Genomic DNA, 118802 nt, shown 5'->3' with positions numbered 1-118802 from the left:
AGTAAAAGATTTATTCCTTTAGTTTGTTTTCTGCAGTGGTTTGATATTTTGTGATGTATGTAAAGGCAGCTGTTCACAGACACAATGTATATTGAAGCAAAGTGATCGTTTGCATGAACATTTTTCATACTGGAACACTGCTTTTTGGGCTTAACTTGTGAAATTGTTTCTCACAATATTCCTACCTGAGGGGAGGAGAACAAGGAAGAGAAATCTCAGAGAGGCACGCTGCTCCTGCAAGTCACAGCTCAGCGTCTCACTCTCAGCAGATTTCACATGAGTTTGTCCTTCCTGCATGCTTGCTGAGGCTGAAACTTCAGACCTCCCAAGGCTCGCTTTCCTTGATTTGATCCCTTTTAGATGCTTCACAGCACACATGCTCTTGTAGGAGAGTTAGTTTCTCCCTGACCGGTATTGGGTTTAGCCACTGTTCACAGAATTCCTCCAAGCAGGAAGGTTTCTAGCGGGGAGCATCGTAGGAGATTGCTCATAAGATACTTAGGTGCTGACAAGCTTGTGACTTTCCTTCGGTGCTGTGATACTTCAGAGTTTATAACACTTAAAGCTTATGGTTTAGGTCTTGCTGTGGAGTTTTTTGGTGGAAGAATATAGGTAGAGGAAATATTTCTATACCAACTTCTCACCAGCTTGACAGGTTAAAAAAAGAGCGTTACAAAAATGACAAAGGGGATGATTTGTAGTAATTTTAACGTATTATCTTCATATACCAGTGCATGGCATCAGTGTAACACAGAGGCTGGCAGGAATGGTGAAAAGAGGGGGGGTTTGCATGGTCGGGAAAGCAGATGATACCTGAAAAGCTCTCTGAAATGTAGCCTATGCCACAGAAACTTGTGCAAGTCCCTGCTTTTGATGTCTGTGGTGTGAGTGCATGGGTGACCAGGACAGTGACCGGAGCTCTAGCAGCTGCTGGGGTGTTACAGGCTGTGTCGACTGCTCTTTCTGTAAAGAGACCGTTGGTAGGGGGCTGACATCGAGGCCCATGAATGGACATGCCAGCCAGTGCCAAAGGTCCTTCTCCTGGCTAGGGAGGTCACTGTTTCTTGTTGCTTTACTTCTAGAGCCCACCCTTCCCTTTTGGTACCAGCTCAGGACATCATGGGAATTGGCAACTAGCTGCCCCTCCATTGCTTCTCCTGTTCCCTGTCTTTGCAGATGAACAAGTCTTGCAAGAGTGTTGCTGCTGCAATGCCCTCAAGCTCGTCTCCCTTTGCTCTGGCTGCAGCTCTGCTGTTTCCAGCTGGTGTTGTCAGCATGTGCCCTCTGTGAGCCTCACCAGCACTGCTGGGTTGGTTTGCACTACCCAGGAGGTAGGTATAAATATGGACACAGACACAGATACTTGTGTGCCTTTGTGCGTGCCTGTGTGTTATTTTTTCCCGGTTGCTTCTAAAAGGCAATTCTGCTCATTCTGTGCCAGGAGTGGGCAGAGGCAGAAGTATTTGCTAATATTGTTTTCGATGTGAATAATGGTGTTTTGCCTGAAAGAGCGGTTTGTTCAGACAGACACAAACATTTCCTCGTTTCAGATAGGAACCCAGCTGGGGCCGTCTTGTGCAGCCTACAGCAACATCCCCAATAACAGCTTGGTGGCTTTCCCTTTTCCCTTGATGGACAACTCAAGAAATAAGCCTTATGGGAGAGAGACCAACAGTCCTCCTACATTTCAAGGATTTGTACAAGATTGCTGGGGTGATTTGTTGTCAGTCTCCCAATCTCTACCCTCTATAAAGTACCCTTTCCTTTGGTGATACTTAGCTGAGGTTTTTTAAGCTGGTCTATGCAACTGAGTCAGTTTTTCCTGAGTGTTGCAGGGAAAACCTGCTCAGTCCACATGCCTTAAAGCAAATTGAAATCCAAGCGCTTGATTGATCTGTCAACAAGGTGAACTTAGGCCGCAATCTGTGAAGTGTTGCATTCAAGATCAAAAGTAGTAATACAACAGGTAAACCCCCAGACTAGATACTTACTAACATTAATAGACACCAGCAAATTTCTGAACACCCTCTGTAACAAACGCAGAAGAGGTTTCTGAAGTGCTACAGGCCTGGCCATGGGGAAGGCAAGCACTGTGCAAAGTCCTGGTGAGAACTCGCCTGCACCACTAGGGACCCTTCTCACTCCTCAGGGTCAAGAAGGATTAATTCCATCTGTGATCAAGGCAAGGAAAGACTGAAGACTTGATTAGGGACATGGAGGGACTACAGAAGAAAACTAGAAGGGGCAAGACAGGGGCTGAGAGGGCTGCCATCACTTTCAAGAAAGGTATCAAGAGTGAAGTCCAAAGGAGAAGAGCTACTGAAGTGCAAGGAAAAAGATGGTCAAGAACACAAAAAAACAACCCCAGGACTTCTTCCAAAGAGGACAACCCCACCACATGTAGGGCAGGAGCAAATGTCCCCTGGTGCATTGGTAAGGGTGAGGAAATCCTGCGTGTGCTCTCTGCATCTCTGCAGAGTCCATGCAGAGGGAACCACAAGCCCGTCTATCCCCTCTCACATCCCCCATCCAAAGGAACGTGACTGGCATAAATGCCCTTTGCACAGTCTGGCTGTCCAGATGGATGGAGAGGGACTCCCAGCAGCTGTGCACCGTGCATGGCCACCAAGGGCAGGGACAGCGCCCAGGGCCTCCTGGGCACAGAGGCTGCCCCGGGGCCGGTGCCCCAAAGCCCTTCCTCCCAGGGGTGCTGGGCGGGGGATGAGGTGGCACCTGGGGGGCTGTGTCACCCCCATGTCACAGTGCCATCACCTGGCAACGCAGCAGTCACAGTGCCCCGGGGGAGTACAAAAGGGGCCTCGTCCTGTGTCCCCTGTCCAGAGCTGGCCTGGCACCGGCCTGAAGACACCCGAGAGGAAGGCCTGGAGGGGCCGGTGGGATTCCCCGGGGGCTGAGGGAGGAAGGCTGGGGGACACTGGATATGAAGTTGCTGGAGCTTCTCCGCTTCAAGGGCAGCTGTGACAAGGCTATGTTCCAAGTTCATCTGATGGATGGAAATCTCGCTTGAGCCTTCAGGGAGCAGACACAAGCCCCTCAGGGGATGAGAAGAACCACCAGCACCTGGAGGTGCTCAAGGCTATTGGGATTTTTCAGCTGGACAGCCATGGCACCTCCAAGGGAATGCCTTCTTGAGGAGCGCTGCAGAGCTCACCGACTTCATCCCTGTGGAGCCAGGGGCGGTGGCCGTGAGTTATGGGATGCAGAGATATTGCCAGGGGTCCCAGAGCTTTGGAGCACCCACTGGTGCCCTGCCAGGCACAGGAAGGATTCTTGTCCCCCCAGGTCGATCAGGCCAGGGGTGTTTGGTCACTCTTGGAAGCCCCTGAGGTGGCTCCGGGCTGAGGGAGAAGAGGGCTGGGGCATCTCCCGGGAGGCGTGCCCGGCCCGTGGGACGAGGAGGCCGGTCCCGCTCACGTGCTCAGGGAACAGCCGATCGCCAGCGCTGCCTGGGGTCAGGAAGGAATTTTCCCCCGGGGCACATTGGCACTGGCCCCCGGGGGTTTTTTGCCTTCCTCTGCAGCACTGAGCGCGACCGCTTGTCAGGGCTCCTGCGGTCCCTCGGGCCAGGTCACCGCCTGCTGCTGGTGCCCCACGAAGGTGGCCTCTCGTGCCCCGCAGCTGGGGGGAGGAAGGCTTTTTTTCCCCTGCGGTGGGCGAGCAAGTGTCCCTGCCCGGGGTTTTTTGCCTGCCTCTGCAGCACCCAGCAGGGCCCCTGGCCAGGGCTCCTTTGGGCCATTCTGGCCAGGTGCCTGCTGCTGGTGCCCCACGAAGGTGGCCTCGTGCCCCGCATGCGGGGGGAGGAAGCTTTCGAGGCTCCCAGGGGGCCCCCAGCATGGCCCCCGCGGGTTGCTGCTTTTCCTCGGTAGCACTGAGCACAGCCCCTGGCCAGGGCTCCTCGGGGCCCTTTCGGCCAGGTTCTTGCCCGCTGCCCTCGCACCGCCGAGGCACCCCCGTGCCCTGGCGCTCTGGCTCTCTTGCCCATCGCAAGCCTTGGCAGGAGCCAGCTCTGCAAAACCATCTCATTGTCGTTTTTCAACCGGTGGTGAATGCCGGGAACAGAAGGCTCTCCTTGTCATAATGTTTATGGTTGGCCACTTTGGAGACAAGACCGCTAGGCCACGGACGTCTGCTCTGAGGGAGCAGTGCTCGCCAGGAAGCCTGTCCCAGGGATTGACCATTTGAAGTGTGATCAAGGAACAAAACAAGTTTTGTACGTTTTCCCAAGAGAATGACCTCCCCACAAGCAGGGCAGGAACAAATGTCCCTTGGTGCATCGGTAAGGAGTGGTGAGAAAATCCTGCGCCTGGGGGGCTGCGTCACCCCTGGTCACCCCCGTGTCACAGTGCCATCACCTGGCAACGCAGCAGTCACAGTGCCCCGGGGGAGTACAAAAGGGGCCTCGTCCAGTGTCCCCTGTCCAGAGCTGGCCTGGCACCGGCCTGAAGACACCCGAGAGGAAGGCCTGGAGGGGCCGGTGGGATTCCCCGGGGGCTGAGGGAGGAAGGCCGGGGGACACTGGATATGAAGTTGCTGGAGCTTCTCCGCTTCAAGGGCAGCTGTGACAAGGCTATGTTCCAAGTTCATCTGATGGATGGAAATCTCGCTTGAGCCTTCAGGGAGCAGACACAAGCCCCTCAGGGGATGAGAAGAACCACCAGCACCTGGAGGTGCTCAAGGCTATTGGGCTTTTTCAGCTGGACAGCCATGGCACCACCAAGGGAATGCCTTCTTGAGGAGCGCTGCAGAGCTCACCGACTTCATCCCTGTGGAGCCAGGGGCGGTGGCCGTGAGTTATGGGATGCAGAGATATTGCCAGGGGTCCCAGAGCTTTGGAGCACCCACTGGTGCCCTGCCAGGCACAGGAAGGATTCTTGTCCCCCCAGGTCGATCAGGCCAGGGGTGTTTGGTCACTCTTGGAAGCCCCTGAGGTGGCTCCGGGCTGAGGGAGAAGAGGGCTGGGGCATCTCCCGGGAGGCGTGCCCGGCCCGTGGGACGAGGAGGCCGGTCCCGCTCACGTGCTCAGGGAACAGCCGATCGCCAGCGCTGCCTGGGGTCAGGAAGGAATTTTCCCCCGGGGCACATTGGCACTGGCCCCCGGGGGTTTTTTGCCTTCCTCTGCAGCACTGAGCGCGACCGCTTGTCAGGGCTCCTGCGGTCCCTCGGGCCAGGTCACCGCCTGCTGCTGGTGCCCCACGAAGGTGGCCTCTCGTGCCCCGCAGCTGGGGGGAGGAAGGCTTTTTTTCCCCCGCGGTGGGCGAGCAAGTGTCCCTGCCCGGGGTTTTTTGCCTGCCTCTGCAGCACCGCGCAGGGCCCCTGGCCAGGGCTCCTTTGGGCCATTCTGGCCAGGTGCCTGCTGCTGGTGCCCCACGAAGGTGGCCTCGTGCCCCGCATGCGGGGGGAGGAAGCTTTCGAGGCTCCCAGGGGGCCCCCAGCATGGCCCCCGCGGGTTGCTGCTTTTCCTCGGTAGCGCTGAGCACAGCCCCTGGCCAGGGCTCCTCGGGGCCCTTTCGGCCAGGTTCTTGCCCGCTGCCCTCGCACCCCCGAGGCACCCCCGTGCCCTGGCGCTCTGGCTCTCTTGCCCATCGCAAGCCTTAGCAGGAGACAGCTCTGCTCTGCCCTCGGCTCTCTTTCCCCTGGGCTTCTGCCTGGTGTCAAACAGCCTCCGCTTGGCCGGGCTCCAGGCTCGCTGCCCCATCAGGAGCTGCCACTTTCCAGCTCTCCCCATGTGCAAGGCAAGCGCAGGGCAGGCATGAGAGCGCTTTCCATGCATCCCTGGCCAAGAAGAACAGTGGTGGAGCATGTTTCCAAAGGAAAAAAGTGTGCTTGTCATCAGTACAGGCCATACTTTGGGAAATACCCCATGGCACCTCAGCTATTATTATTATTCTTTTGTGCATGGTCGGTCCTGGGGCTCATTCATGAAGCTCTCACTCTTCAGCAAGCAGGCACTGCTTGGCCTGTGTCCCTGCTGCTCCTCTCTGTGGCTCTGCGCCTTTCCCATGCCAGGCTGCAAGGGATGGGTTTTCCAGCTGAACTGAGGGATGCACCAGCCTGCTCCTGGCTACACATGTTGCTTGTGAGCATCGGCTCTGAAAAATAACATAAAATAACTTAAAATAAAATGAAATCCTGTTTCCACTTGTAACTTTCATGATTTGTGTCCTTAATAGTGTTTTGAGAGGTGTTTCCTGCAGGGGTTTGGGATTTTGTGATGATGCACATAGAGGCAGCTTTTCACAGATGCAACACGTATATTGAAGCACCTTGATGTGGCCCCATCGTAGTGTGACTTTGGCATGAAGTTAAGGTATTCATGTCCAGTGCATCTGACGGAATTTGAAGTTTTTTACAAAGGTTGTAATGCAGCTTGGCCACCTCCTCTATTGAGATGTCATGCTTTAGGGTAATTCAAGATTAAGTTCATGATGCCTGATTCCTGGATATCAGCTCAGGACAAGCTCAGAACTTAGCTGCTCAGCACAGGGAAAATAACTTTTGAGTATTTACTTACATTTTTTTGGTCTAAATCTTTTTTTTTTTTTTTTTTTTTTTAATGTTTGCACAGTAGAGGGAGCTGAAAGTTTAAAAAATACATTCAGTGTGGTTTTGCCTGTAAAGATGAGAATTGTAGGTGGAATAATGCATGAGGTTTTAGCATTGCAGTTCAGGAAGATGACAGACATTTTTTCCAAGCTATTAAGTGAAATGAGTCAGAGCACTTTAAGTCACTGGTGTTAATAGTCTTACCTGGGAGCATTACTGTGCGAAACATAAGACAGCAGAGTAAAGGCAACACGCTGCTCAACCATATGTTTTGCAGTTCATTTTATTAAACTGCAGCTTACCTTCATGCTGTTTATGTTCAGAAGTACTCATTTAATGAAATAATTTAAATGAGTTACATATGTATATGAGAAATTTTTCAGTTACTTTTTTATGCATTAAGAATTAAATAATCCTTCCAGCATGGCGGTTTTTTTTCTTTGTGTATTTTAGTTGTTGTCAAACTGGTTTCAGTCCAGCCAGATTCAGTCCCTCAGAGCGGCCAGTGAAAAGCCCATGTGCTTGCCCCTGAGCCTGTTTCTGTGAAAATGATCCAGGTTAACATCTCGTTCTTCCACCTTCGTAAGATTAAACTGCTGCAGCACAAACAAGCTAGTAGGCTGCAACAATTGCTGCCCCGTGTGAGGCTGACTGAGTTGGACTCTGACTACAACAACTGGTGCCCAACATAGCTGAGACAAGCGGGAGAACCTGCAACCCGTAACAGACACTGTGAGAGGTGAGCTGTTGACAGCTAATTGATATGGGTTATTGCAGTATTTGTTGTCCCTCTTAACTCAAACTGCAACTTTAAACTATGTATGCTAAGCCCATTTTGATAAAACTGGGCAAGGGAGAGGCTGCATGTTTAGCTGATCTGGAAGAAAATATAAACCTCTGTTATCTATTATACAGATTATAATATATAACCCGTGTAATATTATTATACAAGCACCATGCCTGCTCTAACGACAAGTCCCTGCATCGGTCTGTGTTTCCAAGACAAACATGAATGATCAGGAAACCCTCCAAAGACCAAAATGCCCCATTTTCTTCACTGTTCTTTGACAGTGTTAGAAAAATGACCTACCTGGCAGCAGCCCTACCTGATCCTGCTGGTTTGGAGCCATCTCTGAACAGGTGCAGAGGAGCATGGAGTCTCGGTGGCTCTGCTCTGCTGAGCTCAGAACTTCTTTCCAGAAATTCGGCTGGGGCTCATCTGCTTTCTTAGTTGGGGCTGGGGTGGGAGCAGCAGAGCAGAGCAGAGAGCAGAGGAGGTGAGGAGACCTCATTACGCGGCTTGGGCACAACATGATACCACATCTGGCTGAAGCCACGGTGACCTCTGTGGGTGTGAGTCCTTGTGGCTTTTACTGACGGGGAGCCTCATTGTCTTTCATATCCTTTATTTGTTTGGGCATTAGAGAGCTCTAAGAGGGAATGTAAGTGTACAAAGGTGTCGACAAAAGGCAGAGGGGAGGGCTTTGAAGGATCTTCTAAATGTAGATAAGAAGTTTGAAAAAACCATGTTTAAGCAGTACAATTTTCTCAACGTGATGAGCTGGTGGGAGCGCATGAACTGATGTCAAAAGTGGTTACTGTGCACTGTATTAATAGGGGACGTGATAGCACAAGAGCTCTAGGTTCCTGGACAGTCACACCTCAGGCAGAGGGAGAAGAAGGCACGAAAAAGATCCACACTTTGATTTGTGAGCTTGAAGATGAGCTTAAACTTGTGAGCAGCTTTTTGGAAACAGAAATTTCTACTCCTGCATCAAATATGTGCTGGTTTTACACGTATGATTAAAAGATATAGCTTTATTACCTGTTATCTGATCATCATAAATCATTCATTCACTCTGCTGTTTCTTTGCTGACTGTAAGGGTGACACTTCAGACTGTTACCACAGGGTGTCTCTCACTGGTAGAGTTCGGCATCCTATCCATTACCACCCATTATCATCTCTGGGTCCATAACGACTTTCTGTTATTTCGTCAAGATAATTACCTTCAAAGAATTTCTTTGATTAAATAAATCCATTAATATGATCTCTATATAATACTAATGCTTCTTTGATTGAGTCTTCTCAGTTACTATTTGGAAAGTAGGCTGCGGGGAGACCTTAGAGCACCTGCCAGTACTTAAAGGGGACCTACAAGAAAGCTGGAGAGGGACTTTTTTTACAAGGGCATGTAGTGACAGGACAAGGGGGAATGGCTTTAAACTGAAAGAGAGGAGATTTAGATTAGATATAAGGAAGAAATTCTTTCCTGTGAGGGCAGCGAGGCGCGGGCACAGGCTGCCCAGAGCAGCTGTGGATGCCCCATCCCTGGCAGTGCCCAAGGCCAGGCTGGACGGGGCTGGGAGCAGCCTGGGCTGGTGGGAGGTGTCCCTGCCCCGGGCAGGGGGGTGGGAGCTTGATGGTCTTTCAGGTCCCTTCTAAGCTGAACCATTCCATGATTTTATGACAGCACTTTTTTCTATAGTTCATTAAGGAAGATCAGCATCTTTTGAAGTTTACTTTAATGGAAGCCCTTCTATCAATCAGTATTTGCGAGGTTCCAGAACAAATTAATTGAGAGAAGTAAATCTGTATGTTATTACTGCTGGAAACCTCTGTGCCCACCCCTTACGCAGACCAATTTAATGTAAATCCATGGAAATGTTCACCTAAGGAACAGTCATGCTCAGACTTTCTGAGCCCACGTCACAAAGCTACCCAAAATGCTGATTTCCTACTCAGTGAAACAGATAAATGAAAGAAAAGTTGTTCAGCAAAGTATGATCTTTTTTATCTCTCTTTTTTTTTTTTTTTTAATTTCTTCCAGAAAAGGAAGAAATGTTGTATCTGTTAAAGAAAATGAATTCCTTTAAGAAATGAAATTCCTGTCTCAGCCCATGAACACAGCTTTCCTCATAAACTCAATTGTAGGCATTTATTTTGTTCAGAATTAGAATAGCAATATTCTGAAGACTAGGCAAAAAATGAATTTTATTCCAATAGAGGAACAGTTAGGGGACATGCATAAGACAGAGCAAGCTGAAAATATTTGAAGGTAATACTGTCTTTTAAAAGTAGATGTCTAATTGATGTTGTGCACAGGTATATGTTTTTGGTTAAATATTTATGCCTTTTTCTACATACACACCCCAATACACGCTTTGAACACTTTTAAGGGTATATAATTATATTTTTGTTTCAGGTTATTCTGTTTGGAAACTCCCATTTATTTAAAGCTCTGATGGATGATTGAGGCAAATGACATGCAACAGCAGTGCAAAAAACACCTTGCACTTGTTTAACACTGTTTCGCTTTACTGTGAACTTTAAATCTTGAGAGATTTCATATTTTCTGATACCTCTTGCTTCCCCTAGTGCAGCACTGTACTTTTTACACTGGGCTTTGCATCAAATATTCCTGTTATCCTCACGAACATCAAGCAGTAAATTTCACCTGAAATCATTGAGCTGCAACTAATTAATCAACCAGCTGATATAGTAGATGGAGATGGTGAATGTGCATGCGTGCCGGTGGTACACCACCTGCTGTGCTGTCATCCACTTACTCACATCCTTCCCCTGATTTAGAAATCTCAGGAGACAATGGTAAAGATAGCTTGCCTTTGGAATATTTTACATTTGTACCTACCAACAAAATAGCTGCCTATCTCAGTTAACCTAAGTTATTTAAAGTATTTGTGCTCATCTGTATTAGTTGTTCTCCTTTCCATGGAACAATTTAGTGTCTGGTAAATTTCACTTGTTATAGGGACTATTGCTATCTCATTTTGTTGTTTCTTCCAAGCCGAAAACAAAAAGGAGCAATAGTAAGAAGAGACCCTGTGTAAAATTTCATTGAGACTTCCACGAGATGCAGAACATTGTGCTACTAGCATTAAAAACAGTGGGAGATTTTTACAGCAAATCAATTTAATATGAAGGGCCAGGTATTTTGTTAAAGGTAACTTTATGGAGAATAAAACTTTTCTTAAACAGTGAACATATGAAGAGAATCTTGTATTCTTTATACTTTTATTTGAGGATGGATATGATTTCATGTAACTAATCTATAAACACACACTTTTCTTAATAATATCTGGAATTTCCTTAAAATGTAGGTTAATTCTCAGTGAATCAGAGGCACACCCGTCTCAGCAGCATATGCTGCTATTTGATGTAGGGCGAAGATGGCAAGTGCTACCAAGATAAATCTTTAACTCCCTGTTCCCACCCATGTCCTGTTCTTATTTTTATGCCGCTCCAGATGTTTGAGATGCGTCATTTTCTCAAATGAGAGCTACAGTCACTTGGCACACGGAGCTACTCTCTGTCAGTTGGGGTCAGCAGAATGTGAGCAGATGCCATCTTTTCTGTAAGTGCAATCAATTCAGTTAAACCTTTAATTGTAAATGCAAACAGTAGTTTCATTGCTATGTAGGGGAAATGATTGGTCTCCTTTACTAAGTCATTTGGAGGGTATTGCAAGGATTATGAAGTAAGTGCTGAAAGGGTGAAAAAAACCTCCTGAATCGATTCATTGAGATCCCTGGAAAGATCTACGGCAGTGACGGAAAACACAAGCAATGATGTGTCTCTGACACATCACCTTTCTTTCCTCCCTTCCCCTTTTCCAGTAGCAGTGATGCTCAGTGATGTGCTTTAGGCACACTGCCAACGAATTTTCTCCAAATTTCCCATGAAGGAGTAAAAGTATTCACTGTGCATCACTTGTCGGTCAGGGGGAGGGCACTGGCACTAATAAAGCGAATGTGTGATGCTGGGGAAGCTCTCCGGGTCTTCTCCTCAAGTAATGGGAGCTGGAGCCCTGCCCCATCACGCTGCAAAGGAAATTGGCCAAGTACAACACCCCCAGGCAATTTTTGTGCCTGGGTTCACATTTTTTACAATTTGTAGCAAACGCTGTGAGATGTGTCCATGGGAAGAGGTGTAAGTGATCTGTGCATGAACTGGGGTTGCCTTGGGGCTGTGAGGATGACAAGATTAAAAGAGGATGATTTATTATGGTAGAAATCTAACTGAATCTAATAGCAGGTTGATCTCAATCTTAATTAAAACATATTTTTTACAATTTCCTATTTTACTTTAGAAGGAGAACTATTGTGGGAATTGGGGAAACTGTAATGCACTGCACTCATTTTGTGCCTCCAAATAACCTTTTATTTATTGTGGCAATATTTTCCATTTTATGTAGTGCCACATTTTTCCATGGAATGGAAACTTATGGAATTTCCCTTCCAAGAAGTGTCCTAGCATCTGTCTTGCTCAGCCCTAAAGCCAGTCTTTCATGCACCTAAGAATGGCAATTTCATGCTAAGGAGGTGCTGGGTGGTTCATAATCGCACTGATCGGAGCCCACACGTGGAATCAGAAATCCCGGGCTCAGCCCAAACACTATCAGGCTCTGCTGATCTGCCGCAGGTAGGTGTGTGTCGGCACCATGTGCTCCCTCCCCAGGCTTGTGGGGTCAGCTGAACTTCAAAGGTTATGAAATGATTGTTGAATATCCCTTCAGAGGGCTGCAAGAGTATCGGCAACTCGGTGCTGTAAGATTTCAGCCTTCAGCTCTGTAAGATTTTGTATGAAGAGAAATTTGGACAGTGTTACTATTTCTAGGAAGAAAAAATACAGGCGTGTGTTTTCATCTCTCTTCTTGCACCTTTCTCCTCGATTTTCCAAGCTGAGCTATTTCTCAGAGACACAGCTATGTATGGAGACATCTACATATTCCCTTGCTGGCATTTCCCAGACTACTCAGACAGCCTATCATAAACAAAATAAATGCATTTTCTGAGCAAAAATTCAGGGTCTTTAGAACATAACTGACAGTGAAGTGTTTAAAAACCCATACATGATTTATGACTTTATTTAGTCTAGAAGGAATAAAGCGTTGTGTGCATTTTGTTAATATTTACATTAAAAATGAGGGCATGATTTTTTTCCCATGCCTGAGTCAAATGACAAAGGCTTTCTGCTGCCCTAAAGCTTCTGCCTGGTGTGGAAAAAGAAGAACAGCCACACACAACAGGAAGAGAAGACCACGACGTGTATGACATCCTGTCACCAGCAGCCTTGGGAATCCCAAGAAAACCAGCTGGGAATCAGCAAGACATCCCAGCTCTTACAGATTGGTCCTTGGGTCCTTTGATGAGAGCCTTTTGTACTGCCAGCTGTAAAAATAAGGGGTGGGTGTCTTGGTGGAGGGCCCCTGCCTGGGGAGCATCCCTCCAGCAGAGAGGGGAGATGGCGTTTGCCATTCTCCCGTGAGCCCTGTCTGCTTTCCTTTTGGCCTCCATCGCACCACTTGCGGAACCTTTTCTATTAGTTGTAGGTATTGGTGTTGGTGGTGCAGGATACAGAAGTAGCTTGAATTTCTTTTGCATCAGGACCATTTACTGGACTAGAAGCTAGTATGGAAACAAAGTGAGTGTTCTGGCTGCTTCAGACATAGCCTGCATGCTGTGCCCATGGGAAGGCTGTTGGGTCACAGCTAGGTATGCAAAATGAAATGGTCTTAGAGGTGCTGCACACTCACAGCTCAGCACCTCTGAAACCGTGCAGTTTGAAACTTAGATATTTGCTCTGGACACAAGAACCCTGCTTAAATCACAGAGCACATCCAGACACAGCTTAATAACCAAAGTTTTAAAAGACTGGCAAAATACTCGTGCGCTTCACTAATCCATGTATGTATCTCTTACGTAAAAACAAAAAAAGATCTTTACATATAAAAGTGTCCTTTTTCCTTCACCCTTTGGTTCAGGTAATATAGGCATAAAGAGTTTCAGCTCATCAAATTTGACTGACTTAAAACCAATTTGGCTTTTAAGTGCAGTCAATGTATCACAGTGTGACCTCTGAATCACAGGAAGTAGCCCTTTTTTTAACTATGATTTTTTTAGCAGGTTTATACATTTCCTATATTGACGGTAAAAAGACAGGAGAAAAGATTTGTGTGCAATTATGCAAGCAGAATATAAAAGAGGAAATTATTTTAATGACCTGCAGATGCCTTTTAGATTTTTAAATTTCTGGAGCAGGAAAGGCATGCTTCTAGGAGCACTGAATGGGAAAGATGACCTAGTTCAGTTTAAAACCACAGATGAACTGAAACTACTTTTCCAAACTTCACTCCAGCAAGCAATCCCATTGAAACATGGTTTTAAAATCTTATCCAAAATTGCCGTGCTAGGAAAAGGAGAAGAAAACTCATCAGCCAACACTGGGCAAGGCCTCTCTGTGCAGGCAAGTGGCTGCTCTATCCAGGCCGATACTTGAGACGACAAGGAAAGGCAATGTTGCTTCCCAGAGTGTAAAGTCTTCAGCTTTTTATTAATTGATTTTATTAATTTTAGTTTCTGTTGGATCTGTTTAACTGCTGGAGCAGGAGAGTTTATTATCTTATCTTGCACCGCTCTCAACAATCTAGTGCTCATGACAATACCTGTCCTGGTTGGCTTGACTCCTTCCATCCCTTCCCATCTCAGACTCCTTGGGAGCTTCCCATACTGAAACAACTACCTACCTGTCTATTGCTATAATTTATTTATTTATTTATTTATTTTTAGTCAGTGGCTTATCAGCAGATTTAAGGATTCTAAAACACTGCCTGAAGTACTGTGATTGCAGCACTGTCCGCAGGGTACCTGGAAAGGGGTTTGTGTGGTTGTTTGCGCGGTCTCTGGAGGCTGTATGTTTGGAAATTACACCAGACTGTGGTTTTGAGGTTATTGTTACTGCACGTTGTTGGGGCTGGGATTCAGTGGCACAGCAAAGGCCACTTAACAGCATTTCTTATTTGAAGGTGAATCATATTTCTACTGCTGGTACAGAGACATGATGCTACTAAGGCAGATTTGCAGAATAAAAATGTTCACAGCCTTTCTGAGGTAAATTTATTGGCATTATTGCAACACGGGGAGAGGCAGCCTTGATGAAAACCTTCAAACAGCCAAAGTTGCCTCTTGCTGATGGTTCTAACGCTGTGACAGTTTTGTTCTGCTACACCTGTGAATCATTTTAGGTCATTGCTGAAGATATGACCTCGCATAGCTGGCTTGTGATTCCACACAACACTCTAAATGACTGCATTTACCTATACATTGTAGCTATTGTTCTACCTCTGAGATCCTGTTTGCACTCTTACACCGCCTGCTGCAAGCATGAGCTGGGAAGCGCTTGCTGAATCTTGATAGTTGGAAGCAGTCACACTAATTTTTAAAATCTTACAACATTTTAAGATGTTTCTCATCTGAAAGAGGTGAAGAAAACAAGTAAGAAAGATGTACAGGAAAACTGTCACAATTATCTCCACATACTATGTGACCAAAAAAATGTGGCCTGTATACTGCATATTGTATAATATACTGTATATTGTTTAATGTATAATATTGCATATAAAGCACAATATGTCCTAACCCTCCTGAAGGTTAGTCCAAATTGTCAGAAATACTAATTGTAGCCTCAGATATTGCCAGGAATAGATTTTATGAGGGAAGTCAAGATCTTGCTGTTGGGAAGGATGCTGCAGCAAGTCTGCGGCGTATGCGCCTTCACACTTGTCACTTCCCTGTGGTTCCTCCTGGCAGGGGCAGCTTGCAAATGCTCCTTGCAAAGCAGAAGCGGCAGCCCCTTCGCTGAAGGGTGATCTCCTTGAGCAATGGTTTATTTATGATTTATGGTATTTTACAGGATTTGCTTTCAGCTAAGAGGAAAAAGCGGCACACCAATGTCAGGAGGTTCATTCTAACTGACACGCTTAAACATCTGCAGAGCTATTTCAACACTGCAGATTCCCAGCCCGTTCTGTCATTTCCCAAGTTTTCCTTCAGCCCAGATAACAGCAGAAATCCGATGGAGTTTGTGTGCTGAGGGTTCGCCTTCAGAGGCACGCGCCACGTGTGGTGCTGTGGTCTCACACTCAGCAAAGCACCATGCCACGCAAGTGTGTGAAGTCAGTGAGAACAACCTGACAGATCAATGAAAGTACCTGTTGTTCTTGTGTGGGGCATGAGAATCTTTTTGGAGTTTCAAGTTTTGTGGTGCCTTTGACCTTTAACGATGGTGGTGATTTAATGTGCTACCGAAAGGCAGTTACTTAGGTTGTGTCCATGTGCCTAGAAACTTTCTGGCTCTTTACTACTGAGCAGTACAATTATTTTTAGCGAAGGAAAGGCTTCTTTAGCAGCTTCTCAGTCTGGTGTATCATGCTGGAGACGCTGATTTCCTAGAGCAATTGCTCCAGGAACACAGCTTCTAAATACCGATGAAAATCAGGAGCCGTACCATCCTCTGCACAGAGCCACGCGGAGGTGGAAAGGCAACATAAAAACACATTGTGTCTGCAGAACTGGGGTGCCCCACGGCTGTGGGTGGGCTACACAGGTGCCCCCCACCCCGACAGGCTGTGGCAGAAGTGACAAAGGCTGCGCTGTCTCCCAAGTCCCCGAGCCTCCCTGGGACCGGAACCTTCCCCGTGGGTGGGGGACAGCCCAAGGCCCCCACGGCCCGTGGGTTGGACAGACATCCCCCTCGATGTGGCTTGCGGAGGGCCGGGAGCCATGGCTGCCCTGGCAGGGACACACGTGCACGCGCACACTCGCTCACACGCAAACGTGCATCCGCTTCCCACGCGTAACCCACGCACCCCCCAGCCCCCTCGCCCGGGGCATCCCCCCTGCCCGGCGCAGCCCCCCGACTTCGCGGCAGCCCGCGCCCGGGCCTCCCCCCGCCGCAGCCCCCCCCCCCCCGCTCCGCGGCAGCCCCCCGCCCAGGGCTCACCCGCGGCATCGCCCCCGCCCGGCGCAGCATCCCCCCTCACGCCGCGGCAGCTCCCCGCCCGGGGCTCAGCCCCCGCGGCAGCGCCCCCCGCCCGGGGCACAGCCCCCTCCCGCCCCCGCCCGTCGCAGCCCCCCCCCTCCCCCCGCGGCAGACCCTCGCTCGGGGCACAGCCCCCCCGCCGGGCGCAGCCCCCCCCGCCCCCGCCCGGCGCAGCCCGCCCCAGCGCCGGGAGCACCCGGGGGCGGGAGCGCCGCTCCCCCCGCGCCCGCCCCCGCCACCGCCCCCGCCACCGCCCGGGGCCGGCCCGGCCGCCGCGGCATGAAGAGGAGCCTCCGCGGGGGCGGGGGCTGAGGCGGGCTCGGGCCTTGCGCGGCTGCGGAGCGGCCGCCCCATGCGGGCTGCGACCCCCGCGGCCCCTCCGCGCCGGGATGGAGGCGCCGGGCTGCCGCCGGCGGCAGCTCCCCGTCCTGCTGCTGTGGGGTAAGTGGCGGGGGGTCCTGGCGGCTGCCTCGTCCGAGGCGGCGGGACCGGCCGAGCATCCCCGCGGCGTGTGCGTGGCCCCAGCGGGCAGCGGCTTCTGCCGGGGCGTGGGGGCGAACTCGGGGCGAGGCGGCAGCTGGCCCTCCGCATCCCCCCACTTGGCAAGAGCATCCCTTGCGGAGGGAGGTTTGCTTCGGGGGTCCTTCTGGGGAGCGGGCGGGCAGGGCAGGGCTCGGGGGCTGCGGGGGGATTGCTGTGTCTCTGTGTGCCTCTCCCCCCCCCCCCCCTTCCCCCCCCGGGCTCTCCGTTCGGCGCAGCATCCCCACCGCCAGCCTCCCCCCGCCGGGGGGGACCCCGAGGCACGGCACAGGGCGCGCAGCCCCCCGGCAACAACGCTCGCACCGAGTGCCGACGCCAGCGAGGCCCCCCAAACCCGCCCCGGGCGGCAAGCTTCGGCTCCCGGGAAGGGTTTCGGCTGCAGGGCAGCGGCCGCTTCCCGGTGGAGCGGTTGGGTTAGAATCCGGCGAGTTGTAGAAGTGCAGGTATCCCTCAGCTTTTAATATAAGAGTAACTCTGCTGCTAGAACTCCCCTTTTTTTTACCCCTTCCCCCCACACCCCCACCCCGTCAGGTAGCTTGCCTTAGGGCGGCTGGAGTTTACGTGCTGCAGTCTAGGCAGAAGTTGCTGGGAGAGGTCAGCTCGCATCTCCTTCATTCCCCAGGGAATGCAGCGGTGTAGTTAATCCTCCATGGTCCCAGATAGCGGAGAAGAAGATCAGACCTCGTAGGTTTAGAAGGTTTATCTGAGGACTTTATAACTTTGTTTGCTATCTTTGTGCAAAACTGGTAAACACTGGACATCTTTCTATGAAAAGACCCAAAAATAAAGGGATAGTTTTGGCGATGGTGCTTAGTAGCATCACCTTTACCTGGTCTGTCAAGAGTGACATGCCAAAGGCATCAATTTTCTGATTCTCTGTGGCTTGAGGACTGCTGAAATCTTACCTTAATTGCTCAGATTTTTTGTTATTTTCCAGCTGCAAAGGATTAAAATAAATGGCCAACACCTGTCTTGCCACATAAAGGATTTGTGCGTTCTTGAACGTAGAGAAGCAGGCAGAGATCCTTTTGGGTGGTGAGGTGGCCTGATGTTACTGGGACTTTTACAAAGCAAAATTGCTTCCTGGAGACACCCCCCCCCCCCCCCCCCCCCCCCAAAAAAAAAAAAAAAAAAAAGACGTTAAGGATATCTGTTAATTGATAATGCGTTACTTTTGCTTGGAATTGGAAAGGAAAGATATAATCAAGAACTAATGAAATTAGACTAATTTCCTAGTAGAAAAGCCCTGAAAACGAAATCGAGGTTTTTATTAGGGAAAGCCTTAAGTGGTGGAAAACCAAAGTTCTTGAAGTAATACAAGCATGCTTTTCATGTCAGTTATTTTGGAAGGATTTTTACTTGACTTGAGTGTACTTTCTTCCCTTTTCCCTAATGGCTTCTTTTGATTAACCAGAGACCTGTGACCTCTCTCATTAAATTAAAACTCTGGCCAGGATCCCTCAGTGTTAGTTCCCACTGAATCCAGTGGGAAGCCTGCCTGGGTGGGGAGCGGGACAGTACTTCTGTAACCTCAGGCTGCTGCTTGCTGTGTATCTTTCTGCTGAGGGCTCTTGACACGTTCTCACTATGTAGAACCATCTGCTGTGTGTTCTTCCTTCTTAGCCAGGATGGCAAAAAAGGCAGCGTGTTTGCTCTCTGGAAGCTCAGTGGTTATAGGAGAAGTTCGATGTGCTGTAGGGGGGTGTGTGTGTGTATTGGAAGTGAAAGAATGTGTGAACTGAGGTACCTGGTACAGGGGCATGTCACCCGTACTGTTTACCTTATGAAGTGCTGATAACATCCAGAATGGGGTGAGATGGAGAGCTGGAAATGCCAGCTGTCAGGTGAAATCCTCAGTTCTTTGCTTAGCAGAGCTGTAGGTACTTAGAAGATGCCCACTTACTGCAGGATCTAAGTGCCTCAGAGATAATGATATATTTACTGTAATACCGCATGCTTTTATTTCACTTCTATGTATGGAAACTGAGGCAAGGAGAAACTTAAGGCATAAATCAAGACTTTTAACAGACTAAGTAGGTTTTCTATACAAGTTGTGGTTTTGGCATCCCTGTCCAAACGTTTGCTCCTTTATTCTTTGTATAACGCCTGCATTTCAATGATGCTATTTGTATATGAGTTGGAAGATGCTACCAGAGACAAGCTGGGTATTTTTTTGAATTCTGGAGGAATCTTTCTCAGTATAGGTATGTATGCACATACAGAGAGATGATGTGATTCATATGTGGAGCAGTTTTCCTATGTAGGTTTCAAAGACTGTCTAGAGCTGGTTGCATTTCATAACTGCTGCGAAACAGCGTTAGGGAAGCTTAGCATTTTGGCCAGAGGTGAACGACTGGACACTTGGAAAGCTGGGAACAGAGCCTGGCTCCAGGCTTGCGTTCTTACTTTCTATTTTAAAGACCATACCTCACCCTGCAAATAATGAAAAAGCTGTGTATTAAAGCCTGAATTCTGCCAGGTCCTGTGCCCCCCTTGCGTGGAACATGGCATCCCTAACTCCTGGAGAGTTTGGTTTCTAATGAGGGGGAAAAAAAGCCCCAAAAGGAAACAATTTTATTGGGTTAAAGTTTGCAGACCAAATCAAGTTTTTTCCCGTTATTTGCTTATGAATATATCATGCTGTTCTGCAGCTGCAAAGGGTGGAAGGAAGAAAAGGAAAACGGTTGTAGGAGTTCTGAATTTAATAGACCCAGGCGGGTGTGCGTGCAAAACAAAGCTTTGCGAAAAGCAGAACATCAGACTTCTGAGACGGACCGAAGAGTTTTGACAAAAAACCCTGCTCTATTAAAACAGTGTTTTGCTTTCTAAAGACATGATTTCCAACGCTAGGTGAACGGAAAGGCAGGCAGCAGACCCCATGGATACCTATCCTGAAAGCAAAGTGTCAGTGTAAATGCAACCTCTGGTTCAACCTGCTGTCGGACCCAGGCATCCTCCCTACCATCCCTCACCTGGTCTGTGTCTCCCGAGTCCTTGTTCGGGAAGGTGTTGCCCTTTTCCCGAGGTGTGCAGGTACCACGGGAGGGGTCGGTGGTAAGTGCCCTTGGCAGGGCGGTGACGGCGTTGCTGTCCCAGCCCGACCGCCTGTGGTGGCAGCCAGCGGACTGCAGGGGGCAGCACAGAGCAGCAGATGCCACCGCAGCGTCCCCGGTCCCCGCGACCCGCGGGGATGGCACGCGCTGGCCCGAGGTGACTCCGGACTGGAGGTGGGAAGGAGGAAAATGGCCTTTCTGAACCTGATTTACACCGATGAGGTCCAATCCTGGTGGAACAAAGCAAGGTCTTAAAAAGATTAGTCAGGACGAGTTTGGTACAATGCTCTGGGTGATGCTCTGTTTGTGCTGAGAAAGGAATGTACTCTGAATAATTAGAAAAGGTTCCACTGAGACGTTAAAGGAATGTGCTCTGAATAGTTAGAGAAGTACTCTGAATAAGAAAAGGTTCCACTGACGATGTTAAAGTAAGGAATGTACTGTGAATAATTAGAAAAGATAGGGTGGGCACCTGAAGGAGATAAGGAGACCTTGAGTCAGGAAATCGTTGAACAAAGAGTTGAAAGGTTTACTCCACCTAGATCCCACCTATTATGAATAGAATGATTGGGTGTCAAAATCAAATGAATATGTATGTAAAGATGTTGTAACCTCTCAGGAAAACTGTATACCTGACATCACTGAAAACTTTGGAGCTAGTTTGTCTGGTGGGAATCGGCTAGCTCCCCAGTGTTGCATGAAATAAATACCTTTGCTGCTTAAAGACAAAATTAGTCTCTGGGCAGTTACTCCGTGCCGTTTTGGCATCACTGGAAACCATTCGGGTAGTAAACTCTTGCTCTTCAGTTACTAAGATGTCCCCACCTGAACAGTAGAGTTTTAAACACCTTGGAGGTCTGAGGGCTCAGCTTTTTCATTTGTTTTACTCAGACCTGTGAGGCAAACTGTCGGAGGCGGTGAAGTGAAGCTGGATGTCTATATTGAGCCCGGCAAGTTCTATAGGTGCTTTATGTGCACCTGTAGCTATAGGTGCATATATGCACAGACCACGAGATTTGAAGAAAAGGGTCTTGGGCACCACTGGGCTGGCTCAAGGGGAACTGGGGGAGGTTTTGCCAATTCAGTTTGTGTGAACGTTGCTGCACCAGCGGTTTTTGCACCATTTGTTGTTTCAGTTTCTCCCACCTCTTTGCTGGCAACAGAGATGATTAGTGGCTTCAATTGGAGGCAAATGAAACAAATTCCTTTTTTTCTTACCAAGGACAGAAATGTGGTGAGGGGGTCCTTAACAAAGCACCATTTGCTACCACCTGCGTCTTTACTATTGAAATTAGTGCTTGACAGAGAGGTATGAAGAAAGCAAACTGTTCTCATTTAGGGCTCGTAAGGAGATTAATTTTCACAAACATAATGAAGCCTGTTTTAATTCACACCTCTTGATTTTAGTGGAAGCTGTCACATGAACCATCTCATTTTAGAATAGAAGTGTAGTATTTTGTTTTTTATGAAAACAGCCTGTGCTTTTTTTCTAAAATAAGAGTCTCTTCACAGCCAGGCTTGCATTGAGATAAGCTGGAAAATTATAAATGAAAAAAATGACATTATTTTAATGTAAGTGTATATGTACACCAGCCTAAGAGCTGCCTGGAGAACGGTCATTTGGGAGGAAGATGTGTGTGAGTGAGGAAAGGAGTAGGAAAGCTGAACAGGAGGAAGCCTTCTTTTCCAGAAGTTTTTAGGTTTGATCTCTGTTCATATGCTTGCTTCCCTGAAACCAGTCTGAAAAAAGGAGGCAGCTTTGTTCCTCTCTAAAGGTTTTAAAAGAAAATGCGATGGCACTGTTAGAAATGGTCCGAAGGCTACAGAGGGTGCCAGCCTTCACCTTGAGAGCAGCTTGGTGTGACCTACGGTATTGGCTTGAACAAGGGGCATGCCTGCATACCAGCTGGTGGCCTCACATTGCCCCCTGGCATACGGGATTTTGTCTGCATGAAGCCAGCCTGATGGCCTGTGAAGCCAGCCTGATGGCCTTCTGCAGATGGGATGCCACTCGCTGTGCCTCTGCTCTGAGACCAGGAGACTCGATTGGAAGAGGATGATGTAATGGGCACTGCTGGGGCCCTAGCACAGCACCGGAATGACGAAAGCACATCTTGCTTGCCTCGAACCAGATTAAGCTGATACTCAGCAAAGGACTATGCAGAAGCACCGCACCCTGCAATAAAGCATCTGTCTTATTCTTTTCACACCCTAATAAATGTGACTAATTTTCCCTTATTTTGGACAGTGCAATCTGGGGAAAAACTCTGTGGGCTGTCTGAGAAGAAATATTCTAATTCCCGTTGGCCAGTAATGACTGTCACTTCTTAGGGGAATTCAGAGTGTTGTTTCCAAGTGTTGGAAGTGACAGATTTCTTTTGCATTCCTTTCTGCTCAGAGATTGATGCTAGAGACTCTGATCTTTAAAAAAATATTCTTGCATTGTTGTTGTCACAAAATACACAGTTTGAGATTTGATAGGGTGTGCAGCTCTTGGTCTCTGTGCCCTCCTGCCTTCTGCAGAAACGAAAAGAAGGTATTGCCTTAGGGTATTGCGAAGAGATGAGGGAGATACTGGGACAGAAATAGCATCTTGTTGAGGTCATTCAAGTGCTCATCAATAAGACACAAATTCCAGGTTTCTTCCAAGACTCGGACTTTAAAGCTCTTGGACTTTAGCTTTGGCCTGTAGTCCCCTCGCTTGCTCTCTCTCTTGTGCACTGGAGCACACCTGCAGGGCTGTGAGGAAAGCGTCCTCCTGGTAGGGTGGTGTAAAGGCCACAGGTGCTTGCAGTTAGTGTCAACATCTGAAGGGACTCTGCTGTCTCTGAGGTACCCAGAGATGTTCTGCAGCTTTGGAGTGGAGTGGGGCCTTTTCTCAAAGGATATCTCAGCTTTGGCATCAGGGCTTTGCCTCTTGGTAGCCACGTGGGGCTGGGGAACGGTTTTTCTCTTCATGTTTGTTTTTGGCAAGTGGCTGAAAGCATTATGCTGCCTTACCACTTCTCTGGAGTTCATGAGCTGTTCCAGCTTTACTCCTCAAGGATCTCCAGGTATCAAGAACGTAACTTGTCCAATTTAATATTAGGTTTCTTTAAATGTATTTAGCAATGTGTGATGTACACTTCCTATGATACAGCATTAAGCCTACATGTTCAAGTGAAATAGGAAAAACGAATTTGTTTGGGCTTTCAATGAGGAGATGCTCAAAGCCAGTATTTCCATGAAGTCATTGATTGTCATACAGTATGTGTGAAATCTCTTCTATTCCTATTCAATTTTTAGAAAAGCAGGTCAGTATGTAGTTTTTTAATAAGCAAAATGCATACTTCAGGATAACTCAAAGTCTTAACGTATCACACCACCACCCCTATAACCCTATCCCCCCCCCCCCCTGCCCCCCTTCCCCCAATGTATCATATTAAAAAATCATGGGAATCTCCTTACTTATTTTCAACCAGTGGACCTAGACTGGATTTGCATTCAGGGAAGTGGCACTTCACTGTTAGCTAATGTTGTTGCTGAATATGCTTCCAGGGGTACGTTTGGTGTAGGAAGTGTTCTACTGTAAGGTACTTGGTGATGCACAATGAAGTAGAGGCAGTGCTGCTGGAATAACCATTGGTTCGGTTTCTATTTAACTAGCTCTAGCGTAAACCAGAAACACCAGCAAGGTCAGAGCAATGTGAGGAAAGGTCAAAGGAAAATTAAGCTCCTCAAAATATTTGTGTTTTCCTGTCTTTCTGCATTTTAAGGTGTTGGAAAGAAATGTTAATACTTTTTTCTTGCATTTGATTAAATATTATTGATAATGGGGTGGGAATCACCCTCTGTGGGGTAACATAACATTTTAAGCCCAGTATTTTCAGTGAGTTTTAATTGAAGTGTTTTTTCTGGTGGGGCAGTAGAGAACAGGTAGAATATGCATTGCAACACCACGAGGATGTTTGATCCTGTACTGGTCTGGTGAGGATTTTGGCTGCTGTTGTATGCTGAGTATGCCTTAGACGTATTTGGGTTTTCTTTTCCTCCCAGCTACTTCATACTTTATCATGCAGTGAATTACAAAAAATCTTGTCAAAGAAGTAGAAATTGTTGGCAGAAACAGTCAAAAATAAATGCCTTCTGTAGGGAGTGGGAGATTCTCCATCACTTGCGATCTTAGTATCTACCCTGGAAATATTTATCGAGAATATTCTGTCATTTGAGTAGATGTTACTGGCTTGATACAGAAATTATTGGAAGACTTTCTTTACCTTGTATTACAAAAGGGGTAGAGCAGAATGATCCGAGAGATTCCTTCTGGCCTTAGAGTGTATTACTCCACAGGGTTTTAAAATAAAGCTGTGTAAGTTTGTGAAGAAAGGAACTGTTGACACATTGGCAAAGTGGGAGGGAGGGAAGTCCTCATTCTTCCCTACTCCTCTTTCTGCCGATTTCTTGTGTGACTCCAAAATCCCAAGGCGGCTTTTCCTCAGTCTTTAGGGGGAAAAACGGTTCATATGGCACAAAATCATGGAAAACTTAAGCCCCAGAAGAATGTCTCCGAGATGGTGAAAGCAGGCAGATTTTGGGAAACTTTTTTGCGGCTTCACTGATGGTGTTTGAACTGAACAAAACCATATGTTCTATAGATCGATGCTGAATAACCAGTGTTCAGATTATGTCTACAGTTGTATTTTAGTTCCTGGTTTTTGGGCTGAAAGGTCTGGGTATGCAGTGGCGTGGCTGGCGGTGTGTGGAGTGCTGTCTTCTCTCGGCAAGGGTGAGTTGAAGCACTTCGCCTGCTCCGCAGGGCAGGGTTGCTGAAAAGCTCCCGTAGCAATGCAGGGGGCGTGATTTTATGCAAAACCAAACAGCCAGCTCTAATGGCACTAATTCGCGTCCCGGTGTATTGGGTTTGCCTGGGAAGGTGGTGGTGGGCTACTGGGGTGGCTGCTGTGAGAAGCTGCTGGAAGCTGCCCCCGTGCCCGATGGAGCCCGTGCCCGCCGGCCCCGGGGGGGACCCAGGGCTGAGCCCACCAGCCGCGGGGGCAGCGGATTTAAGGGGGGAAAATCCCCCCAAACCTGCACAACTGCAGCTGGAGAGAGGAGTGAGGAGGTGCGAGAGGCGCAGCCCGGCAGCCCCAGGGGCAGGAGGAGGCCGGGGGGAGCAGCTCCTCCCCGCAGCCCAGGGCAGAGGGTGCCCCAGGGGGGCTGTGACCAGCGGGTAGCCTGCTGGGGCAGGTTTTCTGGCAGGGCTTGTTGACCCCCTGAAGAGAAGAGCCTGGGCTGGGGCAGTGTGTGAACAGCTGCAGCCCACGGGAAGGACTTATGTTGGAGGAATTCATGGAGAACTGTCTCCCATGGGAGGGACAACGATGTGTGATGGACTGGCCGTAACCCCCGTTCCCCATCCCCCTACCCACTCTGTGGGGAGGAGGTGGAGAAATCAGGAGTGGAGCTAAGCCTGGGAAGAAGGGAGGGGTGGGGGAAAGGTGTTCTAAGATTTGGTTTTATTTCTCATTATCCTAATCTTATTTTAATTGGCCATAAATTAGATTAATTTCCCCAAGTCACGTCTGTTTTGCCCATGATAGTAGTTGGTGAGTGATCTCCCTGTTCTTATCTTGACCTGTGAGCCTCCATTAGATTTTCTCTGCCCTGCCCAGCGGAGGAGGGGGAATAATAGAGCAGCTGGGTGGGCACCTGTTGTCCAGCCAAGGTCAACCCTCCACCTCCATTTAGGAAAGAGAAGTGGTGGCTGAGGAGTCAGTCACACAATAATACAGTTAGTGCTGATGCTTTTTTTAATTGTGGGACATAAATTTTTTTTGCAACTGGCTTTATGCAGGTGTTAATTTGTGTAACACCCAGAAGGAGCTTTAGCTTTATTCTCAAATTATTGAAGGCTTTCTTTATTATTTATAGGGTGAAATATTGAGAAAAAGCCTCTGTGATGAAGGTTTGGATAATGACCACAATAGGGTGGCTGTGCAGCTGGGGACCCCAGGGTATGGATCAGCCATCCCAGAGCTCAGAAATGTGCAAATCCGAAGATCTCAGGAGCCTTTTCTTCAGGGCTGGTCATGTTCACTGTTTCAACCTAGCTCCACAAATAGGCATGAATGATTTCTTCTTCACACCCTAGCAATTCTCATAATCTGGGAAGAAATAGAGTTTTTCTGTACAATGTTTACTTTTTTTGGTTTTCCATACTTGTGAACTGGCATAGTTCAAGCATAGTCTTTGTTTTCCTATGTAAATGTGAGCGCTGCTGATGTGCGGTTACTGAAATGTCTTTTGGTCTTGGGCTGGTTGAAAAAGCAAGGTCAGACATACTACCCTCTTCTTAAATTTCCTTAATCAAATACTGACATGAAAGAAAAACAGGGTAGAGATTATTAACGGTGGTAAAGAAAACTTAAAGTAACAAGACGTTTGCGCTCCTCTGAGGTTCAGTTCTGTTCCTCAGATCCACTGAGAGTCAGGATTTACTCTAGGATCAGCCTAAGTAATTTCCTATACCAGAGTCTGATGCTGTGCAGTTTCCTATGTGGATATCCATCCAGGGAAAGTCACGGTGTGCAGGGATCATGCTGCCATGCAACAGCTGGCAAGGTTCTGTTTTCTGTGTTTATTCCTTGGACCAAGGATGCTGTTGTGAAGAGCCATGCACACTTATGACGAGCAGGTACTTATATAGTAGTGTAAGTAAGCAAGTGAGGCTCTGAGGTTTTGTTAGCTTTTGATTGCTCTTGTGAGTTTGTCATGGCAGTGTGTCATTTGAAATATTATGTGATCATGTAGTTGAATATCCAGAGCTACGGAGCACTGGTAGGCAAGCTGGGCTACAGAAGAAAAACAACCCATATGTGAAGGGTCAGGGCAACTTACTGTTTCATGGTAGGCATAGAAATCACTGAAAACATGACTACACTGAAATTACGCTGATGCAATGCCTCAACATAGTATGTAACAGCATTAGGAGTCTGTGAGAGGAGTACAGGCAGCATCGAGAGAAGGTGGATGTGCAGGGTGGGGACTGTTGTCTGGTCAGAAAAGGAAAATACCATTTTCCCAGGCCGTCTGTGATGGCAGTATCTTGATTTAAATGCTCTGCCTGTCAAAAGGAAGAAGAAACTTTTAATGTCTTCAAGTATCCCATGGGTTTAAACACTTCCTCAGGAGGGAGTGTGCTGTGACCCTCGTCTGTGAAACCTTCATGGGTCATTTCCCTTTGCCAAGTTTATTAAAAAAAAAAAAAATCACGTCTCTTTCAGGCTTCTCCACAGGAGCAGATTATAGTCCTTATTTGCCTCAGGGGACTGGTGTTTGACAGTCATTCACAGGTAGATAGGTATAGAGTAAAGTCAGTATTGTGCTGACCTGACGTTTCCTGATTATAGGGAAACCTTATGTCACATCACATTTTCTCTTCTGCTTTCCTGCCTTTTTGACTAGTGACAGGCAGCTGGGTTACGATAATAAGCGCCCATTAGCTCAGATATGTGCTTCCAGGTGATCAGGTGGTGGTGTCACACTGAGGTCCTGGATGTGGGTGACATCTTCGGGGGCTGTCACAGTTCTTCTGTGGATTGGGGTGTGTGTGTGTCACAGTAACTGCCAGCTGTCTGGCCTTTTGGGAGGAATAAATCTGAACTGTGCTGCCTCATTTATTGCTGCACCTTTCCCATAAACTGCACAGTGGATGCATTTCATCATTATCTTTTAGGCAGAGGGTTCATCATGTTTTTCAGTTGGTTTGGTGAACATTTTCTGAGAGAAGGTGGTAGCAGTGAGACAGCGGTCCTGGCGTCAGACTGCTGGGTCACTGTGCAGTCAGCATGATGCTGGGTCCTGCTGGTGACCTTAGACAAATTCCTTGCTGGTTCTGTCATTATTTCTGCAGATGATGTGAAATGGAGACCACAGCAGCAGTACCTCACCAGGCTGTAATGAACCTGAAGAAGTGTAGGTTGTTTAGGGGATGAAAAAAGATTTTTACTTCCCCTTGCTAGAAGCGTATTTATCTGTAATCCTAAATTATTAAGAGCTATGATCTGGTTGGTTTAGAGGTTATACGTCTGTGTGACAACTGCTGTATCCCAAGACCCAGAAGGCCAGGTCTCACAGGTGGAAATGAGGATCACGAAGACTTTGGAAGGCCTGTAGATACATCCTGAATAACAATCTTTTTCCTAATGTCCTGGAGAACATGTACAGAAGTGAATTCAGTGAATTTTTGTTTGTTAGAAAAGTTGTTCTGCTCGTTTCTTCTGGCTGTAGGCTTTAGCACCACCTGGGCAGTGTAGTCCTCTGGAATGTTCCTCCAGCCACTGTCAATCAGATCGTGGTCCCTGTATTGTTGCTGAATGTCATCTTGAATCAGTTCCTAATGCCACAAATCTCGTTCTACTCTAGAAGCAAATGGACTCCTCTTATTCTTCAGTTTCACTCTCTGGAAGCATGGATCTTGAGTTGGGATTTCTGTCAAGGATCGCGTTTGTCTATGCCACCCTCTTAGAAGGGTTTGAAGAGAGTTTGCTTCAAACAATTGATTCTGTTGCTGGAATATTTGGTTTGTTGTCTATCTGAAAGTCAGTGTCTGTAAAAAAAATTTTTTTTTTATTTCAGTTACACTATGCTTCATGAAAAACATAATGGGACAGAAAAGAGATGAAGAGAACATTACATAACATTACAGGTTGAATTACAAAACTTCCATTCCAATACAGATCTTAACATTTGGTTGATTGCCAAGTAATCCCCTCCTTAAGTCTGTCATTTAACTGGTATGGTTTATTTAAATATTTAATTAATAAATAATTAAAAAACAATTACAAATACTGGTCATATATTTATTTAAATAAAACATACTGGTTTCAAAGTAGCAGAAAATCCATTCAACACCTCTGGAAGTAGACATAGGTTGTTCAGAAGTTGTGAAGCATTATTTATGTGCTGCCAGCAGGGATTTAAGAATCCTTCACAAAGGAATGTAAAGGACAATAATTTGTATTCCTGCTCTGAAAAATTCCCAGTTGAAGTATGAGTTCAGAATAATTGTCACATTTCTTTGCAGTCACTAGAAAGCTGGGGAACTCTGAACCAACATGAGACTGAACAGTTGATGCCCTCAGTAATGCTCCCTGTTGATTTGCACTGACAAAATGAAAAAGCTTAAATTGCTTCTTTTCATGCTTTTCTTGTTCTGCAGGAAGAAGACTCTAATGCCCAAAATTGTTAACTGTCTGAAATTACCTTACCAATTCCAGAGCAATAATGTAATGTTTCAAACTGTGATAAAGTACAGCACTGAACTGCACTTTTAGTTTTGAATATTACATTTCCATGGCTAATAGATGTTTTCCATACCATGGACACAATGGGGGAAAAAAACAAAGGTGTTAAAAAGGATTCAGCATCGAAGCAGGGGATAATGGGATGCTGACTTCCACGTTACGCTAGCTCTCTACATAACTTCTTGAACACAGGGACAGATCAATCCACCCTGCCAACAGGTTTACCTTGCTCCTGCCCATTCACATGCTGAGGTATGTTTTTTCTGGGTCAATTTTGGATGCAAGTGTAACACTTCTTTCAAGTACTATATTTATTGCAAGCTTCTGTTTATTCCTGGCATCCTTCCTTTGTGTTGAGTTCCTGTCATTGCCCGGCTCCGTGAACTTCAGTTACTTCATTTCCTCAGCTGCTTTCACACTATGTGGTGATGTTCTTGCGTCCTGCCCCTGTCCCCCCTCCCCATCCCACTCCTCTTATAAAGAAAAGTGTCAAAGGGACTGTGTTAGTAGCTGAGAACAAAAGATGACCTTCTGAGCCTTATGTATTGTAGAAAGGGATATTTAAGGACTGGCAGGTGGGACTTTAGTTTTTGTACCAAAAGCATGATTTTTCCTTTCTGTGCTTTTATAACAGCCTGGAGACTTGAAGCGATACAATCATTCCTGTTAGCTTGCTCTGTGATGGTGGGCCATCTCAGAAAAGTGTTTAATTTTCCCTGTAAATATACATTTCGTGGTGTAGCAGGTAGGGGTCTCCATCTGGACTAGTTTTTTAATCTGTTTTGTTAAGCACAGGTGGAGGGCTGTGCTTTGGCTGCCGCTTGCTGACCTACTGTCAGGACCCTCAGTGCATTAAGAGCACCCTGAACAGCCCAGCCCCACTGAGTGCCTCCCTGCCTGGGTTCCCATTGTGCCCCGAGCCACACCGTAAGCTGTCCTGGCTTGCTGGCTGTTTCCCTGTATGTGCTCTGGACCTACCAACTGGGCCAACACGTCTCCCATCCCATCTCTGGTCCCATCTCCTGCTGCTGCTGCCTGCCCTCCCCGATTCATCCCCTGCCACGCTGGAGCCAGCGGTAAAGCCTGTTTCCCACCCATGGCCCTGCCTGCCTTGGGTTACAGTGCTGGGGTCGCCCCAGCTCATCACCAAATTTACTTTTCCCCCCCGAGTGCGTTTCAGACATTTTCATAGCAGAAGTTTATATTTTGCCTATCTATAGAGCATTTTCATGTTATATTATCACTTTATTATCTCTCTTGAGGGTTTAACTACCTGGTGTAATTAGCTGGAATAAGAATTGGGCTCAGAGAAGTAATTTCTCATTTAAGGAATAACCTGGAGCTGCAGTTGTAGGGCTACGAGTTTGGCCTGCAAGGACAGTAAGCATAAAGGCTTGGATCCTTGAGCAGAGGATGCAGCAGAGGAAGGACCAGCCAGCTCCCTATGGCACTTGATGAAGGTGTCTTGTGTGCTGTTGAGAAATACATTGCTTCAAGCTTCTAGAGCCCTGTAAGAAGTGATCTGTGTTAAGACTTGTCTCCTGAGTTAACTACCTGTCCACATGTGAGGCCGTGGCACTGCAGGTGGTAAATCTGTTCTAGTAACTCAGTTATCGTGTCTGGTAAGTCAACATATGTCTGTCAGCTCCTCAGCGGGCTGAGATGCTCAAAACCCAATGGGTGCCCTTCTGTGCTAGCTAAGGGATCAGCCCCTTTGCTCCAAACGGCTGGTGTAGCAAACCTTGGCTTTTAGCTGCACGGCCAGAAATGGCAAGTTCTTTGATCTGTTTCTCTTACGTTTGGGGGCAGTTTCTGCACTCCCAGCTCCCTGGCCATATCCTTACTGGATCCGCCCGTGCCCCTTCTGCCAGTAGAGTGGTCAAGTGGGTGATACCAAACTGTGTGCCCCAATGGGATGCAAAACTGGAACAGAGAGAAGTGCTTTGTGTGCCTTTGAGAAATGCTTACGAGCAGTATTTGGCTGAAGCTGAGTATAGAGATTGTGCAGGGAAAAAAGGGGGTTTGATGAAATAGATTTGAAGAAACTTTTTTGTCTTACAGTCCTATTATTCAGAACAGGAAAGCCCAGACCTTCGTGGGGACCTTTGTGGGCTTTTCCATCAAGTTGCAGGATTGCTCAGCCTTTTCAGAGTCTGAGGTGTCATAGACACATACGTTTGACCTGCCCCCCATAGAGGGCTTGTAGAGGAGTCTTTGGAAGGCAGCCACGTGATGCTTGTGTCGGTTCATCTTTTCCTTTTGTATTCATACAGGCCTTAGTAAAATGAGGCTCTTGTGCTCGTAAATGGCCAGGAAGACACGTAAAGAAACCCTTCCCCAGTTGTAACCAGTGTTGTGCTGTTGCAGTAGGATGCCTCTTGGCATTGTGTCAGAGCATGGGGGATTTCCATGGGAGCTGCTTATGCATTAGATACCCTGAAGTGTCTGTGCATTCCTGCCAGAAAACCTGTAATGGTATAACTTGGGATTTACATAAGATTGGTGAATATAACGATCTTTAATACCACCTACGCAACGGGTACCTTGATGTAACATTTAAATACCTGGAGAAATGTTGGTACACTTCAGTAAGATCGATTTGTTCAGTATTTAAGATCAGATTTATAAAAAATGTGGGTAAGGAGATTTGGTCGGTATGGCAAAATGACGTTAATGGAGTATTAATCTCCCTCCTGTGTTTCCAATAAATCATTGGTGACTCTGGAGCAGCAGTTGCCATGTCAAACTTTGGTTTTAATTGCTTTCATGAACTGTATGGCAGAGCAGTTCTTGCACAGTTACGTGCCACTGTCAATAAAGCTTAAGATTCTGCAGAGACACAGGTGTTTAGTGCATAATTTCCAATATAGATCTGATATTCTGACATATAGTTAAAGATTACATGATGGTAATTGGCAGGATTTTCTTGAAAAAGATGTGTAGAAGCAGGGTCTTGAGGTTTAATCTGAGCAGGTTAAATCTGAGGTCATTATATGTTTTTTTTTCTTATGAAAATTATGATTGATAAAAATATGGTTTTGAATCAGGCTTCAGAAATTTTGAAGAATATACATAGGATTACAGTGCTGTAATTGCTGGTGAAAAACTGCATGCAGTGGTCAGGTAAAACAAGAATTATTTGATGCCTGTATTCTGAGAAAGTATTGGAGCTGCTTAAAAATCTTGCTATCCTGTCAGGAACTGCAGTATCCTGAAGAAATGTTCAGGCAAGGGAAAATAATAATCTAGCATTTCCCTCTTATATACCCACACAAGGTTTTCAGAATTATTCTTATTCCTCCTTTGGAGGAACGTGCAGTAGGAAGAACACACAGCAATTCATATGCTGCTTCTGGTTTATGAAGTAGTTGTGATGCAAAGACTTGCAGTGCTACTTTTTAGCTTCTGGAAAAAACTACCAGTGAATAATATAGCAGAAGAATAAACACTGAGAAATATTTATCCATTTCATGGAAAAACAGAAGTGTATACAAATTATAGGACACTTATTGCTGTAAATCCCATTATGAATTCCCTTTTTAATGTCAGAAGAATGTCTTGTTTACAAAAGGAGAGTAGAAAGTAGATAATAAAAGACTGCAGTGAAGGTTCAGGATCAGATTATTTTTTTTTTCATAGACATGATTTTGAAGTAGGTTGTTAATAAAAAGTTTTTTTCTTGGTTTTCTTATTTTCTATTACTTTATTCTATTGTGTTCATATTTTCTTCTTCTTTCCAAAGGCTTTTCAAAGCTATTTTTCTCCATCTTTCATTTGATGGTGCTTTCCTTCACCTCTTGCTCTGGCTGCAAGCTGGTTGGGCCCTTCGCATCTGATTGCAGTAATGCTAGGGGCAATCATACATGCTGCTACAGTTTATGGAGAAAATAAAAGTTAAAGGCCATTGCTGTGGTCCAGTATTAACATGATTTAACCTGCAGGCAACTGGTACAGTTAAACTGAACCTCATTTTCCCTCCCTTAAATTTTGGTGCAGGTAGGAGTGTATGGCAAGTGTTTATTTAGGGATCATGACAACATGTTCCAACACTGTGACCCGCTTTGCTTCCCCTGTGTCTCTTCTAATGAGATGTGATGGCATCAGCCTTTCAAGAAATAAGATGAGGTTACCCCTTCTTAAAATTGCTGCTGGAAGGGACATACTTTTTGTGTAAACTAGCACAGCCAACAGGCTCTAGTCTCCTAATTAAATCTTTGTTATGAGTTGAATATCTAGGAGTAAAGAAAACAAGGAGAAGGTGGGTATGATAGCACGTAGTGGTCTCTGTTGTTTTACCCTTCTCTAAAGGTATTGGGAGTCTTTTCGTTGAGGAAAGGTACAAAATATCCCGTGTTATTTTGTTATGAGCAGATCAGAAAATGCAAAAAGTACATTTTCCTGTGAGCAGGGGAATTTGTGAGCATGCACCTGTGAGCCTTCATTTGGTACCTGGTTTATCACAGCTGCCCTGCTTGGCGCTGGGGTCACAAAACCTCTTGTCTATAAAATATGGATGCATCATTTTCTCTTACTGCTTCTGTCTGGTTGTAAATCCTGTTTTATTTGCCTCACTGTGGTCTCATGAGGATTACTGCAGCAATAACTATGAAGGCTCTAGAGATCGGCAATAGGAATTGATAGAATAAGAACTGGAGGTGCAGTCTGTGGTCCTCAGGGCGAGCATCTGTGCGTCTAGACTGTTTCCTCAGAATGGGTGGATTTGGCTTCCTCATAAAGGATGTGCTTTTAATTTGATCTTCAGTTTTCTGCAGTTGATAAGACACATTTTCAAGTGAGGGTTAAAGAAAAACCTACCCAGTGATTCAAGTGTATTTACTAGTATAACAGCTAATAGCCTGGAAAGAAAAGCGTTCTATTTGTGAAAGAGATTGCAGCAATCGGAGTGTATAATGGAATTTCAGCTCTGTGTGTTTGGATGCCACACAATTTTCTGATACATGTTTCAGTACGCTCTGGCTCGTTAGTAACTGAGACAGACATTAATACTTGTCTGGATGAAAAATACGTTCCTTAGGAGGGTCTGAATTCTTAGTTGTGTGTATGCAACAATTTGCACTTAACTCAGTTGAGAGCTTGGTGTATCTCAATGACGGCACAGTCTAGATCAATATGATTGAGACTGACATTCTGCTACGTGTATCACGATTCATTTTACTGGATTGATGTGTAGGGTATAAACAAGGGGTAGGGGGCACCCATCTGTGTGAAATTACTCATTTCATTTCTGATGCAAGCGTAACACTATAAAGATTTGTCAGCATTTTTTAATTTTTTTTCAGTGGGACACCAGAAATAATTGAAGCCACATCCATCTTAGCTGTATTTGCAAAATCCTAAGTGTGGCTGGAGCTGTGTGAACACAGTGGTCTTCTGTTAATTGAAGCCATCTGGATGTACTGCAGATAGCTGATCAGAAGAGTCCTTTTGTTGGCATAGTCTCTGTTTCCGTTTGGATGCTCTTGTGGCACACCTGTGTCAGCGTAACATCCACATGAGAAGCTTACAGGTTTTGAACGTGATGTTTTTCAAAATGCATGACTTCACTGTGTAAAAGGCGAAGACCACTAAATACAGCATTACATTTCTAAATTAATGGAGTACACACTTATAATTTTGTGCTCACTTCATTTTAATAGCAAAAGGATTATTTTTTTTTTTTCCCCTCTGCACTTTAGAATGTTCAGTTCACCTACATTTTGAGCAAATGGGTTATTTTCTCCAACTTTTTAACTCTCAGGAAGCATAAAGTAAAAATTTCCCTGTCCCTAATCCTTAATGTTGTGAGCTACAGGAAAGAGTGGTGTGGACAGACCCATAACAACTCTGTATGACTCAGCCATTTAAAGGATAGATAAAAAAGGATTTGAAAACAATGTTCTCTAAATGTTGGTTTTTCCGTTCAGACACACTCTTTTAAAACTGAAACTAATGTTCAATTGAACATTTTGAGTATTCTGTTGAAACCTAAATTATGTTCAAGTTTGCTTGTATCTGCGCTAATTCTTTTATATAATAATATGGAGTTATCTAACTCATCTCTCTCTTTTTTTCCCCTCCTGCTAGTTAATGGTCTAATGACGCTTGGATTCACAGGTGAGCTTTACTTCTACAATTCAGACTTCTTTTTCTGTTTTGTTAATGGCAGTCATTTGAGAAGGGCTTCCACCCTATCTCATTGCAATTAGTCAACTGTCACATATTTTTTACAACTGGTCTTGTCCATTGGCATGCATGAACGGAGAGTGTTGTAGTGTTTTGTAAAGGTGAGTCTCAATAGTGGTGGTAAAATTGTAAAATTATTTATAATTTTGAACCCCTTTGGCCAGGGATTTAGACAGAAACTCTTGTGTCATCAGATTGTTCCTGTCGTACGACTCTATCAGAGCTCTTTCTATAACTGCAAAATACTAAAGTTCTAAAGAGAGGCAACCAAAACCACCAAGGCCATGGAAAATCCATTTAAACACACTGCTGGGAAGGGGCTGGAGTAAATTGTCAGTACACATGACGTAATGGAGGAGAAACTTGTATTCTGTTGGATTTATAGGGTAGTAAATCAAGTGATAGCTGGCTGTTTAGACTACCCTGCCAGGGAAGGCGGCTTTGCTTAACTTTTGTGAAAGCATCCGCGCAGGATTTAAGTTGCCAGCTATGCAGTTTTCATATCTGGTTTTTAATTCTGTGGAGTTTTAGCATTCATCTGCAGATCTGGCTGTGGAAAGTGTAACTTACAGCTGCTATGGCTGCCAGATGAATTGGTGGGAGCTCTTAAATAGGCAGGGTCCACACGGTCGTATTAACTTCCCAAGGGCAAAATTACGCTGCTCCCACTTCATAACTTTCACCATTTATATCACTGGTGATTAATTGTAGTTCTGATTTTTTTTTTTTCTGACATGAGTGAAGGCTTAGCATCAGCTTGAAGAGCTCTGTCAGTCAGACATGATGGAGGAGGAAGAGTCCGGTCCCAGTGAGCCTGGAGATGTTCAGGGTCTGTGTGAAATGGTAATGTTAGGGCCTTGTAGGCTGTCCAGTTGTAGGCCTGCTGCTCTTGGGAAGCAGGTGAAAGCAAAGTATTTCTTCCATCAGCTGTGATGACCATCTCTTGTTTGGCAGGTGGCATCACTGAGTGGGTGACCTCCCCCTAAGCAGTTAGCTGCGATGGCTGGACCTAAATCGTAAGGCCCGGCTGCCCAGGCTCTGGGGGAGCCACCTTCTTCCGAGGAAGGCACTTCACGTGCGCTGTGGCCTGTCCTCCTGTCACACACTCCATTTGGAGAGAGGTTTCTGACTGATGGCTGTGTCGTGATGTGAAGCCTGAAAACGCTCATCTTGCCTTAGTTTTTTTTGGACTAGATAGTGAAGAACAGTGCCCTGCTGGGAGTGAGGGCTGTGCCTGACTTCTCACAGAGCAAAGCTCGCACACCTTTGACCTCGCTCTGCCTGGCAGCGTGTCTGGTTGTCCCCACAGAAAATTAGAACTTTTTTCAGTGATGATGGGATCCTGCTTTCAAAGTAATTAATAGAAGAGAAAGAAATACCTAATCTCCCTGATATAAATAGGGTCTCAGTGAAAACGTAATTTGGATGAAAAAGGTGCAAAACCTGGTTGTACTTAGATTTATTTTTTTTTATGGTTAAAGAACGACAAAGTGGTATGTTCTTCATGGCTTTGTGCTTAATAGAAGTTGTTCCTCCAGAATTCTCAGGAGGGTTGCCTGACACATGGGTTTGTTAGAGTTGCAGTTTTTTCAGGTAAATCCTTTTCTCAGATTTGTGCTGCTGTAAAGAGAAGAAATTGCACTGGTGGGGTTTTTTTTTTTTTGACTAATTTTGGCATTTCTGTTAAGTATGTTGACATACATATACTTACAGGTAATTTTTAATGTTCTACAAAATGTATGCATTTGTTATACGGAAGAACAATCAAAATAGCAGCATTTATAAAAGTAAAGCAAGACATTTAACTACTTAATCAAAACAAAATGTTTCAGCCTTATTAAAATCAAATACTTTAGTCTGAATAATAAAATTAAAATTCTGAAATAATTATAGAAATAGCAAAATACTATCTTTGTATTCCAATGCACGCTTGAGCTGCATGAAAAAAACCTTTGACTAAAGATTTTTGAGTTGCCATTACAAGTTGCAAAAGATACAGACTTGCTCAAGTCAAAGTTAACTCTTGCTTTGCAAGTAGCTGTATGCTGCAACACCAACATCTGATAACGGTAAATAATTCCTTTAGTGGATATGCTAAGGAAAAAGCTTAATTGTGACTGTGGGAATTCAAGCCCTGTAGCTGCTAAGATATAGAAATGTTTTTGATGCTGAGGAGGATTTATAGTGGTATAGTTGCGTGGAGGGATGAACAGGATGTGTCTGTGTGAGCTTGAGAGGTACTTTCTAGACAGAGGTATACGGTCAGTAAGTTAGTGTGAGTAGAACCTAAGTAACGTTAGAAAAGTGACTAGGTAGATTCCTCTGTGCTAGGTCTAAAAGATAATACTGTGTATGGTAACCTGCAATATTTTATACTGTTATATTTTTAAAAAAATTATGTAAAGGTATATTTTACTTGTTTTCTAAAATTGTTGAGAAAGTTGTGTGTTAGGTTTACAACAATCTAAGCGGCAAGCAGAGTTATGTGAAGGAGTTTGTGAGTGATGTGTTCATGCTTCTTCTATTTCAATGTTGGAAATTTAAGGTGCTTTCTGATTTTACCTAGGTGCACGTCAACAGACTCATCTCTGCAATGAATCGCTCATGTTAGAAAAGTTACCTGCCTGTGGAAAATCATTTGAAGAGATGATGAAGAAAGTGGACTCTAAAAAATGGTGCAACCTGACAGAATTTATCATGTAAGAGTTAGTTTTGGTTTTGATAGTTCTCACCTCTAAAGCTGTTTGTCCTTTTAAAAAAAGGATCACCTCAAATACCAAGAAAACTGTAATACCTACATCCCTAATATATATCTCGTGCATGTGAAATGTTTGCGTTCCAGCTAAATTGAAATCCTCCTGTATTTGATTCCCTGTTGCAAAGGGCTAAGTTGTAGCTCTTTGGTCCCTGCAATGCAGCCACATGTGCACAGAGACACCAGCTCTTAATTTGAAGAGTGCACAAAATAGACCACTAATGAAAACTAACCAGTGGGCTAATCAATACTAGCTGCTATTGCTTTTACCTCAGGCAGTTGTGTTTATATCTAATCTGTATTTCTGTGCATCTTAGGCAACTGTTACTTAAGGCAATTTTTTTTTTCCTGTGAAACCACTATGCTTTTAGAGTCACAGTATTTTGTTCTCTGTGTTGGCAGCAATGCAGTTCCCTCCTCTGATTTCCTTTTTTCAGTAAGACAACAGGAACATTTCTGCACATGCTGTTTCAAAGATGCACCTCGCGTGTGAAATAGTTTGGTCCAAATGTAAAATGACTTGTTCTGTTGGACCTGCTGCAGTTTGTTTCCTTGCCTGCCAAATAGCGTGGAGAGCGTGAGCACCCCTTATTTTGTTTGGATGGCTAAAACATGGCAAGAATGACCATAGTGAGGGCGGCATTATTTTTTTCTTATCTTTACTCCTGTTCTGCAGTTGCTGGAGGTATTTAAACACCTCTCTATAAAGCTGCACACTTCGAAGTCTGCTTTGGAGGAAACTCATAGACCTGTGTAATTGGTGCCATTTTTGGCTTTGTGGAGCATCTGCTTCTTCAGATCATGCCTGCTCACGTACAATGCTTAGTTTTTGGAAGTGCTGAGTACCCTCTACACCAGCTGATATCAGAGCAAACTGCAGGTGTTCAGCTCTTCAGAAAACAAGGCTCAAGTGAATTAGTGCTGGCTGGTGTGGTACCAGCCTGTCTGGAGCACAGCATCTTCCTGGGTTTGAAAGTGGTGCGATTTTGGGGGTGCTCCTGAGGCAGGGTAGCCACAAGCTAGCTGTCGTCATGCCTGGTACTGTCTCGTTTAGCCCCAGACATGTTCTTGTCTCATACGATCATTGGTCTTGTCTCCTTTTTTGTGTCACCTCCTGTGAGGCAGGATCGGAGAGGGAGTTAACGTGGAGTTAAAGGAAGCCGTTTCTTCAGAGTGATTTCTGCATGGTGCTTTTCACTTACAATGACCTTGCAAAATTTGGCTGTGTATCTTATATCAAAATGTAATGGTTATGGAAATCTGCTTCTTTTGTAAATTCTGTTTTATGGAGGAGCTCTAGCTCTTCAGGATAAATGGCTGTCCTTGGTTATGGGACTGTAAATAGCAATTACCTGCATTGCTTCACTGTTTGGCAGAACAGTCACGGGAGAGGTCTCAGTGACTTCAATTTACTGTAACTTAATTCTACTGTAAGATTTTCTGATGGCTCCATTACTTCTTAACTTTATTCTTAAAAAACTCATATTCTTTAAAAAACATCTTAAACAGAAGAGGCTCTCGCCTGGGACCTGGTACTGGAAACCAATGTAAGAGCTTTAGCCTCCATGACTGATAGTGATCTTTCTGGAAATGTAATCAGATATAAACTGTAAAAATTCAGGTGAAGTTTTACAGAAGCACTGTCAGGAGAAAGTTTCCCTATTAGTTTTTGCATTTTTGTGTGAGAATTCATGCAGAAATTAGGATACAGACACCATGGCTCATACTGTCCAAAGGTAGTTGAAAGCTTAAATATGATGAAGGATCGAAGTGGGATTTAAAAATATTTTAAGTCATTGAGATGTGATGGGTTTCAGTGATTCTGGCTTGGACACTGGAATATAAAGGACAACCAGAAACACCTTACAAGAAAGGTAAAACTTTCAAAAAACAACTGGAGACATTAACTGACAGAAGAGGAGGGGATCTGCTGGTCACAGTTTTGCTGATGCTTTTAGGCTATTCAGAGGGAGCCCTGAAGATGGAAATGCAACTTGGTGGTTTAAATGGCAGGAAATTACGGTACCTGGCATGTGAACAAGCAGAGGCTGAAGTGTGGGTGGAAGCGATGGGGAGTTAACAAAAGCAAATAGACCTTTTGTTTGCCAGAAGACTGGAAATTACAGAAAGCTTTTTATTTTTATTGTGTAAGATTTCTGTGATTTTATATATACTTATAATAGTGTATATGATATATGTTTCTGTATTGTCTATAATATATAACAGCATCTGTATTATATTTTGGTATTATTAATAATTATTATTTCTGTATATTATTAGTATTTAGCAGCTGCGGCTAAATATGTAAAATCTGCTACTGTCCACAAACTTAAGCCCATTATTAACGGCTAGATTTTTTTCACTGTGCTCTAGGCGATAAATCCTGGTCTGGTTACAATGGGACCATAGTTGAGAGGCCAGGTATGACTAATTCCTGAAGCCAGCAGCCAGATGAAGATGGGAGTACCCAGAGCTGTCTTACATGAACCTGAAAAAATGCTGCTTATTGTAGTTGCTAGCTTACTTTCTATTCTTGGCTAATGAAAGGGTTTTCTAAATACTTCTAACTAGATCCTAGAAACAATTTAGCTAGAACAAACAGTCTCTAAACAAATCTTCATGTCTCTCCCAGCCCTAACCCCTATGGAAATAGGGGACTGAAATAAGCGAATGCCAGTTCTCAGCAGCTCATTAAGCTTTTGGCCTGCTCTCAAGCACTGGTATCCTCTCTCTTCTGTGTCCCCATTTCCCAAACATTTCTGAGAGTGGCCTCAGAATTACTGAAAGGCTAGGAAGTAAAGGGATGGCTATGGCCATCTGGGCTGCACTGCTGAATGATAAAGGCCACGCAATCTGCCCAGCAGTCGCTATTTTAGACCCTGTAAGAGTGAGCGAGTATCTCATGGGAAGGCATCAACTCTTCATTTAAAAGATATGAAATTAGTATTGATCCATCACATTTATAGACAGATTATTCCAAAGGGCTCACTGTTCACAGTCAGAGGAAAATGTGTCTTATTTCTTATCAGTTTGCCTGACTCCACTTCCTGGTGCTTATACCTTCTTACATATTTCCCTGATAAAGTAAAATTCTTTCTGTTGTCAGAAATCCTTTTTTCCCAATTAAATACAAACAAGTCACCTCTCAATCACTCTTTTTTTTTTTATTCATTAAGATCAAAGTTTTACGGCCTATCACGCCAACGTGTGTATTTCACATTTTTTGAACCCTTTGCAAGCTGTGGCAGCTTTTGTTTTGGAGAGTGGATTCCAGTCTAGAATTGGATATTTCACACAGCAGTAGTTGGCAAGGTGGCACAGTATTATGTATAGACACCCTATTTTTTCCTCTAATCCTGCTGGGTATTCAACATTTTTCTTCTGCCAAAATATTTATTGCATTAACCTTCCTAGCCATCTAGTCATTCCAGGAGGACATGCTCTACAAGTTGTACATGACTTCAAGTCATACTGAGAAGGACTTTTAAGTGTGATGTACATTATTTTTTTTATGGACCTATCTTCTTGCATTCACCACTGTTAAAATGCATATGATGTAGAGAAGTCCATATTTGTAAGTCATCCAAGTCAGTCTGTGTAACTACATCTACATCTTCTACTCCTTCTTCACCATTTACTATGCTATTTGCATATTTAAGCAAAAATTATTTGTTTGCTTCACTTGGTTGATGGAGATATTGGGCCAAAACTTTAGCAACTGCCCTCCATTTATGGCAAATACTTTATCGTTACTTTTCAAGTTCCATTTATTTTCAATTCAAGGGCTACCATTCATTTTTAATGTGGTTTTTTTTCCATCAAAAATGTTTTAAACAAAGTTTGATAGAACATTCAGTCTTCAAACAGGAATGAATGAAATACAGTGATTATAAGGAAGCATAGGGACACAGAAGCCCCAAAAGACTAATTTGAAAAATCCATAAGAATGTGTTTTGGACTCCATATATGCATTTCTGGTTGATTAGCTGCTGTGAGAGCAAACGCTGTCGAAGTAAGAAAGACATATTTATATGGCATGTTGATGCAACAAGCTTTAGTACCCAGTATACCAAAAAAAGAGACATATGTAAAGAGCTTTGATTAATTCGAAAGTTTTACTTGGCATATGATATCAAGTCTTGTGAGATTAGCTTCAGTCTTTGCTATCGGTTAATCCTGTGTTGCATTCCTTATAGACATTTATAATACTTTTTTTCACAAGGGCATCCAGTAATTCCATTCAAAGCCAGCACTTAATTTGGACTTTTTTTTTTTAAACCGTACTGTAGCACAAGTCGATTACCTTTCCTGATTTTATTACATCATTATGTCTAACATTGATGTCTTTTCAGTGGTAGCAATGGGGCTAGTGGCACTGCTCTCTGATACTCTTTGTTGAACATACCACCAAGCACCCCCTCTGTTTAGGAGTATGTGGGCCTCTTATCACTGATTTGGGCTTGCAATTTTTCTGCAATAAAAACTCTTGGGCAGTAAGAATGCAGAGTAATAATGAAGGAGTCTGTAATGGAAGAGGGAAGATGACTATTACATAGATACTTAGTCATAGACTACCTCCTTTTTGATACAGATGTTACGGGTTGATGTTTAATTTTCTCAGCTGTCAGAAAGGAACCTGTTTCAGGTAGAAGATGCACACTGTGTCTGGGGCACTGAGCAGGAGATGCTGCTAAAGAACCTGACACTACTGCCATCACTCAGGCAAGTGTATCAGGAAATCAAAACAAGGGCGGGATGCTGCATGAACAGGGACAGGGAAAGATACAGTGAAGAGAGCATCCTTCTGTCTCTGAGTAGAGCTGATCAGCCCCTCTGAAGTCGTTAGGGACAGTCATCGCAAATGAGCCCAGAAGGTGATCTTCCTTCAGATATCTTCCTTTAACCAAAGGGAAATGGATACTTATGTGTTTTGTACATGACTTTTGCTGCACACGTATTCAGTTGTATCCCTAGGCATCTTGTCACTCCGACAGTCCTCTCTCAACCTGAGTCTCTTCCAGGCATGCCAGCTTGGAGTTGTCTAAAGTGCATCCCCAAGCTAATTTCTCACTGATCCAAAGCAAACTACAGAGTGCTTTTCTTTAGCTGAATCAATACATGAAGTAACAGTTGATAACTTAATATCTGAAAGGTAGTGCTTTGATATCTATTTTCCAGTGTTTCCAGTCCTCTAAACGTTTCCTGGGGGGACAGACCAGCCTCAGTGACATTTGTTTGCTATTGGACTGGAATGTAGGATTTGATTGCTATCTTTGACCTACTCAAGCGTCATCCATTTCAGTGCAAGGCATTCTGTTATTTCAAGCCAATACTGCAGTTGTAGCTGCCATCTCACCATTCGCATCCCTGCTACCCTGGGAGCTCCCAGATGATCATTCAGAGCTTGCCAGCCAAGGAATAGCTGTGAATCGAGAGGTTGAGGGTGAAATAGCAATTTGTGTTTTGGAAGAGAGCTCTAGCTAAGTAGCATGTAACGCGCGTTAAGATCTGGCTTTTAAAAAGAATTGATTGCAACAGGCTTCTTCCTGCAATCCCTACATTTCTTTCTACCTCATCAAGCCTGTCTTCATGGTTCAGAGAGCCCCTAATGTGCTGTGAGGCAGCAGCTGTGTGGCACTGCTCTGTGGCACCTGGAGGTTGTTAAAATTCTGGTTTTTTTTTTCAAAGTTGTAAATTTCAGACCTTAGCAGAATAGGACAGGACAAAATTTTTATTTTAACTTTATGTCTGAAGCTGTTCCACTGCAAGTAGGTGTGTAGCTGGTGGAATTCCCTCGGCTGCTGTGAGTGTGGTCCAAGATCTGTCCCCATGCTGAACAACCATTTCGATTTCTGTACAGCCTCAGTGTAGATTTCCTAGAACTCTTTATATCAAAACCAAATTCTATAAACAGAAGCAATAGCCTTCAGTCCCATTGAAGATGACTCAGGAGTCCACCCATGTTCTGCACAGATGTTGAAGATTTGAAAAAGGAATTAAGGAAAAAAAGATGTGTATGACTAGAGCCAAAATTGATCTAATCTTCTGGAAAAGTAATCCTAAAGCTGTTGCTCAATTTTAAATTCAATGGAGGTTTTGCCTGTTACAGCTTGGCCCAGCTAAACTAAACTAATAATAAAAACGCCTAGTTTTCAAAGAAACATAGTAAAATATAAAAGAAAGCCAGATGACATTAAGATCAATGGGAGAGCAAACTGGAAGAAATGTGTGCAATCCAAGATGAAATTATTCAAATAATCCAGTTCTTCAAGCCTGGAGCTAATAACCTCTGCTGGCGGAGCGTGTATGTAAGAGCCCTCCAAATTGAGTCATTTTCTTGGTCAGTTGTATAAGTTTTTTTTCATCTTCCCCATTGACTGCTGCAGGAAGTCTGATCTAGATGCTGATTGCATCCAGCTGCTAATGTCAAAACATCTGTAGATGAGGAATGTACTGTGAAAACCTCAGACAGACCACTGGGTTTGTTTTGTACCTGAGGTGAGGTGCTGATTTGCGTGAGCTAATTTGTTCCCACAGTAATGCACCTCACAATTAGAAAGCAGATACCTTTGGTTCATTCTTTTAAACTTTATCAGAAAAGCTTAAATTCTGGATTTTTGCATGGGATTTTCTCACACGAAACAGTAACTGGGGCTGCCTGGAGCTGGACCTTTGAGTGGCCAGCACATGTGGGATTTTAGATCCAGAATAGTAGTGATGAAAGGCAATTCCACTCTTCCTCAGTTGTGCCACGTTGGAGTGTGTGTGTCTGTATTTGTGTTAGGATTTATATCCCAGTAGATAGACTGGGACATTGGTTATGCTGTACCTTAGTCAAAGTCATGGTAAAATGCTGCAAATCACAAATGTGCTTGCACAACAAAAGCTCACTGTATTGTTGCCTGGTCTTCTCCAGCTTATTTTCTGCAGTACTTTCGCCTAACATTCTTTGTGCCTCTGAAGAGTAATTCCTTTTTTTTCCTCAAAGATTTACTGGGGAAGGGAACCAAAATTCCTTATTTACCCAGCTGTAACTCCTCCCAGTTTTGTCAGTCCAGATTTTGTAGAAGAAAATATTCCTTGTCAGTTTAGTGTCTCTGTGAAGGAATGTTGAAGAAACGTTATTTACCATGAAGTGTTTGGTGGGGTATAGAAGAACAAGGATGGCTGTGGTTGGTGGTAGCATTTTCTTCTTCGATAGGATGGTCTTCCTTTGGACTTCCCATACAGATACAGTTGCTGCTTTTTTTTAAACTTGCAGTGAAATGCAGTCCTTTCTACCCATGTATTGCTTTCACCTCTTTTCATATAAAAAATTACAGTAATTTTATATTAAAAAGTCCTTCTAAAAACTTCTGGAGGTCATGGCAGCAGTGGCAAAACCAGGCTGGTGATAATTACCCCCAAGAACATATTATTTTCCTTCTGTGACTCATGCCTGCCTTTTGAAAAGCAAAGCAAAGCAGCTTACAAATCAGTTAGGTGCAGGCAAGTACAACAATGGAAAAGAATGTCATATTTGAGCAGTTTTGTTGCCATCATGCTGGTAGCTGACAATCACAGCTTTTTCTTGCAGAAATAATAATGTTTGCCATTTATTATTTAAAAAATTGGAAAGAAAAGAACCCTACGGTTTATAAAGTCTCACCAGATTGCCACAGGGAGGGCTGTGCTGAAAATGTGTACATTCACCTGCTGTTTGGGATCAACCGTCTGAGCCACAAAGTTGCTGGGAAGTTAATGCAAAGACACAGCTTGTTCCTGAATGAGGCTGTATTAGAATATCTTCAAGAGGAGCTGCATTTCGGGTGAATCTCCATTACTTTCATATGAAATATATTGGCTTTGTTTTATATTTTGTAGATAAGAGTATGTCCTGATGGGTGTGAATTAAGTGGTTAGCTTGAATTCAGAGACCAGGATTTCATACGAAGCAAGAATACTCCATTACTGCATAATTGCTTTCATCCTGATAGATGCAGAGGCTGAAATACGGTTACTTCACACAGTTCTAATTTATCTTCTTTACTACATAGGTGAGGGAAAGACATTTTATGCAATTCATGCCTGTGAAAATGAAATCTATATTTGATAGTTCCAAATGAGGCTATAAGCCTTTGGACACTAGTTTCTAATAATTTTTCTGTCTTTTGTGCAAAGTTTCAGCGATGCAATGCTAAATCGGTGTGTCCTGTGGCCACCTGACATGATGCAGAAAGGCGGTGAAAAACATTCATGAACATAAATTTTGTAATGAGTTATTCTTAAGTATGACTTCTGAATGTTAATGATGTATTAAGGACACTGGCATTTATGAATTCTATGAAGACCTGCAGACCATTTTGCTTCTAAATGCAAACCCATCACTGTTCTGCAGCATGGTATAGAAATAGCTACCCTACAAACTAGCAAAGCCTTATCAGCTTTACATCTGATGAGATTTCTTGGGGCTTTGTTTTAGACATTGAAAAACCTTGGGTTTTGCAAAGAAAACCTTGTTTTGAAGAGCTTCCTTGAAACCAGTAAATGGATTCAATGAACAGGATAAGAAGAAATTTGCCAATCCTTTGGGAGGCTGCTGAATTAAATGCACAAATTTTCAAGAGCTCAGATTTGGTGGACTAAAACAATCTTATTTGTTATTTATCCATTTTGTAATCACAGTCTACAAAAGCATGCACTCAGGGGTACCAGGGCTGAGGAATGTGGAGAAAATGATTGGAGTTCGTTCTTCATCAAGGATAAATGTTTCATTCCTATTAAACCACTGGAGACTCTGGGTCTGCCATTGAGAAAAATATGATGACTATATCATATCATCATAGAAGCATAAAGTGGTTTGGGTTGGAAGGGACCTTGAAGATCATCTAGTTCCCGCCCCCCCCTGCCCGGGGCAGGGACACCTCCCACCAGCCCAGGCTGCTCCCAGCCCCGTCCAGCCTGGCCTTGGGCACTGCCAGGGATGGGGCACCCACAGCTGCTCTGGGCAGCCCCTGCCAGCGCCTCGCCACCCTCAAAGGAAAGAATTTCTTCCTTATATCTAATCTAAATCTCCTCTCTTTCAGTTTAAATCCAGTCCCCCTTGTCCTATTGCTACCTGCCCTTATAAAAAGTCTCCAGCTTTCTTGTAGGCCCCCTTTAGGTACTGGCAGGCTGCTATGTCTTCCCAGAGCCTTCTCTTCTCCAGGCTGAACTACCCCAAGTCTCAGCCTGTCTTCATAACAGAGGTGCTCCAGCCCTCTGATCATCTTTGTGGCCTCCTCTGGACTTGCTCCGACAGGTCCATGTCCTTCTTATGTTGGAGCCCCAGACCGGAATGCAGCACTGCAAGTGGAGTCTCAGGAGAGCAGAGGGAGAGAATCACCTCCTTTGACCTGCTGGCCATCTTCTTTTGATGCAGCCCAAGATACGGTTGGCTTTCTGGCTGCAAACGCACATTGCCAGGTCACATTGAGCTTCTTGTCCACCAACAACCCCGAGCCTTTCTCCTCAGGCTGCTCTCAGTCCATTCGCTGTCCAGCCTGTACTTGTGCTTGGGATTGACTGGAACCATGTGCAGGACCTTGCACTTGGCCTTGTTGAACTTAATGGGGTTTGTACAGGCCCACCTCTCAAGCCTGCCAGGGTCCCTCTGGATGGCATCCCTGCCCTCCAGCATGTTGACTGCACCACACAGCTTGGTGTCGTCAGCAGACTTGCTGAGGGTGTGCTCAATCACAGTGTCCATTTCTCCAATAAAGATGTTAAACAGTGGCAGTCCCAATACTGATCCCTGAGGAATGTCACTTGTCACTGGTCTCTCCTTGGATGTGGAGCTGTTGGCTGTAACTCTTTGAGTGCAACCATCCTGCCAGTTCCTTATCCGAGGACTGAGGGGTCCACGCATCAGATCCATGCCTCTCCATCTTCAAGACAAGGATGTCTTGTGGGACAGACAAATGCTTTGCGTGATCTAGATACATGACATCAGTTGCTCTTCACTTACCCACCAGTGCTGTAACCCTGTTGTAAAAGCCCAACACATTTGTCAGGCACCATTTGCCCTCTGCGAAGCCATATTGGCTGTCACCAGTCACCTCTTGTTTTCCATGTGCCTTAACATAGTTTCCGGGAGGGTCTACTCCATGATCTCGCCAGGCATGGGGGTGAAACTGACTTGCCTGTAGTTCCCTGAGTCTTCCTTTTTGAAAATGAGAGTTATTTATCATGCCAAAATAGTGTGCTTTTGCAGCCCATTCTCCATCTCTACAAGACTCTTAAGAACAAATCTTGTTCTTCAATTTACAAAGAATTTTGCAAATCTTTGTTAAAGTTGTCAGTGTGAGAAAAGTGAAGGATCTTCTGAGCCTGCTGCGAAGTAGGGAAAAAGAACGACCTTTTTGTTGCTAATAGCTGAAAACTCTTCAATATTGGATTTCAGTTTTACAAGTGCTTTTTTCAACGAGTTTTGACATCTGTTACATTTACTTGTCATGAATCATTGTTTTCAAAAAGAGAGTGAAATCTGGCATTTGCCAAAAGGTCACCAATGTAAATATTGATAATTTCTTCTGGAAGAGTTTTCAACACTGGTGAAGTTCAGGTCACCAGAAGACACCAGTTACAACATTTTAGCAAGTGTGGTGTGAGTCAAATCGATGTGTACTGCAGTAGATGCATTGGACTAATGACTGGTAGCGTGCACTCACAAGGTGTGGTTGGTGTGTCAGTGCTTACTTTACCAAGTCAATGAAAAAATAGTTCAAGATATAAATAGACAATATTCCTACTGAGTAAAGTCACTTGCAAAAAATAATGTAGGCAATTTAGAGGTGATGTTAGAAAGCACTCTGCTGTTAGATCTCATGACTGCTGATAGGCCTTTTCAACACCTTTTATGCCCTCTTTGAATTTTACTGTGCCAGGATCAGTAACAGGAAACAATTTTCATAGAGCTTATTATTAAAGGTTGTATTTCAAAATAAGCGATGTATAAGATTTCTATCTAAAGTTACCTGGTGGCAAAATAACATGGCATAACTGATAGACTGATGTCAATTATGCAATGCACGTATCACAGCCAGTATATTTTTAGAGGCAGTGAAAAAGAAGATCAATGTGTTATGAAAATGAATACTTAGTACAAACTTTTGTGGTTCTTCTGGTTTACAAGACAGTTTCTACATTCTTGTTTTCTAAACAGATCAACCACAAACATTTATTAACCCAGATTAACTCAACAGAGACAAAATAATAGATTTTCTTACTTTAAGCTACATGTGGTATAAGTCATGTCGTTAACTGTTGACAGCACAACAAGGTATCAATTAATACTACCCATTTGTTCTGTATTCAGGGTTTTCTTCCAATTACAGAAATTTATTATATAATGAACTTTGAAAAACAGTATTTTACATGGCTAATTGACAAGGCTCTGGCACTTCTATTTATCTTTGCAAAACAATATATAATTCAATGTTGGAAAGTCATTTCCAAGCAGTTCCAAGACAAGACATGCAGTGTTCTGCACTCTTAAGGAGGTTAGTCACCTTCCTCAGCCTTTTGTGTAATTTGCAAAGGGCAGACATATATGTTGCTGGCTGCATTGACAAACTTGATGGCAATGTATGAAGTGACTGTAGCAGTTAAGAAAAACAGTAGAGGTACAGCAGCTTTCTAAAGTTGAAGATTTTCTCTGTGACCAGAGCTGAGTGTATAAGGCATGGAAAGAACAAAGGTTGCCAAGGTATAGTGCATAGGTGAACAATTAAGGGTATCTTTCTTTTCAGCTTTCAAGAAACTGATGTTTGACATTTCTCTTGGGTATACAAATGCTCTTCATACATTTCACTGACTGCTAAAATGTACAATTTCATCTTAAGGTGAGTATTAGATTATATCATAGACATAGAAATGTTTAAATGAGCATTCTGGCATCTGGAACCTGGTTGTGTGTCTGCCTCCATGATGAAGCCTGTGGAACTGGGAGTTATCACTGAGGCCCTGAGTCTGATTTTTATCTGCAGGAAGGTAGCTTAAAAAGCAGGATGATTTTAAGATGGTCTATATTATGTATAATTTATCACGATGCGCTGTAATCTGTCATGGATTTTTGCATCATGTTACTGGGGAGTGTATATATACCTAATACATATCTAGGCTTACATGTAGTATACAGGGTGTAAGGTATTAGTGTTACTACTTACAAAAAAATAGCTATAAAGATGTAAGGTTGTTTCTGCTTCTGACTATTGCCATGCAAGGGAAAAAATACTTCTTTTTTAACATCGGTATGAAAATAAGTCACAGTTTTCATCATCCAAAGAGGAATTAGATAAAAGCTCAGAAAGTAAACCCACTACTTGGCTAGTCACAGTACTTAAAACATTAACAGACCTCATAATAACTTCCTTACGGCAAGGGTTTGTAATCTTTCACAGGTGATGTGCCATATTACACTATTCTTTCTGAAATTAAAGCACAGCTTAGCAGGACCCAAGAAGAAGTTGAGTAAACTCAGCAGAGCCAGGAACTGAGAACCGGCTGTGTCTCTCAGGTGACACTCTCAAGATGCTGGGTCCCCTGGTTCTGATCTGCAGCCAGTCTTACTGAACATTGCCCTAAGGCTCATGGCAGAGTCTTTTTTGCACCTGCTTATGAGCCTGCTGGCTTCTCCTTAAGCATCGCCAGGGAGTGTTACAACACCCAAGCCTTTCATAAACAGTTGTGGAGGAAGAGTAGAGCCCTTTGGGTCCACCTTTTGCTTCTGTTGTCTGTGTGGGATGTCAGAACAGACTTGGGAAGCCACAAAGCACAAGAAGTTACTTAAGGAGAGGGTAGGTGTCTTTACATCCATGAGTAAGAGGCGAAGATGTAAAGAAAGGAAAAAATTCACATTTAATCGTGTACAGGCTATAATGTCAAAGTCGTGTTAAAACACAATAAAGTACATAATCATGGACTTGAATAGTAGTTAAGCAGGACTTTTCTATGTGAGGTTCTTCCCCTATCTTTATACCATACCTTAAATTATTTTCTAATGTTATTACTGTTCCTCTGATTCTGTGGTTAATTTTTCATCAGCGTTGGTCTCGTTTGTGAACTGTCCCTGTACAGATTGAAATAGTAAAAAATATTATTCAAAACTGCATAAATCACTTGTTTGTTAACTAGTCCAGTAGTTGACTTGATCTGTATTTTGAGATCTGTAATTTGTTGCCTAATTTTTGACTCCCATTATTTGTGTTCTGCTTAGAACAGAAAACAACTGCCACTCTCTTCCCAAAGGAAATGGATTTTGTAATTACAGGAATTTTACCCGTTTATATAAAACCCATTTTCCATAAATAATCAGAAAAAAATCTACATTCTGGTGTGCTTATAAAAATTAAGTAAGTAGGGGTATGGAAATTATGATGGAAAGTTCAGTTTAGAAGCACATGATTTTTTTTGTATTTTATTTATTTCTCACTCTGCACACATGTTGCAGTGGGTGTTTCTCAAAGTGTAAGCCTGGCTGACCCGTGATTTCTGTTTCACAGCTGGATATCATCAGATATTTCTCTCCCCAGTTTCCACTTTAAGAGATGATGCTGTGGTGTTATAAAAGGCTTGTGCTACTTTGGACTAAATGGAATCTAATAACAGCTTCCACTCAGCAGATGACACTTTAATATCCTTTAACATCCTCTTAAAAATGGAATCCAAAGCAGTTCGTAGATGTAAGCTGGAATGAATCAGGAGGGTTCTTCTGTTACTTCTCTCCCTGTGAAATTTTGTCTGATGGTCAGAAAAATAACTGTGTTCACAGGTGCCTGGTTTGAATAGCGGTCTGGAGGCACAGCTGTGTAGTACTGATCTGAATTAGAGTCACGTTTATCTCCTCTGGTGAGTCACCTTGCTTCATCTAGATGAAAAGAAAAGCTGTGAGGTGCTGAGATGATACAAGGAGGGAGCTGTGAGTGGCTAGCTCTAAGAGCAGCGCAGGGCTAGGGCCTGGCTCCTCCCCAGGTGGTGGAGGACTGGATTGAAGTCAGCTGAGCTTTTGGGAGCAGTGGTGGAATAATGGTTTTAGCGTGGAGTTGGAACATTCTGAGAAAAGTGATGACAAGTGAGCCAGTATTCATTGCAAACTACAAGGTGAATAAACAAAGCGATTGATGTGTTTAGGAGAAAGCAGAATTGCCTCGACAGGTAACTGATGCTAGTGACTACCTGCGTCCACCGAGACCATTTGCCCTCGGGCTGACTGGAGTGAACATTGTTGAAACCAATGGTGACTCTGATGGTAATGCTTTTGGGAAGGAGTTGCTCTTCGGCAGGTACAAGGATAGCATACTGGTTGTATGTTTCTCCATCACTAACAGTGGCATGTTTGACTGTAATTCTTGAGTAGCTTGCTGTTTTTGTGATGCTTTTTGTTTTGTTACACAGAAGAAATGTGGGATTCATCTGTCCAATGTACTAGTTGTCCTGCACTCCCTTCCTAGTCAGTGGAAACGTGAGAAAGGTGTCTTAAAATATATCACATACATCGTGCCCCACCATTATTCCAGTGCCTGTACTGACTATAAAGGCAGCCTACTTTCTAAGCATGTAGAAGTTTTCTTTGAAATCTAACCTGACAAGAAGTAGTGGGAATGCACCTTCAGATGGTGTCACCACCTTCTCAGGGCTCTCATCACCATAATGCTTGGGTTTTGAAGGAGGGTACGCGGTAGAAAATGTGAGTCGTTTTCTTAATGAGGCTGAAGGGAGAAGCAAAGTTGATGGGAAAGAAAAAAAAATGCAATCTTACTCTGGTTTTGCCTTTGCCTTGACATACTGTGAAATAATCTGAATGGGGTAGAGAAATACCTCATTTTAATAGAGAAGAAGCGGCTGAGGCAGCAGAGGAGATCGTGTGTCTGTGGTTTTCAGTATTGAGAAGTATTTACTAGAAATCAAAAGATAGTCTGATCATTTGGGTCTGAATTTTGGAGTACTTCCTGCTTCCCTTCACACGTTCTATACAATTTTAGATGTAAAATTTTAAATACTGGTAAGTATAGTGAACAAAAGCATATGATGTGTTTGAATATGTGCCTCAGGAACACGCTGTCTGAAGGGCTTTCACTAGCTGACCAACTTGACAAAAAGTTTGAAACTTGAGCCATAAGTAAGAAGTTTTAAAGTTTCACTTACAGAGACGTAAGCTTGATTTGTTTGACTGTAAGGGGTAGATATGTAATGATTCATGGTACCGGTAGTCAACTGATGTCACTTGACAGGTTTGCGCGTGGTCTGGTGGAAGGTACACATCTGTAGGCCATGGTGTTCCCTAGTATGTTGTCTGGCCAATTGTGTTCTCACCTAGGTGATAATTGTGCAGCTGGCAGGAATTGTCACACATTAATCCTCTTAACTTCAGACTCGTACTTGTTTGTTTTGTTTTGGTTTTTTTCTTTTCTTCCATTTTTCAGTTGTTTTACTTAAAATATAAGGTGTCTTGTAGATATATATGTATTTTTGAAAAGTTAGAAACCATTTCTAAAAAAAATTCTAATCTGAATTCAGATACTGCTTTGAACCAGAAAGGAAAATTTATGTTAAAGCTATCATGACGTGTTGTGGGTTAGCCCTGGTAGGCAGCTAAGCACCGCATAGCTGTTCACTCACTTCTCCCTTGCACCCCAGTGCATCAGGAAAAGGGGAAAAGAAGAATAAAAGCAAGAAAACTTGGGAGTCAAGATAAAACAAATAAAAAAAATCATATTCTTTAAAAAGTGAATGGTGAGCAGAAAGAAAGAGATCAAACCACACCAAGTGATGCAGAGGCAATCACCTACCACTTCCCCTGGGTAGACTAATGCCCAGCTAGTTCCTGTAGAGGAATGCAGCTGGGTTAATTAACAATATACAGCTGTGGGCTGGCTTCAGGGGCAGTGGGCTGGCTGATGTGGATAAGGTGCAGCTGTGGCTGGTTCCTGCTAAGTGGTTAAATAGCTCTAAGGGGTATGGAAGAGGGTCCCTGGATGAAGAGAGACCTGCAAGAAGTGGAGGGAGGAGAGTGCCCTGGAGGTAGGAGGGACAAGGAGAAGGATGCAGCAGAGGTAAGAGGCAGGGTGGACTGGCCTGAAGAGGATGAAGAAACAGCAGGAACAGTAGATGAACTTGTGAAACTTTGTGGGGTGTTGGTGGCTGTGCTGGGGCAAGGCGTGGGAACTACTTGTTGAAGTTAACCTGGAATGGGGTGGTAAAAGCCTTGTTGCAGCTTGATAGTTTTGATAGTGCTGTGACAAGTTGCCAAGCAAAAAGATGGCTAACCCCCCTAAAACTCCTTCTTTTCCCTTTTATTGCTGGACATGATGTTTTATGGTATGGTTAGTTTAAATCGGCTACCCAGCTGTGTCCCCGCCCAGCCTATTGCACACCCACCAGTCTGTTCACTTAGAGGCAGAGTGAGGAACAGAGAAGGTGGCCTTGATGTTGTGCAAACGCTGGTCAGCAAAAGCTAGGGCATTAGTGTGCTCTCAGTACTGTTTTGGTCAAAATTCTAAAACAGCACTGTATGAGCTGCTATGAAGAAAATTAACTCTATCCCAGCCAGGCTCAGTACAATCCCCACCCCTTATTCTAAACCATTTATGTCCTGCTCGAGAGCTGCGATATCCAATATATCCTCATTAACCACCAGACCCTTTCCTGTCCTTTGATTTAAACACAGATTTCATTCCTTTAATCTGTGGATCCTCCCTGTGAGATGTCTATAATGTGTCCACTGCGTTCATTTAGTCCATGACTTGAGTTATCACTGTTACGGTGGTCACTCTGAACAGGAGGGGCATGTTGTGTTGTGCTACTGGACATCAAAATCTGCTCAGATTAGGTCACTGCTGCACTCTTTCAGCTCTTGCAAGGCTCTTTCTCTGTTGCTTTAGGTGCTTTAGAACCGCCTGCTGTGGTTCTTCCTGAAACATTCAATTCAAATCATGGTATATTTTCCCCCGAGGTTAAATCTTTTTGAGGTACACATCAGATTTCCCCATCCTCCTGCATTACCCACCAAGTGTACTGGGTCCTTGAGCAAAAACAATCTCATGAATAGATTTGCCTTTTCCCAAGGGAGAAGCAAGCCACGCTGTCTTTCCTAGCCAGGTTCCCACATGCCTTATCTCCTTTTACAATATGCAGGGGTTTTGTTTGGGCAGGGCCAGGTCAGTGGTATTCTGAATATGATAGTGTAATCCTCTGGTATTCACTAGCCAAGTGGCTACTGCTAAATTTGCATCCTGCTGCTTATATGCCCCAGATCCCATCCCTTTCAGTATGGTGCTTTACAGTCCATTATATCTTTCAATCTTTCTCGCAGCTGCTGTGTGCCAGGGAGTGTGGTACACCAGCACCATGTTACTTGGCCCAGGTGCTGATGAGGTTGTTTTGGAAATGAGTCCCCTTGTCTGACTCAATTCTCTTTGGGTGCCCTATTGCCACAGAATTCGCTTTTCAAGGCCCAGGATGGGGTTTCAGGAAGTGGTTTGGGTTACAGGGTGTGTTTCCAACTGTCCGGTGGTTACTTCTACCATGGTAAGCAGATGGTGTTTGCCTTGGTAGGTTTGTGGCGCTGTGATATAACCATCTGCGAGGTCTCCCCTTACTGATACTGCAACCGCCGTCCTTTATACCAGAGAGGCTTTACTCATGTGGCTTGCTTGGTTATGGTGTATATTTCAAATTTGTGAATAACCTGTGCAATGGCTTCAGTGGTGAGGTCCACCCTTTGATCTCCAGCCCAAATATGTGTTGCATCTCTCTCCCTGGATGTCTTGATGTTATATGGGACCAGTGAACTGTAAATAGTTCACTCGTGTTCCCAACATTAGAGCATCCAGGTAGAAATTTACTCACCTGGCTGATGGGTGAAATTGTTTTGCCTGTCTTGAAGCTTGGTCGTGGATAGGGACCAAATGGTTTTTTTTGCCTTTTTTACGATTTCTGTCTTTCCTGTCCTGTCCTGCTGCAGAATAGGCTGTCTCTTCTGATTCTTCCTCTCTCCCCCTCTCAAGAAGAGCTACTTCTCTTGTTACTGAGTTGACCTCTGCTTCCACTGTTTGCACTTGACTACAGGAGCAAGTACTGTGGTTGAGGGTTAGCTCTCTGGTTTAGTCTCAGGACCTGTTTGTGTGGCCTCAGAGCAGGAGACCTTCTTGTCCCTTTGAGGGCACTGGACAGTGGCTTGATAGACGTGGGCCAGGCCCCCAGCATACCTTTAGAAGTCCTGCGTTACATGGAAGGTGTTGCCAAGCTTGTACCAGACAACAGAGAGACACCAGGGAGCAGCGGACACGGTGTTTGATGAGTGCTGGAAACACTCTTGACAGAGTTGTTTGAAAGCTCTGTCCAAATGGCAGATGTTCAGAGTTCAGGATTAAGGGACTAGGCACGCTGATGTAACTGCTCAGCATTTCATGCGTCTTGGAAAGCAAACTAGAAAGGGGAAGATAAACAGCCATATTAAAACATCTCTTTGGAACCCAAACCTATGTGGTTCTGTAAAGATTCTGATATTTTTATGTTGCTTGCATGACAGTATTGTCTTGAGGATCTATTCAGCTGTAGAAGAAAAAGAATCTAAAGTGGATGCACCTCCTCAGCCTTCAAGGAGGTGTGAGTACTTAGGAGACTGCTGGAAACAGCCAGTAGCCTGAGTGCCTTTCTGAAGCAACCCTTGATTTACTGTTTTCTCTGAAAAGAGAATTGCATCCCTTGTTTTTTTGCTTAACCAAGAGTGTTGCCCCTGCTGCCATCTCCAGAGCTGCTCTGATTGTACCACTGCTCACAAGGCCTTTGGAAACAGACTGGGAAATGTTCCTGTGAGATGTCGAGATTGGTGGCAGCCTGGGCTGCAGTGATCATGGCCTGGTGGAAATTGTGATCTTGAGGGATATGGGCCAGGTGAAGTCTAGAGTCATGACCATGAATTTTAGGAGAGCAAACTTTCAGTTTTTTAAGGAATTAGTGGATGGGACCCCCTTGGAAACTGCCCTCGGGGATAAAGGAGCAGAACAGAGCTGGCAGTTTTTTAAGGATGTTTTTCTTAAAAGTGCAAGAGCTCTTGATTCCTGTGTGTAAATAAGCAAGCAAGGAAGGCAGGAGACCAGCATGGCTGAGTAAGGACCTCCTGGTCAAATCAAAGTGAAAGAATGAAATGCACAGGCAGTGGAACTGGGGACGTGTATCCTCGGAAAAATATAGGGATGCCGCCCAGATGTGTAGGGATGCAGTCAGGGAAGCTAAGGCACAGTTGGAGCAAAATTTGGCAAGGGGTGTGAATAATCATAATAAGGGCTTCTAAAAGTGTGTTGGTGAGAAGATTAAGGAAAATTTTCCCACCTGCTAAATAAGACAAGAAAACTGGTGACAACTAGCATGGACCTGTTTTGTCTTTTTACTTTTTAGGGGGACATTAATCCTCAGTTGAAGCAGTCTTTTATCCCCATACAAACTGAAAGAAGGCATGTAGATCATGTGAGCAAAAAAGCTGTTTCCTAGCAGCAGTCCCTTCAGCTCCCTGAAAGAGATTTGGTTTGCTGGCAGAAGAGCTTTTAAGTTTTTCCAAGCAGAAATGTTACCTGCTCACTGAAAAGTATTTAGTGGTTGGAAACTGTTAAATGTTAAGTGAGGGAACAGGCTTCTGCAGCAGTTTTGTTCACTGTAGCTTGTTCTGTGTGTTGGCTGTTGTAGTTCCCTTCATTAGAGATGTGTCTAGCAAAACTGCAGCATGTGATACTTTGAATAGAATAATGACTGTGTAATGTCCTTGCTGCTATGCTGAAAATGTAATGCTTGCATGCACTGAAGATGCTTTCTACTGATTAAAAAAAAAAAATAAAAATTACCATTCTAGAGACACCAAAATACATGTAGAATGCTTTTTTTTTTTGAGAACTGCCCTTATGAAATACTTATTTTCCTCAAAAACCATGTTATGTTACTCAGGTTTGGAAGGACTTAGTGCTTTTACAGAATTTAGCATTCAGACCCATTCTGCTTCAAAGCAATACTCTAATATAAATTAGGCTGATTTTTTTTTGGGGGGGGAAGTGTGTTTTTTGTTTGTCTTTCTTAAGGAAGAGTCACTGCTGAATTACTGAATTAAGTATAATGCCCTTGTAGCGAGATACCTGTCCGCACTCAGAATGTTTAATGCAATTAAATTCTTTGAGCTGCTGAGCTATCTTGTGCTTTTGTACAATTTCACCTTTCAGCATGCTATTTAGTTGTATTTTTTGTTCTCTACAAGCAAATACCTGTTTCTGTGTGGGAAGTTCACAGCCAGCTGTTACGGCATTTCAGCTGGGAGGTAAAGAACGATGCTGAGCTGGAAATAAGAGACAAGTGTCAGAGTTCATTTGTGACTGGGGAGGTGGTGTTTGAGGATGCAGTGTCACCAGCCAATTTGTAAACTTGACACAACTGAGGTTTTCTACACAGTCACAATATTCCAGGAAGGAAAACATCTATTTTATAACAATAAGAACGTGGGATTTTTCCTCCATGGACATTGTTTAGGGTCCTTTAGTTTTGTTAACTGTGGCTCTGCTTACCTGATGATATCAAGGAACTGATCAAGCCCATTTTCCCTTGGTTGTTAGATTAATTTACATTCAGCTTTGTTTTTCTTGAAGGAAGCTGGAGGGGCTATAGAAATCTTGGAACAGTGAAGCTCAGTAATCTTGTACAAAAGTTGCTATGGCATTTCTTGGACTTTCAGTGATATTGCTTTGAATATAAATGGGATAGGACTTGATCAACGAGTAGCACTTGCTATTCTTCATTTCTAAATAGTGCTGAAAACAAGTGTCTCCTTGCTGAAGCATGAAAATTTGTTTACTAATAAGATGTGACGTTCACTACTGGCTGGAGTTCTGCAAATGAGACCCCCATTTTTCAAACGAGAGCGAACAGGTTTTCTTCTCATTCATATGAATTACTGCTTTTGAAGTGGAGTAGGGACCTGAACTCTGAGTTTCAGAAGGAAAGGAGTCTTGCAGTGGATGTGTCCACATAATGACTCCAGCATTAGCTGCAGTGTAATGTCAGCTCAACTGCCTGCCTTGAAAACCAGGCAGATTGGGAACAAAACCAGTCCACTCCAGTGGACAATGGAGCTAAGCAAAGCTGTCTGCAAAGAAGAGATGCGTGGGCCGGTTCTGAGGTGCCCGTACGTAAGGCTAAACTGTTTCTAATATTCAGGCTGGCTAATCAAAAGTTACTGTGGTATAATTGTATTGTGCTATATTGGTTTAATGGCTCAAGCATAAACTGATGTATAGATTGAAAAGCACCTTTTTGTTTGTGATTAATTTACCATAGGAATAACGGTTATGTGCTTATTTTGTGTGATTATAATTGCAGGGAGAGTTGCTGGGTTCGTCACCTATGTAAGTTCTTTCTAGGGAATCATTAATGAGAAATGATTGTGTTGCTGCTTGGCTGGATTAATACAGTTCATCCCTTGCCACTTTATGGCACTGGAGGTAGGAGCTCTTTGGCACATCATGTGGGCTGTTCACAGGAAGGCTTTTCTGCTGCCATTCCCACTAGAACACCACCTCCTTTATCCAGGTCTGGAAGCGATGGTTTAGGTAGCAATAAAAGTGATGTTGAGGAATTCCATTCTAGGTCTGTGGTTTAGCTGTTCCTGTTTTTTCCTTTTGCTGAATTTGAGGGTTAGGATTTTTCAGTGTGTTCAGGGATTTGGCTGGAGGAGGAACTCTGTTCCTATGGGAACACTGTGTTTCATTAGACCTAAGTTTAGGAGAACATCGCAGCAGTTTAGCAGTAACCACTCCCACATTGGTTTAGCCAGTAAAGCACTTAATATCCATACACACTTAGATTTTAATCTACATTTTGAAATAGATTAATAATAGTAGAATATGTTTGTTTTCATAGTAGGATTAATTCTTAAAGGATTTAAGGGCTATTTCATTATTAGAGTTTGATGGAAAGGATCACTTTTTTTTTTTTTTTAACCTTGGCAGTAGTTTTACTGCAGACCAAAATGTTGGGGAAGGTGTCTTTTATTTTCTGTGCATTTGTTTTACTGTTGAGACTTAGTTATTCAAGAGAGTTGACTCTAAGCAGAGCTGCAGGCAAACTTCAAACTCTACTACTCATGCAGGTTTCCATCTTTTAAGCTGCTCCCGTGCATCATTTTGTTTACTTTAAAGCTAGCAGTACAGTATGTCTTTCCAAAAGCTTTGTTTGATAAAAAAACCCAAAACGCCAAAACCCAATAGCACTTGCAGAGAATAGAAAACAGTGTCAGTTGGTGACACCCACCGCAGCAGTATGTCATGGAATCTTAGGATGAACAAGCTTACAAAAACAGATCTTGTGAGAAGTCTGACAGATGTTTTGAAAATACAGAAGAACTTAGCTACCCATGAGCTAGGACAAAACCTGCTTTTCATCTGTCCGGGACCATGTTCCCTTGTTGCAGTAACTGGAGAAGTGATGAGTGGGTGGTGATGAGACTTCAGAGGTGACAGGAAGCCTGGTTGCACAAGCATTGCCAGGAGCAAAAAATTGCCTCTCGCTAGGAAGGGAACTGTTACCAGGTGTCCATGGTTGTTTTTGTTTGAAAGATTGGAATCAGTGTCCTGAGTTTATTCTGAAAGATCAGCTTCTTTAGGGCACATGAATGCTATTGGTCTCTTAAGAACGTAAGTATATAAGCAACATAAGTGTATATATATAAGAAAATAAGTATACAAGTATATAAAGAACACTGAGATTTCTGTGTGGCTGAGCTGAACCCACATGTCTGGTCTATTGTTAAATGGAATTAATTATTTCTCACTTATTGTTTTCTGCTATGAAATGTATGTTTTCCCAGGCATCAAAGATTGACGAGGTCATCGTTTTAATGAGAAAGTGTGGAAGGGAGAAACAGTTGCTGTGAAAATCAGGTTTAAAGTAGTCACAAGTATTGAGAACTCTTAAATCGGTTTTTCTTCCTCACCTTTATGGACTTGCTTGCAGCACGTCTCAAAAGTATGATTTCAAGTTTATGTAACGTAAATTCCTTCTAGAGAGCTTTGCAGGAACTGTGCAGAACTGAAAACTGGCAAGCCATTTGCTGAAGATACGGGTTCAACCTTGTGGTGAAAAATACAAACTTGATGCACTTGCAAGGGACTGGAGTCAGATGAAAGCAAGATGTAACGAAGTCCCACCTGTGTTTTGTGTCTGAATTCTGGTATGGTGGTGTGGTTCGCTTGCTGTGCAATACTGCAGAAGCTTTCTCTTCTGACTGCCCATCACCAGGGCTCTAGCACGTCGGGGGGCTGATCTGGCCTGTGTGCTGAGTTTTGCTTCTTGTGGAAACAAAGGGAGAGATGAGGTGGGTAACGGTGCAGAATTAGTTTGCAATTGAGTTCCCCTTAACCTGGGAACCGTGTTGCAGTCTTCAGCAACATAAATGAAACTGAAATTTATATCAAAGCTTACATGAACTCTCTGGGAGCAGAGCCTCTTGTACATGCTCAGGACTGAGGTACAAGGGTGTCTTTTATACTTTGAATTCAAGATGGTAGTTCATGTATTCCTTATTTGCAAATGAGCAGCTCAGTACTGTCACTCATGCATCTCCTTCAGCCTGTTGCAGTTTTGTGTATATTCTGGGATAATTGCTCAGCTCTAACTTCTGCCCCTGAGCCCAGTGTGGACAGCATTTCCCTTGTCAGTCACAGAGGAAAGAGCAGAAGAAAGTTTGGGGCATCTTTCTTTTCTCCTCTGTCAGGTTCTGGTGGACATGGTGCCCTGTTGTCCAAGTAATCCCTGAAGACTGAGCTTTTCTGGAGCTCTGCTTTCTCTGAAAAAACAGGCCACTTTCAGACCTGGTTTCGTAAGAAATTAAGTCATATGTAGTCATGGTGTGTGTGTGTGTAGTTCAAACAGTGGAGATTTCACAAGGAGAGAGTTGTTTTCAGTACCCCAGTTCCAGGATAAGAATCAGAGTTCTTGTAAGCACTGTGGATTTTATCGGGAGCCTGGTCCTTAGCCGGGAAGAACCACGCTCTTTTCCCAGTTCTGCCATAAACTACTGCTGTGGGCAAATTGTGATTCCATATTATGGTTGAGGTTTCTCATCTAGAAAACAATGAGGACATTTGCTTCCTATGTAAATGAACAAATGAAAGGTATTAGATGACATCTAGGTGTTATTAGCAATATTTTTTTGCCTTTACCCATTAGTAAAAAAACCAAACCACTAGTATGTTTGTATATAGAAGTCAGTGTCTGAAACGGCAATCTTGCATACTTTTTTGCATTACCATCCCTTATTTAGAAATCAGTTGTTTTCTTTTAGCTAGCATTTCATAACTGCTCTCTGACTATACAGTTACCCATGCTGGTTTTATTTGGTTGGGGTTTTTTTTTCCATTTTATAGTAGTGTCTTGATGTCACTGTCACTGCAGGCATACTTATATGCATGAGATTTTGAGTACAGATGTTGTGAAGTGATACAGAAAATATGCCACATCTATCTGGCTCTTCTATAGCAGAAATTGTAAAGGGAAGGCTTTCTTTGCTTTGTTTAACCTGCTACCTACAGTTTAAGCAGCACAGCAAACAGGATTTGGAATGAGAAACAGATACAGCTACCATGGGCTTCATTTTAACACAAGGCAATCAGTCAAATGGCACAGGGATTGTTTTATATATAACTTGGGAAGGTTTTGAACATCTAAACTGGGTGCCAACTCTTTGTATATGACACATATGGTCCCTATTAAGGTAGTCATTAGAGACCAAATTGTCTTTTACTAAACAACGTTTCTGTGAAGTTGGACAATACTACTTTAGCCTCATTTACAGAGGGACAAATAAGGAACAGAGATGTCTAACTGATGAGCACATGCAAATGGGGTTGGCAACACCTCTTCTCAAGCATCTGCAGGGCAGACTGCCACAGTTCCTTCTGGTGCTCCAGCATCGTGCTGTACAGCATGATGGTTCAGAAACCAGCTTGTGAAGAGCTGATATCGTGGTGCTGGAGGAGGAGGAGGAATACAGCAGTGTAGAAACCTTTTCCTCTGTGTCAAGTTGAACTGCCCTTGCTTTTTGGTTGTAGGACTTGAATTCTCAAATACTTTCGGGATGATTGTAGCTGAAATACAGCTACAGAGACTTTATTAGCCACCAAAAGAAAAGGAAAGGAGGATTTACATATACCTTCCAGGGAGTTCATGTGTGTCTATCTGTTTTTTACTGACTACAAAATAATACACATGATTTCAAGGGCTTTTACTGACTGTCTGTAGGGATTTCACTAGTTTTAAGTATCTGTCTCTAAATAATTGCTGTAGATCTCATAAGGGCTTGTGTCCCTCCAGACCCACGCTACACACTTAAGCTCTGCTCATGAAATAAAATTAAGCACAATGTATTAAACAAGTATGTCCTAAACAACGCTTCACACAAGACAGAACTAGCTGTAATATCATAGGTTTCTAAAATGAAAGGTACAATATAGTAAAAATGTACATTTGTGATTAATCTTCTTTCTCTTCCACATCAATCTCATTCTCTTTCCAAATACCATTTTGTGGTTAAGCTTTCTTCTCCAGGTTTGGGAATTGGAAGTGTCTTTTTTAGCTCACAGCACTAAAGTCTGTTTTAAAAATTACTCTGCCTTCTTTCAGCTTTCAATGAATAACAAATTAGCCTTATTTTCCCCCTTGCCGTTCTCTCTGTTTTTCATCAAATGTCAGTGGTACTACAATAGCTGCTGGTGTTGGACCAGGGCAGAGAGTAGGCATCAGACTTCCTAAAATAGTACCGAACCCTCAGGTCTGTTTGCAGTGTTCCATGTTAAGATCATTCTGGATTGAGGTGGTGGGTTTGCTGCTGCAAATCTGGGGACATGTTTACTGAGGAGCTTGTTCAAAGTGACTTTGCTGTATCTCAGGAGCTTACACAGGAATGAGCTGCAGTTGGAACTGTGGTCTCTATCAGATGCTCTGTCATCAAAGTTGTAATTCAAGTCCACTTTAGAAACTGAGCAGTGATGATTTAAAAGCAGTGAGTCACGGATTACCCTATCTATGTGGTAAAGAAATGTACAATTTGAGGCCCCAAATGCAAAGGGTCCGATGTGTGTGTTAATTGACATAGCAGTTTATTATCTGTTGTGTCAAAGTGGTGGTGAAGGGATTTGCTTTACCTTGGCAAACCTCCAGGAGAATTCATGTTCACCACTAAAATAGCACGTATTTCTTCATCGCTAGATCAAGAAGGATTTATTTGGAGAAGTTCAGCCACCTTCTTTTTAGTCTTTGTCCCCAATGAGTTCGTGATTAAGTAATGTGTTCCGACATAATTTGCTGTTCATGCAATAGCATAAGTAAATAATGGTTTCTACAAACTATAATAAAGCCATAGCTCTTGAGCCAGACCACTGCATAGAGCAGAGTGAGACTGCAGTGTTGTAATCATCTCTTGAGGGGCAAAATAAACTCTTACCTGGAAGATGCAGTACATGAATGAACGTTTGCAAGGCACACATTTGCAGAGCATATCAGCGTTTGGATTGCAGGATGCCAGTTCCGTGTGCTCCTCTTGCATCTTCCTGTGCCCTCTGCAGTGCATTCCCTTCATCTTTATTTCTCTCTGAGCTGGAGAGGTGGGAGTTTGTGAGGTGGCTGACAGAATCTGAGACCCACTGCAGACTCTTTGGTATATTAAGGACATCTTTTTCCACACCATTGCTGGCAGTGATGGCTACTTAGGACCTGCTGTGCATACAAGAAGTTGAATACACATGCTTAAGTACTGGTGGGATTAGGATTTGCCTTCACTTACTCTTTGGATTTTTGTCTAATTCCAGGGCGTTATGGGACTGGCTCCTGTAGACTTGGTGCAGTGATGGCTTCAGAGAATACTTCCCCTTCAAGCTGGTGCTTCCCCAAAATGAACCAAATTTACAATGAAGTAATCATTAAAATGTAGCTCGGGAGTGGTGGAAGACAAAGGCTACTTGCTAGTAGAAGCTTCTGGCTTGGTAAAACTCCCATGCTACTAAATATTTTATCTTTATAACATGGTACCTGGTGTCAGACATTTCCCTCCTTGTTCTACATTTGCTTAATGTAGTAGTTTCTGTTGCTCATTGGAGATGGATATTATGTATATAAACTACTGCTTACACGTACGGTTGCTCTTTATATTTACATTTTTTGCCGTATGTTTTTATTTAGTAATAGTTCTGCATTTTAGGGTTTTCAGTTAGGTTTAGTCAACCACGTTTCATTTTCCAGACAGCTGTTGATGTGAAGCCAAGGGTGGAGATCTGTAATTGTTTCAAAGGACACCAGAAGGTATTTATTATTTTCAACCCAAGTGAGTAAATCTGTCACAGTGCCCGTTACTTAGTGGCATGAGAGTAAACTACTTTATAAAGTTGTCAGTAAACCAGCAAGGGTGGGGTTTTTTTTGGTTTTTTTTTTGCCTCCCCCAGCCCCATTCATTTCCTTCATTATGATATGTAGTGCATTATTTTCTTCTGGCTGAACTCTGTACTGGAGATGCACAACAGCAGATCTGATCTGATTAGGGAGGTAGAAATGTGTCTGTGAGAACAATCCTCTTGGCAGAAGATACATGGTTTAAGTAATATCAGCCACAAATCTCTTTGGAGAGTTGTTGAATGAAAAAAGTTCAGAAATATTCTATCATTTGTAGGCTCATAGCTGGTTATAAAACTGAAGCTTTCCTTTTAATGTGATGGTGAAACCTCAGCAAATAGTCATCTTAAGGTTTGGACCCTTTTTTTGAAGTTCATCCAGACTATTACACCCTTAAATTCTGTAAAATCTGGCTGCATATCACATAAAAATAGGTGTGCTTTTTTTGTGTGTGAGGTTGTTTGGTACTGCCTGCCTCCTCTTCATCTGGAAATGCTGCAAGAGAAATATTATATATTTCGGCATTTTTCATTCCAGATTGGGTGAAGGTTACCAGGATGATAATTCAGTTTGAACTCTGATTTAATATATGACTATTTTAAAAGAAATTTCTTGTTTGAACCACCTGGGGCAAAATAAAGTTTTAAATCTTCTTCATTAAAATACACCACATATCTGGTTCTAGGATACTACAAGTTTCCTGTCGAGGATTGTGGAGTAGCAGAAGGAGTGAATTTCCTGGAGTATCTTATTATGTGACTTACCTCAAGACTAGTTTATGTAGAGAGAATTTTGCCCGTATTTTTGGAATACTTGATGGACTCAAAATAACAAAAACTAACTCATAATGTATGTAGCCTGCTGTACCCTTCCATAATGACATCACACACTGTGAAGCTGATTTATGTAAAACAGGATAGTTGTTAAAGTGCGGTGATTGTTTTGTTTTTTAATTCCTGATCCTTCTTGTTAAGCAATGGCAAAACATAAGTGACTGCATGTGTGCAGAGTGTCTCTGTAGTGATCTGTTCATGAGTGCTGCAGAGGTGACAAAATTGTCTTATTGGAAGTGCTGATGGGTCTGCTGGCTGCAGTCAGTGAATGCCTTCAAAAGTTTGTCTTCAGTAACATGATGTATGGTACTCTGCTTTTTGTGAATTGTTTGGGATTTTTTTGAAAGAACAATTTTTCTTTGGAGAGGGCTCATTTGTTGAAACTCTTAATAAAACAATCTATTCATTTTCTTGGTCTCATGAAAATTTGGAGGAGGGAGTTGTATTTTTTTGGGGGTGTGTTTGTGAACCAGTCATCTGCAGTTTTTCTGTGCAGAGATGATGAAGAGGGAACAAGAATGTACCACATTCCTCTCTGGGGAAGTATGGATGAGACTGAAGCTCCTACTTAGACTGACCAGTGCCGTGAGTGGTAGGCAATTGGGTACCCTGAGATGGGTGAGGTTGTCTATTTAAATGGTTTGAGTGGGCATCCATGATACACTGTTCCATTAAGGCAAGTATGTGCACTAGCATTCCTGCTAACTGCCTGTGTGGTTATAGGTAAATATATAAGTATGTTTTCTCACAGGTAAAATAACTCACAAAATAAAATTTTCCAGTTTTTATGAAAACTAACCACACAGTTGTTGTTATCTTTTTTAGTGGAAACATAAAGTACATGAGGAAAAGCGTTTGTGCTCTGAAAATGTATTGTGCTAGAATATTGAAAACTGTCTTTCATGACAAATGTGTTGCAGCTCAGAGATTGCTCCAAAGAGGAATAAAGTATTTTTCATGTTCTCTGAAAGTATTTTCAGTAATCCATAGTATGACCAAGTAGTTGGTTCCTCAATAAACTTTACAGTTTACTTACTGCTGAGCATATGAGGGAAAAGCATATCTTTATATGAATTTTGGTGCTCAGACTATGCTTAGTTTTTGGGTTTTGGTGCTGGCCTAATGAACTGAGTTGAAACTCTTAGCTACGTTAATTTTTCAGTTCACTGATCACAAAGCTTATCACCCGGCTTTCAGTGAATATACCTTTTCTGAGTATTAACTAACTAGGGTCCTCGTTAACTAGCCTGAAAGAGATGAAAATGTGACTCAGCACAGAGAATAATAACCTTCCTACACCTCCTTATAGTCCGAGAGGTGAAGGAGCTTGTGCTACTGTACTGCTGTCCAATTACTTGTCCTGGGAACAAGCAGAAAATGCCATTTCTTGTTCTTTCCTTTCACAAAGCATGTAATTTTTATGCCTTTGTGCTGAAGTACCTCCAGTCAAAGGCCAGGGCGTCTTTGTTATAGTCATTTGATTCTGCAGAATGAAAATGTTCCCTGCTCTAGCCTTTACCATCTGAATAAAGAGAATTACATAAGGCATAAGAGAATTGAGCATAGAAGAACTGAATTGGAATTAAATACCTCTTAACCCCTACCTCCCTCTTAAAAAAGCTTGCAAGCCACTTGATCAACTACGAAACGGCCGTACTGTAATAATGAGGATCCAGTTGCTCCCTTCTGAGCTGGCTGCAGCACCGTACCATGCAGAGGATTTTTTTTAACGTGAATTTTCCGTTGCAGTGCATAAACTCTTAAATTACTTAAATGTTTATGTGAATTGAGCTTTACTAGCAGACACGTAACTCTCAAATACTTGAGATTTTTTGTTATCTACATTCCTGTAATTGTGTGAAAGAACAGTTATAGTGCAGGTAGTTTTTTGTGTGGTTGGTTGTTTTTTTTTTTTGGTTTTTTTTTTAGAGAGAGAGGCTATTAAGGGAAAGTCTTAAGGAATTCAAACTATTAAGATAACATTTTTATTCAATTTTGTCTCTTTGGGATTCAGTCTTTCAAATTCAATATAATTCCCTGCTATTTCGGCTCTGGCTCTTTGGCAACATTTAATCAGATTTTCTAGCTATGTTGTACTTTAAATGCAAAATCAGTGGAAAGTGGTTTTGCTCACACCATCTAACATTTATGAAAAAAAACCAACCCTGCAGAATTCATGGAACAACACTGAACTTTCTATAGGATTTTACATCAGGGACGGGGAGAAAAAGAGAAAAAAGGGGGGGGTGGGGGGTGGGAAGAGAAAGATTTAAAGATATAAAACCTTTCAGTTTAGGGTACACTTATATGAAGCCTGCTCAGATCACCAGTATTTGGAGGTTTTATTACTCTACATGAACAGATGGGTGAATTGGGTGGCTGTGGCAGCAGGGAGCTGAAGTGGCCGTCGATGGGACACACTTGCTCACCAGAGCAGGGCTGGAGCAGAGCCAGATGCTCTTTGGAATCTGCCTGGTGTCTGTGCTAGACACAGCACTGACCTGTCTGGGCAGCTGTGTGTTAGCTCTGCCATCCCTGCACTGCAGTCCATCGAACGTTGTAGGCATGCCTTCAGATGTGTCATTCTTCAGGTCCTCTGGGACTGTCTTTCCCATATTCAGCTAGCCATCTTCAACTCCTAATTTAGTCCAAGGACATAAAGAATGGATGCAACCGGGTCACATGCAAGAATGACACTATTAAAATAAAACAGCTAATATCTGTATTTTATTTTTAGCTTATTTCCTGTTGTTTCCGTGCGGCTGCTGATGTTGTCACAAAAGCTTCCTTTCTAGTTGCTTTGCTTAAAATATACATGCATTGTGCATACATGCATCTGCGTGCCAGAGCATCTAGGTGTGGACACGTCAGCTCAACCAGTGGATACGCTTATGAAAAAAGCAGCATCAGCTCAAACTCCCTGAGAATGAGAACTGTGAGGAGGCTGCAGAAGGACCTTTCTGTGAGGCTTTTTCTTCTTCTGTGAATACAGCCCTGGGAATGCAGACGCTCTGCAGCCTGTATTCTCAGCCTGTGTGTTTGCAGGCAGACATTTCCCGTGACAGACAGGCAAGAGGCAGTGGACTTCAGTCTTGACCCAAACACTGAATGTCTCTGCTACTTTGCAGTAAAGGACTGAGTCAGCATTAGTCCCCTGGGGTTCTTAATGTCAGAACGAGTCATTCATCAGGAGTTACTGTATTTATATGTACTGAAAGGCACCATAGGACCTTCAGATGCTAGTGCAGGATGCTATCCCCTGAGGTGTCATGTGGTTTCTTGCTCTCCCTTTTCTATTTTTAATTTTCCTTTGAAGTGAATTTATTGAGTTGTGCAGGACTGAAATAAATATTTTTAAATACAACAAACAATAATTCAGCTTCCTTATTTCTTGCCCTATTCATGTACTGACCAGACACTCTTTGTCTTGTTAATTTCCGATCTCCTCCCCCCATACTCTGTTTGCTTTCTGAATTTCTTTGGCTTATGATAACACCACAAAACCCATCCCATTACTCATTCAGGCTTATTGTTTCTTTTTTTTTTGTGGGGCATAGCCAATTCTCATAAATATAAGTTATCCCCGGACAGGTAAATTTCAGCATATGCTGTGTTGAAATTGAATGTTAGGCATTACAGGGGATTCCCAACCTTTCATGAGCACTGCGAACAGGTGTAGTTAGGAATGATTTTTTTTCTTCCTGCTGGGCATTTGCTGCAGTTGGGAAAATGATAAATGTTGTCAACAGCTAACTTTCTGTGTTTAGTTTCCTGTTACCTTCTCGTTGCCTGAGGGTACAAGAGAACGGACATTGTTACACAGCAATGCATGTTGTGGATCAGTCCCAGCATTACATCGTCATTTTTACCACAACATCATGTCCAATGGCAGATGAGGCATGAATTATCCACATTTTGATCAAAACGCCCTGTTCTTGGCACATTTGTGTGCTTTTTTTTAAAGATACTGTAGATGTCTCTAGTGAGAGAGTTCTAATTCTGCTTAAAGTGGCATTAGGAGGTCCTGGCTATAGTAATGCCACCCAAAAGACAAGGTTTTGACTACTATCCATCTGGGATCTCAGAGTTTCACATGGAATCTCTCAGTTCTATGAGCATATGTGAGTCAGTTCTTCAGGCTCACAGTGTAGTACCCAGAGCTTTCGTTAGAGGTCCTTCAGCAGAATATCTGCATGATAGACCTAGTCTTATACATTCTATATGCGACCCTGTGTAGCATCCTCTAAGTATGATATGCGAATGCATTCTGCTCAAAACTTCTATCAATTTTCTTCTTCTCCTAGGTATTATGACAACTTTACCCAGTGCACAGAACGTGAAGCCAACAATGCAAGTTGCTTTTGGCCAAACCCCCTTGCAGAGGGCTTTATCACTGGAATTCATAAACAGTTCTTTTCAAACTGTACTTCAGAAAAGGTTCACTGGGAAGATCCACCAGATGAAATTCTCATAACTCTGATCTTGATCCCAGTCATGTTGACATGTGCCATGATAACACTGGTAGTATGGTGCAGCAAGAGAAGTGATATCCTGGTGTAAGTTGTTCCTCTGGGCTTTCTTTATCTCCAATTCCTTCATCCAAAACCCCTAAGAGACGAAGAGAGAAACTCAACATAAAGGTTTGAGATCAACTGAAGTGGAACCTGTGAGATACTGAGACAGAGGCAATGCTCCTGTGAACAATGAGCTGCCTGCTGCTGCTGCAGAAGTCACTGCTTTTGAGCTGGGCCATTGGTGTTGCTGGTGCAAAGCTCTCTACTTCCATGGGACCTCATCATCATGGAATTTACAGGCAGCTCCCAGAAACAGGAGAGCCTCTAGGCAAATGGACCCGTTACCTGAAAAAAGGGTAAAGTTACTTTCCCATGGGTAAAGCTGGTTGGTGAACTAGGTGTTGCGAAACTGCATGTAGGTATGGTGTTACTGACTGCAGGGGAGATGATATCTCTTGAGTTTTTGTGCAGGACACTTGAGGTTTTCATCTGTGATCCCTGTAACTTAGATCATCACTGACGAAGGAACTGAACATGGATTTAACCAGGTGGCAGCTTTTCTGGAAGCTAGTCAAAAGCATTATCAAAACCTGGAAGTATTGTCCTGGCAAAGGAACAATTTATGTGTCCAGTGACTAGCCCCATGGGGGAATTATCATGCCATGTTATAAAATGGTTTATAAAATACCTTTAAGCATGGCTACTTGGAATTGTATGGCTTACAAGCAAACTCTGGGAAGATATGCAGGTCTTACTTTACAGAGCTGGAAAATGTGAAATTGGTTGATTATAAATATACTAAGGAGTAATGAAGAAACTTTCATATGCCAGACTCTTTATTTTTCCTCTTTTATAATTACTCCTGACGACTTGTGTTCACTGTATACTCCCCACTCTCACTTCAATTTATGCAAGTGATATATTACAAATAAATTTGAAGGTGTCATGTTGACTGAGGTGCCTTTCAGAGTGTAATTTTGTACATAAATAATTATTCATCCTGTAAAGAGTGTGGGAACTAATGTATGAACATCAAAGCTTGGAACAGACATAGGAGGAAAAAGAAAAAAATATACTCAGAAATCTTATTCTATAAAACTATTCCTGTGTAACAGTTTAAGTAAAGTTCATATGCCCCAAATAAAACAAACTTCTATGTTTGTGTTGTAAACCTTTCTTTTCTGTAAGTTCACAAAATGCCTTTAGTTGAATGTTCTTCTATTATATATGAGGAATATCTGTTAAAAGTGGCTCTTCATTTTTCCATACCTTGTGCACACAAATAAAATACAGGTGGAATGGTCAAATAATGGTGTTTCATATCTTTGCTAGTTAGATTTTCTCCTTTAAGATTCTGGCTCAGTGTTTGAGACTCAGGTCTGTGTGTATGAGAAGCGTTTCCAGGCTTGATTCAAATTAGAAATGCCCCCTTTACTGGAATTGTTTATCTGTAGATAGATAAAGAACACCTGTAGCCATACTGGTTTGTTTTCACATCCTTTCACAAGGGTTGAAGGCACTGGCTTGTTTTTTCATTACCCTGATGTTAGAATGATTCATTTTCTAAGGTGTTTCCTGTGTGTTTTTCCAAAGATACATTTTCTTTCTCTAGATGTTAGCAGAAGATTGCTCTTTGTAGAAGAAGAATGACATGTGATTTTGGTTTAGTTTTCTACTTTATTATTATTTCCTTCATTAAAATGGTTTGGTCATTTGGTCACCAAAACTAGTGGGGAAGCCCTATTCATTTGATCCAAAAGATTGTTTGGGTAAGCATTTTGTGTGGCCAACCTCAAAAAAATCTATTTTTTGCATGGAGTTTCATTTTAATCCTCATTTTACTTTAAATTTTAACAAGCTTCAAAGCAAATTTCAAACCTTTAATTTGTAAACCACATATGAATAATTGTGACTTTTTCAAAGATGTGTTCATTTCAATCCAATTACCATATTTGATGCGAATTCTTGACCAGTTCTGGCTTGTTTGAAACTGCATTCACCTGGTCATCTGAGAGATATCAGCCAGCTAAATTAAATGTAAAACAGATTGGCCTGAGTACTAAATGGAGAAGAAACTGTCACCTTGATGACCTCATACTACTGGATGTGTATTGTGGTCTTCAAATAAATGCCATGTTTCAACAGATTCTATTTATTTTGAAAATGAACTCTAGTGTGACCTTTTCAAAGAGCCTAAGAAATGTAAGATTCAAAGAACAAAACCCAGTGGATTTTCCTTCAAGTGCTGTGGGGGAAGGATTCTGTCACTGCTGTGTGCTTTGAATGTGAAAATTTAATCTTTTTTGTGTGTCTTTCCAATCCAAAGTGTGATCTTCCACTATTTTATTTTATATACTTGATAGAAGGGCAGAGAAATTGAAACAGTGCATGGGAAAAACTCTGCTAATTTAATGAAGCCTCAGTAGTTAAATCTGGAAAAACATTTATACTGCTTTAAGGAAAAAAGCAACCACAGTGTCCAGTTCTTTAAAAGCTGTGTACATTAATAGGAAATCAAAATGGTAACTATTGGATCTTTTGACATAGCTTGTACTGTATGCTAGTGAGAGTTAGTGGTTCTTTGCTGCTGCATGGACCTTGCTACCTTTCCCCCAAAGCCTGTTTCCATTGCCAAGAAAATCACATCTGGGAACAAGAATCTGGCTCGTTTTATAATTGCAAATTAATTCTATATTACAACAGAGTCTCAGAGGAAAACAGGCAGAGACTCAAACAGAAAGAAAATAATTGGTTCAGAATCATTCCTGGAATTGGAAGAGTGGTTGAATCCAAGCAATGCTTAGGCCAGAGTGGAAGTCACAAGCTGGTGAGCAGCTAGCTGACGCTGCTTAATTACTATGAGTTCTGGGATTTTTGCATTCAGGAACAACTGGGAGAGTGTGCATTTCCAAGCGGTGTAAGAGTTATAGCAAAGAGCTGAAAAAAGATGTCAAAGACTAGCTGGAGCAAAAAAAAGGCTGAGAGGGCTGCCGTCACTTTCCAGATACCAAAGGTGAAAGCCAAAGCAGGAGAAGAGCTACTGAATTGCAGGGAAAAAGATGGTCAATAACACAAAAAACCAACCCTACGACTTCTTCCAAAGAGGACAACCCCACCACAAGCAGGGCATGAGCAAATGTCCCCTGGTGCATTGGTAAGGAGTGGTGAGGAAATCCTGCGTGTGCTCTCTGCATCTCTGCAGAGTCCATGCAGAGGGAACCACAAGCCCGTCTTATCCCCTCTCACATCCGCCATCCAAAGGAACGCGACTGGCATAAATGCCCTTTGCAGAGTCTGGCTGTCCAGATGGATGGAGAGGGACTCCCAGCAGCTGTGGCCCGTGCATGGCCACCAAGGGCAGGGACAGCGCCCAGGGCCTGCTGGGCACAGGGGCTGCCTCGGGGCCGGCACCCCAAAGCCCTTCCTCCCAGGGGTGCTGGGCGGGGGATGAGGTGGCAACTGGGGGACTGTGTCACCCCCATGTCACAGTGCCATCACCTGGCAACGCAGCAGTCACAGTGCCCCGGGGGAGTACAAAAGGGGCTTCGTCCTGTGTCCCCTGTCCAGAGCTGGCCTGGCACCGGCCTGAAGACACCCGAGAGGAAGGCCTGGAGGGGCCGGTGGGATTCCCCGGGGGCTGAGGGAGGAAGGCCGGGGGACACTGGATATGAAGTTGCTGGAGCTTCTCCGCTTCAAGGGCAGCTGTGACAAGGCTATGTTCCAAGTTCATCTGATGGATGGAAATCTCGCTTGAGCCTTCAGGGAGCAGACACAAGCCCCTCAGGGGATGAGAAGAACCACCAGCACCTGGAGGTGCTCAAGGCTATCGGGCTTTTTCAGCTGGACAGCCATGGCACCACCAAAGGAATGCCTTCTTGAGGAGCGCTGCAGAGCTCACCGACTTCATCCCTGTGGAGCCAGGGGCGGTGGCCGTGAGTTATGGGATGCAGAGATATTGCCAGGGGTCCCAGAGCTTTGGAGCACCCACTGGTGCCCTGCCAGGCACAGGAAGGATTCTTGTCCCCCCAGGTCGATCAGGCCAGGGGTGTTTGGTCACTCTTGGAAGCCCCTGAGGTGGCTCCGGGCTGAGGGAGAAGAGGGCTGGGGCATCTCCCGGGAGGCGTGCCCGGCCCGTGGGACGAGGAGGCCGGTCCTGCTCACGTGCTCAGGGAACAGTCGATCGCCAGCGCTGCCTGGGGTCAGGAAGGAATTTTCCCCCGGGGCACATTGGCACTGGCCCCCGGGGGTTTTTTGCCTTCCTCTGCAGCACTGAGCGCGACCGCTTGTCAGGGCTCCTGCGGTCCCTCGGGCCAGGTCACCGCCTGCTGCTGGTGCCCCACGAAGGTGGCCTCTCGTGCCCCGCAGCTGGGGGGAGGAAGGCTTTTTTTCCCCCGCGGTGGGCGAGCAAGTGTCCCTGCCCGGGGTTTTTTGCCTGCCTCTGCAGCACCGCGCAGGGCCCCTGGCCAGGGCTCCTTTGGGCCATTCTGGCCAGGTGCCTGCTGCTGGTGCCCCACGAAGGTGGCCTCGTGCCCCGCATGCGGGGGGAGGAAGCTTTCGAGGCTCCCAGGGGGCCCCCAGCGTGGCCCCCGCGGGTTGCTGCTTTTCCTCGGTAGCACTGAGCACAGCCCCTGGCCAGGGCTCCTCGGGGCCCTTTCGGCCAGGTTCTTGCCCGCTGCCCTCGCACCCCCGAGGCACCCCCGTGCCCTGGCGCTCTGGCTCTCTTGCCCATCGCAAGCCTTGGCAGGAGCCAGCTCTGCAAAACCATCTCATTGTCGTTTTTCAACCGGTGGTGAATGCCGGGAACAGAAGGCTCTCCTTGTCATAATGTTTATGGTTGGCCACTTTGGAGACAAGACCGCTAGGCCACGGACGTCTGCTCTGAGGGAGCAGTGCTCGCCAGGAAGCCTGTCCCAGGGATTGACCATTTGAAGTGTGATCAAGGAACAAAACAAGTTTTGTACGTTTTCCCAAGAGAATGACCTCCCCACAAGCAGGGCAGGAACAAATGTCCCTTGGTGCATCGGTAAGGAGTGGTGAGAAAATCCTGCGCCTGGGGGGCTGCGTCACCCCTGGTCACCCCCGTGTCACAGTGCCATCACCTGGCAACGCAGCAGTCACAGTGCCCCGGGGGAGTACAAAAGGGGCCTCGTCCTGTGTCCCCTGTCCAGAGCTGGCCTGGCACCGGCCTGAAGACACCCGAGAGGAAGGCCTGGAGGGGCCGGTGGGATTCCCCGGGGGCTGAGGGAGGAAGGCCGGGGGACACTGGATATGAAGTTGCTGGAGCTTCTCCGCTTCAAGGGCAGCTGTGACAAGGCTATGTTCCAAGTTCATCTGATGGATGGAAATCTCGCTTGAGCCTTCAGGGAGCAGACACAAGCCCCTCAGGGGATGAGAAGAACCACCAGCACCTGGAGGTGCTCAAGGCTATCGGGCTTTTCCAGCTGGACAGCCATGGCACCACCAAGGGAATGCCTTCTTGAGGAGCGCTGCAGAGCTCACCGACTTCATCCCTGTGGAGCCAGGGGCGGTGGCCGTGAGTTATGGGATGCAGAGATATTGCCAGGGGTCCCAGAGCTTTGGAGCACCCACTGGTGCCCTGCCAGGCACAGGAAGGATTCTTGTCCCCCCAGGTCGATCAGGCCAGGGGTGTTTGGTCACTCTTGGAAGCCCCTGAGGTGGCTCCGGGCTGAGGGAGAAGAGGGCTGGGGCATCTCCCGGGAGGCGTGCCCGGCCCGTGGGACGAGGAGGCCGGTCCCGCTCACGTGCTCAGGGAACAGCCGATCGCCAGCGCTGCCTGGGGTCAGGAAGGAATTTTCCCCCGGGGCACATTGGCACTGGCCCCCGGGGGTTTTTTGCCTTCCTCTGCAGCACTGAGCGCGACCGCTTGTCAGGGCTCCTGCGTTCCCTCGGGCCAGGTCACCGCCTGCTGCTGGTGCCCCACGAAGGTGGCCTCTCGTGCCCCGCAGCTGGGGGGAGGAAGGCTTTTTTTCCCCCGCGGTGGGCGAGCAAGTGTCCCTGCCCGGGGTTTTTTGCCTGCCTCTGCAGCACCCAGCAGGGCCCCTGGCCAGGGCTCCTTTGGGCCATTCTGGCCAGGTGCCTGCTGCTGGTGCCCCACGAAGGTGGCCTCATGCCCCGCATGCGGGGGGAGGAAGCTTTCGAGGCTCCCAGGGGGCCCCCAGCGTGGCCCCCGCGGGTTGCTGCTTTTCCTCGGTAGCACTGAGCACAGCCCCTGGCCAGGGCTCCTCGGGGCCCTTTCGGCCAGGTTCTTGCCCGCTGCCCTCGCACCCCCGAGGCACCCCCGTACCCTGGCGCTCTGGCTCTCTTGCCCATCGCAAGCCTTGGCAGGAGCCAGCTCTGCAAAACCATCTCATTGTCGTTTTTCAACCGGTGGTGAATGCCGGGAACAGAAGGCTCTCCTTGTCATAATGTTTATGGTTGGCCACTTTGGAGACAAGACCGCTAGGCCACGGACGTCTGCTCTGAGGGAGCAGTGCTCGCCAGGAAGCCTGTCCCAGGGATTGACCATTTGAAGTGTGATCAAGGAACAAAACAAGTTTTGTACGTTTTCCCAAGAGAATGACCTCCCCACAAGCAGGGCAGGAACAAATGTCCCTTGGTGCATCGGTAAGGAGTGGTGAGAAAATCCTGCACCTGGGGGGCTGCGTCACCCCTGGTCACCCCCGTGTCACAATGCCATCACCTGGCAACGCAGCAGTCACAGTGCCCCGGGGGAGTACAAAAGGGGCTTCGTCCTGTGTCCCCTGTCCAGAGCTGGCCTGGCACCGGCCTGAAGACACCCGAGAGGAAGGCCTGGAGGGGCCGGTGGGATTCCCCGGGGGCTGAGGGAGGAAGGCCGGGGGACACTGGATATGAAGTTGCTGGAGCTTCTCCGCTTCAAGGGCAGCTGTGACAAGGCTATGTTCCAAGTTCATCTGATGGATGGAAATCTCGCTTGAGCCTTCAGGGAGCAGACACAAGCCCCTCAGGGGATGAGAAGAACCACCAGCACCTGGAGGTGCTCAAGGCTATCGGGCTTTTTCAGCTGGACAGCCATGGCACCACCAAAGGAATGCCTTCTTGAGGAGCGCTGCAGAGCTCACCGACTTCATCCCTGTGGAGCCAGGGGCGGTGGCCGTGAGTTATGGGATGCAGAGATATTGCCAGGGGTCCCAGAGCTTTGGAGCACCCACTGGTGCCCTGCCAGGCACAGGAAGGATTCTTGTCCCCCCAGGTCGATCAGGCCAGGGGTGTTTGGTCACTCTTGGAAGCCCCTGAGGTGGCTCCGGGCGGAGGGAGAAGAGGGCTGGGGCATCTCCCGGGAGGCGTGCCCGGCCCGTGGGACGAGGAGGCCGGTCCCGCTCACGTGCTCAGGGAACAGCCGATCGCCAGCGCTGCCTGGGGTCAGGAAGGAATTTTCCCCCGGGGCACATTGGCACTGGCCCCCGGGGGTTTTTTGCCTTCCTCTGCAGCACTGAGCGCGACCGCTTGTCAGGGCTCCTGCGGTCCCTCGGGCCAGGTCACCGCCTGCTGCTGGTGCCCCACGAAGGTGGCCTCTCGTGCCCCGCAGCTGGGGGGAGGAAGGCTTTTTTTCCCCCGCGGTGGGCGAGCAAGTGTCCCTGCCCGGGGTTTTTTGCCTGCCTCTGCAGCACCCAGCAGGGCCCCTGGCCAGGGCTTCTTTGGGCCATTCTGGCCAGGTGCCTGCTGCTGGTGCCCCACGAAGGTGGCCTCGTGCCCCGCATGCGGGGGGAGGAAGCTTTCGAGGCTCCCAGGGGGCCCCCAGCGTGGCCCCCGCGGGTTGCTGCTTTTCCTCGGTAGCACTGAGCACAGCCCCTGGCCAGGGCTCCTCGGGGCCCTTTCGGCCAGGTTCTTGCCCGCTGCCCTCGCACCCCCGAGGCACCCCCGTGCCCTGGCGCTCTGGCTCTCTTGCCCATCGCAAGCCTTGGCAGGAGCCAGCTCTGCAAAACCATCTCATTGTCGTTTTTCAACCGGTGGTGAATGCCGGGAACAGAAGGCTCTCCTTGTCATAATGTTTATGGTTGGCCACTTTGGAGACAAGACCGCTAGGCCACGGACGTCTGCTCTGAGGGAGCAGTGCTCGCCAGGAAGCCTGTCCCAGGGATTGACCATTTGAAGTGTGATCAAGGAACAAAACAAGTTTTGTACGTTTTCCCAAGAGAATGACCTCCCCACAAGCAGGGCAGGAACAAATGTCCCTTGGTGCATCGGTAAGGAGTGGTGAGAAAATCCTGCGCCTGGGGGGCTGCGTCACCCCTGGTCACCCCCGTGTCACAGTGCCATCACCTGGCAACGCAGCAGTCACAGTGCCCCGGGGGAGTACAAAAGGGGCCTCGTCCTGTGTCCCCTGTCCAGAGCTGGCCTGGCACCGGCCTGAAGACACCCGAGAGGAAGGCCTGGAGGGGCCGGTGGGATTCCCCGGGGGCTGAGGGAGGAAGGCCGGGGGACACTGGATATGAAGTTGCTGGAGCTTCTCCGCTTCAAGGGCAGCTGTGACAAGGCTATGTTCCAAGTTCATCTGATGGATGGAAATCTCGCTTGAGCCTTCAGGGAGCAGACACAAGCCCCTCAGGGGATGAGAAGAACCACCAGCACCTGGAGGTGCTCAAGGCTATCGGGCTTTTTCAGCTGGACAGCCATGGCACCACCAAAGGAATGCCTTCTTGAGGAGCGCTGCAGAGCTCACCGACTTCATCCCTGTGGAGCCAGGGGCGGTGGCCGTGAGTTATGGGATGCAGAGATATTGCCAGGGGTCCCAGAGCTTTGGAGCACCCACTGGTGCCCTGCCAGGCACAGGAAGGATTCTTGTCCCCCCAGGTCGATCAGGCCAGGGGTGTTTGGTCACTCTTGGAAGCCCCTGAGGTGGCTCCGGGCTGAGGGAGAAGAGGGCTGGGGCATCTCCCGGGAGGCGTGCCCGGCCCGTGGGACGAGGAGGCCGGTCCCGCTCACGTGCTCAGGGAACAGCCGATCGCCAGCGCTGCCTGGGGTCAGGAAGGAATTTTCCCCCGGGGCACATTGGCACTGGCCCCCGGGGGTTTTTTGCCTTCCTCTGCAGCACTGAGCGCGACCGCTTGTCAGGGCTCCTGCGGTCCCTCGGGCCAGGTCACCGCCTGCTGCTGGTGCCCCACGAAGGTGGCCTCTCGTGCCCCGCAGCTGGGGGGAGGAAGGCTTTTTTTCCCCCGCGGTGGGCGAGCAAGTGTCCCTGCCCGGGGTTTTTTGCCTGCCTCTGCAGCACCCAGCAGGGCCCCTGGCCAGGGCTTCTTTGGGCCATTCTGGCCAGGTGCCTGCTGCTGGTGCCCCACGAAGGTGGCCTCGTGCCCCGCATGCGGGGGGAGGAAGCTTTCGAGGCTCCCAGGGGGCCCCCAGCGTGGCCCCCGCGGGTTGCTGCTTTTCCTCGGTAGCACTGAGCACAGCCCCTGGCCAGGGCTCCTCGGGGCCCTTTCGGCCAGGTTCTTGCCCGCTGCCCTCGCACCCCCGAGGCACCCCCGTGCCCTGGCGCTCTGGCTCTCTTGCCCATCGCAAGCCTTGGCAGGAGCCAGCTCTGCAAAACCATCTCATTGTCGTTTTTCAACCGGTGGTGAATGCCGGGAACAGAAGGCTCTCCTTGTCATAATGTTTATGGTTGGCCACTTTGGAGACAAGACCGCTAGGCCACGGACGTCTGCTCTGAGGGAGCAGTGCTCGCCAGGAAGCCTGTCCCAGGGATTGACCATTTGAAGTGTGATCAAGGAACAAAACAAGTTTTGTACGTTTTCCCAAGAGAATGACCTCCCCACAAGCAGGGCAGGAACAAATGTCCCTTGGTGCATCGGTAAGGAGTGGTGAGAAAATCCTGCGCCTGGGGGGCTGCGTCACCCCTGGTCACCCCCGTGTCACAGTGCCATCACCTGGCAACGCAGCAGTCACAGTGCCCCGGGGGAGTACAAAAGGGGCCTCGTCCTGTGTCCCCTGTCCAGAGCTGGCCTGGCACCGGCCTGAAGACACCCGAGAGGAAGGCCTGGAGGGGCCGGTGGGATTCCCCGGGGGCTGAGGGAGGAAGGCCGGGGGACACTGGATATGAAGTTGCTGGAGCTTCTCCGCTTCAAGGGCAGCTGTGACAAGGCTATGTTCCAAGTTCATCTGATGGATGGAAATCTCGCTTGAGCCTTCAGGGAGCAGACACAAGCCCCTCAGGGGATGAGAAGAACCACCAGCACCTGGAGGTGCTCAAGGCTATCGGGCTTTTTCAGCTGGACAGCCATGGCACCACCAAAGGAATGCCTTCTTGAGGAGCGCTGCAGAGCTCACCGACTTCATCCCTGTGGAGCCAGGGGCGGTGGCCGTGAGTTATGGGATGCAGAGATATTGCCAGGGGTCCCAGAGCTTTGGAGCACCCACTGGTGCCCTGCCAGGCACAGGAAGGATTCTTGTCCCCCCAGGTCGATCAGGCCAGGGGTGTTTGGTCACTCTTGGAAGCCCCTGAGGTGGCTCCGGGCTGAGGGAGAAGAGGGCTGGGGCATCTCCCGGGAGGCGTGCCCGGCCCGTGGGACGAGGAGGCCGGTCCCGCTCACGTGCTCAGGGAACAGCCGATCGCCAGCGCTGCCTGGGGTCAGGAAGGAATTTTCCCCCGGGGCACATTGGCACTGGCCCCCGGGGGTTTTTTGCCTTCCTCTGCAGCACTGAGCGCGACCGCTTGTCAGGGCTCCTGCGGTCCCTCGGGCCAGGTCACCGCCTGCTGCTGGTGCCCCACGAAGGTGGCCTCTCGTGCCCCGCAGCTGGGGGGAGGAAGGCTTTTTTTCCCCCGCGGTGGGCGAGCAAGTGTCCCTGCCCGGGGTTTTTTGCCTGCCTCTGCAGCACCCAGCAGGGCCCCTGGCCAGGGCTCCTTTGGGCCATTCTGGCCAGGTGCCTGCTGCTGGTGCCCCACGAAGGTGGCCTCGTGCCCCGCATGCGGGGGGAGGAAGCTTTCGAGGCTCCCAGGGGGCCCCCAGCGTGGCCCCCGCGGGTTGCTGCTTTTCCTCGGTAGCACTGAGCACAGCCCCTGGCCAGGGCTCCTCGGGGCCTCAGAATCTTCGGTCTGAGAGTGTACTGTTGTTGTCAGTCTCTTGTGTTTTAGTATGCTTTTCCAGGGAAAACATCTCTTAACTATTTCCAAAAATGAGTACATGAAGAAAAAAAATAGTCCACAGGGAATTGAAAAGGTATTGCTCACTTCCAGAGATTTTCAACCGTTCAGGAACATGTCCTGCTTCATACTGATGGCCTGGTCTCTGAGCCTCAACAGGGTCAGTAATGTTGGGTTTGCCATCCTGTGGAAATGCAGCAAAACTGGATTAACACAGAAGACTTCCAAAAACCTGCGCTTCACTCATGGTTTTTAGAAATTTGTTCAGATAGTCAAATTATCTTGAGATGATCCACAGCTCTCATGCCTATCAGAATGTACATACCTTCTACTCTCAATATGACAGAGGCAATTGCCAGGCTGGGACACGACTGCCCCTTCAATCCCTTCTGCTTAGTGCAGGGCTGGGAAGAAATGTCCACAGAGATTTCCTCAGCACGTGTTCTTCGGGAAAGGAGGAGGTAGGAAGATGAACTGAGAGGGGAGTGGAGAAGCAAAGCAAAGGGAAGAGAAAAGAAAAGAAAAAAGAAAAAAAGAAAATATGAAAAAGAAGAGAATGGTTCAGCTGGAAGGGACCGACAACAACCGTCTAGTCCAATACCTGGCCTCTTTAGGGTTAACTAAAGTTAAAGCATAGTGTTAAGGGTGTTGTCCAAATGCGTCTTAAACACTGACAGGTGTGGGGCATCAATCACCCCTTTAGGAACCCTGTTCTAGGGTTTGACCGATCTCTTGGTAAAGAAATGTTTTCTTGTCTCAATTTTGAATTTTGAGCCGTTCCCAGGTGTCCTGGCACTGGCTCCCAGGGAGAAGAGATCACCTCCCTCTCCCCAGCCCCTCAGGATGCTGTAGAAAGTGGTGGTCACCCTTCAGCCTTCTCCTCTTCAAACTAGAGTGCTCTGCTGCTCCTCAGAGGACACACCTTCCAGCACCTTCCCCAGCTTTGTACACTCCTCTGAAGAGAATTCAAGTACCTTAATATCCTTTTTAAATTGTGGATCCTGATTTACAGATTGCATTTACCTACTGTGACTTCCTACAGCTATAGCGAATTATTTCAGGATGTGTTACTTCAGCATGCATTTACCTTGTGGGGCTCCTTTGAAAAAAAGAAAGCAAAGGAATAATCAGCAGGATTATCAGCAGGATAATCAGTGGGGTGATCACGGGTATAATCACCTTTGGATGGGCTGCTTATGCTGTATTTAATGCACCCCAGGATGCAGGTTCCCCTCTTGGCTGCCAGGGCACACTGCTGACTGCTGTTGAGCCTGCAGTCAACCAGCACCCCCAGAGCCCTTCCTGCAGGGCTGCTCTCCCGCCACTCCTCTCCCAGTTTATGGTGCAAAATTCAGCAATGCTTGATTGAATCCTGGATTGAACCTGCAATCCTGGTAAGGCTAAGTGGAGATTGGAAAATAGGCTTTACTTAGTCTTTACAGAGCTTTTTGAGTTTGGAAGAGTCTGCATTTCAGGATGATCTGGCTTAGTAACTTCTGCAGGTCAATTCTGGCCAAGAACCTCTCTGCCTGACAGATCATGATTTTCTACCTTGTGGAATGAGATTTAACATCATCCCTTTCTTTGGCTGGTATAGGTGGTGTCTCTGCCTACCTAAATGTCATCTGTGGATTGTAGTAGCAGATGTCTACCTGCTCCAATACATTGTTTAGATCTTTTGGAACATGGTGTGAGGTATGAATTTTGTGAGGTCGGAAGACAACGTGTAGTTAATGCTGCAATACTGGACATTATTTTGTTCCAAGCCTTAATCATCAAAGACATGAGGGTATTTCATGACTTCATTCCCAGAGAATGAAAGATCTTGACCTGAATTTGCAGTGTCTGTCTGAGTTCCAAGAGGAACTTCCTTTTTTTGGGTGCATTTTTTTACTTCATGGGTGTGTTGAGAGGATAATGGCAATTAGAGACTGCCATTGCTTCTGAATAGGAGAAGAGTGAAGCTCTATAGGTGCTTAGACATACCTAAGACCATGCAGTGTTATCTTCATACTGAGAAGTACTTCAGGATATAGCACAAGCTATTTAATTGTAGTTAAAGAACCTGTGTTTCTGCTACTCTAACAGAACTTTGCAAGAATGAGCTGAGACCCCAAAATAGCTCTATGAAAATAGCTCTAAGAAAACCAGATTATCTGCATAGTGGGAAATACGAGATACGGAGAGCCAGACAATACTAGTCTCTGGAACACTGAAGCTACTACCTTGTCTTTAGGTAACTCTCATCAGAGCATTTGGAAAAGAGACAAACAGTAAAGGTGCATAACTGGCATATTTTGTCAACACCAACTGAACCAAAACACTCAGGGAATGGAGGTGGAAAATGTCATGTTTCTGGATCCCAGGTGGTCACAGGTAGCATATAGGCACCAATCTGTTTAGAGCTCATTGTGAAATGTGATGCTGTACTTGGCTTTGAGAGATGTACCTTGTTGTAGGGCCTTATGCATAGAGCCTGACTAATGCAATGACCTGACTGCGGGGCTGGAGAGAACTTGAAACATGGGGCTGGAGAAAATGTGCCTTTGTAGAGTTACCTGTAAGTACATACATATACACGAGGCTACCAGGCACATTAGTGGCTTTTTTTAGGAACCTGCACAGGCGTCAGCAGTGTAGCTGGAATTACTCCACATTTGCAATTCAGAGGTACCTGAATTCTATCTGAATCCTTCAGAGTGTAGGTATCTACATGAAAGCACACGGTCTAATCTCATTTTCATCATGTTCTAAAGGATAAACCTGTTTTTGGTCAGATTAATGGTCAGAAAAGGCTGTTAAATGCACAGCCATATATATATATGAAAAATGCTGTTGTATTTCTCCTCTACGATTAACATTAGCACAGGTCTTTGCATTCTCCTGCTGCTCTGAGATGAGGAGAGTGAAGATGACAAAAGAGCAGCAGGAGAATGCAATTTTTGTCTGACAGTTTCAGTAACATGAAAGATGCAGAATGACAGTGGAAGGTTTTTAGCACACAGCTGCTTAAATCTGAAATATGTTGACTGGCTTAGAAACCAAGTGTACTGTTCTTAGGGGGTACATCAAGGGACTGCATATGCATATATATAGACAGTGAGTAGGGACACAGATAATTCCTCTGGCACAACTTCACTTTAAGTCCTAGGAAGTTATGTTACATTTAATTACCTCATACAAACACCTCAGCTTAGTCAGTCAAAAATAACTGAAGGAAGCTTATCTATCTCCATCATGTATGTAAGAGACTACCTTATTTCCCCCTTCCCTTTAACTGGATTGTAACATAGCTGCAAGGGGATGCGCTGCTGTTTTCCAGCTGGGCTAGCAGGCTGTGTATGCCTTATGGAGACTCCTCTCCATGACTGTGTGTGTACAATTGGCTGTGAATGGTATATCTGCTCAATATTTGATGCACACACACTGTAGAAAACAGGGTTATGTGTGTGCTTGTCACTGCAAAGAGGAACTCCTACCAGTTTTATCTGCGTGACAAACCACTGGAGGCACACAGGCCATTTCAGCATGTCTCAGCCACCAGCAAGAACACAAAGCCAAGCGTCGTTCGAACAAAGTGCTTAAGGGAGGCCAACCTGAAGCATCCCTGTTTCTGATTGGACTCCTATAATGTCATTACCTACAGATACTGTCAGACAGAGCTGGAAAGGGCTGTTTATTAGGAATCCTGTATTTGGTCAGCTGGTGTTGAAGGCAAAGATATGTACTTTAGCAGAACTGAACAAATAAGCGGTTTTGTTAGAAACTCAAATAGGTACCAATTTTGAAGGCAATGTCACATTACATCATACCCATTCCAAATGACTGGAAAAAGGCTGGATTTGAGTGAGCTGTAGAAATATAATTAAACTAAATATTCACTTCTATGTAAAACAATGCATGCAAAGTTACACATTGATTTTTAAGTGGGTCTTTGGCACTTGCATGAACATTAACCTGAAGAGAGAAGGATAAAGAAGAAAGGGAAATAAAATGCCAGAATATTATATGAAGTAGCAATAATTTTATTAATTTATTAAATGAATTATTATTTTTTTTGTTTACTCTGCGATGTATCCTTTATATAAAAATACATAACTTTGTTTAAGGTGAAGCATGTGTACTTTTTCAAAGGCATGAAGCTATTAACCCAGCCAACTTTGGAAATGTAGGTGCCTTGCCTTCTGTTTAGTACATGGTGAGATGTCACTGTTTGCCGCTTAGTCATTTGGGACATTTCTAGATGAAAATCTTGGATACAGTTGTGGTAGGGTCATGGTCTTTGAGCCAATAGAACTGAAGGAACAGCTGGGTCAAATTTTGAAGGAAATCTTATTAGTCCTAATGGAGCATTGTAACAGGAGCGCTTCATTCAGCTTTGGGCTATCTGGAGTCAGTCTGCACACTTAACGGCCTCACCTGGGAGGACTCGAGTCTGCAGGGTTTTGACAAACAGAATAATTTCTAAGGATAAGTATTAATAAGAGAGGCCACGGTTTATAGAAATTCTATGGGATCAGCATCTTAGAGGCCTGTGTACCTTTGCAGGGATTTTGGATAAGTGGATTCCCATAAGCTTGAGTCTCTAAAGAGAGATATTTGCTTAGAGTATAATATTTATAAAGTGGTTGCAATGAATTTTCCTGTCAGCGGTGAGTGAATCACAGCTCTTTTGGACAGCCTAATTTGTACCAGCTCATTTTAAAGTGAAAAGCTCTGCCAGCAAATTTTACCCTTTTTAGGAATTAATCTGGGTGTTAAAACTTCTTTTTCAAACCTTTGGAGAAACATCAGTATTTGACAATCATGTTGGCAGAGTATTTGCAGATTCCCCATGTTTTTCCTGTGTTTCAACAGTTTGATTTTGCTAGCAAAAATACCATATTTTAGGAGTACTTTCTTTAGCAGAGTAGCAGAACTGGCAGTCCATATCTAAAAACACCTTTCTAATAACTAAAGCTGTAATACTTGTTGCAAAATACTCTGATAAATGAACTATATAAACTTTCTTTTTCTGAAATAAGTATAAGAAACTCAAATTAATAAGCATTGTTTTAGTACTTCAACTGTGGTGATTGATCACTGGATCCTCTCCATCTGCATGCTGTATATAATCTGAAATAATTATGAAACAGGGTCAGATAATTTTGATTTAAGTACAAAAATTAAAGGAAAAAGGTTCTGGCTCTGGCTACATCCAGTGAATTTGGCAGATTGTTAGACTGAAAGATACAGTGTTTTGTGTAACATGCAATACTGTCAATTTTGCTGTAGGGTGATGGTTTAGAGATAGAAATAAAGAACTGTAATAGGCCACAAATATTTCTGATGCTGCAAAAGTATACTAATGAAACTGGAGGGTTTTCCTGAGGAAAAAACTACATTTGCTTAGATGTATCAAGGATCAAGTACAATGGTTTACACTAGTTGAGGCTTTTATTAAAAATTAACAAAACCCAAACCCTGGTAAAAAGCAAGAATACAGTCAAATGAATGCTTGAAAGAGCAAAGACCTAGATCTGCATCAGCTTCTGTATTTTCCTAAATATAATCACTGTCTGATTTGAGTCTGTCAGATGTCTTTACCATGCTGTGGATTGCTACAATTAATAGTCCTGGTTTCCAGAAGTTTTAAGAACATTAAATTCAAGAGAACAAACACAGCTAATCAAGTAAAATTTATAAAATGGAGTGCAGCTTAAGTAACATGGATTCCAGAGACCACAATGAAGTGAATTCTGTTAAAAACACCACATGGCTCATCTTGTGGGGTTTTTTTTTCCTTCTTTTTGCAAAAATACCCCTGTTCACATTCTCCCCCTGAATGTCTGTTGATTTGGAGTGAAATCTGAAAACCGAAGGATATAATTTTAGTCTGAGATCTGAGTCTTAATTTCAGTAACCACCATAATGGCAAAATTTACTTGGAAGACTGTATGTAGATGTGATAATACTCTTTAATTATACTGCTGCTCAGACTGTAAAAGTGCCAGAGTTAGAGACACACTGGAAAAGGATCAGTATTCATCTAGTCTTTCAAATCTAATTATCTGAATATATCAGCAGCTATGGAAAGTACATGGGGGAATTACAGTATCTCTTTTATCAGTACTTAGCCATTAGGCTCTACTGCATTAAAAACAGTAAATAATAATAATAGTAATTCCTTTTTTCTCTGAAATGAACTTGTGCAATTAGACCAAAATATGTCAGTCATTATAAGTTTCTGCTCACAGTAATTCTATTTTTAAAAAAATCTATGTGATTGGTTAGCTTAAAGAAAAGGAAAAAAGAAGTAGATAAAAGGTATCCAGACGAATCCAAATTTGTAGACACTGAGAACTTAGATAAAATGTCTGCTGTTAACTCTGCATGAAAAGATGATTATGAAGGAAATAATTGTCTCACTGAAAATACTTGAATCCTACTATACATATACCAATAGTCTTTTAAAAATCTATTTTAAAATGTCTCATACTTCTTCAAGGAGTATGAAAAACTTGAAAATATGAGTTTGGATCTTGTTTAGACAGCACACTGTGTGGCGTTTCATGGGTAGAATGGAAGAATTTAATAAAATCTACTGCAAGATGTAAATGTTATGGTATATGCATATGAAATGTTACGGTAAAGAACGAATACATTGGGACCTGCTTCTCCCAGACTGACACAATAAAAAAAATTGCTAACAGGAGACAACAAATGTGCTCACAACATGTTGCATAAAAATTATGTACAGTAGGCATCCTGAGATCCATCCATAGGCATCCATGCAGGCATCCATAAATCCCTTCTGAAGCAGTAATTTGTATAGTTAGTATATGGGTTTCTGTGCAGTGATTATCTTCCATATTACTGAAGACCATTGCTCCAAAACAATATACAGTATTGAAAACCTGTCGTGATAAAAGACTATAACAAAACCCCCAAATCTTCCAGGGTATAAGAAGAAGATATATACGTTCAATAAACATACTGCTTCTGTAGGTGTTTTCTGCATGCATATTTAAATAGTTGGCTGTGATCCATACTTCTGAAAATGCTGCAAATTTCTACCTAGTTAGGCATTGCAGTAATGCAATAAGGGTTGGGGTTTTTTTTGTTTTTTTAATTTTATTATGTATTTTTAAAACTGTTGTCTTCAAAACTATCACAATACTCAAAGCAATTTTTCTGAATTCTATATTGTGTTCTTTATTTTGAAGTCCCTTTGCAGAGTTCTGTGTCCCCATACTGAATGTTTGGTGGTTGTTGAGTTAAAAAAACAAGTCTTGAGTAGTATGTTTGATAGATGATGCATTGTTGTTGCTGAGAGCATCATCTGCATAGTACTTTTTGAAACAGAGACAGTTGAAACAGAGGTTGGTTAAGAACTGCAGTTGCTTGAAAATATTAACATTAACGGGTATCTCACTTCAAGCTCACAAATGTGAAAGCTGTGATTTCACTGGGTTAGAGGTGGGATAATTGTACAAATTCAAACTGTTTTTTGCATTTCCTAAATGTATGGTATTGATAGATTGTAATGAAAATACACTTTTCTATCAGCGTACTTCATGGTAAGAGATCAGAGTTGGACTCCTTTGCTTTCAAAGCAGTAGCAGGGAGGACCAGCACACAAGGTGTTTCCTGTTTTCCTCTTCTGGATGTTAAGTGTGCAGATGACTGTCACCTAAAGATGGTCATGATGAGAACGTTCTGGAAGAAGCATGTTAAGAAGTAGAGAAGTGTACCCATTGCAAGCCATTTTACATTCTCTTATGAACAGCCAAAGAAATACACTTCTGGATCTGATCCTTCCTGGTCCTCTAGTACATTTTCTGTTCAGCTCAAATGCCTTTGAGAACAATGATGGAGATAGGTGCTCTGCAGTCTGGAGAATTTCTTTTGCACCTCAGCAGGTGACTGTCTTAACATCCTCCTTTAAAGAGGTTAATCTTCATTTTAGCTCAACGGCTTTAAAAAAATGTCAGTCAAACATAAGCACCACCACTGCATTTCTCCACTCTCAATGCAGATTACAGGGTCTTACAGACTTTTGGCCTCCAGAAATATACCAATCAGCATTTAAGGTTCTTTTGTAATGTTGCTGGTATTAATAGCGTATCAGCAGATGGAAAATATTATCTATCCACCTTTATCTTGACTTCTAGATAGGTTAGAAAGAAGTATATAAGGAGAAGTAAAAAGAAACGGTCACATTTTCTTGAGAAAAATGACAGAATTGCTAGTTTATGGAAAACTTGATGGAAGTTTTACAGCAGCTGTAACAAGTGATGGCAAAAATCATACGATCAATCTAAGTATTCATTTAAAGTTTCATTTTATTAGTAAAATTAATTTATACAATAATAGTTACACACTGGTGTTTTCCCTTGGTTTCCAAATTTCCCCAGTGTATTGAAGTAAATACTGCAGAGGTTTTATAACACAAGTTGGGAAAAGTAGGATGAATTTTTCATACTCGTATTCTTTTGTGCCCAAAGCTATTATTAAAATCAAAGTGTTCAGAGGAGAAAGGCCAATGCACTAACCAATTTGACCACCCAGTTTACAAGCAAAAATAGAAGCAGCATTCTCTTTGTTGAATATATGCTATTCCAGCTCATGGGGACACTCAATTAGACAGAAAAAATGTGGGTTTTGGTCTTCCAAATATTTCTTATAAATGGAATGCTTCATTTCTTTTTCCCCTTCTGTAATGTACTACCCAGGAAAAAAAGTCTTGGAGTGAAAAAAAAAAATGATTCATGGTATCTCTCATGAAGCATTTTTTCAGCCTTCAAGGATACAGCCAAGGGAATAGATACTTAACTGGGTTTGGTGGAATTTACAGATAGCCAACCATACAGCATGGTCAGCATCCAACTAAAGTTAGCTAGCTCTATTTTGCACTTACGCAATGCACTTTATTGACATGGAGAATGAATCTGCCACTTATGGTAGATCGTTATCACTTGTGATTCATGTACTAGGGTTTCCAAGTCATTGTTTTATGGATGACTTCTGTGGTGTGTTTCACTGATAGCCAGCCCAGACAATAAATATCCTTGATCGAAACTGAGTATGACATTAAGAGTAAAAGCTTCTCTAGAAGCTCCTTCCAAAGCTTTTTCAGTCCAGCCAGGAGGAAGACTCCTACCATCAGATGTGAGCTGCTTCTCATTTACTATGATGCAGAGGAGATGTGAGGGCAGTGTAGAAACCCTGGCCCCATGGTGGCATGTGAGGTGTTGGTATAGCCGTTCCCACAGCAAATCCGCATCATTTGTCCACTTACTCAGGGGACCACGCAGGTGTTTGGGAGGCAGCCTTTGCAAGAAGAGAAGACAGTGAGGTCAGCATATGCAAGCTACAAAAAAAATGTTATTACTGATGTAACCTGAAAATGAACAGCTGAGAGTGAATGATGTTATCTCCCCTGCCTTCCAGGGCTCTGTGGCCTTGTCCCTCCTGCCCTGGGGCTGAGAGGAGTTACTTGGAGGCCTCACAGGAGGCCTCCCTGCTTGCTTGGGAGCTTCTTTAATCTCAAGCCTTGGTCTCAGCCCACACAATGTCATGGCTGTGTCGTGTCCAGCGATGTCTTTTCTGCCAGCATGGCTTTCTGGCCAGGCCTCACCCTGGGCCTGTCCCTGTGGCCTGCTGGTGGCCGCTGGGCCCCCTGCCACCCCACCCGGCTGGGTGCTGCAGGGATGGGGGCCTGCTGCCTTGCTCCCTCACACCTGGATGCTAGGGAAAAGCTGTTTAACCTATTATACATGATTTCATGCCTCAAAAGAACATCACATGGGATTATTATTTTCACAAGCCTGTGATTACTGACAATGCTTCTGTCCCATTCCCATTACATTAAATAAACCACTACGAAACAGGGTGAAAGGATGTATTACCAATACATAACTTAAAAGCAATCTCCAGGGCAAATGTCACTTGATGTTTGCAAGTTAATAGCAATAAAAGCAGAAAAGCTAAATTACCTGGTTAACCCAGGATTTTTTTAATTGAATTGAAGCTAGTGAGCAAACTTGAGTTAAAGTGCATGTGTATCAAAATGCAACCTACCGGTCAGTACTCTTCTGACCTGGGAATTTTTTTATTTTGGCTCAAAATTTCAGTGTCTTCAATGACTTCAGCTGCTTGTAAGCATCTACATTTCCATAATTCTTTCCTGACTTGTTCTTAAATGTGTTAAGGAACTACTCACGCGCCAGTGAGGTCAATGGAGGTTTTGATCCACTGACCTGCCTTTGGCTGGATCATCCCAGAACCATGACATTTATACAAAGCAAAAATTGGATCCAGCTCTGAAACTGGTGGAAGAGAAAGAGCAAAGCCAAAATACAGTTTGGCTTTGACTGCTGTTGCATTTTTGATTCAGCATTAATAACACTAACTCAGACTTTTGACTGCCATCACAAATGAAGCCCCAATACTGTGGGGAAATTTTACGCTTTTCAGTGGCTGAAGGGTATTAAAACATGAGTGGATATTGTCAGCTGCAGAACTTTCAAACCCGATACTTGCTTCTTGCACCAGTCTTTGACATCATAGAATTGATTAATGTATGGGCTATCAGTCTTTAGCTAGACACCAGCCTTTTGGAAAGTCTTGTTTTTGAAAAAGGAAATACATGGGATTTAGAGGTCAAAGAAAAGGGTGGGCTGAAAAAATTACCTGAAATGAAATCTCAGTTTATTGTCCCTTTACAGATAATAACGGAAAATACACCTGAAATCACAGATGCAGAAGTCTGTGTCAAACACCATTTCTTTTTTAAAACATACTACAAGTTCCTGTTAAATTCCCCCTGCTAAACATGATGTAGCTGAGACAGGCACAAGTCTTCCAAAATGGAAGATCCCATATAATAGCAGCCCATATATGAGAACAGCAGCAGTAACAACTAAGCATGCTGCAAGCTACACACTTCCTGAGACTGATGATCTAGACAAAAGTTAATGACTGCTCCTAATGTCACCAATGCATACTGTTCATTAGGATCCCACCAGAGACTGTTCATATCAGAACAATCATTTCAGTAACTCCCAGGGTCATATGATCAGTCTCCTCAGTCTTATTTCCACTCTCTGGGGTGAAAAAAGTGCCTGAGAAAAGAAGAAAATGGAAATATTTATGACATTGTGTTATGTGTTTCTCTATTAAGTAGTTAGCAGGGTTTCTGGCTGCTGCAGTGGATTAGAAGCATGCAGTGACTACCCTGCTCTATTTATATTCCTCTTTTGAGGCTAGCAAAGAGTCATCTAAGCAGTTGACAAGGACAACACAATTCATAAGAAATGTAACTAATGGTGTAAGGTCACTTTTGTTGCAGCTGACTTATAGTGTAATTCATGGGAAAGTTAGGTCATTTATATTTCAGCTGGCTTGTATTTTTGTGGGAGTGTGAAGAAACTGCAGAATCCCAAGAGACTTCACTGGGCCATACTCTAGCCTAGACTTTTTTGGACTGATTTCTTCTGAACATTCAAATGACTCTGCTCGTGCCTAACGTGAATGTCCTTTGCCCCTGGCCTGGGCTCTTTGCACTGATGCTGAAGTGCAAACCAGGCACTCCCCAGGTTTCGTATATACCAGTTTGTCCATATGGACCAGGTTGAAGGGTTGGCCTGGTGGATATATTTGCCCCATTAGTCACCGTGATACCTGAAAGCTGCTTTAACTTGTGTAATGACTAGGCTCAGAAGAGCAAGCTGATCCTTTCTCAGAAAGGTGCCTTGTTTTGGATCTCTGCCAATACAGTCAATACGGAGAGCATTAAGGACAATGCCCAGGTTAAACACACATGGCAATAATCTGAACAAGGGAGCCTGCCACTTTCAATTGATTTTACAGGTTTGGGCAATGGGAGTCATTCATTAGTGCAGATGTTATTAGAATCATGCAAATTCTCTCAGATGTTCTGTGAAGATATCTGATTATAGCCCTGAGTACTTTTCCAAAATTATTTCTTATATAAAGAAAAAAAAAAAAAAAGTGGTTGCATTAGCCAAATGTAACAGTGAGGGGATGGAAATTTGCATAAAAAGTAAAATACATGATTAATTATTTGTGTGTCTTATTTTAAAATAAAAGTATGTGGAAGTAAGGTAAGAATTTTATTACTTACCAGGTACATAAGACACATTACCAGACAGTTGCACAGTACGACACCAAAAATAAATTCATTTTACTGGGGAATGTTTATTAGTGATCAAAAGCTGAGAATTATGCTGTGCTGCTTTTGAGAATTGGTCTTTATGAGTTCTGAGGATTTCATAGATCAGTAATCTTCACTGAATGGAAACAAAAGCACACAGTAGATGTGATGGTAATTTAAATAGTCATAATTTGCTTTATTTTGTTCAAAACAGTTGCTTTCAGTTAGAAGGAAGTCTATTTGCATTGTTGGTAGGAAATTCTCCATATTTCTCTGCCAAGTTTTTTTAAATGGCTGATGACAGAACTGTGCCAAAGGTAGATGCTGTGAGAAGTCTTGGGTTTTCCAATTAGGTTTTTTATTAACCACATTCTTCCTGTTGTGTAACACAGGAGTTGGAAATATTAGGTAGATTTAATAGGTAGAAAAGTTTAATCTAGTGAAATTCTTCACATGAAATATGGTTAAATTGTGGAACTTTCTGCCCCAGGAAGTTGCTGAGATCAAAATTTTAGTAAAGCCAGTAAAACCCAGATTGATTTACTTGTATGAAAAACAAGAATGCTAATATTACCAGAGTTTTTGTTAGTTTTGGAGTCCATATAGGTTTCTGCCTTGAAATCTAAATAATAGAATATATAATTGAGAGTGGCTTTGGAGGAGCAGCAGATATTTGTGTATATGCTTCTTGTTCTTGATGTATAACTTCCTACTTTCATTTAGTTTCTTGAATCCAATATTGCCTGCTGGAGACTGAGAAGGCATTTCAGGAAGAGAAATACTAGCTTTGTTGACTATGACCTTGGAGCAGAAAAAGTAAGTTGCCATTTAGCCCAGAGAGGATTGTACTTGAAACAAGTGAAATTTTCCCTAAAGGAACTCTTTGGGCTCATTGGCTACAGCTAAGTCTCCAAGCAATTTCTGTGAAGGGAGAAAGGAAAGAGTAGGGGAAATTGTATTGCAGAGGAATGAAGGTGGGTTAATTAACATTGATAATATACAGCTGTGGGCTGGCTTCAGGGGCGGTGGGCTGGCTGAAGTGGATAAAGTGCAGCTGTGGCTGGTTCCTGCTAAGCAGTTAAATGGCTCTGAGGGGTACAGAAGAGGAGCGCTGGATGGAGAGAGACCTGGAAGAAGCGGAGGGAGGAGACAGTATGCAAGAAGCAGGGTGGACTTGCCTGAAGAGGATGAAGAAACAGCACAGACAGTAGGTGAACTTTGAAACCTTGTGAGGGATTGGTGGCTGTGCTGGAGCAAGGTGTAGGAACTACTTGTTGAAGTAAACCTGGTATGGGATGGTAAAAGCTAGTTTGGATAGTGTTGTGACAGCAGGGAAGCAGAGAAGAGTTCTTAGCAAGTTCAGCCTCTGACATTCCCCCACTTAACCAAGGGTAAAGCTACTGACAGCAAGCAAAATCTGTCTCCTGGACCGCTGTGAAGGAGCTGACTGAGGCATATTAGAACAGGTATCTTTGTTAGCATGTGAACAGTTCTGCCCTACCATGTAAGGCATTTTTGCCAACTCAGTTTGAAGTTTATTTGTACACAATGAGCAGGTTACGAGTCAGCTAATTTCTGAAAAGGTTTGATGTGTTTGCAGTGGTAACTGAGGTGCTGGTGATCCTAGAATGGAGATGGGATGGCTCTGGTGACCACTAACCACCAATAAGTAGCTACTACTTACTTAGACCTCTAACTACTTCTAAGTACTTCCTGCATTGAGCACTGTGCTTTGTTTTTTGCATACTTGGGGTTACTATAAATGATATACTTGCAACAGTGTAAACAATATTGAACATGTAAGGGATGGGCCCAACCTAGTGAAAAATGAACACTAAATGGTTGTATAGGTGAGTTGCCATATGATGTATTGTAGGTAATTTACGGAGCAGCTCAGGGTTTTGTCATCCTGTCATGGACATTTGAGAAGAGAAAGTGCATTTTCTTCTAATCAAGGCCATTACTTTCAGCAAGACTTATAAATTAAACTTAATATCAAAGTATTAAAAAGAACAAGCATTTGTTTTAAGGTGACAACATATCTGGCACCTAGAATTATGAGCAAGTTGCCAAACCCTCTTTTAATAGGCTTGAAATTATTTATGTGTGATTGCATTATCACTGGTCAAGCCCTGAATTTGGGCCACAAAACTTAAGTGCTTATTCTAATAGTCACCTCTTCATTTTCAGCCAGGACCATCCCATAGGCCTTTTCAGTCTTTTCAGAGCTTTTGGAGCTCTTTAGGATCTCATCTTGCCCTTAATGTTCTCACAGGAACTGACTTTGACACTGATGGAAACTTTACAGAGTGTGAATGAGGTTATGCCCCAAATATGGAGAATACGGAGTTTTCCACATGAAGCAATGGTGCTCGGTACTCCTTACCCATTCCTAGGCTGTGACCCACTATTAATTGTGCCACTTTGGAGGGGAAAGAGTTGATGTTTGCTTGCTTCTTTTGCTCAGAAGGGGTTGATTGCCTCAGTGCTCAGGACTATGTTGTTACAGATGACTGTACAAGACAGACATGGACCTGTCAGAGCAGGTCCAGAGGAGGACCATGGAAATGACTGGAGGACCTCTCTTGGGGGAAAAAAACGGTGAAACAGTTGGGATTGATCAGCCTGGAGGAGAGGGGAGACTTTACTGTGGTCCTTCAACATGTAAAGTGGGCTTGTAAGATAAGGCAGGGAAAGACTTTTTACCAGGGTGGGTACTGACAGGACAAAGGGCAACAGTTTTAAACTGAAAGAGGGTAGGTTTAGAATGGATATAAGGAAGACTTTATTTTTTTAAGATGAGGATGGTGGCACCCTGGAACAGGTTTTCAGGAGAAGTTGTGGATACCCCATCATTGGAATTGTTCAAAATCAAGTTGGATGGGGGCTTTGAGCAACCTGATTAGTGCAAGATATCCCTGCACATGGAAGGGGGATTGGACTGGATCATCTTTGATGGTCCCTCCCAACCCATTCTGTGATTCTATGTCTCTATGAGATATTTGGCTTAATCTTTTTTTTGATTAAAAAAACCCCCATAGTTCCCACGCCTTTCTCCAGCACAGCCACCAATCTTCCACAAGGTTTCAAAAGTTCACCTACTGTCTGTGCTATTTCTTCACCCTCTTCAGGCAAGTCCACCCTGCTTCTTCAAAGAGAACTTGATTCACTGTCAAGTTACTCCAATTTTATTCTGCTGTAATCCTACTGATTCAACTGAGCAACCCTGAAGTAAAGTTTAATGGTCATGAATTATGCCTTTTTTTTCTTTCTAAATGTAAAAACTATGTAGTAAATGTTTCCTTCTCACAGAGTAACTATGAGGGGAAACATACTTTCCCTGAATATTAAAGATGTAAATTGGCAGCAGTTAAAAGTATTAGAGTGTAGAGGGTTGGATTGGATAGCTCAGTGAATTATTTGTTTAGTAGTACTGCTGTTGACATTCTTGCTTCTCTCAGGACACCTTTGGAAATAAATGAATATGTCTCTTGGGGGGGGAAAAAGGCCCATGAAGCAGAACTAGGGAAGAGATTATAATTAAATGAATTTGGAACAACTCGGGTATATTTTGTTCCCATAAGCAAAGAAGGAGTTTCCAGATTCAACCACTGTGGTCTGTAATTTTCTATTACCTTAAATTGTCCAGCTTCTCAGACAAACCTTAAATTGCCCGGCTTCTTCAGCTTTAGGAAGCTACTCAGTGCTTCCTAAAACTAGGGTCCTTTAAGGCTAACAGTGGAATCAAGCCTCCTGAGCCTAGCTCTGGTGCCCTGTTCCCAGGACCACATTCCCCTGAGTGTTCGTTGCATATTCCAACTAATCTTTCAACTTTCCAAGTTTTTGCCCTGTTCTATTGGTTCCAATGCTTTCATTCCATCTTGAATACAGACACATTCTTTATGTTCTAATTCATCTTCCTCTTGTTAATTAGTTCTTAATTTTGCAAGTAAGCTTCAGGCAACTTAGTCTTGCAGACTTTGTTTCTAATAACTTCTGTGCTCATTTGGCTTCTGCCCCATTTACCCAAAGACCACACTGTGATTCTGTAGGCCTGTCTACTGAGGTGGTCCACCAAGTGAGAACAGTTGTATTTTACTAGTTGTCTGTATAGATTCAGACAGTTATGTAAGGAATATAAAATTTCCCTTGGACTGTTCACAATCAGTGATACAAACTTCACAATTAAAAAAAAAGTAATATTTAAGTAGGACCAAATGACAGTTCTAATGAAACATTCTCCTCTTCGCAATGTATGAGAAAGAACGCTATGATACGTCTTACTTCACCAGTGTGGTGTCTTCAGGGAATTGGTAAAGGTTTGACAACTTAAGTCAAGCTGATAATGATGCATAATAAGTGTTATGTATGCATAAGTCATTGTAACTGATGTTACAAGTGATGGGCACTAATGGATATTTTTCACTGCTATATGTGAAACTGCTAATATCCGCATTTATGTTGCCAATGTTACAGAGGATAAAAGTATTAGTCAATTCTGTGAAAAAAAAATGGAAATCCTGCATCCTATTTTTCTGTTAGGGTTTAGGCTAAAATATGATCCCTTCTGTAGCATGATGAAGATTTTTTTTTCAGTTTGTTCATGTGCCAGTTCTTCACAGCATATTAATTGCCTGTTGAGAAATCTGTCTTCAGCATTTTATACCTGTGTGTGGTCCAGAATTCTGGTATTCACAGTCCAGGATTTGCTGCAGAATTTGACTGCATCTTTTCCCTGGGAGGAAGAGTTTCAGGATGCAGGCCTCCTCTTGACAAGTGCAAAGACATTGTCAGCTTCCACTTCACGATATACATATAATCCAAAATTTATTTGGACTTTGGAAAAATCTATTTTGCTTGACACAGACTGACTTTTTCCTGCAATGAACTGTAAATAGTACGCTATTAACAGATGGATTACTCCATGTTAGTCTTTCATATGCTCTTGCACCAAAACAAGACAATTGTTTTTCTGTAATAAGGATATGTGAGGTCTTACACAGCTTCTGAGCTGCATTCTTTATCTGTATCTGCCTGATGTAATTTTTCTCCTTGGAAAGATCATGGATATATCTTTGTTTCATACCTGCTACAGTAATTATAACCTTGAGTAGTTACATGGAATAACATGTGCTAGCTTTCCCTGCCCCCCGAAATGAATGCACCCAATACTGTGCAAATTTAGTCTGTTAAAAATTGCTGCAATAATCAAGAGAAGCTAAGTGATGAACAAATATGGGGCAGTAGTTTATCAACTTGTTGAAATGTTGATTTAGCAGAGATGTCAAAAGACCATTTATTAGCTAGACTAATGAAAAACTTTGAGTAAACTTGGATTAGTCATTTAAATTTTCTATTTCTGACTTGCTACATATCATAATAACCTTATGGCTTGAATCCATTACCATTAATCAAAAAAAATGATGATCAAAATAGCAAATAGACAAATTTATAAAGGTAGGTTCATAAAAGATTATTAAATACTCTAGTCTGATGCGAAACTTCTGATTGTCACCAAGACAGTGATTTCTGGAATCTGGGAGGAGCTCGTAGAATTATATTCTACACTTACCTTATTTCTTATACTTACGACTTCATGGGTCCTGTGAGGGATCAGCAGATGGTCCTTTGGTTTCATCAGCAGAATTTGTCTTATGTAATCCTCATGTACAGTTACTGACTTCAAGGGAAAAAGAATCCTATCCCATCTCCTAGTGTGATGGCTTTTCTCTATGCATATAGTAGGGAGATATTTGACATTGGTGGCTATGTAGTGGGTTGATATTTAGCTCTTTTGAAATGCTGTATGTGGTAGAGGAGTGGAGACAGTAGATGAGGGCTTGGAATTCTTGTTTGGAAAGTTTGGAGATGCAATACAAGGACAAAGGTTAACTACTGAAGCTGAGTTTCTGGTTTGAGAAATTAAGAGAGTTGAAGAGCATAGTCAAGGGAAGAGAAGTTGTTGCTGTCATTCTTACCATTGATGGTACCAAAACAAAGAAAGTTAGGGTATTCATGAGCAAAGGCATTTAAAAGACTGAAAAAAGTAGTTCTTTCAGGGGTCTGAGATCTTCCACTTAGAATGATCCTGAGGTATTTTTGATGCAACTGTTTGACAGCTGCTCGATTCTAGGGCTTCTAGCATATGACTTGGCTGATTACTGTGAATGGATGTTCATAGTGATTTCTCCTATGACAAAAAATGATTCCTCTGAATCTGTGAAGACAGCACTAAAGCAATCTTCGAAAAGATTGGTTCCCTATCTGGGTTTGGGTTCATTAAATGATTAGCAAACATATTATTTGGTATGTTCAGAGAATATAATGTTAATAATAAACCATTGCATTTCTTCTGTACAATAGTAATTAAAACATCCCTGTAAAGTAATGGTTGCTTGATGAATTAGAGTATGACTTTGAATGTGTGTAAAAGAGAAATATTGGAATGAAGAGAAAAGCAATAAAATCTTCAGGGTTTTTTTTTTAAGTTGCTCTAAAACCTCTTGCTGGATCAGTTAGATCATGTCTTGTCAAGATACTAACTTCCCATCTGCAAACTATAATTTCCAATGGGATTTATAATAGAAAGCCTGGATACAAATGTAATTTGACTATATTTCACTTTTCGCAGGGAGTTTATAGCATCTTTGATTTGGAACCTATTCTCTTTTGGAAAATGCTACAAAACAGCTGTCTTATTTTTCAATTCATAGCTAAGTAGAAGTAGCTGTAAAGCTAAGCTTCAAATCCTGTACTCAGACTGCTGCATGGGGACAGGAAAACTGCAGTATAGATCAACTGTAATTCTGCCACAGAATCTGCAGCAAAGAACAACACATGTCTTTAGGTATTAGGTTTTGGAAAGCTTTTCAGTGGCTGCTGTGTATACGGATCCAAGCGTGATGTATGGCTTTGCATTCTGTTCATTTTACATGGAACTGAAGAGTCTGAGTATGCTCATAGTGCTTAGCAATCACATGGGTAAAGGAAACGTTGCATTTTTGAGTCACATGCTGAGTTTCCAGAAACAGGAAAAAATATTTTCACTTGTACACTGGGTTAATTTGATTTTTTTAATTGACTGTCAGAGGCTGAATGCAGGAATCATAGTATCAGTTTAGGGTAAATGCAGTCTTAAAAATCACTTCTGTGAAGTGGTGAGTTATCTGACTTTCATCTGACTTTAGAATAGCATTCTATTATTTAGCATCTATTAAAACATACTCAGCATTTTACAGGGTAAAGCTTGAAAAAAGATCTACAGCATTAGTAACTTCAATCCATTGTGGGAATAAAAAAATATCTGACTGTATCAGTCATTAAAAACCATGGGGTTCTTTTTGGTTGAGTGATACTCAGATGTTCCAGTATATAGTCTTTTTACTCTAGCTCTCTCACGGTATTACTATATCACTATCTAATCTATAGGCCACTTTTCAGAAGTGATTACCTTTGTGGTTCCCTGGGAATACGAGAGGGATAGGTATTAAGTCAGAATAGATGAAGAGGCCTCAAATCTATGTACCCTTATCATAAATTACTGTCTGTCTGCTTTAGAATAAAGTTTAAGGAAAGGATTCAGCAACATGTAAGAAATGTGGAATGTTTAGTTGCATTGCCAGCATATGGATATAATGATGACAGTATTATAGTAAATATACTTACAAAGAACACTCTCAGATCAGAAGAACAGCAAGAGAAATCCAGATCAAGCCCTTTAGATTATGCAGGTAATAAAGAACATAGTACATGCCATCTCATGGAGTATGAGACTATAAGGCAATAAAGTAAATGCAGTGGAAAAAAGTATTAAAGAAGAAAGGGGAAATACTGCAATTTACAGAAGCTTACAGTGTAAATGAAGTAAAAGCTTGGCTCAGTTGTTTACAGGAAGATTATAGAAAAGTATCACAATGACTTTGTGATCCTGAAGGGGACAAACTCTGCTTTAGATTCCCTTAATCTAACTGACCAAAGTATTTCTAAATGACTGAATAACTTGCCTGTAGCAAAATACTTAGTCTTTATTGCATGGTTAATATGTAGTTTTGGATATGTAGATAAAAAGGGGTGATCTCTGATCCCTCTGAACTTGAGCCTACTTTAATTGTTTTTGTTCCAAAAAGGAAACATGCTCATATGTGTCCATTATGAACCTTCCAGACTTTCTGAATGCACTTAAATTCAGCACATGCACAAACAGTATCCCTTAGTTATTAGTCACCTTAGGGAATGTGGAGAATGAACACCAAATGCTTATAACTGACTTATAAATCCCAGGAAGTTCAGAACAAAAGTGCTGAAAAACTCTTATGTGTAGTGGTACAATGGCATTGCCACAATAAAATTACCAATGAGTTTCATTAAAATGGAAAGAATAGCTCTGTGGCTGTGAGGAAACATGTCAAAAAGAAAAGAAAATCAATACTTACAGAGGGTAATAACTAACTACTTGTTTTCTTCTAGCACAAAGTTAGAAAAAGGCCCCTATCTCATTATGAAAACTAATTATAAAGGGATTAAACCTCCAGTAAAACTGAGTCATTTCAGCTTTATTCGGTGTCTTAACTATAGTTCTACAGATAAGGATAGCAGCATCCATTTGACTGAATCCTTATTTGAAATACTTGGTTCTTCTATATGTCTGATAGCATGGTCTCCTTAAAAAGCTAGACGAGTAGTTGGCACTGGGCTACCTACAGGAGCCTGTGCTAGCGAAGTTTAGATCCTAATGGAGTTAGCAGGAAAGTAAGGAAACAAAAGAACCATTATTTCAACATATTGTCTCCCTCATCAGACTCTAACAACTACTTTCTTTTTTTATTGCTCCCTGCTGTATAAACGAGTTTGATAGTGCATTACCTCCAAGACCATTGTTCTCTTGAACAAATACTGCAAAGATAAGCGTTTGCCATGTGCTTGTTTTGTTTGAACAAACATGCAAACAAGAACAAAGTCTTCTAAACTAAACCCACATTTAAATCATATACTGGGTGAAATAATCTTTAATCAGGCATCACCTGATATAGAATAATTACTATATTCCTGCTGTAATGTGTGACAATGAATTACAATTGTTTTTACTGCTAGAAGCAAAGCAATGTCATGCAAATCTGTATTCTGTATCTCTTTAAATACAAAATGAAGCTTTTTGCAAAACAATGTAAAATTGAGACTAGTGGAAGAAAATACTGACTGGAGGCAAGGGCTTTCCAGTTGTGCTGAGTTTATTTTGCAGGAGATGACAAGCAAAGGTGACTATGCAAAAGACTAAATTAAAAACATTCAATTCCCTTTCTTACAGTACAAAAGCATAGTTTCAGCTACATTTCTAGTTTCCATTGTTTCTTCCTAAGTGGCAGGATTTCATATGACTGCACTTGCAGTCCTTTTTCTGTTTTTCCCATAAAGTGATTACTTTCCTTTAGGCAAAGACTGAATTTACAGTAAACTTGGGTGTTCCAGGATATAGTAACAGCTTGTAGTGACTCCAACCTGATTTAGCTTTTATGCTGTGGTGGAAATCTGATTAGTGTCCTTTGAGCAGAATATGAAGTCAGCTGTCTGTATCAAGACATGAGAGACACTCAAAACAAGACTATTTTGAGGCCTTCCTATTTAGACTCTACCTAAACTGTTCATGGAAAAGAGTGGAAGGTTGTTTGTATAGCCTCATCTCAGATGATCGTTATTACTTGAGGTTAGTACAGAAATTGGATCGGCATAGGAGGAAACCTCTTTTTCTGAGTAACACAAGTGGATGTCCTGTCTAAATTAAATATCTTCTGTTCAAGGATTTGGCCAGACATCTTGCATGTATTGGAAATTTGGAGCAATAAACAATCTTTAAAATTAGAAACACTGTCTTCCTGCTCCTCTATAGAGAACACACATCTGCATTGAACAGTTGCTGTAATTAATGCTTGCATTTTCAACAGCGCATGCAGGGCACTTATAGGCGACTGTTCACAAGTAGGTAACTTTTGCTATTGCCATAGCCTGGATATACATGGTATGAAACACACAGCCTCTGGGTTTTGACGTAGAAAATGTATATGCATGTGGTCCCATTAAGAAGAATAACTTATGGACTGATGGATTAATTTAGCTTTTGGATTCTGTGGTGAGAATTCCTTGGTGGCTTAATTGTCAGCAAATCTATGAGTGCTAGTATAGAAGCCTGACTATGAAAGTAAATATGAATTCTCTCCTGCTTGCAGCTTGGAAGTTTCCTCACGGGCCTGGCAAAACAAAAGCATTGGCACATTAGAAGCTGATTTTAATATGGAAACTAATTTTAAAATGGAAAGTATATTGACCAATTACTTTGCGCTTTCTAATTAGTACTTCTCGAACATTCGTTGAATGTATTCTGTTTAAGGATTTTAGCAGCTATTAAAACTAGAACGAATTCCTATTTTCAGCATCCATGTTTTAAGTTCAGAATTTAACTTCTTATCAAAGTTCATGCATTTTAGCTGTATATTCTGATCTGTTGCCAACCAAGACTTTCAGGTAACTACATCTAAACTGTTACCTAACAATGTGATTATGTATTTGGCCTTGGACAATCTGCTCTGATTCAGTTTTGAGCAAGAGGGTTTGACTAGACAATATCCAGAAGGACCTTTCAACCATGGTGATGATCTGATTCAGATTCTACTCCTCATTGCAACTGTAAGCTTCCACTTAATTTCACAGATTCATCTGGGGGTACCTGCATTGTGTGGATGTGATTTGTTTAGGAAAATTCTTGGATGAAATTAATGGGTTAATTTTATTTACCTCTTTTCCAGGCTTGGTTTATGGAGCTATACAAAGAAAAAGATCTTTGACTGTGTAGGAAGGAAGGGTTATTTAAAAAAAAAAACAAATTATGTCATTTAAGAAATTGTTGTTGATATTCTAGCTGTACCAAATGAAACTATTTCAGATGTAGTGTGGGCACATTATTCCTTAATCTACCTCTAAATTAGCTATGTTCTATGTCTGAGAATTTTCTTAGTTGCTTGACTCCTTTGCATTTTTCTAGAAATAAACTCCTTTGCTGTTGCAAGAGGACTTCTCACTTAATACTTTCCTCCTGGGCCATGTCTATGTATGTTTCTCAAGGCAAAATCCCATAAATTTCAGAATTTCCATGATTTTCTATGAGCAGAAATGACTGGATTAGTCTAGGAAGTGTTAGAACTGAGTAAAGCTTACTTTGCAATTGCATGCAAACCCAGAATCAGCCTTATTAGAAAAAGTCAAATCATTAACATGCTTTTAAAGTAGGTTTGAGAATCAGAACATTTGCATCTGTACTACATATTTTATATTTGCAGTCCAGATTTAACTCCCTTTTTATGGTCTTGATCCAGTAGAATGTTTTCCCTTCAGAAAATTTGGATCCAAAGGTGACACTGTGGTTATTTCCCATTAAGAGTATTTGATATCTGGCTTGATTCAAATGCTTGAACTGCCCAAAGCTAAAACTTCAAAACCTAAAAGAGAAGGACTATTTCCATTTTGAAGGTTTCAGGAGATATTCACAGTCAGTCCATTTCCTCATGAAATCATGTTCACTCATTGGCAACAATTCCTCGGGGACAGGGAGACCTATTTCAAAGGCTGCAGCACCTGGCAGTCTATTGTCCCTGCACACATGGGCCAGCATAAGAAGATATGACAGAAAATGTGGAAGAAACCTAATGAGTTAAAGGGCTGGTCAAAATTTGTCTGCAGTGCTAGCAAAACCAAATATTTCAGAGTGAAGATTGTTGGAGTACAGTGTGGCTCTGGCATCATTACCTATGGGAATGGGAACAGCCGGAGCTGAAATGGAAACCTGGACAAACTTCCTGATGAGCTGAATGTGGTGGTCTTGCTTCCATGGGGGCAAAATGTGATGCAGAGGAGTAACCACTGTCCTTGGAGTAGCAGGCACCTAAATTCAAATTACCTGTCCTCTTAAACACTCACACTCTTTGTGGTTGTTGGAAATGGCAGAGGTAGCAGAGGAGCCATGCTGTGATCTTTCCTAGCATATATAGTAGCCACCTGTCTCTCTAGCTGTGCTTAAGAACAAATTAGCTGAAAATGAACCCTGAGGTAAGTGCAGGTCATGCTCATCACATGAATCTTGTGCTCTAGAATCACAGATTAATGTAAAAATTTTGTTTCTGTAACCTTGAGAGAGACCAGCAAGTATTTTACATTAGCTGAAAAATTATCTGTGTATATATTTTAAACAGAAACCGCTTGAGGGATTGCTCTTGACATTATACAATATGTGTAACATACATAATTGTAGGTAGCGGTCAGGGCCACAGGGTGGTAAGCAATGAAGCTGTGGAGTGTTAAGTAGTGGTTCCTATCTTGAAGATGTTACAGTCTTAAGGAGACAAAGACAGTGAAAGACAAAGACAATTAGAGGACACAAAGAGCCACAGAAGGAAAATAAAAGAAAAACTTAGTAATGATGAAAATAATAATAGCTTTTCTTTGGCAATATATTGCAGTTTTAGCATCTCAAATTACAGATTAAGCAATTTAACATCAATATGAAGAGGATCTTGTCATAGAAAGTACTTATGTTTTATTTCTAACTCAACTATCTCTCAATGGAACTTTGAACATGCATCTTATTTGCAAATTCTTAGTTTTCTGCCCACAAACTGGGCATAATTTATTGCTAATAGTCCTGAGCACTGAAACTGTGCTTGACAAGTAAGAGGTGTATTTTCCATGAAGACATCCTCAGCTCTATTTCTTGATGAAAGTTAGTGGAAGTCATTGATATCAGAAGCTTATAACATGAAGAAAAGGTACTCAGCTGCTTAGAGTTTATGCTTTGCTTCATAACCCAAAGACAGAGGGGAAGGTTTTAAACACAAACCTTTCCAACCAGGCTCTTAGCTGATGTAAATTACTTACAAGGATGGAAATGATTTACAGCTGCTGATGACCTGCCTCAAATCATGGTGCTGAGTTTTGATCAGCTCTTGCTTTGACTAGTGCTCTGTTTGAGTGTGCCTAGCTGTCTACAGGAGGCTTTAGGACTGCTGGTACTAAAAGTCCTGATTTTTTTTTTTTTTTTACCTTGATAGCATGAAAAACTAAAAAGTATTTTGAGGAACATTTTTATCAAGTACGGGTATAAAACATTGTGGTCTTAGCAAGAGAAGAATCAAACTGGATATTGTCCTTGTAATCTTCAGGTTATACTGGAATTGCATATTTTAAGTATTTGGTTTTATGTAATTGGAAACACTTGCAATCCTGGCTTCCTTCCAGTGATTCACAAACTATAAGAAAAATGAAAGCTCGAAAGACACGAAGTCTAGCAAATCCCAAAGCAAAGCATGATATTTTACCTTATATCTACTGTACCTTATAAAGATTTATCTTTCAGAATTTTTTTGGAGCACATTGGGGATGTAGTGTTATGTATCAGTTAAAAAGCAAGACTTTCCTTCAGCAAGATTGGAATTCCTTTCCAAAAAGTTATCAATATGTTAGCTATTCTCATTATGAAAAGAACAGCAGCTTGGCGGCATGAGACCTTATGTATTTATGAAGTGGATAATATCATTGCCTGACTAAAGAATCTGAAATACCATCCAAATTGGCAGCATTACTGTAAGCAGATTCATACATGTTAGACCTCATGAACTTAAGACAGGTAAAAAGTGACGTGCTTAGTAAGTACGTTACTGATATCTACAGGAAGATTTCCAAAGTGTTTATAAGCTATTTCTTTTGAAATATAGAAGCCAAGAGAAAAATCTTATATGGAATTTCCCACTGGTGTGAATAGCTATTTTGGGCCTGATCCAAACCCCTTTGAGCTCAGTTCACTGATCCCTGTGGGCCTCAGTCAGCTTTGACACTCAATGGAGATTTTGCACCTTATTTCGAGTGTAGAAACATGCTGCAGTTCTGCTCCATGTTCTTCCCTACAGCACACTCTCCAGGACTTTTCTATGGGTTTTCCAGAGATCTAGCTAGTGCACTCAGCTCTTTGAGGTGTATAAATCTCTGGAAAATGCTCCCACCAATGTGGTGGATTTTTATTGAATATTTTAATGCAAATACTTCTTGTCCTGCAATGACCAGATTTTACAGTGAACATAATTTGGAGTTCCATGCATTGGGTAAGTGGATATATATGTAAATATGCTAAGCAAATAAATTGTGTCATGCTACAGTATCAGTGCTGAGCTGTCAACAAATTAATAACCTGGGGTGTGTCTGCTGCCTATTTACTGCATATATGGGAACCCAGCTGGCTTCTTTTTTCTCATTAATAAAAGGAGGAAATGTTTATAAGGAGTAATTTTCCAGTGATTGGCCTCAAGTCTCAGCGGGTCTCTAGTGCCTCAGACCACTCAGGTGTTGTACCTTTCCTGTTTCATCTATTCCCATTTTGTAGGCTGTTTGGGATATAAAGAATTCAGTTTGCTCAGCTGACAGTGTTTACACCATATTGAATCAAAGTTATACATACAGAAAACTGGCTTTGAAATGGAAAAAGGGAAATTAGCTGTCTTTCTGTTTAGTGGAAAACAGAAAGACAGCTAAAACTAGCTCTTGTCATCCAGTCCTGCAAGGTGATGAGACTTTCGATATCTGATGTAATCGAATTGAGAGGCTTACAGAAAGGGACAAGTTCCACAGCTAGTGACTTAGCTAATGTAGTTGTGCCTCTGCATTGCCTATGCAAAGTTCATCAGGGCTTTAACAAGGAGTTATAATTTATCATGTTTTCTTGTGTCACTGTGCAGTAGGTAATACTTTAATCTGAAGTGGATGGATGAGGTGGGTGAATAGACAGAATACATCCTTTGCAACGTTTATGTAATTCTTCAAACCAGAACCGTTTGTGTTATGTGCTGTTGTCTGATTCACTGAGCTGCTACATTACATCTGACATTTTGTACTTTTAGAAAAGAAAGGACAGAACTGGCAAAATTATGGGCTCGTCCATGCAGGCTTCATATTATTCTAGAACACAATCTGTATGCCATCCTGCTGGTGGAAGCAAGTGCTTTGCTCCCATGTTTTTGAAATGAGTTTCATGTGACACACTGTGGTGGGTTGACCTTGGTGGATGCTAGGTGCCCACCAAGCTGCTCTGTAACTGCCCTCAGCAGAATGGCAAGGGGGAAAGGGGGGGTGTGTGTGTGTGAGGAAAGAAAATAAGATGAAAAAACATGTGGGTCAAGATAATGGCAGTTGATGAAGAAACAGCAAAAGCTGCATGCATGGAAGCAAAGGAAAAGATGCTATTCTTTACTTCCCATCAGCATGTGATGACCAACCAATTCCCAAGAAGCAGGGCTTCAGTACACGTAGTGATTGCTCCAGAAGACAAACATTGTAAATAACAAATGCCTCCCTTTCCTCCTCCTTTTCCCAGGTTCTATATCTGAGCAGACATCACAGAACACATTATCACCTTCCGTGTTGGGATAATGGGGTTAATAGCACAGAGCTGGAGAATAGGGAGGTCAAGCAGCTGGGATCATTTGCTAAAGAAGGGGGCATTGACAGGGCAATTGGAAAATGAGTGCAAGCCATCAGCCTCTGGAAGCAACTTCTGTCAAGTGTGAAGGAAAGGTATCCCTACAAGGAGGATATTGCACATTGCCCAACCAAGTGAACTGTAATAGAGAAGGGTATCCAGTACTTGAGGGAATTAGCTGTGAAAGAGATGATCTATTATAACTGGGATGACCCACAGTCACCCATAGATCCTGACTAAGTCTGATGCATGACCCATGTAGTGGAAATTGGTACAGAGTGCGTCATCAGCATGTGCCAACTCGTTGGTGGTAGTGGGTTGGTCAGACACTGCACCACCAACAGTGGGTGAAGTGATTCATCATCTCAGAGATGTGTGTGCACCTTGTGTCCCATCTTTGCTGCAATCAATCTTTTCTCATCTATTTACACATGTAACCATCTGTTGCTGATATACTTCACAGGACAATCTGTGTTTTGGAACTTCAGTACTGCATAGCAATACTTAGAATTCATTGCCTTTTTACTGCCTTCTGGTATGCAGGTTCTCCATTTTTGTTACCTTTTTAGTGGATGGGAAGAATTGGTGTTTGTCAAGAACAAGTCAGGAAACTAATACACTCACATTTGTATTTAATTTATGTTTAATTCTTTGTGTCCTTTATACAAATAGGCAAAGATTTCTGCTATTTGGGCTAGCTGGTAACTGTGGTTAGGTATTATTTGCCAAAGGAGGTTCATTGTGGGGTTAGCTTCTTTTGGAGTTTGCTAATCTACAAAGTCTCATTGCTACTTTTTTCATTAATTACTAATGGTAAAATTATTACAGGGTTACTGAATCAATCAAGCTATCAAAAATCCTGAAAAATTATACATGTGCCACACACAAAAGTAGTCGATTTCAAGAGTTGCATGTGTTTTACTGCAGGGAATAGATGGTAAGGTTACTGCTGCTGTATTCTTCAACATCAAGAAACAATAGTGTTCTTTTTTACAGTTGTGCAGTTTTGTATCAGTTGTTCTGTTCCTCTTCTCCTTGGTACAAAATCTGCAATTTATGATGGTATAGTCCATTGTTTTCTTTACCTCCTATGTTTACATCCAATACATTTAAACCTAATAGATTCAGTGCAGCCCTCCATATAGATTTAGCAAGGACATTAAAAATGTTACACATTCTAGTCCATTTCTTTGTTCTGAAAATAATTGGAAATCATAGAGGATTAAAGTGAAACTGTTGGCAGTTCAGTGTGGAGCAGATGTTGTCTTAGTGTGGCATGACAGCTCTGGTGTTTGGTATATGGGGAATCCTAAATATAGCTCCATGTTCATTAGGTAAACTCATTAACCGTGGTGTTTTCTCTATTTAGGAAATTGGATACTTGCTCTACTGCATTGCTTACTCTCAAATGATGAATACTGGCTATCTGTTTGCTACCTTTTGATTTTAGTCCAGATTCCCAACTGAAAATTAGTTAGTGGTAACCACAGTCCGTATTAGTCTTGATGTTACATCCACAGACCTTGCTTGAATCTGGAGTGTGAATGTTGGAAATTAGCTTTCATCTCCCAATAAATAAACATGTGGTGTTCACAAATAGAACTCTGTCATCATGAAAAGATGTATTCAAAGCTGACATTGGAACAAACTGAAATCACAAGACAATCACTGCAGCAATTATCACCTAGGATTTTCAAAAGTAGCTAGTATCTCTAAGTATTGCATTTGTTTGGTGGATCCTGTTTAAGATGTTTTAAAAAGATTTATCTTCTGTGGCTAAGTGGCAGGCAATTTAGAAGAAACTTGCAACTGGAAACCCCAGCTCCAAAAGCTACCCAAGTGGCACTACTATTCATGTCATTTGCTGCATATAATATCTTTATTCTTTTACATCCATGTATATGTCTCAAAATGACAGATATAAAAATGTCTGCCAAATTTTCTTTTGTTCCTCTAGTAACAAGTTAGTCAAAACTATCTAAAATATGAGGTAAAGGAGGCTAAAAATCAGCTTCAGCTTCTGGCATGAAGATTCCAACACTGTAAAAATCTATCACATTTCCTGGATGAAAGCACATCGTGGATACAAGGTATAATACATGCTATATGAGGAACTTTTGAAATATCAAAGACTGGATATTCATTTCTTTGGGAAGCTTGGAACAAGCTGCACTAAAACCAGGCAAAAACCTCTTTTCAACTTTTTGGAACTACTTCTATAAAAGACAGCTAGAAGAAGACTGGAATTCTGTTTCTGACTGAGCAAAGGCAGAGACTTACAACTAGTAGGAAATAAATCCAAATTCGATGCTGAGTAATTTTCAGGTATGAAAAATTGCATTTGGGTGAGTAAAACCAGCAGGTCTCTCAAAATAACCTCAGAAAGCCCTTTGAAACTGGGCTGTAAAGCAAGACTTCCTAAATGTCACTAAAGTTTGTAATTGTGCAGTGAATTGCTGGACTTGAAAATGTATTAGGATGAGAACTGGATGCACCTTCAAACATAGTTTTTTTTGAAATGCTTAATCAATTTGGATTTCAAGAACTTGGAAGTCCTTTCCTGTGTAAAAAGATCAGAAGTGATAACACAATCGGACATCAGATGGAGGGAAGCGTACAGTGCCAGGGGATAACCAGCATGGAGGAAATTAGTTTAAATTATGACTTTGGGGATTAAGGCTTGTAGTCTTTTCAATGCAGCTAAACAAAAATGCTGTCATACCTGACTAAGACCTACCTTAAAATTTAGCTCTTTTAACAGACCTTTTCAAATCTAGCTATGGTGATAACTTGGGGTAATAAATTTGACATAATTAACATACAATGTGCAAAATTTTTTCCTACATGTTGACTTCTACTGTGTGTCTGGCTCTGAACTATAAGAGAGAATGATCCTTAGTGAATAACTTACCATCACAATAACAGCTATTACATCTGCTGTCTGTTCTTATTTATCTCATCCTAAAACTGTACAATCACTATGCCTTTAGTGTTTCCTCACACTAAGTCATTCTAGTCCTCTAACCATTTTCCTTACACATCTCCAACTTCTCTTTTTCTACTATAAAATGGGTAAGTATCATTGTAAAGCTGTTACAACCAGTTACTAACTTACACAATTCACTTATACATGAAATCTAGTGTTTATTTATAAGTTTAGCCATTCTCTTTTCCCAGTTATGTTGTACCAGATGTAAAATGTGGGTTTAATGGTTTAATGAGAACTAGAGATCACTAGAAATAGGAACCTGGGACTATAATCTGACACGTATGTTCTCCATCAAATGGCTAAGAGTTAAGAACAGTATCACAGTACGTCCTTCCATGGGTATTATTTATCCTTTATGCAGGGTTTTGTGTGTCTCCCCCTCTCTCCTGCTTCTGTAAATCAATTCATTTGAAAATGAGAAAATCAGCTGTCTAGCAGCTCCCTGTTCAGCCTTTCTGAGGACTTTGTCCTAAGATTAGCTTAAATTGCAGCCTGTAAAATCAAGGTAGAGTCACTCTAAGCAGAGAGTCCTCATAGGCTTTGTTCATGTAAGACATGGTCATGGAAGTCTTCCAAATCAGATTGTTTGCTTCAGTAAATCTTGTATGATATGAGTCAGAATGACACACTAAGAATTACACGCTGTTACCTCAGATAATGCAGCTTGCTTTATTTTAAGTAAACTGAAAACCAGTTTATATTGGCCAGAACTCTGCTCTTAATTAATTTTTTGTCAACTTAAAAAAAATAAAGTTTGTACCTGGAAAAGATGTCTGCTAGGACAGACATTGTGCCACCACCAATATTTATGGTAGCCTTCCCAAAGAAAAAGTTGGGAGTGGTACTCCATGGAGATATTTATGAGCTATTATCTTATGTAATGGCACCACCATTTCTGCCCAGGAGCTGCAGTAACCAGCTCTCAGTTTTTTTAGCTTGACATTTATTCTGCATCTATGAAGTTAAGAAATACTGCCCAGCCATAGTATTTCTCAAGAAAATGAATTCTCACATCAAGAGATGCACTGCATACAATTTTGATGCTGTTCTGATCTAGGAAGAAGCCCTTATAAATTATGAATCAAAAGGTGATATTGGCTCTATCACAAGGGAATGTTGTAAGGCTACATGGAAAATGAAGGTTAAATTAAAAAGTTTAAGCATTAATTAAAAATCAGTGCTCAAATTCATTTGATCGACTGGGAGCAGGGACTTGTAAAGGTCAGGCACTGCAGATGAGTCATTATTTATGGTCCTGCTGATATAAACTGGCAAACCTTTTCACACCTGTAGGGAAATGTTTCTTAATAAAAAAAGAGGTATTTCTAAATTGATTAACAATCAGTAGAAACCTTGTTTTTCATGTGTCCCTGCTCATCTTAAAGCTAGAGAAACCTCATGTGAGCTGTATTGTTGTTACTGTCAGCATGAGTGTTTTCTTTTGTTTCAGTGTATGTAGTAGTGTAGTCCATATTTTACTCTGTTCCTTCTATTTTTTCTTTGGTTTCCTTTTCTATACTTAAGCACTTAAATTATATATCCAGCTCTAAGCAAGTTTAGGCAGGAAATATTTCGTTATATTTCATTTTAGTAGATAAAAATTGTTCTAAATTCCCTTTAGAAAAACACACCAAACCACAACCTTATTTTAAAATAAAATTGAAAACCAGAAAAAAAGAAAAAGGTTAAAGAATGATCATGTCCCAAAGATGGGATTTGTAACTTTTGTGATGTTGGCTTATGAAAGCTTCTAAGGGTGCATGAGAGTTTTTTGTTCGTTTTTTTTTTTTGTTGATGGTTTTTTAAGTCTTAGAACTGTGGAAGAATGACAAGAAAAAATTGTTGATCTGTTGCAGGCTGGCAAAGTCTTCATATTGTTCCTCATCCAGAGGCACTGAAAAGTTAATTCAGGGAACCTACTTTATTTTTGTTTTAATGAGGATAGTTAAATAAAACTAGAGCGCCTGATGTAAAGCTGATACCACAGTGTTGCTGTGTAAAGGTTTTAGTTAAAGTATCTCCTTGTCTTTGAGTTGTTACTCCCTTTAACCTTGCAGTTAGGGTATGCTGAGCATACCAGATATTTAGATTTGTTACTGAAATGAAATATTCAAAGTAATTGCTTGCCATATGGTTTTTTTTAGGATATAATGGAACTATTTGATCAAATGTTTTGTACTCAGAACTGTTTGAATTTGTAGTGGAGGCTCTGCTATGTCTAAGGGTTTGTTGCAAAGGAGTTTGTGTTTTCAAAATATGATATGCTTCTGTTTTAGAGAGACCGCCCTTTTCCTGGAGATGACATGGAAAGGTGCTACCTAGCCTTTTGCACTGCAGTCAGATAATGGTCCCTTCTTCAGTTGAGAGGAAAAAAGCAGTTATGTGACATTCCTCTGGTAGAATTCCAAGATAGTGTCAGGAAAACATCCTTTCATCATTACTGGTGTAGCTCAAGGTTTACCTCTGAGCAGAGGATCTACATAATGTGTAGATCACTGCATCCAAGAGCTTTTTTTTTTGAAGAGAAGCATCTCATTGTCTTAGGTAAATTGTGCATAATTCCTATAGATCCTTGAATGATGCCCTGAGTCCAGTAATCATATGAAATGATCTAAACATCAGTGCAGTTCCTCATGAGGGACTGAAATTGTACCTTATCCACAGAAGTTTTGAAGAGTTGGGGATTTTTCAGAAAACTAGAATTAGTGTTATCTCAGCATCTACGTAGAACCCAGAAATTAAAGACAAGTAAAGCTGTTGTGGTTTCCAAATGAATGTCCCAACCAGTTTTTGATTAAAAAGACTTAGAAGATGAGCGATGCAGATCAACTTTTCAATTTAGGAGAATAAGAGTTCAACTAGAAGTGGTAAAGCTGGTAGAAAACGTCAAGCATTCTCTAGAGGCAGGTAGTCTGGGGCTAGGAAATGCAACTATAAGCAGTTACTATTGATATGGTGTCTCTCAGGCACTTCAGTAGTGAGGTACTCAGCAGCCTCAGATGTGACTGGTATTGTACCTGTCTGAAAAAAATGGTTGTTAGAGGTGGGGGAGGAAAGAGAAATCCACATCAGTTTTGAAGAGGTAGCTAAGGACTTTGAATTGCGCTAGTTTTACGTTGCTACCACTCTGCTGGCTTGAAGAGAGCTATTTCAGAACATAAGAAGATCATCTTGGTGTATATGCTTATTGGAAAGAGTAAACTTTCTGTGTTTTTACACAGAGGTTACTTGGCTAATCATAATGTTAGTGATCCAGTTAAAAAAGCCAGTAATTCCCAGGCTGAAAAATAGTTTTCTAAAATGCTAAACAATTAATTCAATTACCTGAAAATGAAACATTTACCATGAGTCTTAAGAATGTATTTTTTTCTCTTTTTAAATGTTGAAGAATTTGGGAAGAGAACTAAATTGGAGTTAAATGATCTATTGCTATTGTAAATTGATGAAATTATTTGATTGCTTTTTCTACCATTTCTACAGATATAGTATTATAACCTTTTCAGGTTCTTAATAACAAAACTCTGCCTTCTTAAAAATAAATCTTACCTAAAAGTAAATTCAAGTCCCTTACAAACTTTTTGATCTGCAAGTGAGCAAATTGTAACTTAATTTCTGATGTGAACACTGCGTGTACCCCTTTAAATTGCACGCAGATGTCACCCCTAAAGAAATAACATCTGAGTCATCAACAAAACTTAAAGCAAAAACTACAAACAGATAAGACAACATCTTAAGCTAAAAAAGCCTCTCCTTGGATTTGCCAACACAATTTGAATGTTACTATCATGTGTGGACCAGTCACAACAGTGAACAAATCCACTGCAACATTTGTCGTTTTGATGTCAACTACATGAGCTACTTGTTTGGTTTCTGGGGATACAGGGATAAGACAACTACAAGGGGTTAAGAAAGCTACAGGGTCGAGAACACTGACATCTTTTGAGGTGGTAAAGGATTGTGTCTGATCATATTATGTCCCTTGTCATAGGGGAGAGTACACAACACTGATGGAGAAGTCTTCGCCATTATTGCTGCAATCCAAAGGGAAAGATACTAAAAAAAATTGGAAAAGATCCTTTCCACTAGTTACCATAATACAGGCAGACTTGTGAAAAGTGAGAAAAAAAGCTGCAATTTCTGCTGCTATTCCAGGTTTCCCTGGATTAGGGGAATTCATTCCCATGGGCTTTATACTCCAGCACGAATACTAACAAGCAACAATGACAATGTTGCACTCTCATTGTGTTTTGGGAACTGGAAGCTGTGGGGATTCCCATGAAATTCAGAAACAAAGCCGCTTTTTCCTCCAATAGTTTTTGCTTTTTTGGGGGGGAGGCATGTGAGTGGGTTGGGTGTGAGTGTCGCAAAATCAACTAAACCATGTAAAATAAAACACTGGAACATATTGACCTGAACAAAGAGGTCTAAAACCGGTGTAATCAACAGATAGGCTGTTATAAACAGGTTTACAGTTCCTGAGTTCCCTAGGGAACTTGGTTCCCGAACTAATAGTAGGGCAAGTTTTTGTCAATAAGATGCAGAGCCTCAGTAATAATCCAATTTGAATGGAAACAGCAGTGGCCTAGCATGTGTGAGTCATCTTGGACCTTGACCTCCTAGATGAGGCATTTGCACCATTACACCTGGGTGGTAATGGTTGGGCAGCACTAGCTAGTGGGACAGATGGGAGAACTCTCTAGGCTTTTTTGGGAAGGCTTTTTTTCCCTTTTGGTAGGAAAGTGAAAACATTTGAGTGGAAAACCAATTGCTAAATTCTCCCCCCTGCTCCCCTTCCCAGCCTATTCTAGAGGTATTTTGGAAGAAAAGCAAAAGGAAGGATATATTGACATTTACCCAGGGAAAAGACATTTTCTAACTAGCTCTATCGGGAATATCAGTACCTGCTTCACCTAACAAGCATATTAAGATTTAAGGTTTTCCTTTGTCAAAGGATGTTACTCAATGCCCTTCTGAGTTAACCATTAAACTTATTATTTCTCATAGTCTGAAAAAATGGTACTTTATAAAGAAGTGGCTAAAGGGAATTTAGGTGGAGTAGACACGAGAACAGAATCAACACTGAGTATAATAAGATCCAAATTGTTAAGTGGGTACTGCAGGAAAACGTTTTCTGTCCTGTAACACTCTCACTCAGCTGCAGAAATCAAGTCTCAACCCTCCTGGTCCAGTAGCCTGGCAGCATGGACCCTGGGGGACAGGGCACTTATTCTAACTACTTGATGTGGCACAGTCCTGACTGGCAGGCTGGCCCCTGTGTGTAGCAGTTACACTCTGGACTCAGCCTTTTGCATGATGTCAGGTACCTGTGCATATGTTTCCCCTCTTCCTCTTACCCCTCCCCACGGGGCTACCGTCTCCATGATTTATTACTTTCTATACTGAACTATTAACGCAAACTGCCTCACTACATAGTTCAGGACAATTCCCTTGATCTTCTCCATATAAAAGACCAATCAGCAGCGTCAGTTGAGTTTTCTATCCCCTTCTGGTCTTCCACTTCAAATGTGTCAGGAAATTGTTATGTAGCTGTTGCTGACTTTGCAATGTTCTGTTGTTTCTGGTTTTCAGCTGCTACTGGATTCAGCTAGTTGGAGTTGAGCAGATGCAGTCAAACTCTTGTTTACCTGAGCAGTTCTTTAAGGCTGGCTTCAACCCAGGGCAGAAATAAATTAACGAAATATTTCCCTGTCACTCCCAGCTCTGGTGTGTGTAGCTAGAAGCTTGCCTAATCAGACACACCTTTTACTTGCAGCTCTAAAGAGCTCACTACTACGATTGTTGTCTTGGTGCTCTACTGTGCTGGCAGGGTACCCTTGACAGACCCAATGGTAGGCATTAAGAAGTTACTGCCTCCTGGTAACATCCTACTTCTCTTCCAGATGATGTATGCCGTATCACATTTTCACCACCAAAGTCTGAATGCATTAAAATGTTCAATGTTATAGTAAGAAAATATTAGGTGTTGTTGCCGGGTGAAACGATTTGTAAAAGTCATTTTGTTTTGTCACAAC

At 43.1% G+C, this 118802-nt stretch overlaps 1 protein-coding gene across 3 annotated transcripts; it reads left to right on the top strand.

The window, feature by feature from the left end:
- Nucleotides 1-10841: 10841 nt before the first annotated feature.
- Nucleotides 10842-72160, top strand: RAMP3 (receptor activity modifying protein 3). Of its 3 annotated transcripts, none has more exons than XM_056336440.1 (4): nt 10842-10938; nt 35365-35394; nt 38030-38162; nt 70791-72160. In XM_056336440.1, exons 1-4 carry the CDS (start codon nt 10857-10859, stop codon nt 71044-71046), a joined length of 501 nt encoding a protein of 166 aa, XP_056192415.1. In that variant the 5' UTR covers nt 10842-10856; the 3' UTR covers nt 71047-72160. The 3 variants fall into 3 exon arrangements, with proteins under 3 accessions (XP_056192415.1, XP_056192417.1, XP_056192416.1); XM_056336441.1 differs by lacking the exon at nt 10842-10938 and adding an exon at nt 16669-16844; XM_056336442.1 differs by lacking the exons at nt 10842-10938; nt 35365-35394 and adding an exon at nt 16666-16844.
- The last annotated feature ends 46642 nt before the right edge of the window (nt 72161-118802 follow it).

This window comes from Falco biarmicus, chromosome 4 (genome assembly GCF_023638135.1).
Source record: "Falco biarmicus isolate bFalBia1 chromosome 4, bFalBia1.pri, whole genome shotgun sequence".
Taxonomy (NCBI): domain Eukaryota; kingdom Metazoa; phylum Chordata; class Aves; order Falconiformes; family Falconidae; genus Falco; species Falco biarmicus.
This window is presented reverse-complemented; position numbering and strand designations above follow the sequence as displayed.

Bases quoted from the DNA above. Each gene is read 5' to 3' on its own strand.
- RAMP3 (XM_056336440.1), top strand. From the start codon at position 10,857: ATGAGAGCTACAGTCACTTGGCACACGGAGCTACTCTCTGTCAGTTGG. The intron at 35,395-38,029 runs GTGAGCTTTACT...GATTTTACCTAG, and splicing joins AATGACGCTTGGATTCACAG to GTGCACGTCAACAGACTCAT. The intron at 38,163-70,790 runs GTAAGAGTTAGT...TTCTTCTCCTAG, and splicing joins AACCTGACAGAATTTATCAT to GTATTATGACAACTTTACCC.